We start from the raw sequence: 105,954 nt of genomic DNA on the forward strand, positions 1-105,954 counted from the left end.
CTCCTACTCCTGGACCACTCTGCCGCCTTCGATACGGTTGACCACACACTCCTCCTCAAAAAACTCCACAATTTTGGTCTCCGTGACTGTACTCTTCGCTGGTTCTCCACCTACTTATCCAACCGCACCTTCAGCGTTGCTTACAACTCTACTTCCTCCTCTCCTCTTCCATTCTCTGTTGGGGTCCCCCAAGGTTCTGTTCTTGGACCTCTCCTATTTTCTATCTACACCTCCTCCCTGGGTCAGCTGATAGCCTCCCACGGCTTCCAATACCATCTTTACGCTGATGACACTCAAATCTATTTCTCTACCCCTCAACTCACTTCTTCATTCTCCTCACGTATCACTAATTTACTATCAGATATATCAGTTTGGATGTCGCACCACTTCCTCAAACTCAACCTATCCAAAACGGAACTTATAATTTTTCCTCCCCCACGTGCCTCTTCCCCTGATCTCTCTGTCAAAATTAATGGTACAACTATCTGCCCATCCCCACATGTCAAGGTCCTAGGAGTAGTCCTGGACTCTGAACTCTCCTTTAAGCCTCACGTTCAATCACTGTCCAAATCTTGCCGCCTCAACCTTCGCAACATCTCCAAAATACGCCCCTTTCTAACCAATGACACCACAAAACTCTTAATTCACTCCCTGGTCATCTCTCACCTCGATTACTGCAACTCCCTCCTCATTGACTTACCTCTGCATACTCTATCCCCCCTTCAGTCCATCATGAATGCTGCTGCCAGACTAATCCACCTTACCAACCGCTCTGTCTCTGCTACTCCCCTCTGTCAATCCCTCCACTGGCTTCCGCTCACCCAACAAATTAAATTCAAAATACTAACAATTACCTACAAAGCCATCCACAACTCTGCCCCCAGCTACATCACTGACCTAGTTTCTAAATACCAACCTGTACGTTCTCTTCGTTCTTCTCAAGACCTCCTACTCTCTAGCTCTCTCATCACCTGCTCCCATGCTCGTCTCCAGGACTTTTCTAGAGCCTCTCCATGCCTATGGAACTCCTTACCCCAATCTATCCATCTATCTCCTTCTCTATCAGCTTTTAGAGGATCCCTGAAAACCCTTCTCTTCAGAGAAGCCTACCCTTCCCACACATAACTGTATTTTCATTTGAGTCCATCTGATCATCCCCCACAGCTAACTACCCTCTGTTCCACTTGACCCTCCCTTCTAGATTGTAAGCTCTAACGAGCAGGGCCCTCTGATCCCTCCTGTATTGATTTGTATTGTGACTGTACTGTCTTCCCTGATGTAAAGCGCTGCGCAAACTGTTGGCGCTATATAAATCCTGTATAATAATAATGTTTGGGGGTTCTGAGTATTTTTCTAGCAAAAAAATACTGACTTTAAAGCAGAGGTCCAAAAAATTTCCAAAAAGGATACAAAAAATTTGAAAAAATAAAAACATTTTTTTATACTTACCAAAAGTGGCTGTTACTAGGCAGATCTCCTAATCTGCCACTTCCTTGTTTGCGGTGGTCTTCTTTCTTTCCCTCTTCGTGCTGCCTCCTGGGAAATGGGGAGCGGTGTCTTCTGGGACCTTGTGTGTGTCCCAGGAGACATCCGACCATTCACATGGGCTCGCGCATGCGCAGTAGGGAACCGGGCAGTGAAGCCGCAATGCTTCACTTCCTGATTCCCTCACCGAGGATGGCGGCAAGGCAGCCGAGACCCGAGCGATTGCTCGGCTTTGGCTGCCGACATCGTGGGCACACTGGACAGGTAAGTGTCCTTATTAAAAGTCAGCAGCTACAGTGTTTGTAGCTGCTGACTTTTAATATTTTTTTTTAAGCCAGACCTCTGCTTTAACTTGTAAACAACAAGTGTAATGCCACGTACACACAACCGTGTTTCATGTCATGGAAAAAAAATAAGTTTTTCTCAAGCCGGCATTGCATACACACGATCGTGATAAAAAATGCTCGAGCAAAGCGCAGTGAGGTACAACGCGTACAACGGCACTATAAAAGGGGAAGTTCCATTCGAATGGCACCACCCTTTGGGCTGATTATGCTAATTTCCCATCTCATAACTTGCCTCTGAGCATGCACGTTTTTTTCCCCGTCATTAAAGCGTACACACTACCGTTTTTCATGATGAGAAAAACAACCATGTGAAAAACGTCGAGAAAAATGCTCTGGAGCCTACACACGGCCGTTTTTAACGACCAATTTAAAAAAAAAAAATTTCTCGTCATGGAAAACGGTCGTGTGTACACGACATTAGAAATAGACTTGGGCCCAGATTCACAAAGCACTTACGCCGACGTATAACAAGTTACGACGACGTAAGTGCAAATGTGTGCCATCGTATCTGTGCGCCAGACCCACAAACAGATATGCGCCTAAAACCAGGCTACACCCCGCAGACGTATCTTGCTTACGCCGGCGTAGGGTGGGCGCACATTTAGGCTGGGTGCACGGTGCCGCTCCCATTGATTAGCCATTCAAACATGCAAATGAGGGAAATATGGCAATTCACGAACCTGCGTGCGCCAGACGCAGGCTACGCGAGGTGCGCGTAAGTTGTACGTCCGGCGTAAAGTTATTCCCCATAAAGGAGGTGCAACCCAGTAGCAGACATGCAAAGGTCTGCATCAGGGAACACAAGCCGGTGTATTTTATGTTGGACGTGTGTCTGGCTTGGCGTAGGTTACGTTCACGCCGTACGCAGTGATCCGGGGTAGTTTAGGCAGTTGTTCCGACGTGGTTGTGAGCATGCACAGGGGGATGCGTCAACGTCGCGGCGCATGCGCAGTTCGTGATAGGTATCTTTCTGGCGCTCGGCCCATCATTTGCATGGGGTCACGCCCGCTTCCACCTACGCCGGTATACGCCTTTGAATCCCACGCCACGCTGGCGCAGCGTTGGGAGCAATAGCTTGCTGAATGCGTTGCTTGCCTCTCTGCGCTGCATTGGCGTAGCGTACATTGGTTACTCTACGGCGGCGTAATGTGCACCCAGGGCTGGACTGGGACAAAAATTTGGCCCTGGACTTCATCCAGACTGGCCCACTTTGAAAAGTCTTTCCCATGGCGGCGGGACAACTCCCGCACCCCCCCCCCCTCCGGCCACCCAAGCCCCCTCTCCCCCTTCACTAGCCACTAGCCGTTCTACTTTATTAGAGTAGAACGGCTGGTACTGGTACTTTTATAGGCAGTACCAGTGGGGAAGCTAGACATTATTTCACCCGGGGAAAAGAATCAGTTTGGTGCCCCCCCTTATGGGACAAGATTAGGCAGAAGTGAGAAACTCCCAGGCCATAACTGTTGAGTCAGCTGTCTGTCACTTCCCCCATGCTCCTCTGTCATCCCCCTGCTTCTCTGTTCCCCCCAGGTGAGCGCTGCAGGGAGGGAGAGGAGGTGAGTGCTGCAGGAAGGGAGAGACAGAGGAGCGGAGGGGGGGGCGGCGTTTTGCTCTCACTGAAGCTGGCCCACTGAGCCATCGGCCCACCGGGAAACTCCCTGTAGTCTCAATGGCCAGTCCATCCCTGTGTGCACCTGCTCTCTGTGAATCTGGGCCCTGGTCTTTAAATGGTTAAGCTGACCTAAACAAGCATGGATTCAGTAACGTTTGCAAAATCTAAATGAATGATCTGTATGTAGCTTCAGGTGAGGGGACGTCTTAGTAAGTAAGATAATGATTAGGAATATAGGGCCAGATCCACAAAAGAGATACGCCGACTTAACTCGATTTTTCTAAATTTACACGGCGTGTATCTTTGCGCCCGATCCTCAAAACGAGAAGCGCCTGAAATTCGGGCTTTTCCGTCCTACCTAAAAATATTACGCCGGCGCATTCTCGTGCGCAAATTACGCTAGGCACGCCGCTTTATTTGATAGGCAAAGATGCAAATGAGGGAGATAGGGCGATCCACAGAATTAAGTGTGTGCGCCGTAGATTACGCCCTGTGCGCACCTGTTAGTTTTTTGGTGGGATTTTACACATTATAAAAGCAGCCCTAATTTTACACATGCCGTCTGAATGTCTGCTGAAGCAACACCATTCAGGAAGAGCTCAGCACACAAACGTTCAGGACTGAAATCTCTCTGCCAAAATGCCAGGACCAGCAATGATACTAGCTGCATTAGTTGATATAGAGACACAAAGAAGGAGGAGGGCACAGAGGAGGAGGATGAGGGCACAGGAGAGGGTCTACCGCCCACGGCAAGATTTGTTTGGCATGCCTGCTTGTGAAGTTTACCGCACCTACAGATTTACCCGTGAGGCCATCCTGGAATTAACATCAATACTTCAGGATGATATTACCAGCCCAACCCAACGCTCCCATGCCCTGCAGCCACTCACCAAAGTACTGGCCACTTTGCATTTTCTGGCCACTGGCTCATTCCAACGCACAAGTGGAGGCGTGGCTGGGATGGCACAATCCTCCATCAGCAGGTGTGTGCACCAAGTGGTCCCTGCAATCCTGCTGCGCATGGGAAATCAGTTTCAGAAACCCACCCAGGAGGATCAGCGTTTAAAGTCAATGACCGACTTTTACAACCTTGCCAGATTTCCACGCACCATCGGGGCCATTGATTGTACCCATGTGGCACTACAACCACCCCATGATACTGAGCACATGTTCCGGAATCGTAAAGGCTGGCATTCCATTAATGTGCAAGTCATCGTTGATGCCCATGGCCTCATCTGGCATGTCTGTGCTAAATTTCCTGGATCCTGCCATGATAGTTACATTTACCGGCAGACACAGATCTCAAGAGATTTTGACCAGAACATGTATGGAGACAGCTGGCTGATTGGTGAGTGACATGTGTGTCAGGTATGTCCCCCCCATGATGCTGACATCACAAGGGGCACATGCATGACTAATATCCTCCTGTCTTTTCCCTTACAGGTGACTCTGGATATGCCTTGGGACCTCATCTAATGACCCCATTCAGGAACCCCCAAACCCCAGGAGAGCAACGCTACAACCAGGCGCACATACGAACCCGGGGAGTGGTTGAACGGACCTTTGGGCTTCTGAAGTCCCGCTTCAGATGCCTGGATAAGTCTGGGGGTACCCTGCTGTATTCCCCTGACTTTGTGTGTCAAATAATTGGGGCATGTTGCATACTCCATAACTTTGCCCTCAGAAGGGGACTGCATATTGACTTATGTAATGACCTGACCCCTGACCCAGGCAATACTATCCCAACCAACTCTACCCGGTCTGCTGAGGGCACAACAGCTAGGAGACGCCTTGCAGAAGGCATTTTTTCCCAGTAAATGTACATGATTAATGTCACAATAAGTATGTTTTTTTTCACTGTAAATGCACATGATTAATGTCACAATAAGTATGTATTTTTTCACTGTAAATGCACATCAATAAAGTCACAATGATAATGCATGAATGCACACCACTGTGGTTCCTTGCACAGACACATCACATGCACATCGAATTGGATTAGATCCAAGTCCCCCCCCCCCCCTTGGGACTTGGGAGCAGTAACGCCACGCCACGGCTCCAATTATGTCACTGTGCATTCATACACCATTCAGGAACCTGGGATTGCCCTTCTCCCTGGTCCTGGGGATCCCTTCTCCACCAAAACTGAGGGTGACAACCTTAATTTCTTAGGAATGCCACCCCCCCACATTCACACATCATTCACACACATAAACCAAATCATAAGTACAGAAGACAAAATTAAAAAAAAAAAAAAATGCATAAACAAAAAAAAACAAGTATCCCAGCAAATTTTTTAGCGGCGGCGATTGCTACGCCTTGGCTGGGCAGGGGCACGGGCAGGGGCACGGGCACGAGCAGGGGCACGGCCACGGCCACGGCCACGGCCACGCCGTCGCGGAGGATGTCCATTGGGGGGGTGTTGAGCTGGGGAAGGAGGAGCCTCCTGGGGGGGTTGAGCTGGGGAAGGAGGAGCCTCCTGGGGGGGTTGAGCTGGGGAAGGAGGAGCCTCCTGGGGGGGTTGAGCTGGGGAAGGAGGAGCCGCCCCTGCTGGCCTGCCCTCCATGGCCCCTGCAATGCGAGTGAGACAGGCAGTGAGGGCAGCCGCATTGGCCTGGCCAGACCTTGTATTGTCCTGCACAGCCTGGGTCAGGGCACTCAGCTCATGGGCCACGCGCGTTGTGGCGGTCTGTATGTCATTCAAACATGTTATGACCGCCGTTGAGTTGGTGGCCACATCACCGAGTGCCTCCATCATTTCACCATGGCTGTGCTCCATCTGCGTCAGTTTTTCCAGAATTTTTCCAAGAATGCGGGTCTGCCGGGCATTGTCCTTCACCACACTGGCCGACAGACGCTCGCCCACAGCCACGGTCTCCTGGGTTGTCCCCCTGGCTGCCGCTGAGTCTTGCGGGCCTGGAGGAGGGGAGAGAGTGACCCTGGTGACTGGAGGCCTGTTGGGGGAGAAGTGGGAGGGGCTACCCCTGATGGTGGCCTGACTGGTGCCAGCCTCAGGGGTAGTCTCAGGGGAAGACTCAAAGGTCATCATATCAGTGGCCAGGAGGACTTCCCGGCCAATCTGCATATTTTCCTCCTCCTCCCCCTCATCATCCTCCTCCCACTCAACCTCAACCTCCTCCCCCTCAACCTCCTCATGAGTGTAGGTTTGGCCAATCCCCTCCCCTGGGGAATCCTGCCCTTCTTGGGACTCATCATCTGCCTGTCTTGGGGGTGGTGCTGCAGCCTGGCCCGATGGGCCTGCAACCTCCTGGCCTCCAACCTCCTGGCGTGGAACCTCCTGGCCTCCAACCTCCTGGCGTGGAACCTCCTGGCGTGTAACCTCCTGGCCATCTGTGGAGGACACAAAACAATCACATGTTTGAGGAACCACACACTTGGCACATCTTCCCTTCCCCCACCCACACATGCTAATCAACAGAGAATAAACCAAAAAACATACCTGTCCTCCTAGGAACATCTGACGTATAGCCAGGCAGGCCCACCACCTGCTGTGGGTGGAAACACTGGGCCACTGCCCATTCCTCCTCCGTCAGTCTGACTGGGCAGGGTCCCCCTCCTCCAGTGCCCCTGGTATGGGCGTCGATCCTTGCCATCTTAGTCCGGACGACGCTTCTCAGATCGTTTATTTTTTTCTGTATGCCAGCGGGGGTCCTAGTCTCCCCCCCCCCCCGCCGCATTGATCTGGTCCGTTATCTTTTTAAGAAGCTGCCTCCTCCTGGCCGGGGTGGTGTTCTGGCTCTCAGGGCCATGCAGAAATCGCCCATATTTCACAATGCCCCGAGCAAGAATTTGCTTCTCTCCCAGGGTGAAATTAAGCTTCCTGCGTTTAGGGGGCATCTCATACACCACCCAGCAACAACAAACACACCCGACAAACAATCGACAATACACACCCAAAAACCTGACAAAAATCTATACCACAAAAAAATCAAGAAAATCTAAACACACAAGGACACAGCTAATAGTAATTCAAAAAGAAACACGCACCAACAAACAAACAAAAAACAAACACCAAAAAACAAACACCAAAAAACAAACACCAAAAAACAATCAGCAAAAACAATAACAAACAAATTAAATAAATACACTTCTCAAACACAAACAACAACTAGACTCTCCAACTCCTCAAACACTTTTCTCACAAACACAACTTACCAACACACAAACAAACAGAGCAGAAGCAAATTGCTCATGGAAGGGGAACAATGGGATATACTTTAGCAAGGGAAGTGTGTGTGTGTGGTGCTTTTTAGACACAGGGCGATCCTCAAACTAAGTACACTTGGCCTTTTACCTATCTCACTGATTGCGCCGAGATAAGTTCTGCACATGCCCAGTGAGGTCCCGATTCGTGCGCGCATGCGCAGTAGGGCCGGCGCCTCATTTGCATGGGGTCACGGCTCATTACAATGAAGCACGCCCACTTCCTTCCCACTTGCAAAAACCCCGCCTTACGCCTCTGAATTTAAGTTACGCTGGCGCACATTTAGACGCAAATGCGCTGTGGATACGGCACTTACGACACCAACTTAGGGCAACGTAACTTAAATCACATAAGTTAGGACAAACTAAATTTGCACCGCTGGCTGAGGATCTGGCCCAGACAGTATAATCTTTAAAAAAGAAATCAGTAATGCAGCAGCTATCACATTTTTATCCACACAGGTTCTATTCAAAGAAAAACTCTAAAATAGTAGATCATGCGGGATACTTGCACCTCTAAATACTTTGCCCTACGGTTTACCACATGCATTACAATATTCTTGTACAATCTCATTTAGAGCTGTGACTGTGACCCAGTTGATTTAATAGTTTTGATAGGTTGTCATATTACTGTACAAATATAAAGCTGATTTTACAAAGATTGTACATTCAGATTGCAATGCGTATGGTGAGAGATATTCAATAGATCCCCCATGCATATTACCTTTTACCTGTTAATCACTCATTTTTTTTATTAAGGCCTGTCTAAATCCAATAACTTTGTTTCATGTCTTCCTATCTAATGCAATTGATTGTTCTCGTGTATGTTTTGTTGGTACAATTGCTGGTAATTAAACCTATACTATACACTGTGAACAGCACATCAATACAGTTATCGCTTCCTGGAAATGAAATATAAACAGAAATTATCAATTACATTAGTAAGCAACAGCAAACAGCAAATATCGAACCCAGCTGCTCAAATCCACGTATATTATTTCTTAATATATTTATGACATACACTTTACAACAGTCATAGTTTCAACATTGTTCATATTGAGGGGAAAATATTGATCTATAAGAAAAAGACTACCTAGGAGGATGCAATGGGACACAATATGACAGAACACCCATTTATAAAAGAGGACAAGCAGATATGACAAGCAAACAAATCAGACAAATAAAATAGCACAGAATGTCTGGATAAAGGTTATCCTTACACACATCAATGTATAAAAATAAGATATGATTACATGAATTTGAAAATAAATGTAGCTTTCGTTCTATAAATATATAATATAATAAAGTAGAACTACTTTTTTTAAAAATTTTGGATAGAGTATGGGAGGGTTATAACCCCTGTCAGTTTTTTGCCATCATTGACACCATGGGGGAAATTTCCTTAACGTTCCTGTCCCATAGAAAAAACAGGAAGTGAGGAAATCCTGGGGTGCCACCTGGCTCATCAGAACTCTATTTGCCCTCTATTACTGTTCTGGTGTCAACGAAAATTTGGGATTTTTTTTTATTTTTTTTTGATGATAACGGTAAAACAGGAAGAATAGAGAGGCAGATTCACAGAGATCGGCATATCTCTGTGCGGGCGTAACATATCTCATTTACGTTACGCCGCCGCAAGTTTTTCAGGCAAGTGCTTTATTCACAAAGCACTTGCCTGTAAAGTTGCGGCGGCGTAGCGTAAATCACCCGGCGGAATTCAAATTCGGCGGGTAGGGGGCGTGTTTCATTTAAATGAAGCGCGTCCCCGTGCCGAACGAACTGTGCATACGCTGTCCCTAAAATATCCCAGAGTGCATTGCTCCAAATGACGTTGCAAGGACGTCATTGGTTTCGACGTGAACGTAAATGACGTCCAGCCCCATTCACGGACGACTTATGCAAAGGACGTACATTTTTTAATTTTCGACGCGGGAACGACAGCCATACTTAACATTGGCTGCGCCTCATAGACCCAGGGGCAACTTTACGCCGGGAAAAGCCTAACGTAAACGTCGTAACTTTACTGCGTCGGCCGCGCATACGTTCGGGAATTCGCGTATCTAGCTAATTTGCATACTCAACGGGGAAATCGACGGAAGCGGCACCTAGCAGGCAAAAAAAAATTGCAGTTAAGATCCGATGGCGTAAGAGACTTACGCCTGTCGGATCTAATGAATATCTATGCGTAACTGATTCTAAGAATCAGTCGCATAGATACGACGACGCTAGGCAGAGATACAACGGCGTATCTGGAGATGCGCCGTCGTATCTCTTTTGAGAATCTGGGCCAGAGAGCACAAATCTTCTGACGGGGCACAGACAGCAATACAAACTGACAGGTGTTCTAATCCCTCTCCACTCTATCCAAAGCTAAAAAATAAAAGTTATACTTTTACCGGTTTCCGACCGGCTCACGCACATTTACTGCGGCACAATGGCACTACTGTGCGAAATCCCATACATATACGGGGTCTCCTTTAAGAGCTGCCACACGCACGCTGCACCGTGGGTGACCCGATGTGTGCACCCGGCAGTTGCGATCGCCAGCCCTGCGCGATCACGTGCACAAGGGCCAGCATGGGAAAACATGTGTATAAACATATTGTTTGTTCCTAGTAAGTAGGAACAACAATATGTCTCCTCCCCCAGTCAGTCCTATCCCCACACAATTAGAACACACTGAGGGAACACATTAAACCCCTGATCGCCCCCTAGTATTAACCCCTTCCCTGCCAGTGACATTAAGGCCCTGTACACACGATCAGTTCAAACCGATGAAAACGGACTGAAGTTTAGTTTCATCGGTCCAAACTGACCGTGTGTACGCCCCATCGGTCTGTAGTCCTTCAGTCCAAAAACAGAGAACTTGCTTTAAAATTGGACCGATGGACGCCTGACCGATAGGTCAAAACCGATGGTTAGTACGCAAAAGCATTGGTTCCAAACCCGGGCATGCTCAGAATCAAGTCGATGCATGCTTGGAAGCATTGAACTTCTTTTTTTTTCAGCACGTCGTTGTGTTTTACGTCACCGCGTTGGACTCGATCGGTTTTTGAACTGATGGTGTGTAGGCACATCAGACCATCAGTCTGCTTCATCGGTGAACCGATGAAACTGTACTTCAGTCCGTTTTCATCGGTTTGGACTGATCGTGTGTAATGGGCCTTACACATTAATCAGTGCATATTTATAAAACTGATCGCTGTATAAATGTCAATGGTCCCAAAAATGTGTCAAAAGTGTCCGATTTGTCTAACGCAATGTCACAGTACCACTAAAGGTCCCAGATCATCGCTATTACTAGTAAAAAAAATATAGATGCTATAAATCTATCCCCTATTTTGTAGACGCTATAACTTTTGCGCAGACAAATCTATATACGCTTGTTGCAATTTTTTTTTTACCAAAAATATGTAGAAGAATATATATTGGCCTAAACTGATGAAGAAATGTGTTTTTTAAAACATTTCTGTCGCGATTTTTTTGTTTATAGTGCAAAAAATAAAAACCGCTGAGGTGAACCGATGAAGCTGACTGTTGATCAGTCGTGCCTACACACCATCGGTTAAAAAAACAATCGTGTCAGAACGCGGTGACGTAAAACACAACGACGTGCTGAAAAAAACGAAGTTCAATGCTTCTAAGCATGCGTCGACTTGATTCTTTTTTCTATCGGTTAGGTATCCATCGGTTAAATTTAAAACAAGATTGCTTTTTTTTAACCTATGGATAAATAACCGATGGGGCCCACACACGATCGGTTTGGTCCGATGAAAACGGTTCATCAGACCGTTCTCATCGGTTTGACCGATCGTGTGTACGCGGCATAACGGCTGAAGTGGTTAAATACTTTCTATGAAAAAAATACAGCTAATGCTATCCAGACAAAATGCTCTGCATAAGTAACTGTAATCTAAAATGTTTTAATTTTCACAAGCTAATATTTAAAGTAATTACTGAATTTTATAGACGCAACTAAACTACTGTATAGTCAACTCACTAACTGTCTAACAAAATAGATTAACAATGGTAAAAGAAAAGGAGAGGAACTACAACGCCACCTGGTGGAATTAAAAAGAAACATCTCAGCAAATAATATTTACCAATTACGGTAACTGCAAAAGCAATTCACATGTCTCATTCCATTAAATTTCATGTGAATACCTTCTGTTTTAAGAAAGGCTTTTAAATTGCTTTAATCACTTATCACCATGACCTATAGTTGTACTATCCAATTATCTGCAGTAAACTGGAAAAAATACACACACATATATATATATTATTTTTAGATATAATATTTAGCCACCTGGTCCTGGCGGTTTAGACCCTCAGCCTGCATCAGCAGAGAATACATTTTCCCTTAGGTATCCAGCTGGTCAGAGAGTCTCTCTATAAGACCTGTCCACACACGCACTGCTGCTTCAACAATTTGTCTCCTTGCTAACTGAAGATTACTCCCTTTTGTGGGCAAAACTCACCTGACAATTATTTTAACATCTGCTCAGACACTTTGCAGGCTGAAACAGGCACTGTCTGCATCTGTACATAGTAAAAGACTATCCCTCTGTCAATATATATATATATATAGATATATTAGATATAGATATATACAGTATATAGATATAGATATATATATATAGATATATATACTAAGGCCTAGTACACACAAGAGGATTTATCTGCGGATACGGTCCATGGACCGTTTCCGCGGATAAATCCTCTCGAGGATTTCCGCGGATTTGGATCCGATGGAGTGTACTCACCATAGGATCGAAATCCGCGCCGAAATCCCATCGCGATGACGTGTCGCGCCGTCGCCGCGATGATGACGCGGCGACGTGCGCGACGCGGTCATATAAGGAATTCCACGCATGCGTCGAATCATTACGACGCATGCGGGGGATCCATTCGGACGGATTGATCCGGTGAGTCTGTACAGAGCAGTGGATCAATCCGTTGGGATGGATTCAAGCGGATAGATTTGAAAGCATGTCTTCAAATTTTTATCCGCTTGAAATCCATCCCAGGGGATAAAAGTCCGCGGAAACAGATCCGCTGGGTTGTACACACCAGGGGATCTATCCGCTGGAACTGATCCGCAGATCAATTCCAGCGGATAGATCCTCTCGTGTGTACGGGGCCTTAGAATCTCTGGGAGGAACAAGTCTCTGCCACCGACTTGGCTCAAATTAAATTGAGATGTTAGATGAGGCCTCTGCCACAGGCCTAGTGCTGAAGTTGTGAACGATAGAGCGAATCCTCCCAGTATGTCTTTTGGGGGTCACCGACTGACAGGTTGAATGTGACCTGTCAGTGTCCGGTCACCCAGATCCCCGATGGTTCGTTCAAGCCCTGTTGGATCTCCTCAGACCGATCCCCCATCGAACAGCACCCAGCTTGGGATCTTCTCAATAGAAATGTGGACCCAGTAAGTCACTGGGGCCCCTTTGCAGCATCTGTTGCTCTGGGCTATGAGAGCCCAGAGTCAGGAACTCCGCGTAGCACGCGACCCCGGCCAGGTAGGCCATAGTGGAGGGGCCCGTGATGTGCGCACACCCTAAAGGTGGGTGCCGCACCTGGAACCCGCAGAGAACCCCGAACAACGGCCTCCGCCACAGAAATACCCCATCCCAGCATGCCCCGCGAGGGAAAACCCCTCTAATTGGCTGCTAGGAAGAAGCGGCTCCGCCTGGACCCCTCTGGCACCCCCTGCCGCCCAGACATGAGACTGCATCTCTGGGGCACAGACCGACCCACAGAACAATCCAGATTTGGCAACAGCCAAATTTGTCAAATCAAAGAATGAGAGCAACATAACTCTCTCATTCTCCCACTAAATTTAAGCATAGCACCTGTACGAAAAGTACACAGGCGCTACACATATATACACATATATATATATATATATATATATATGTAACAAGGTGCCACTTTTGATATGGATAAAGACAGCCGTTTGCAGATAAAGAAGGAACTCAGCTCCCTCCGGTGGCCAATTGTTATTATAGCCACTTTCTGTTTGGCTTTACCCTGGTACAGCGGTGGATGTTGGGAATTGAATTACAGGGAGATAAAGACTCCATTGCCCTGGTCAACCGACAGACTACAATGTCCAGAGTGCAACTGTGCGATCCCAGATTACTTTGCACCCTGCACGGCCTGCTGGGTAAAGGAATTTAAGGAGGAGGACGTCTTTGGCTCGCTCTCTCTGGACCGCCTCTTCAAGCAAGAACGAGGCCTGTGTTGAGGCTTGTCTCTGGGAGCCTAGGCCTGAGAAGCCTGGGCCTATACACGCCTGTGCGGATCGCCCATCCTGTGAGGGGGATTCCTGACAGAGTGACCGGACCATGTCTAAGAGCAACTGGTGACCTGTTCAATCGGCAGTGTCCCCATTGCAGCCAGTGTCTTCAGTGCAGCCAGTGTCCCTATTGCAGCCAGTGTCCCCATTGCAGCCAGTGTCCCCATAGCAGCCAGTGTCCCCATTGCAGCCAGTGTCCCCATTGCAGCCATTGTCCCCATTGCAGCCAGTGTCACCATAGCAGCCAGTGTCCCCATTGCAGCCAGTGTCCCCATAGCAGCCAGTGTCCCCATTGCAGCCCGTGTCCCCATTGCAGCCATTGTCCCCATTGCAGCCAGTGTCACCATAGCAGCCAGTGTCCCCATAGCAGCCTACCTGTGCTGAGTGAGAGGAGGAGAGGAGCCGCCACCACCGCCGCCGCAGCCTGGTTGTTCAAAGCGCGGGGAACATGACAGCTTTTAATTCAATAGCTGTGTTCCCCGCCGCGAGCCGCTATATACAGCCCCTCCCCCTTGTCCAGGAAACTTTGATAGACAGATCACCCATCCAATCCTGGGATGGGTGATCTGTCTATCAAAGTGCCCGGACAAGGGGGAGGGGCTGTATATGACGCTCGCCACGGGGAACACAGCTATTGAATTGAAAGCTGTCATGTTCCCTGCGCTTTGAACAACCAGTCGGCGGCGGTGGCTCCTCTCCTTGCTCGCCCCCCCTGCTCCCAGGCAGCCCGCCCCACACTCGCCAGCCCTCAAAATTTACTCGCAAAATGCGAGCATGCAAGTGCAAATTTTGAGGGCTGTCATAGTGCACCTCCGCATGCTACCGAGTATATTCGTGAATTGTTGACAACGATCATATTGAGGTTTGGTCTGATCAACCAAAACCACCATAGTATGAAACATGTTTAAAAAGACTGCCTGTTAGGAAGAGTGAGTTGCATATATATATGCATATATATATATATATATATATATATATATATATATATATATATATATACACTCTTCTATTTAAAGTATTTGGTTATACTAATTTGCACAGTGTTGCGGTTGGAGAGAGAGCTGGGTGAGGTCTGGCCTGGTGAAGAGGTACTTCAGTATTGGATGTATCTTACTGAGCGAATCCCTTTTCTGTGCACTTACACAGGTCTGTCTGAAATGCCATAATCAAACCTGTATTTATTTATTTATTATTACTATTGACTCTTGCAGGGCCCTGCAAGCAGTCCACTGTACTGTATTAATCTGTTCACTTTATTTCTGTCTTAACCACTTAAGGACCGCCTCCTGCACATATACGTCCGAATGGCACGGCTGGGCACATGTACGTACAGGTACGTCCTGTACTAGTACCCAGCCGTGGGTCACGGGCACGCGCCCGCGGCATGCACCCGCGGCATGCACCAGCGACCCGGTCCGAAGCTTCGGGACCACGGGTCCCGCGGACCCGATCGCCGCTGGAGTGCGGCAATCAGTCCCCGGAGCTGAAGAATGCAGAGTATCTCACAGGAACCTACTCAGTGCTGCTGTAATATGCAGAGTATCTCAAAGGAACCTACTCAGTGCTGCTGTAATATACAGAGTATCGCACAGGAACCTACTCAGTGCTGCTGTAATATGCAGAGTATCTCACAGGAACAGATGCAGTGCTAGTGCAATATGCAGAGTATCTCCTATATAATTCTCTCCCTATCAGAACAAGCAGGAACCTTGCCCTAAACTGTCTAATGCAGAGTATCTCACAGGAACAGATGTAGTGCTGGTGCAATATGCAGAGTATCTCCTATATAATTCTATCCCTATCAGAACAAGCAGGAACCTTGCCCTAAACTGTCTGATGCAGAGTATCTCACAGGAACCTATGCAGTGCTGGTGCGATATGCAGAGTATCTCCTACATAATTCTCTCCCTATCAGAACAAGCAGGAACCTTGCCCTAAACTGTCTAATGCAGAGTATCTCACAGGAACAGATGCAGTGCTGGTGCAATATGCAGAGTATCTCCTATATAATTCTCTCCCTATCAGAACAAGCAGGAACCTTGCCCTAAACTGTCTAATGCATAGTATCTCACAGGAACAGATGCCGTGCTGGTGCAATATGCAGAGTATCTCCTATATAATTCTCTCCCTATCAGAACAAGCAGGAACCTTGCCCTAAACTGTCTAATGCAGAGTATCTCACAGGAACAGATGTAGTGCTGGTGCAATATGCAGAGTATCTCCTATATAATTCTATCCCTATCAGAACAAGCAGGAACCTTGCCCTAAACTGTCTGATGCAGAGTATCTCACAGGAACAGATACAGTGCTGGTGCAATATGCAGAGTATCTCCTATATAATTCTCTCCCTATCAGAACAAGCAGGAACCTTGCCCTAAACTGTCTAATGCAGAGTATCTCACAGGAACAGATGCAGTGCTGGTGCAATATGCAGAGTATCTCCTATATAATTATATCCCTAAAAATGTACCCTTGGGCTAGAAGAGGCGAAGTATCTGGGGTATACCATTGGAAGAGGTCTAATCAAGCCCCAAATAAACAAAGTTGAGGCTATTCAGGATTGGCCCCGTCCCACCAACAAGAAACAGGTTCGTGCATTTTTGGGGATCGCGGGCTATTATCGCCGCTTTATCCCCCATTTTGCCTCCCCTGACCAATTTGACCAAAGGGAAGGAGTCTGTATTGACCAAATGGACTCCCGAAGCAGAAACAGCTTTTCAGGCTTTAAAACAGGCTTTATGTAGTCAGCCAGTTTTAAATTCGCCAGATTTTTCACGGGACTTCGTGGTTCAGACAGATGCGTCAAATGTGGGCTTAGGAGCTTTACTGTCTCAGATTATCAAGGGGGAGGAACACCATGTTATGTACCTCAGCCGAAAGTTGAAGGCCCATGAGGAGAATTATGCCACCATTGAGAAAGAATGTTTGGCGGTGAAATGGGCTTTGGATTCTCTCCGGTATTACCTTGTGGATAGACAGTTTGAACTGGTGATGGATCATGCCCCATTGAAGTGGATGGCACAGAAAAAAGAGACCAATAGGAGAATAAATAGGTGGTTCCTGGCCCTCCAGGAATTTAGTTTTGTGGTAACGCATCGCCCCAGTGCTAAAATGGGGAATGCAGATGGGTTGTCCCGAGTGCATGCCTGCCTGGCAACCTGTGTCCCAACCCTAGGGTTGAAACAAGAGGGGGGAGGTATGTGAATGAATGAATGAATGAATGAATGAATGGATGAAAACTTATATAGTGCGGCACATGCAAACTGAATCGCCTCTGGGCGCTTGATGTTCCTGTCTCCTTTGATATCAAAAGAGATGCGTCTTGATCTTTCTCCTGAATGCTAAATGGTTTTCCTCCAACCGAATGCTGGTTGGTAAAGCGTTCCATAGTCTGGGACCCTGGACCGCGAATCTTCGTTCTCCTTTAGACTTGTAATTGGCTTTCGGTATCTGGAGCAAATTTTGGTTGGTCGATCGCAGAACGCGATTGGGGTTGTGAGCTTTTATTTTTTCGCACAGATAATGGGGAGCGTTCCCATGGATACATCTATGCGTTAGACAGAGTGCTTTAAAAGCAATTCTGTCTTTTACTGGCAACCAATGAAGGGTTCTCAGTGAAGGTGAGATTGATTCCCATGGTTTTTTTACCGTCACTAGTCTGGCGGCCGTATTTTGAACGACTTGCAGACGAGCGATTTGGTACTTTGGGAGACCGAGGTAAAGGGCGTTTGCATAGTCCAATCTGGAGTTTACAATCGCTCCCACCACGGCCGCTATGTCTTCTTTGGGAATAAAAGGGGTAAGTTTGCGAAGAAGATGACCCCGAGACTTTTGACTTTGGCGCTAGGGGTGATGATTTTGCCCAGAATGGGCGGGGGTATCCAAGTTGTTGCAGGTTGATTCAAACGCTTGGCGTGAACCAGGAGAAGTTCTGTTTTCGCTCCGTTGAGTTTAAGATAACTCTTTGTCATCCAGTTCTCTATCAAAGAGAGGCATGTCTCTAGATTGAGATGGTGATCCTTTTTGTTGCAAATGCGGAAGTACAGTTGCGTGTCGTCTGCATAAGGCCCCGTACACAGGATAGAATCCATCCGCAGATAAATCCCAGCAAATGGGTTTCAGCGGATAGATCCTATGGTGTGTACACGCCAGCGGATCTGTTTCCGCGGATATATCTCCCCTGGGATGGATTCCAGCAGATCGAATATTTGCTGACATGCAGAACATATCCATCTGCTGGAGTCCATCCCAACGGATGGATCCGCTGGTCTGTACAGACTCACCGGATCCATCCGTCCGAAGGGATCCCTCGCATGCGTCGTAATGATTCGACGCATGCGTGGAATTCCTTATATGACAGCGTCGCGCACATCGCTGCGTCATAATCGCGGCGACGGCGCGACACGTCATCGCCAGAGGATTTCGGCGCGGATTTCAATGCGATGGTGTGTACACTCCATCGCATGAAAATCTGCCGAAATCCTCGAGAGGATTTATCCGCGGAAACGGTCCGCTGGACCGTATTCGCGGATAAATTCTCTCGTGTGTACGGGGCCTTAGAGTGATAAAGTAGTTTTTGGCTACTAATGATTTCAAAAAGAGGACGAAGATAGATGTTAAACAGCACCGGCGACAGAGGCGATCCTTGAGGGACTCCGTACGATACCGTGCGTTTCTCAGAAGTGAAAGGTCCCAATTTCACTGTTTGTGATCGGTTTTCCAAAAAAGAGGAGAACCAAGATAAATCACCTTCTGCGACTTTAGCTACGCCAGCCAGCCGAGTTAGTAACAGTTTGTGGTCTACCGTGTCGAAGGCTGCGCTTAGATCCAACAGAACCAGAAGACAAGATTCTCCTTCGTCTGCGGCCTCGAGAGCGTCGTCCCATATTTTGAGCAATGCTGTTTCCGTCCCGTATCTGGGACGGAAACCCGATTGAAATGGATCAAGTAGATTATGGGTATCTAGATGCTGTTGCAACTGTTGTACCACTACTTTCTCCATTACCTTGGAGAGAACGTTTAGGCCTGTTATGGGACGGCGGTGAAGTGAGTCCTTGGGGTCTAGGGTGGGTTTCTTTAAGATGGGTTTAATTATGCCTTCTTTCAACTGGGACGGCACTGAGCCTTCCTTGAAAGATTGGTTTATGAGCTGCGTGATCGGAGGTGCCAGGATGTCGGCGCATTCCTTCAGCAGTTTGGTGGGGATGATATCATTTGGCACTGTGCTGTTTCGCAGAGAACCGATGATATTTTTAGTGGCATCGATTGAGATGGGTTCTAGAGTGAACCTTCCTGATTGTGGTGAATTTCTGTGGGTATTATGTGAATAATTGCTGGGGGGGGGGGGGTTCGGGGCTATTGTTCTGCTGAATGCTTTCCCGGATTCCCTCAATTTTATTAATGAAATAATCCGACAATTCATCGCAAAACTCCTGGGTATCTGAATTGGTGGGTTCAAGACAGACGGGATTCATGGTCTGAGTGACCATCTTGAAGAGTTCGCGGGGGCGGTTTTGGGTGCTGTTGATAGCCTTGGAAAAATAGTTTTTCTTGGCTATGAAGATTTCTTTGTGGTATTTTCTTGTTATTGCTTTGTAGATGATGAGGTTTTCTTCTGAAGAGCTTATTTTCCAGGCGGCTTCCGCCCTTCTGCGATCTTGCTTCAGTAACGACATCTGGTTGTTGTACCAACTGGAAGTGTTTTTCCGGATGCAGGTTTTGCGTTTCGGCGCTATTAAGTCGGCTGACTGTAATAGGGCTGTGTTTATGGCGTCTAGTGTTTCTAAGGCAGTTTGATGAGGTTGAATTGTTTTTATTTTTTCCCTTAATGTGGTTTTGAAGAGTTCCGAGTGGAGCTTCTTCTGACATCTAGTCCAGTGTGTTGTCACTGGTTTTGATGTTTTTGTTAAGGGGGGGATTTTGGAGATTATGAATTTAATTGCATGGTGATCTGTCCATGGCAATGGTTCATTTTCCAAAATGTTTATTTCCAGATCTTGTCTGAAAATAAGATCAAGCGTGTGACCAGAAGTTTGTGTGGGCCCACATACTAATTGCTGTAGCCCTAAACCTTCGAGGTGGTCAATGCAGGCATCGGCAACAGGGTCTTGTGAGGAATTGGCCCAGAGGTTGAAATCCCCGAGCAGCAAAAGGTGTTTGCTGTTAAGGGTGTAAGTGGAGATGAAGTCCGTCAATGATGGTAGAAGCTGCGATTTTGGGCCAGGTGGTCTATAGCAGAGTAGAATACGGACGGTCTCCTGGGAATTTGTTTGCAGTTGCAGAGTAAGGGTTTCCATGAATGGAAGAGGGTTTTGAAGGACCGGTTTAATGATCGCAAGGTGATTCTTGTGGATCACCGCCAGGCCTCCCCCTCTTTGTCCTAGTCTGTTTTCGGTTATAATACAATAGTTTTCTGGCACCAGTTCTCCCAGTATGGTGTTACAGTCGGCTGTGAGCCAGCTCTCTGTAATAAAGAGGCAGTCTAAATCGTATTGTAGAATGAAATCGTGGATTTCTAGTCGGTGTTTTACTGCCGATCTTGTGTTGATCAAAGCACATAATATGTGCTTAGTCTGGGGTAAATGGCTAAAATTTTTGACAGTCGATCGTTGACCGATTCTCAAAATCGTTCAATTCTCAGGGCTTTTTTGGTGATGGCTGGTAGTATTGCGGCAAAACGCCTCAGGCCCCAAATGGTTTCTGCAGAATATTGCAGATTAACCATGGTCGCTGACCACCAGGGGGGGGGGGTTTAAGGGTGGTGGAGGGAAGATTGGGTTAATCTTCTCTCCTAACTTGGTCCAGAGGAAGGCAAAAAAAACCCTGGCCGAGCTGTGCCAATATGCTGCGGTAAGGAAAAAATTCCTTCCTGACCCCTAGAGAGGCGATCGGGAAAAGCCCTGGATCAAGTTTTAATTGTGAATTAAGAAGGGGGAGAGGGGATGAAGGGTGCCCTTGTTGCTGGGTGTAGCAAGATGGCTACTGATCAGGCAGCAGGCTCCAGGCTGGGGACTATCTATTGGGATTGGTGCTGCCAAGGAAGAGTGGATGGGCGACTGGGAGAGCCTGGTATCCTTCTGGGATATGGGGGGGAGGTATGTGACAGGAAGTCAGGTAAATATGTGGGTGTTGTCACAGACGGGACATAAATTTCTTCCTTGTTTAGACAATACACCAATTGTTATTAGGCGTTGGCTGCAAGTAGCCAGAAAAGGTCTAAGGGCGTTGGAAAACTTCAGCTGTTCAGAATGAGGCAATTAAGGCCTCTATAAGTAATCCAGAGGATTACCACTGAACTGCTGCATCCTGAGGCTTTCTGAGTGAAGGAGAGCAGTAACTGAAAGTCTTCTGAGGAGGTGAGAAGGTGATTGATTTTTCTGTGTGATAAAAATCAAAAGACTATTGTTTTTCTGCTGTATGACCAGCAGTGTCTGCCCAGCACTAGGCTGTGCCAGACTCCCTTGATAGGTTCCTGTGTGGTGAAGGTAGATGCCCCAAGTGGCCAGGGTTTATTTTATGTTTGATTTTGTTTATGCTGTTTGGATGCTTGCACTTGTTTCCAGCAAGATGGAAGAATAAACCAAAATCTTTGTTTTCAAACCGTCTTCGACTGCCTGTCTGTATAAATTCAGTGTGGAGTGAACCCATTCAGGGGGTCACACACCCTGCTACCGAGCTAACCCCTTACAATATATATATATATACATACATACATACACAGTGCCTTGTAAAAGTGTTCATACCCCTTAAAATTTCCGCATTTTGTCATGTTACATCCAAAAACTTAAATGTATTTTACTTGGATTTTATGTGATAGACTTATGCCCCGTACACACCATCACTTTATGTGATGAAAAAAAACGACATTTTCTGTGAAGTAAAAAATGACGTTTTTGAAACTTCAATTTTCAAAGACGAAGTTGCCTACACACCATCGTTTTTCTCACAATGTTCTAGCAAAGCGAGGTTACGTTCCACCACGTTTTTCCATTGAAGCTCGCTTCATAAGTAGCTTCTGGGCATGCGCGGGTGAAAAAACGTCGTTTTAAACTGCGTTTTTTGCTACACATGGTCAATTTCTGTGAAGTAAAAGTTGACGTTTTGAAAAACGACACATAAAATTGAAGCATGCTTAAATTTTTTTTGGTCGTTTTTTAGAAGACATAAAACAAAGTTTTCCCCCACACACGGTCAATTAAAGTGACGTTTTTAAAAACGTCATTTTTTTCATCACATAAAGTGATGGTGTGTACGGGGCATAACTCAAAGTGGCACATAAATGTGAAGTGGAAGGAAAATTATAATTTTTTTTCAAAAGTTTTTACAAATAAATATGTGAAAAGTGTGGTGTACATTTGTATTCAGCCCCAATTTACTCTGATACCACTAACTAAAACCTAGTATAAACAATTGCCTTTAGATGTCACCTAATTAGTAAATAGAATCCATCTGTGTGTAACTTAATGTCATGTACCTTGAGGATGAGCCCGACGTGCAGGAAGTGGCAGCCGTTACTCCTCTGATCCCGGCACCCCTGGTAGAGTAGACAGGGGGAGCGGGACTGCAGAGTCGCACAAGCGCCAGGGGTGACGCTGATGCAGAGGCTGGATGGAGCTCCTGCGGAGTCTGAAGAAGTCTCTGGAGGACAGATGCAGGCCAGTAGGTAGTAGCCCGGATGCAGCGGCACTGGAGCAGCAGGTACAGCCGGAAGATGAGGTATTCAGAAGGTCTGGCAGCAACAAGTCCCAAAAGACGGAAAAAAGTCCCAGAAGACAGATCAGAGTCCCAGAAGACCGTGGGAAGCAGGATCAGCCGGACTGGCACAGGAGAGGCCAAGGTAGTAGGAGGGTCGTCTAGCCGGGTTGGCAACAGGCGGACAGCGGAGTACCAAGGATCAGGCAGAGGGATGGTCAGAGCAAGCCGAGGTCAGGGCAGGCGGAAGACAGGAACAACGGGAACAAGCCGGGTATCAGGATCTGGATCAAGCAGGGGTAATAGGTACAGGTACAGGTACAGGTAGTCTTCAGGGAACGCTGTAGACCGGACAGCAAGAGGCCAGGATCTCAGGACACATTAAGTACCCCGTTTTGGCGCCAAATCGGCGCCTGCGCGTGCGCCGTTACCGCCGGTGCGCATGCCCGCGCCCGCCGCGGTACCGTGGACGCGCGTGCCTGTGCGCCGTTGCCGCGATTGCGCGCGCCCCGTTCGCGCCGATTCCCCGCTGGCGCCATCTGGTGGCTGAGGTAAATCGTGACATTGCCCCCCTCCAAAGGGCAGCCTCCGGATGCCCAACCGAGACATCTCCAGAGGATGAGAGTCTTTGAATGATTGTATTAGTCTTTCGGCATGTATGTTGTCCACCGGCTCCCATGAATTTTCCTCTGGCCCATACCCCCTCCATTTAACGAGGAACTGAATTTGGTTGCGTCTTTTCCTGCAGTCCAGGATAGATTCTACCTCGTATTCCTCCTCGCCATTGACTAATACTGGTTCTGGTGGGCCAGTATCTCGTTCAGGGAAGGGGTTAGGAACATCTGGTTTGAGCAAGGCAACATGGAAGACCGGATGGATCCGGAAAGTCCCAGGTAAGTCAAGTTCGTAGGCTACCTCATTTATCTTCCTCTTAACAGCAAAGGGGCCCACGAACTTAGGGCCTAATTTTTTCGTGGGGCATGCAAGCCTTAAATTTACAGTGGACAGGTAAACTTTGGTTCCGGGCTCTAGGTTGAGTTCTCCCCTTCTTCTTCTGTCAAAGATCTCCTTATTGCGTTCCTGTGTTTTGGTCATTGTTTCCTGCAGGATCCTGTTATTTGAGTTAAAGAAATCCAAGGTCTCCTGGACGGCGGGTACCGTACTTTCTGGAACAGAATTGGACAGGAACGGTGGATGGAACCCGTAGTTGGCGTAGAAAGGAGACTGTTTGGTGGCAAAGTGGATGGAATTATTATAAGCAAACTCCACCAAAGGCAGCAGGGACACCCAATCTTCTTGAGAAAAGGAGGAGAAGCAGCGGAGATACTGTTCAAGAGTCTGATTCGTTCTCTCCGTCTGCCCATTTGACTGTGGGTGGTATGCTGAGGAAAAAGATAGGTCGATCTCGAGACTACTGCAGAGTGCCCTCCAGAACCTGGAGGTGAACTGTACCCCTCGATCGGACACGATGTCCCCCGGAATGCCGTGAAGCCTGACAATTTCTCTGATGAAAACTTTAGCCGTTTCCGGGGCAGATGGTGTGCCTTTCAAGGGAACGAAGTGTGCCATCTTTGATAGCCTGTCCACTACCACAAAGATAGTGGTGAAGCCCTCTGACGGAGGAAGTTCCACGATGAAGTCCATGGAGATTCTTCTCCATGGTCTCTCTGGTACGGGTAATGGTTTAAGGAGTCCCCAGGCTCTGAGCTTACTACCCTTGTTTCTAATGCACGTAGTGCACGATTCCACATAGTCCTTGCAGTCCTTCAGAAGTTGGGGCCACCAAAAGGTGCGTTGCAGAAGTTCAGAGGTCTTTTGTACACCGAAGTGCCCTGCCAGCTTGTGATCATGACAAGAGCCCAAAACATTAATTCGTAGCCCCTCAGGCACGAAGATCCTATCCTGATGCCATAGCAACCCGTCCCTGGATTGTAGCTCCAGATTAGATGAAGAAGAAATGCCACCAGATGCTTGCCTGATTTGGGGTAATAAGTCCCTTTGCAATAACAAAAAGTTCCCTGACGACAGGATAGTATTCGGGGGACTGAGGGACTCCGAGCTGGCGTACATGCGGGAAAGAGCGTCCGGCTTGATATTTTTTGACCCTGGCTTGTACGTGATGTGGAATGAAAATCTCGTAAAAAAAAGTGCCCACCTGGCCTGGCGTGGTTTAAGTCTCTTGGCCACCTTCAGGTACTCAAGATTTTTGTGGTCCGTGTAAATCAAAATTGGGTGCGCTGCGCCCTCCAGGAGGTACCGCCACTCCTCCAGAGCGGCTTTTATTGCCAACAGCTCTCGGTCACCAACATCATAGTTCTTCTCCGCGTCAGATAGCTTACGGTAAAAGTAGCGCGACGGGATGTAACAGAGCCTTGGGGCCCTGCCTTTGAGAAAGGACTGCCCCAACCGCGGTTTCAGACGCATCCACTTCGAGAATGTATGGCAAGCTTGCCTCGGGATGTCTGAGAATGGATGCCGAAGTGAATAGGTCCTTCAAGGTTTCAAAGGCTGTTTGGGCTTCTGGTGTCCAATGGAATCAAGCAGACTGTTTAGTCAGATCCGTTATAGGAGCAATGATGTTGGAGAAGGCTTTGATGAACTTCCTATAAAAATTTGCAAACCCGACGAATCGCTGAACACTCTTTTTGTCTGTAGGTGCTGGCCAGTCAAGAATTGCAGACACCTTCTGGGGGTCCATCTCCACGCCCTTTACCGAGATTATAAGTCCCAGGAACTGTATACTTAAACGCTCAAACTCACATTTATTGGGTTTGGCGTACAGTCCATGAATTCGAAGTCGCTCAAGCACATTCCTAACGTGTACCCGGTGCTTCTCCAGGCACGGGGAGAAGATCAGGATATCATCCAAATAGACAATAACAAAAAGGTCCAGGTAGTCTCTAAAAATGTCACTCACGAAGTGTTGGAATGTTGCCGGGGCATTGCAGAGCCCGAAGGGCATGACCAAATGTTCAAAATGCTCGAAACGGGTACGGAAAGCGGTCTTCCACTCATCCCCTTTGCGTATGCGGACTAGGTTGTAGGCCCCACGAAGACCTAATTTGGTAAAGACGACCGCGGACCCAAGACGCTGGAATAGTTCGGGTACTAGGGGAAGAGGGTACCGGTTTTTGATAGTTATTTTATTGAGTTCCCTGTAGTCCACACAGGGGCGAAGGGAATGGTCTTTCTTTTCAACAAAAAAAATGCCTGCTCCCGCAGGTGATGTAGATGGACGGATGAACCCCTTCCTCAGGCTATCATCGATGTACGTTTTCAAAGTCTCAAGTTCTAGTCCTGTCAAGGGGAAGATCCTCCCGAAGGGGACTTCGGCACCTGGAAGGAGTTCGATGGGGCAATCATAGGCCCTGTGTGGTGGGAGGGTCTCAGCCCCCTTCTTGCTAAAGACATCCAGATAGTCGTGATAAGTCTCTGGAACAGATTGACGGGTCTCAATGTCAGAGTCCATGCAAAGTAGCGGCAGAGGAGGAGATGGCGACTGCAGACAGTGTTGCCGGCAGAACGGAGAGTTGAAGTAAACTTTGCCCGTAGTCCAGTCAATCTGTGGATTGTGGATTTGAAGCCATGGTACCCCTAGTATGACAGGAAACAGGGGAGAATCAATCACATCCAGGCATAAAAGTTCATGATGGTTATCAGAAATGGTGGTGGCCAGAGGCTGGGTTTCTCGGGTGACTGGTCCAGATCTTAACACTGAGCCGTCGGGGGCGTGGCCTGGACCATGAGGAGAATGGAAGCCTAAGCTCACAGCTCCTGCCACCTCAGGACAAACCGAGCAAAAAACGGAACACCCAGCCTAATTTTCTCCGTTTTTCTCGGCATGGGTACAGCCTCTAGACCGGCCTCTACATCCCGGTCACGTTCGCCGAGGGAAAATACAGGCCCTGGATCACGGAATACACAGGAAGGTTTCCGCGCACCGGGAGACAACGTGGCGGCCTCCCGCTCGAGACTCTCCACAGACATAGCACAGCAGTCGCAGGTAGGAGCTTCAGACATTATTTTAAGCCCTACAATATCTCCCTCGGACGCTCCTCGGGGACCCGCACTAACGGAGATACACGACCCCAATCCACAACGGACCCTCACGATAGAGGACCTTAGGAGCGTCGCTTTAGACATAAAGGACAGCTTAGCAGCGGCCATTTCTGAACTGCGCCTAGAGTTTCGCTCCCTCACAAACAGGGTCACACAAGCTGAAACTACGCTGGATGATCAAGAATCAATCCTCAGGCGCTCCACTAGGAAGGTTGATGATCACACACTCCAGCTAAGAGACATTAATCGCCACATAGAAGACCTCGACAACAGAGGACGCCGCCAGAACCTGAGGGTTAGAGGTATGCCAGAATCAGTTGAGGGAGACCTCATTTTGCACTCCGTGACTACTGTATTCAATTCTATTCTGGAAAGACCCCCTCAAACGGGCATTGATTTTATCAGGATTCACCGTGCACTGCGCCCTAAGGGCAGGGAATCAGACCCCCCTAGAGACATTCTGTGTTGCCTGGCTGATTTCAGATTGAAAGAGGAGATAATAAAAAAGGCAAGGGGCAAACGTTTGACACATGATGGCACCCCTCTACAATTATACCAGGATCTATCCGGCATTACACTCAAACATCGCAGGGACCTTAGGCCTCTGCTAGATGTGTTAAAAGAGAGAAACATAGGCTATAAGTGGAAGTTCCCATTTTGTCTCTCCGCTACACATCAAGGCCGCACCGCACTGCTTAAGGTCCCAGAAGATTTGCCAGGCTTCTGTGACACGCTGGGAATCCCCCTGGTAGCAGTACCTGAGTGGTACGCAATTTATCGCCAATCGGTGAACAGGTGGCCAACTCACAATGTTGAGCAGATGGAGACACAGACCACTGGTCTCCGCCGCCGACGTTCACCATCTGAATCTGGAAGCATCCGGGATCCACAAGCCCACGGTAGGGATCGCCAGGTACCCCTTTTGCCGGCAGCCCGGAGAGCACGAAGAGACCGCTGAAAAACGAAAGCCCTGTTTACCTATTCCACTCTATCTGCGGCATCACTTTACATGTTTCTTTAAACCAGATTTAAGGATTGTTATAGTTATCTAAAGGGAATAAGGAAAATACCCAGTCTTTAGATCTCTGCAGTTTAGATCTCTGCAGTTTGTTTTTTGTTTTCCAAATTCCTAATTTACACGTTGGTGATCTGACTCTTGATTTGTCATTCTATATAACGCTTCAATCCCAGTATATGTGTTCTCGTCAAGCTACAAATTCCCAGGTCATAGACTTCAACCACTTTCAGAGACCGCTGCTCTGTATGGATAAATAAGCCTACCTTACAAACTGCACGCTACACTATAACTGTCCACCCTTCTCTCAGTGTGCTTCTTGTTGAGAATACATCAACAGATTGGAGTGGAAAACCGGTCCAACTTTTATGACAGGTCGGTCATTCAAACAAATTCCAATATTGAGAGACCCTGAATGGAACTAACTATAGGATACTATCCATTCACCACCTACTCCTACTTCACAGTACAGTACGATGCGGGGTAGTTGTTCGGTTGTGGTGCCTCTGCCCCTTTAATTCTAATCAACCCTACTTATGGAGCCCGTCTGGCGAAGTCTGAGAGCAGCCACCTGTTTGCTATAGTCTTCTCTGAAGATATGAGCGTTATATTTACCGACTCGAGACACTATGCTGCGCCCTCTCTTTGCCCTGTCCTGGGATCCCAATCTCATACGGCTCTATTGCACCCGGGGCCACTTATGGTCTGCCAGATGTGACACTATCACTGCTGAACAACGATCCGCATCGGGTCTCCTGGCAGTAAGGGACCTCTAAATTATTATCTGATACTTGACAGACCCGTTCTGGATTTACAGTCAGTCAATGCTCAGAACCGGTTTCTGTCACCTTAACATGTGCCTAACAAGGTCACTATCACCTTGAAATTGAATAGTGTTTTAAGTTTCCATTTAACGTATGTATGCTGATAAGGTCTTAAAGTCACATTAGGGCTATATGTACATTTACAGTAACTCAGCCCCTGGGTCTTCTCCATAGGTTTAACTACCCTGGTAACTTGGATTATAGTTAGCTCCCCTGGTGGTGGAGGAAGTGTAAGTCCCGGTATTCCTGACGTATCAGTGCCGGTGAGATTACCTTATGTACCGGGGGGTGTGGGGACATAATAATATTGTTTTATTTAGATTTTAGACTAGATAAGGCATCTTTGGCCAGTATATTAGTATCCTCTTATATATCTAGGAGTAGGGGTTCACCCTCGAGTATTGAACAGTATCCTGTCTCCTGACAATGGCTGGCATCTTGCCTACAATAAGGGAAGGTTGTTCTGGGGTGGTTTGGGTTGATTTCACGGTTTGTAACTTTTACTGTTTAAAGTCTAAGTTGTTAGTAACATCTATTGCTCACTCTTGGTCAGACCAACCCCCATACGGTAGGACCTGGTTGTCCCTGTACCCGCGGGTCGTGGTATCTCCACCTGAGGTGCACCGCACCCTTTTGCCTATTGGCATCCTCCTTTTATTTTATTTAAGGGGTTATCATACCCCTTGTTTACAGACAGACTTTTGCTTTTTCAAGCTGTTAATAGCCCTCCTTAATTTGATCTAGAGAGATTTTATCCTCGCAACCTCACATATCCTTCCTACCTTGTATTCCTCTACTGTTCTCCCTTTCATTTCCCCCTGTGACAATGACTGACCTCCTTACCCCAGCTCCAATACCTGTTGACCAAGACATGCCTTTTCTGAATCTTAAATTATACTCCATAAACATTAGAGGCTTGAACACACCTGAAAAGCGCTCCTTATTACTTTCTTCATTACGCAAGGAGAAACCCCAAATTGTGTTGATTCAGGAAACCCACTTTAGAACAGATAATATTCCTGTCCTCAAGAGCCGTCTTTTCCTGACTGTTTTTCATGCTACAAATGACACTTCAAAAGCTAGAGGGGTATCCATACTGTTGTCCAGACACTGCCCACTAAAAATTGATGATGTTGAAAGCGATCCCAATGGAAGATTCCTTTTTATCAAAGGCAAACTACACAACTCTCCTATTACAATCGCGAATATATACGCCCCTAACTCACAACATGTTAGTTTCTTCCGCGACACTATCCAACACCTTACCATTTTTCGAGCAGGGATGCTGATCATGGGCGGGGACTTCAATATCCCACTGACCCCCCTCCTCGATGCCTCGAATGGTTCTTCCTGCTTAACTTATCGCACACTTCGCTCTGTCAAAACGCAACTAGATTCGCTTACCCTACATGACACCTGGCGTTCAATGCACCCTACTACTAAGGACTATACCTACTACTCTCCCCTACACGATAGATATTCACGTATCGATTATTTTTTTGTTACCCAGGAGGACCTTATTCGTCTTACAAAGGCATCAATCGAGCCCATGATATTATCAGACCACCACCCGATCACCATGACACTCGCTTGGAAAGGTTGGATCCCTGGTCGTCCCCCATGGCGAATGGATGATTCTATTCTCCTGGATCAAGGTCATGTAGCTGAGTTATCAGAAACGCTGACACAATTCTTCTCTGATAACACGTCTACCGAGACTACTCCCGCCCCTATTTGGGCGGCACACAAATGCGTCCTCAGAGGGAAGATTATATCTATCATGGCTAGACGCCGCAAACAGCGTGCTGCTAGGCTTGAGGAACTCTTTGTAAAAATCAGAACCCTTGAAAGGGCCCACAAACGCTCCCTGGCTGCGGACTCCCTTGTGGCTTTGATGGAAGCCAGAAGGGATCTCCAATCTGAGCTTCACTCACGTTTAACATACAAATTTGCCCTTACACACAAGTTATACTATGAGTTTGGAAACAAATCAAGTAAACTTTTGGCCCACGCAATACAGAAAAAGAAGGAAATTAATACAATACACTCTATTACCACCCCAACAGGTGACATTTTGCATAGAACTGATCTGATTGCGAAACAATTTACATCCTTTCTCTCATCATTATACAATTTACCCACGCCTTCAGGATCAGGGACTCCCGCCCATAGAAGCCAACTTATAAATGACTTTCTCTCTAAATATGGTCTACCTTCTACCCAGGTCCCCGATTTAAACTGTTTGGATTTACCAATATCGGTGGAGGAGGCACTATTTGCACTGAAACAAATGAAATCAGGGAAAAGCCCTGGTCCTGATGGCTTGAGCTCAGGATATTACAAAACATTCGCCCCAATACTGATCCCACATTTAGTTAAGGCATTCGCTGACATACCTTTTTCACCCCCGACTGGTCGAGATCTCTTGGAGGCTCACATTGCCCTAGTACCGAAACCGGGGAAGGATAGCACATTGGTACCCAACTACCGGCCTATATCATTACTCAATGTTGACTTGAAGCTATTCGCAAAAGTTTTAGCCAATAGATTAATAATCCATCTCCCGACTCTAGTCTCAACGGATCAGGCTGGTTTTGTCCCTGGAAGGGAGGCCAGGGACAACACCATAAAGGCGATAAATATTCATCATTGGCTGTCCACATCTAAAACCAAGGGATTTCTGTTGTCCCTTGACGCCGAGAAGGCGTTCGACAGGTTGGCCTGGGACTATATGGAAGCAGCGTTACGCAAACTGGGCTTCCCTAATCATTTCATGCAGATGATTTTAACACTCTATTCGGTCCCCTCGGCCCGTGTGAAGGTCAACGGTCGACTGTCGGACGCCTTCTCGGTGCGCAATGGAACTAGACAGGGTTGCCCCCTCTCCCCTTTGATATTTATCCTAACATTGGAACCCCTATTGAGATGTTTGAGGGATAATTCTGATATTCGGGGCGTCGACATCAAACACCGTCAGTATAAAATAGCTGCTTATGCAGATGACATTCTTTTGTTTCTAACGAATCCCCTGGTTACTCTTCCCAACCTTCTTAATGACTTTGAACTATTCTACACACTCTCCAATTTCCGAATCAATTTTAACAAGTCTGTTGCACTAAATGTATCTTTACCAACTGAAACTGTAGAAAATGTTCCCTTTAAATGGGATCCTACCGATATAACCTACCTCGGGATTAAACTCCCCACAAAACTTTCAAATTTATTCTCTCACAACTTCCCACCAGCAATGCAATCTGTAAAAGCAGACTTATAAATTTGGACCAAGGGTACTTTTTCCTGGTTTGGTCGTGCAGCTTTTCTTAAAATGAACGTCCTGCCGAGACTTCTGTACTTGCTACAAGCCATCCCCATTAAACTCCCCGCTAAATTCCTGACTTCCTTCAAATCACTCTGTAGAACCTTCCTGTGGGGTGGTCGTCCAGCCAGATTGAGTTGGGACAGATTGTCTTTACCTAAATCAAAGGGAGGCATAGGAATCCCGGACCTCGCTAGGTATCACCGGGCTTGTCTTCTCACCCGAATAGTGGACTGGCACATTCATGGTCAGAATAAAGATTGGGTAGACCTGGAAGAAGCCTTTGTGGGCTTCCGAATTTCCCACCTCCCCTGGATAGATCGACCACTCACCCCTAGGAAATGTACTTCACACCCCCTGATAGGCCCAACCCTTGCTTGTCTCAGAACAGTGTTTAAAGAGCCGAATGTGGCACCTTTTCCAGGTCCCCTGACACCACTTACATATAACCCGGGCTTCCCAGAAGGTATTGACACTACAGACGCACAAGCAGCACATACTGAGCCCTCCTTACGGGCGCACCAATTTTTCAAAAATAGAACGCTCTTACCCCAGTCAGTTCTGGTCTCGCAATTCCCTGCCTTCCAAATACCGCGCTTCAAATATTTCCAACTCAGACACTTTCTTCAGACCACTCCTGCCCCAACCTTTTGGTGCAGAGATCTCACTCCCTTTGAAACTCTTTGTGCATCCTCTACTCCACAACGACATCTAATCTCAATTTTGTATTCTATGCTTACACCCACTGACACCTCTATGTCCGCTATTCATGACAAATGGGAAAGAGACTTACAGATTTCCATATCTGAGGACGACTGGAACTCTATTTGGACACATATACACAAAGGTTCGATTAACGTATCTGCTCAGGAAAATAGGTATAAGATATACTCACGTTGGTACAGAACCCCTAGCAAGCTACACAAATTTTATCCAACAGTCTCTTCTACCTGCTGGAGATGCAATGAGGCAGAGGGTACACTCTTTCATACTTGGTGGAGCTGTCCGAAAATTCAGTTGTTTTGGAATTCTGTACATTCACTCATTACCCACATTACTTCATTCACTCCTGATTTCACCCCTGAGCAATACCTTCTACATCATACATCCTTGCCACAGTCGACCTACCGGAAATCCCTATTGCTGCACCTAATTAACGCAGCTTCCCAATGCATCCCGTTACACTGGAAAGACTCTCTTCCACCCACTATACAGGAATGGCATGTCAGAGTTAACAAGATCGAATTAATGGAAAGACTAATCCATCAGGCCAGAGATACAACGGACAGATTCAGACTCACCTGGGGTGGTTGGATACACTACAAAGACTCCCTTCCTGATGACTTTCTAACAGCTCCCTCTGACCACCATGACTGATCTCACATGACAGCTTTCCTCATCCTGGACTCTCTACATTACTGGTTCCCCTTCCTTTCCCGTTGGTATTACCCTCCCCCCTCCTTTCTATACCACATACTCCTAAGTACTATCGCGAGGTTCGAATATATACATCTTTTCAGTTTGTCACTACATATCATATGAGTTACCCATAAGTTCTGTATTTCCTATGTTCTATACTGGTCTATCGAATTTACCTATCTATACTGACCAAATGTCTTCTTACCCCCCTTAGTTATGCACTTATTAAATATTCCCCCCTCTTGGTTCACAGTATTGCTCCCCTTGGGGGTGGATTGAGAGGGGGGACTAGCCTATTGGTCGTTCTAAAGGCTGTTATATTGCACTTTAGCCCTTTCTACATATGTAGTGATAACAGTTTGTATCATACCATGGACTTTCCCTGATTCAGGTACAAATGCGACTTTCCCGTTGGAGGTGCTATTACCTATTTCACAGTTGTTTTTTTTGCACATTCCAATTTATGTTTATTAGCAACATTAAGATTAAGTAATAACCGTTCATTTTACCGTACTGCGATACGGTCTATATTACAGTACTGTATATGCTTTCTGCTACTGCAAAAATTTATAGAATGTACTGCATATCCTGTTATACTGTTTTATCTCTTGAATAAACTATTATTCTGGGGGGAAAAAAAACACTGAGCCGTCCACTAAATAGACAGAGAGTCCAACAGTCCTAGGGCGAAGAGGGATCTGATGTCTGATGGCAAAGGACTGATCCAGAAAGCAGCTGCAGGCCCCTGAATCAATAATGGCGCTGGTTTGTATAGTCCCTCCTGGAAGCTGGAAGAAAATAGGGATAGCCAGGTGAGCGGAATTGCTTGGAAGAACAGGTAGATGAACAGACGACATTGACAGACACTTACGCAGCTTGATGGGACAGGTCCTCACATAGTGTCCGGCACAGGTTGTTGGCCCTACGACGTTGACGTTCCTCGGGCGTAAGCGAGGGGCGAAGGAGGCCTAGCTGCATGGGCTCTGAGGTGTCAGGAACAGAAGAGGCTGAGGGAACCGGTGGAGCTGTATGAGAAACGGAGGGTACCCGTGGCATCATCCAGACCGGACGAGATGGGGTAGTGGCCCTTTCAGTTCTGCGCTCCCTTAGGCGCCGATTGATCTGGATAGTCAGATAAATTAATGCCTCCAAAGTCCCTGGGACCCCTACCCGGGCCAACTCGTCCTTAAGCGGTTCAGACAGGCCAAGGCGAAACTGGTAGCAGAGGGCTGAGTCATTCCAGGTTGTGTCTGAACACCATTTGCGGAATTCGGACACATAGTCCTCTGCCGGTCTGCGACCCTGTTGTAGAGCATGTAAGGCGGCTTCTGCGGTGGCGGTCTGATGCGGGTCCTCATATAGCAGAGACATGGCTTGGAAGAAGGTATTTAAGTTATCCAGTGACACGTCCTTGTTCTCCATGAGGCGATGAGCCCAAGCTTGCGGTTCACCGGATAGCAGCGAAATTGCGAAGCCCACTTTCGTGGCTTCTAGGGAAAAGGTCCGTGGTTGGAGGGCAAAATACAGATTGCAAGCATTGTGAAAGGCCCGAAATTTGCTACGTTCTCCTGAGAACCTCTCGGGCATGGGAACTTTAGGCTCGGGTGGTAGCATGATCACGGATGGAGAAGCGGATGCCCCAGAAGCCGCCGAAGAGGTGGAAGGAGTGGATAAAGCCTGGACACGATTCTCCAAACGCGTGTAGCCCTCTTGCAGGGTTCGGACGGCCTGGGTCAGTCCTTTAAGGTGGCGGCAGAGTTCCTGCATAGGATCCACTCCCTGCGCGGGCTCAGACATGGCTGTCCGGTACTGTCACGTACCTTGAGGATGAGCCCGACGTGCAGGAAGTGGCAGCCGTTACTCCTCTGATCCCGGGACCCCTGGTAGAGTAGACAGGGGGAGCGGGAATGCAGAGTCGCACAAGCGCCAGGGGTGACGCTGATGCAGAGGCTGGATGGAGCTCCTGCGGAGTCTGAAGAAGTCTCTGGAGGACAGATGCAGGCCAGTAGGTAGTAGCCCGGATGCAGCGGCACTGGAGCAGCAGGTACAGCCGGAAGATGAGGTATTCAGAAGGTCTGGCAGCAACAAGTCCCAGAAGACGGAACAAAGTCCCAGAAGACAGAACAGAGTCCCAAAAGACCGTGGGAAGCAGGATCAGCCGGACTGGCACAGGAGAGGCCAAGGTAGTAGGAGGGTCGTCTAGCCGGGTTGGCAACAGGCGGACAGCGGAGTACCAAGGATCAGGCAGAGGGATGGTCAGAGCAAGCCGAGGTCAGGGCAGGCAGAAGACAGGAACAACGGGAACAAGCCGGGTATCAGGATCTGGATCAAGCAGGGGTAATAGGTACAAGTACAGGTACAGGTAGTCTTCAGGGAACGCTGTAGACCGGACAGCTAGAGGCCAAGATCTCAGGACACATTAAGTACCCCGTTTTGGCGCCAAATCGGCCCCTGCGAGTGCCCGTGCGCCGTTACCGCCGGTGCGCGTGCCCGCGCCCGCTGCGGTACCATGGACGCGCGTGCCCGTGCGCCGTTGCCGCGATTGCGCGCGCCGATGCCCCGCTGGCGCCATCTGGTGGCTGAGGTAAATCGTGACACTTAAAGGGTCACTAAAGGAATTTTTTTTTTTAGCTAAATAGCTTCCTTTACCTTGCTGCAGTCCTGGTTTCATGTCCTCATTGTTCGTTTTTGCTTTCATGTTGCTGTAAATCCTCTCTGTTTTGGACACATCCTGGTTGCCTGTTTCCTGATAACCACAGTACTGGGAGATTTCTCACGGTGGTCACTAATGTGATTATTGTGTGTAAAACGAAACTGGATTGGTGCTGAGGAGTTTTAGACAAAGTATCACTGATCTCTATTGGCTGACTGCCCTCTAGTGGCTCTCTGTACATCAGAGAACCAGCAAACAACAGCAAAAACGAAACTACACTGCAGGCACATTATATGATTGTTTTTTTTATCAATTTTTAATCATTTTTAAAAGGAATCAGTTAACTATTATGTCTCTATGCCCTGTAAACAGTCATTTCAGCAAAAAAATTTTTTTCCTTTAGTGACCCTTTAATCTCAGTAAAAATACAGCTGTTCTGTGAAGCCCTTTGAGGACTGTTAGAGAACCTTAGTGAACAAACAACACCATGAAGGCCGAGGAACACCCCAGACAGGTCAGAGCTGTGGAGAAGTTTAAAGCTGAATTAGGTTATAAAAAAAGATCCCAAGCTTTAAACATCTCACTAAGCACTGTTGAGAACATTTCAAGGGGTATGAATACTTTTTCAAGGCACTGTAACACGCCTAACAATGATTAAAAAATATGGATCCAGAAACGACACCATCCTTCATGTTAACCATTTAATTATCATAACTGCATATGTCACTATGGGCACCATTCACAAAGCAGTATCTTCCTGCATCCAAAAATGTGGTTAAATACGTTTCAAAAAAGAAAAAAAAATGTAATTCACAAAAAAACGCTTCTAAAAAACTGCATGCGCTATTTTATGAAGTGATGCAGTATTTTAGTAGTGAAGGCCTGCGGTTATTTAACAATCCTTAACAAACAATGGTAAATAGTTTGGGGGCGAATGATGGCTTCCTTAACAACAGTAACTGCTTTGGATGTTAAGGAGCGGGCGACTGCCATGTCATTAACAACCAATGAGTCATCAGCTGTCAGCTGGTGGTTGTGGGGGTCTGTGGGCGGGGGGCTTATCGGAATCTGGAGGCCCCTAGATCCTGCCCCCCCTTGTGTAAATGAGTATGTGGGTACATAGTTACCCTACTCATTCAACATTAGATCCAACATTAATCACGATGAACGCTGGCCACTGACCTAAAAGAGAGAAAAAAAAAGGTCTGTAACCGAAGCTGGCTCCCGCCACCAGACAGCTACGCTTCATAGTCTTTTTATCTTAGAGAAGTGCGTAGGAGATCTGGGCCTCTGCAGTCGGGTAGATTCGGCGGTTCCCCTTGCAGAAGTACGCAAGAGATAATGTCAGCAGGGGCAGTCTCCATTTGTGGCAGACGTCAAAAACTTTGGTAGCGTCAGAAAATGCAGAGTCGCGGTTCCAGAATGCAACAGGTATGCGTAGCTCTCGGTATAGGTACAGTAAGTGCAAAAAAACTAAGAACCAGGCTGTCAACAGGACGAGCCCATGTATGTAAACTGAAAACAAAAAACAACATGGTGATCTCGATTTACCCCTCAGATAGGGGGAACACATTTTTTCTTGCCTACTTCACACATTTTGCGTGGTAATATCATGTCTCCCAGAAGCTTAGGGCAAAGGGATTCCCCACAAGTGTAGATTTTCTGCCATAGTAGTAAAAACCAGGGGAATTGGGACAAGGAAGAAACTCAACATGAGAAAAAGTTGTCTCAGGAACATGTAAAAAGGGGGGGGGGGAGGGCATGTAAACGAATTGTCAGGGGGGAACCCCAGCTTCATCAAGGGGGCAGTAGGTGAGCTTCAATCAAACAATCGGTAAGGGCCCTGCAAGGGCCTCGGGACGATCACAATGGTGGTCGGGTCAGGTGGGTCTATCTCCCTCCTCATCTCTGGCACGATGACGTAGGGCCTATTCGTTTTGATCTAGCCACATGGCAGCCTCCTGTGCCAATTCAAAGAAATGAGACTGTCTGCCAGCTGTAACTCTAAGCTTGGCAGGGTATAGCATAGCATACGGTAACTGCAGAGCTCTCAGACGCCGCTTCACATCCGAGAATTTGGCCCTGCATCTCTGCAGAAAAATCTGGGTCTCACCCCATTCACTTGAACATTAGCCTTCTCATGTGCACTTCTCAGTACCGCCTCCCTGTCCTTATAGTGCAGAAGCCGGGCCAGGATGGGTCTGGGGGGGGGGGCTCCCGGTTGTGGTGGGTGTCCTGGTGTACGATGCGCCCGTTCCATTGTGAAGAATGGGGAGAAGGCCTCTCTTCAAAATATTTCAGTCAACCAGGTCTCTACAAAGGTGGTGGTATCTCTCCCCTCTGTTTTCTCAGGCAATCCAACTATGCGGATGTTGTTTTGCATCTCAGGCAATTTTCCATATCATCTGCTCTGTCATTTGTGTCCTTAGCGAGCTGGTAAGCCGCATGGGCCCTCCCGAGCAACTGGCGGTATTTTATCTTCAATATCGCTCACTCTGCTCTCCACTGCAGTAGTGCGCTGTCTAATCTTTTGTAGATCCTGCCTTAACAGGGACACATCTTCTAAGTCCTAAGTATTTCAGCCAGAGTAGGTTGTTCTATGGCCTCTCTGTCAATGTCTGCAGGGGGGGGGGGTGTTTGCTCTGCATTAGTTTCATGTTCTCCCTGCCAGCCAGCTTGCAGTGTATTCTGCTCTAATGTCTCATGAGCTGCTGCATGGGACAGCTCAGCAGACCCCCCTGCATCCTGTTTCTGGTGTCCCCCCAGTTTCTGAGCATAGTAAAGCATGTCCCGCTGATTGTCCTTAACCTGCTGCTTCAGTGTTCTTCTGCTAGCCCTCTCCTTGTTCTTTTCACTGCCCCTCGGTGTGCACTGTGCCAGGGCCGTGACGGCCCTATCTTGGATTTCGGAGGTCATGATTTCCTCCTTTTACTTCCCTTTTCCATTGGTTCAGAGGTCCGGTGGGTGGTCCGGGGGGGGGGGGGGTGAGCGGGTCGGTAGCCAGCTGGAAAGCCATGATTTAGCTGTGGATGCTGTGATAATGCAGAGCTATGAGACACACTTCTGCTCACATGCTGGTCCTGGCCACGCCCCATAGTTTATTTATTCTAAATAAACTAAGGGGCAGGGCCACCAGGTGAGGATTCAAATTCGTTGAGGATTCAAAGAAAAGCAAAGTAAGTTACAGCGGCGTAGCGTATCTTACATACGCTGTGCCCTGCGCCGATGTATGTGGATCTGTCCCTCTATTTTCAGGGTAAAAAAGTGAGTGTTATACGCCAATAAATACAGTCATTTTGTCCATTGTTGCTGGAAAGAAAGAGAGGGGAAGTCTTCGTATCCTAGAATTTCTTTGAAAGGAATTGGTTCTATAGTAGTTTTGGTCAGAGAAGTTAACCTAAGGAAGACATTTATGTACATATGAAGATAGATATACATCACATGCCAAATGGTAACATGCAATATGTAAAAAAAAAAAAAAAAATCACACACAAGTTAATCATGGTTTTATTGAGGTTCAGAGAAGTTTAATAAAGTTTAATAAAGTCAATATTTTTTTTATCTCTAATGGGGCTGACATGTCTCTTGTGATGTCATCGACCAGGGCATGCTGGGTCGTTGTTGTCCCCTGCCCCAAAGCAACCCCCCCCCCGTGTTGAGGGCATGTGGTCTGGTATGGTTCAGGAGGGGGGGAGTGCTCACTCGTCCCCCCCATTTCCTGGCCTGCCGGGCTGCATGCTCAGGCATGGGTCTGTAATGGATTTTGGGGTGGGGTTTTCTTTTAATTTTGGAGTGGGGTTCCCCCTCAAGATCCATATGCGACCCGAATGCTATGGATTGGGGGGAACCCCACGCTGTTATTTTCAAAATTTTTAAATGCCAAGAGTTTTTTACATTCAGCTGACAGCTGATGACTCATCGGTTGTTAAGGACATGGCGGTTGCCCGCTTATTAACAACAATGACAGTTACTAGTTGTTAAGGATTCCAACGGCTGTCCACTCCTTAACAACCAGCTAAAATCAAACACATTCCTTAAATATTACATGCCTGGACCACCACTTAATTTCAAGGATTTCCACAATATTCAACCCATATTCCTAATCATTTCTCTGATTGGGTACCGTACCTCTTCCCACTGACAGCCTCCTGGCCTTTTAGGAGTTCTAAAAGCCAGAAGGTGGGCATTCGGGTCATGTGACCACTGTGATTGGCTGTCACAGCAGTCACATAATTGGAATGCTCCCGATTGCAAGTGTGCTTTGGGAGCTTTCCAGTACTCGCCGGGCTACTGGGCTGGGAGCACACTCTCAGCACCGTAAGTTTTTTTAACATATAAGCCTATTGGAGCCACAATGGTATAAACATTGCGGGTGGTATTGGGGAAAGAAGATACCGGGGTAGATCCACAAAGAAATTACGCCGGCGTATCTACTGATACGCCGGCGTAATTTCAAAATTCCTGCGTCGTATCTTTGTTTTGAATCCTCAAAACAAGATACGCCGGCATCTGGGTTAGATCCAACAGGCGTACATCTTCGTACGCCATCGGATCTAAGATGCAATTTTTCGCCTTTCGCTAGGTGGTGTTCCCGTCGTAATCCGCGTCGAGTATGCAAATTAGCGATCCACAAATGTACGACCGTCCGTCGCATTTTTTTACGTCGTTTACGTTCGGCTTGTTCCGGCGTATAGTTAAAGCTGCTATCTGGTGGCATACTCAATGTTAAGTATGCCCGTCGTTCCCGCGTATAATTTTAAACATTTTACGTCGTTTGCGTAAGTCGTCCGTGAATGGGGCTGGACGCCATTTACGTTCATGTCGAAACCAATGACGTCCTTGCGACGTCATTTGGAGCAATGCACCCTGGGAGTTTTTACGGACGGCGCATGCGCAGTTCGTTCAGCGCGAGGACGCGCTTCATTTAAATGAAACACGCCCCCTACCCGCCGGATTTGAATTCCGCGCCCTTACGCCACGATAGATACGCTACGCCGCCGTAACTTACGGCGCAAATTCGTTGAGGATTCAAAGAAAAGCAAAGTAAGTTACAGCGGCGTAGCGTATCTTACATACGCTGTGCCCTGCGCCGATGTATGTGGATCTGTCCCACTATTTTCAGGGTAAAAAAGTGAGTGTTATACGCCAATAAATACAGTCATTTTGTCCATTGTTGCTGGAAAGAAAGAGAGGGGAAGTCTTCGTATCCTAGAATTTCTTTGAAAGGAATTGGTTCTATAGTAGTTTTGGTCAGAGAAGTTAACCTAAGGAAGACATTTATGTACATATGAAGATAGCTATACATCACATGCCAAATGGTAACATGCAATATGTAAAAAAATAAATAAATCACACACAAGTTAATCATGGTTTTATTGAGGTTCAGAGAAGTTTAATAAAGTTTAATAAAGTCAATATTTTTTTTAACTGTAATGGGGCTGACATGCTAGTGAGTAATGCATGTCACATTCATTACACTATTAAGAAATTACTTTTTTACCCGAAGTACAGAGGAAGGATTATGGAAAATAAAATCTCCCTATGTATAAAAACTGCTCCATTTTAAAGTATTACTGAGCCCAGGTTCACACTGGGCTGCGGAAATGAAGCCGTGCGAGTTCAGCTGAACTTGCACGATTCCACTCCCGCTTGTCAGTCCTGATTTTGGCTGCCATTAGGACGGTGCCATTGCTGCCGATTTGACAAAACGCACCAGTGTGAACCAGGGCTAAAGGCGTTTTTAATAATGTGGAGATGGATTGGAATGCTCGTCAGTTTTTATTTCTGTCTGTCGGTGTTGCCAACCTACCAGTTTGAAATTTACTGACACAACATCCAAAATTTACTGGTACAGCCATGTTTTTACTGGCATTTCCAAAAGTTACAAATTTACAGTTTTAGGTGCAAATTTCAGGATTTAGGCTACAAAAAAATATGCAATTAGCAATTTGATTTGAGGCAGATATTAAGGCATTTCTTATTTATTTTCGAGGGTTAGAAATTAGAATGGGCAGGCACAAACACATTAAATTGACTATCACAGTGACACTTATAGCAGTGTGCAACAGCATAGATGATGATGACACCCCGCCAACATGACACGTCCCCTCCTGAGTGACAGTGACAGTCTCTCTCCACAGCAGGTGGTTTCTTCAGTCCACTCCAGTCCATACAGCACTGACAGTGCTGCCCCCAGCTTGCCTTGCACTCGGATGGTCTCGGCTGGCTCCGGACTGAAACTGCACATGTACAGTTCCGAGCCGAGCATCACAGCCATATTGTTTACTAGCAAACGTTTCCTTTTACTGGCAGAAGAAAAGTGCCTGTTTTTTTACTGGCTGCCAGTAAAAATACTGAACGTTGGCAACACTGCTGTCTGTGCTCCCATTAATCACTTTCCCTCCGGAAGATTATATTTACATTTTTTGCCATGTAAACAAAATAAACGTCAATTAAAAAAAATATAGATATATTTACTTTCTACTTTAAAACATATCCAACTTAAACATTTAAAAATCTAATTTCTTCATATATTTTGGCCAAAATGTATTATGCTACATGTCTTTGGTAAACAAAAAATGTACAGTATATTGATTGATTGGTTTGTGTGACAGTTTTAGTGTCTACAAACTTTGGTGTATATATACTGGAATAACATTTTTTGTATGCTACTAATAGTGGTGATTAGGGACTTAGAATCGGACTGCGACAGTGCGGCGGCAATCTGAAACTAACTGACACTGGGGGCAACTGACTGACACTGCTATCACCAGTGACATTAACCACTTGCCGCCCACCGTCAAATGACGACTGTGCGGCTCTCGTTCTGGGTGGACCTCATATGACAACTTCCCAGGACGACCGCCCTAGCGCACAGGGCGGCGACCATGGCCACGCCGTGTTGCTAAAACATGGCACGACCCTGATCTCTGTAAAGAGCTGAGGCTCTTTAACCATGTGATCGGCTGTGTGAAGGGAGGAGACGTATGGCCACCGTGATGCCGAAGATCGACCGACTGACCCACAAGCCATGACTTGGAGGGGAATCCAGCTTCAGCAGCAGCCAGGAGCTGGAAAAAAGCAACACATGCCTTCTCCCCACTTACCTCATCAAGCTGACATCACTGGGCATGATTGCCTGCGTCAGCCTGCTTGGCATTCTCCTGTAAGCTCCCGTCCGCACCCTGACAACCATTGGCATTGGGGCAGGGGGGCGCGGGCCTCCCTGCCCCAAAGCACCCACCCCCCTATGTTGAAGGCATGTGGCGCTCACTTGTCCCCACCCCCTTTCCTGACCTGCCGGGCTGCGTGCTCGGATAAGGGTCTGGTATGGATTGTGAGGGGACCTCAATGACGTTTTTTCGGCGTGGTGGTTCCCCTGAAAATCCGTACCAGACCGAAGGGCCTGTTTGCTCTTGGAGGAACCCATGCCATTTTTTTTTTAATTTGGTGTGGCGTTTCCCCTAAAGATTCATACCAGACATTGCCTGGCATTGTCGGGATCAAAGTTGGATCTCTGTTCATTGAAGTCACTTCAAGTCGCAGGGCAAAGTCGGATGCAAAGTGGTACGACTTCCGTGTCATACTAGTGTGAACCCATACTCACACTTGTGTGTGTATGTTTAGGTCCGGGGTACAACATCCATTCATTTCAATGGTTGCTGTACCTGGGATAAAAAAGTCCTCGAATGCCCATTCACACCACTGGCAGTGGGATGCATTTTTGACTGAATTCCAACTGTACAGACCAGTGGTCACCAAAATATGGCCCGGGAGGCCAGATGCGGCCATGTGCTTGCTTTTATCTGGCCCTTGGGGTAATATTCTCTCCACTGTCAGCAAAAGTGGGGCATAGTTCCTCCCACTGATGGGGCAGTATTCATCCGACTGATACCAACGATTGGGCACTATTCCTCCCACTGACACCAATGATGGGGCACTATTCCTCCCACTGACACCAATGATAAGGCACTATTCCTTCCACCGACACCAAAGAGGAGACACTGGGGTAGATTCAGGTAGGGGCGCGCACTGATACGGCGGCGCAGCGTATCATCTTTACGCTACGCCGCGTAAATTACAGGAGCAAGTGCTGTATTCACAAAGCACTTGCTCCGTAATTTGCGGCGGCGTAGCGTAAAAGGGGCCGGCGTAAACGTGCGTAATTCAAATGATCCGGTAGGGGGCGTGGATCATTTAAATTAGGCGCGTTCCCGCGCCGAACGTACTGCACATGCGCCGTCCCTAAAATGTTCAAATCGCGACGCGGGAACGGCGTCCATACTTAACATTGGCTGCGCCTCCTAATAGCAGGAGCAACGTTACGATGAAAACGACTTACGCAAACGACGTAAAAAACTACCGCTGGGCGCACGTACGTTTGTGAATCGGTGTAAGTATGTAATTTGCATACTCTACGCTGACAACTACGGAAGCGCCACCTAGCGGCCAGCGTGAGAATGCACCCTAAGATACGACGGCGTAAGAGACTTATGCCAGTCGTATCTTAGGCTAATGTCGGCGTATCTAGCTTTCTGAATACAGAAAATAGATAATCCGGCGCAGATTTGGAATCTATGGATACGCCGGCGTAATTCTTTCCTGAATCTACCCCACTGTTTACTCCCATTGACCCCAGGACATGTTCTATTCCTGCTGGTCACAGACCCCCCCCCCCCTTTCTAAAATTTGAAGGACAGTAAACTGGCCCTTTGCTTAGAAAGTTTGGAGACCCCGGGTATAAAGCATCCAAAATGCAGGTTATCCTATGGGCATTATAGCTCACACCATTACAATGCTGCACAGAGAAAAAAAGTACAGCAACCTGCATTCTTCTGTAGCACAATTTTGCAAAAGCACATGGTATCACATGCAGACACACCATATCACAATGCACATAAAAGCCCAAAGAAAGAAAAAAACAAGACAATGGGATTAATGTACTAAAATGTGGGAGTGCAGAATCTGGTGCAGCTGTGCATGGTAGCCAATCATCTTCTAACTTCAGCTTATTCAATTAAGTTTTGACAATAAAACCTGGAAGCTGATTAATTTCTATGCAGAGCTGCACCAGATTTTGCACGCTCTAGTTTTGGTAAATCAACCCAAATAACTCCTAAGGCCCCTTATACACTGGGGTGAGGGTGGCGTCGGCAGAAAAGCGCCGCTATTTTAAGCGTCGCTTTACCGTCAATTTCGCGGAGCTATTCGGCCGCTAGGGGGGAGTAAAAGCGCCCAGCTAGCGGCCGAGAAAGGGTTAAAACTACCGCAAAGTGCCTCTGCAGAGGCGCTTTGCTGGCGGTATAGCCGCGGTGCCCCATTCATTTCAATGGGCAGAGGCGGTGAAGGAGCGGTATACACACCACTCCTTCACCGCTCCAAAGATGCTGCTAGCAGGACTTTTTTTACTGTCCTGCTAGCGCACCGCCCCTCAGGGCTTTCACACTAGAGAGAAAGCAGCAGTTTCAGGTCGCTTTGCAGGCGCTATTTTTAGCATTATAGCGCCTGTAAAGCGACCCAGTGTGAAAGGGGTCTAAGGCTCAAAGAACAAACGCAGATGCAATAATGTGCATCAGCTGCATGTAAACATGAATAAAACCGTGTGTCAAATGCATGCATATGTGCATGAAGAAACACGCAGTGGGCCCTGACGCTTTTTTAAAGTGCGCAGCATCGAGTCGCACGGTATCGCAGCACCATTCAAGTTGGTATGAGATAAAATGTGCAGCTTTTGCCATTCATTTGTGAAAGTCCCACAGGTATGTGGAAGAGCAAAGATGTAGGTACAGACGTGGTCCTCTACATGTTTTGCGGCCAATGCCGCTTCTTCAGGGGGAGTCATCTGAGAACATCTAAAGAAGAATATAATCTCATGGATACAATGTCAGAAAAATGTATTTAAAGGCAGTAATGTAGCAAGCTACCAATAGCACATTTTCTTTTGGAGTATTAAAAGAGGCGGCGTGTCTCACCAATGAAGGCCCTCTTGGGCAACAAACGGCGCCAATTGAGACACCCTGGGTGGGTGATCCCCCGGTGGCGAACGCGGGAGGCTAATTGGACGGACTGGAAATATATAGGAGTATAATAATTTATAAATTGTGGGTCCATACATAAAGCCAGCACCACGGAGAAGGTAGACACTGTGGGGGAAAGGAGAGGGGGGAGGGGATGTTATGAGAAAGGGAGAGGGGGGAAATGGGGAAGTGGGGGGGGGGGAAGGAAAAAGATTCAAAGCAAGAAAAAAGAACCAATGAGGATTTGATGTTAATGAAAAAAGGAAAGAGAAAAGGGGAAGAAAAAAGGGGGGGGGAAAGGGGAACAGGAAGAGGGGAGTGAAGAGAGGGAGGAAAAAGAAAGGGGGAAGGGGGGATGGGAGAGGGAGAAAGGGCAAGGGACTGGGGAGAGAAAAACAAGGAAGGGAGGGAGGGGGAAGGTGAAGTGGAAAGGAAAGAGGGAGAAAGTGGAGGGAAGGAAGGGAAAGGAAAGAAGGGGTGGAGGGGGAGGGGAAAAGAGGAAATGGGGTAAAGGGAGGAAAGGGTGGGCCAAGTGATGGATGTGGGTAAAAGTGGGGAGAAGGGTGAAGAGAAAAGTGGTGAACAGGGAAAATTACAGGGACAAAGACTAGTTGGGGAACGTGTGTGCATATGCTTAAATGGGGGATCACCAACCCAATAAGGTAGGCCTTCATTGGTGAGTCACGCCAATGCTTTTAATACTATAAAAGAAAACGTGCTGTTGGTAGCTTGCTACATTACTGCCTTTAAATACATTTTTCTGACATTGTAACTATGAGATTATATTCTTCTTTAGATGTTCTCGGTTGAATCCTTCTGAAGAAGAGGCATTGGCCGCGAAACATGTAGAGGACTAAGTCTGTACCTACATCTTTGCTCTTCCACATACCTGTGGGGCTTCTATGCATTTAAGTGTGAATTTAATGAAATTTACTGAAACTACACCTTTGTTTTTGTTGTATTCCACATATTTTTGTATTATTTGTAATAAATGTAACTTTTTATACCTACTTTGTCCAATTTCTGGGTACCAAGATAGTCCTCAAACACCATTGGTGTCTTAGGGCAATACTTGGAGTAGCCCTTGACAACCTCCTTTTCCTATCTAACTATAGGATGATGGCATTGGTACCTATCCCTACATACTATATTGGTTAATGAGGCAATACCCATTAATACACCCTATCCCTGCCCTGGCATCCATGTCTCCTCATTACACAGAGTCCTCAGCCCTGACACTGGACAAGTCTCTGACTCTAGTACACACGGTGGGCGGGGCGCAGAGCTGTACGCAGGCGCAGTGTGTTCTGTGCTGTGCTGACTATCTCCTCCGGTCCCGGTAGCAGAGCAGAGATATCCGGAAATGATTAAGAAATTCGATAAGAAAGACGAGGAGGCCGGTAAGAAAGGTGCCTTGTATGAGTAGCTGAGCGGGAGGAGGTAGCTGGGCTGTGTGGGCCCGGAGCCTCGGACTTTCCTGAAGCCGGAAGCAGTGTAGGCTCGCCTGCTGTACATGTGATAGACACGTAGCCAGTACAGTGTACACATCCTACCTACTCCGGTGTGTGTGACCGGGAGCAACGTGTCCTTCCTCATATAGGGGGGTTGTCGTGTCCCCTCCATTCAGTGGTAGACTATGAATGGTTACAGAGGAAGGAGCTCCATCCACATATAACATGAATGGGGCTGTGTGTTCATACATTACATGGGATCTGTTCATACATTAAATGGGATCTATTCATGCATTACATGGGATCTGTTCATACATTACAGGGGATCTGTTCATACATTACATGGGATCTATTCATACATTACACGGGATCTATTCATACATTACATGTGATCTGTTCATACATTACATGGGATCTGTTCATACATTACATGGGATCTGTTCATACATTACATGGGATCTGTTCATACATTACATGGGATCTATTCATACATTACATGGGATCTATTCATACATTACAGGGGATCTATTCATACATTACAGGGGATCTATTCATACATTACAGGGGATCTATTCATACATTACATGGGATCTATTCATACATTACAGGGGATCTGTTCATACATTACATGGGATCTATTCATACATTACACAGGATCTATTCATACATTACATGTGATCTGTTCATACATTACATGGGATCTGTTCATACATTACATGGGATCTGTTCATACATTACATGGGATCTGTTCATACATTACATGGCATCTATTCATACATTACATGGCATCTATTCATACATTACAGGGGATCTATTCATACATTACAGGGGATCTATTCATACATTACATGGGATCTATTCATACATTACAGGGGATCTGTTCATACATTACAGGGGATCTATTCATACATTACAGGGGATCTATTCATACATTACATGGGATCTATTCATACATTACAGGGGATCTGTTCATACATTACAGGGGATCTATTCATACATTACAGGGGATCTATTCATACATTACAGGGGATCTATTCAAACTGATGTGTATTATACATCAAATGGGATCTATTCACACTGCTGTGTGTTCATACATCACATGGGATCTATTCATACATCACATGGGATCTCTTCACACTTCTGTGTGTTCATACATCACATGGGATCTATTCATACATCACATGGGATCTCTTCACACTTCTGTGTGTTCATACATCACATGGGATTCTTTCACACTTCTGTGTGTTCACACATCATATGGGATCTATTCACACTGCTGTGTATTATACATCACATGGGATCTATTTACACTTCTGTGTGTTCATACATCACATGGGATCTATTCACACTGCTGTGTATTATACATCACATGGGATCTATTTACACTTCTGTGTGTTCATACATCACATGGGATCTATTCACACTGCTGTGTATTATACATCGCAAGGGATCTATTTACACTTCTGTGTGTTCATACATCACATGGGATCTATTCACACTGCTGTGTATTATACATCGCAAGGGATCTATTTACACTGCTGTGTGTTCATACATCACATGGGATCTATTCACACTGCTGTGTATTATACATCACATGGGATATATTTACACTTCTGTGTGTTCATACATCACATGCGATCTATTCACACTGCTGTGTATTATACATCACATGGGATCTATTTACACTTCTGTGTGTTCATACATCACATGGGATTTATTCACTCTGCTGTGTGTTCACATGTTACATGTATGATTACACAGCAGTGTGAATAGATTCCATGTAATGTATGGCGAGGGGTCATTGGACAGGTAAATCTTCATCCATTAGAGTGCTTTTAAACTCACAGCGCCCGGGCGTTGGCGGTAAAGCGCTGCTATTTTTAGCGGCGCTTTACCGTTGTTTTTGCAGTGCGTTTCGGAGGCTAGCTAGTGTCCTTTGAAACGCATTAGCTGGCGATTCTCGGTGAAGCCAATGTTTGGATGATTTATCCCTATGAGGGCTACCCTGCCACCTGTGTCTGGTGTATATTCTATAATCTGTGTTTAGTCTTTGCCCGTTTGGAGTATGCTCCCATTTCTTTTCCTTTTTTCAAAAAAGTTTAAAGGGGAGTTCCAGGCTTTTTTTATGTTTATTAAAAGTCAGCAGGTACAAAAAGTGTAGCTGCTGGCTTTTAATGAACATGCACTCACCTGCTCCACATTCCAGCGCCGCCCGGAGCTCCGCTGCTCCCCCCCCCCCCCCCTCTCCGGCCGGCGCCTCCATTCATAGTGTGGGCACCCGGCCGTGACAGCTTTCGGCTTCACGGCTGGGCACTCACTGCGCATGCGCGAGTGGCGCTGCGCTCTATGAGTGGTCAAGTGATCGCCTGGGACCTGTCACGTGTGTCACAGGTGATCGCCTACAGGGAGGGGCCGCCGTAGGAGATATGACGTATCACCTAAGCGGTCCCTGGGCAGAAAGAGGAAGTGGGACAGGAAGTTCCACTCCTACTGAAGCCCCCACTCCCCCCCCCCCCCCCAAAAAAATGACATGCTAACTGTGTCATGTAAGGGGGCTAGGAGTGGTTTAAGCGGAGGTTCCACTTTTGGGTGGAACTCTGCTTTAACTGCTAATGCACTGGGCCTTTGCGTCCTTTTTGCTTTTGTGTATGTCTTAAAGTGGTTCTTAAGCCACTACTATAAAATCCCCCCCCCCATCCCCTCTATAACATAACGATGTGTGTCCCCCATGTCTGTGTACATAAAAAAAAATGGCGATTGTACCTTATATTGGAGCGTCTCCCAGTGCTCACGTGACTCCTCAGCATGGCTGACAGTTTTAGCAGGTGGGGCTAAGCACTCCCGATGACTTCAGCCGAGGAGTCACGTGAGCATCGGAAGATGCTTCGATATAAGGTACAGATTGGCGTATTATTTACATAACACAGACACAGGGACACGTATTGTTATGTTACAGAGGGGATAGGATTTTATAGCAGTTATGAGAGCAGCAGGAGGGGAGGGGGAGGGCACTGACACAGAACAGACAGGGGGGGGGGAGTAGGACAGATGAGAGCTGTGGATGATGGAGACACGTAAACTGACCACGGTGTCAGGGCTCAGCAGCCATGATAAACTGTGGTCAAGTTACAGGGGGAGGGTATAGCCAGGCAGGATCAGACAGGTATTTTACGTGATAGAAGGGGCCAAATTACACAGCATAAGCACTGTGCTGTATAACGGAACAGAATCTGTTTGTTTTTTGGTGACAAACTCTTATACCCCCCCCCATTCCTATACACTTAGTGATTGAGTCGGTGATCCAGCACTGTGCCGGCTGCAGCACAGTTCTCCTCTCTTATTGCATTCACAGGAGACACTGAGAGCAGGAGCCATTGGCTTCTGCTGCTGTCAAACTCCTGTGAGGAGGAAGTGGGGGCGTGGCTTATTGGCAGTGTGTGTGTCTGTGGACACACACAACCCAGCTATTCGCACAGGTGCCCCTTCGCAGATGGCTGCCTACATCATCATTAGAGGATGTGCACCTACGGCTAGGATACTGGTTTTTGGTAAAAACGTGCAGGTGAGTCACCTTTTTACTGTCCCCAACCACTCTCCCTTATGCTGAAGAGGTGATACAACGTCTCCTCACCACTTGTCCAGTGCTGTCTAAAGAGCAGTCCAAATGCAGTTCACTCTTCAGAGTGCAAAGCTATTGTAAACTAGCTCTTAAACCTCTGGCCCTTTCCCAGCTGCAAATACAAGTGAATGAATGCTTCTGCATTGCCGTTTACCTGTGCATGTGTGTGCCGTGTGTTTCCCTAAATGCACAACTTTAAGAGGGGATTTTTTCACACATTGGAAGAATATCCTCTCTTATTATTGAGTTTACAGAATTTGTAGGCAGAAAAAAGGGAAAAAAATTACAGTGGTGTTAACCCTCTGCTGATTTACCCCCAAAAAAACTATCAAATACATTTTTTTATGCATGCTTTAAAGCAGGGGTCTCCAAACATTATAAACAAAGGGCCAGTTTATTGTCCTTCAGACTCTTTGGAGGGCCTGGACTTTGGCAAGCGGGGGGTGGAAATTTTCTTGGCATCAGTGGGACTTAACGTATGGAATTAGGGGGAGAAATCGTGCCCCATTGTTTGTATCATAGGGAGGAATAGTGCCGCGTTAGTGGTGTCAGTGGGAGAAATGGTGCTCCACTGTCAGTGTCAGATGTCAGAATAGTGTCTTGTATCTGTGGGAGGGATACTGCCCCAAGGGCCGGATAAAGGCAAGCAAAGGGCCGCATCCGGCCCCCAGGCCACAGTTTGGAGACCACTGCTTTAAAGTATAACTAAAGACAAAACCTTTTTTTTTTTTTTTTTTTAGATGGATTAGAACCCCTTTCAGGTTTCAATTGCTCTATGTATCCTAATTAGGGAGATTCACCCTCTTTTATTTATCCTGTTCAACATTATCATTGAAAGTGAAAGAAAATCCCACATTTTGTGTTGTCCCCAGAAAAGTAATAGTGGGGAAATCTTTCAATGAGGACACTAGTTTTGCTGGCCTGTAGACCCCAATGAATTACCCTAATTTGCAGAAACTTCCTCTCACTTCCTGTTTTGGTTACAGGACAGGAAGTAACGGTAAATCTTTTCAATGAGGCACACATGGGGGAAAAAAAATCTGACAGGGGTTATAACCCTTCTTTCCCCTATCCGAAATGATAAAAAAGTTGTGCCTATAGTTCTACTTTATTAATGATTTGGAGTATGTAAGATATAAGAGTTTGAGTTTATCTGCCAGTGGGCTGCAGAGTTATGTCCCAACTTAAAGCGGTTGTAAACCCGCATATTTTTTAACCCTGCAAGGCAAAAGCCATAATGAGCTAGTATGCACCGCATATTAGCTCATTATGAAATACTTACCTCGGAACGAGGTAGGGAACCTACCTGGTCCACGCAGAGCGTGTCTTCCGGGTATCGCCGCTCCAGCGCTGTGATTGGCTGGAGCGGCGATGACGTCACTCCCGCGCATGCGCGCGGGAGATTTCAATCCGGCATGGGTCGGCGGGGCCGGCCCTTCAGTCGAGGATCCCCCCTGCGCATGCGCCGCTGCAATCAGCGGCGCATTGCGAGGGGAATATCTCCTAAACCGTACAGGTTTAGGAGATATTCTTTATACCTACAGGTAAGCCTTATTATAGGCTTACCTGTAGGCAAAAGTCAAAAAAGTTGGTTTACAACCACTTTAAGTTAGCAGGTTGTCCATGGAATATTTTGTATAGGTAGGTAGCTATACACAATTAATGAACATTGTTAAATGAGGGTGTATTACAGCCTCTATTGATATGTTATAAGCCTAGATGTTCTTAATATACATATGCAGTTTACCATATACAGTATGCATGTGTTGTAATGTACAACATTGGTGCACTCTGTTACATTTTCCAACCTTTTGCAGTCATCATACAAAGCTACAGTGTATGGAAACAATGGCTCAGTTCATCATAGAAGTAGGTTTTGACTATTTTTGCATACTCGAAAACCTGGGAGCATACCAGTCAATGATATTGGGCACATGATATATATTTTGGAGGCAGGGTAATTATTTATATCACTGGTTTGTAAAGTGCCAACATATTCTTCAGCTCAGTGCAGGGAACGTTGAATACCGGTAATTATAGCAGACCCAAAGGCGTTATAATCTAATGTCTTGCTCACAGTCATACCTTTGTGCACATGTGACCCGAGACGCATTTGAATGGGAAAATCTGCAGCTTTTTAAATGTGGGAGAGAACTGATGGAGCACAGGAAGCACATAACATCTTCATGCAGGGAGTGTTAATGACTAAAAACAGGATCCCAGGGTGAAAATACTGGTAAAACTACCAGCCACTACCCCAGAGGGTAACAGAAGAGCTCAATTACACATTAAATAATATGTAAACCCTTCTTTATACTCCTGATATATGCCTGCTGTTCTCTTTAAATTGCTTCCTTTGTGTGAAATACCTGTTGTTTCTGCCAGTCCCTCTGATTTTTTTTTATTAAAAGCTGACCACACTAGGTATAAGACCACATCGTGGTCAGTTCTATAGCTATGGTTGGAACTCTGCCTGCTCCCCCCAAAGATTAGACATGTCCTGAAATCCCCCCAACCTGTCACAGCCATTCACTGGGAAGATCAATGTACTGCTGTTTCTCCTCCCCTAGCTCTTATGCGGTTCAGAACTAAGGGTATGTAATCACTTAAAAAAAAAAAACGTATTTATAATGTGTGTTTAAAAAAAAAAAAAAAAAAAAATATATATATATATATATATATATATATATATATATATATATATATATATATACATATATATATATATACACACACATACACACACACACACACACACACACTATGGCCCGGATTCACAAAGGAGATACGACGGCGTATCTCAAGATACGTCGTCGTATATATGCGCCTGATTCTTAGAATCAGTTACGCATAGATTTCTATTAGATCCGACCGGCGTAAGTCTGTTACGTCGTCGGATCTTAACTGCATATTTACGCTGGCCGCTAAGGGCGCGTACGCTGATTTACGCTTAGAAATATGTAAATCAGCTAGATACGCGAATTCACGAACATACGCCCGGCCGACACAGTACAGATACGCCGTTTACTTTAGGCTTTTCCCGGCGTAAAGTTACCCCTGCTATATGAGGCGTATATGCGGCGTACCAATGTTAAGTATGGCAGTCGTTGCCGCAATGAAATTTGAAAATTTTACGTTGTTTGCGTAAGTCGTCCGTGAATGGGGCTGGACGTAATTTACGTTCACGCCGAAACCAATACGTCCTTGCGGCGTATTTGGAGCAATGCACACTGGGATATGTCCACAGACGGCGCATGCGCCGTTCGTGAAAAAACATCAATCACGTCGGGTCACATAACATTAACATAAAACACGGCCCCCTGTCCCACATTTGCATTAGGCGGGCTTACGCCGGCCTATTTACGCTACGCCGCCGCAACTTACGGAGCAAGTGCTTTGAGAATACAGCACTTGCCCGTCTAAGTTGCGGAGGCGTAACATAAATAGGATACGCTACGCCGGAACAAAGATACGCGGCTGTACGTGAATCCGGCCCTAGATAGATAGATAGATAGGTGTGTGTGTGTGTATATATATATATATATATATATATATATATATCTATCTCCCTTTCATTTCTATTTAAAACTGAATGGGTTGTTTTACAATCACTTCAAAAAAGCCCACGTGGTAACTCATGGTTACAATGTTTAGGAATATGTTGCTGCCAGTACATTGTATATGCTCCTATAAATTTAAAAAAAAAAAGTCCAATAAAATGTTGTACTAAAATGCCTAATTATACTTGTGAACGTATAATTACAACACATTGCAAATAAATAAACTTTTCATTTTCAGGAAGTGGATCCAATCCATTTCAGCATTTGGAAAAGAGTGCTGTTCTTCAAGAGGTGAGACCTATATTAAAAAAATAAAATAAAAAAGATCTGTAAATAGTTGGCTTCTCCATTGGGTTATCTCATTGAAGAGGACTGAAAAATCCACGTCAAGTTGGCATAGGTGGTTTCTGGGTGGTGGTCAGTATTGGGTCATGTATATGAGATGAGAAGGATGAGGGAAAAGACTGTTCCCATCTTTAGTAGAACACTGCATATAACATTTTCTGTCTGTTTGTTTACAGGCTCGATTATTCAATGAAACTCCAATAAATCCAAGAAGATGCATTCATATTTTAACCAAGATTTTGTATCTTTTGAACCAGGTAAGAACAATCTCAGGTTATGATCACTAAATTTCAATTTTATATACATTTTTCTTACTTAAAGCGGGGGGTAAGCAGAATCTGGTGTTTTTTTTTTAAATCGAAGCAGTACTTACTGTTTTAGAGAGCGATGTTCTCCGCCGCTTCCGGGTATGGTCTTCGGGACTGGGCGTTCCTATTTGATTGACAGGCTTCCGACGGTCGCATACATCCCGTCACGAGGAGCCGAAAGAAGCCGAACGTCGGTGCGGCTCTATACGGCGCCTGCGCACCGACGTTCGGCTACTTTCGGAAAATCGGGACGCGCTGTATGCGACCGTGGGAAGCCTGTCAATCAAATAGGAACGCCCAGTCCCGCAGCCCATACCCGGAAGCGGCGGAGAACATCGCTCTCTAAAACGGTAAGTACTGCTTCGATTTAAAAAAAAACACCCGATTCTGCTTACCAAAATGAGCCTCAATCTAATGTTAAACATTGAGTTTTTGGGTGAACCTCCACTTTAAAGCAGAGTTCCAGGCATTTTTTAAATGTAATGTACTGTATACTTGGACAATCCCCCCCAATCAATGTAAATACCTTTTTATATTTAGCCTGAATGTCCTCCTTCCGCTGTACCTCGCTGTCATGTCTGCCTACCTATTGGCTCCTGGGATATCCCAGAAGTCAATGGGCATCCATGCGCTGCGCTTTGTACTGTTTGCGTATGCAGGCAATTGGGAGGCACATGCTGGGTAGCCAGCAGCACCGTATCCTTGAGGGAGTAACGACTGCAGAGTGAGTTTAAAAGAAAAGATTTATAAAGCCTACATTTCTTACTCATACCGTTACCGTTATGTATAGCATTGGGTGCGACCATCACAGGAGTGTTTTTTTATATTTTTATATATATATATATATATATATATATATATATATATATATATATATATATATATATATATAAACCAAGCTGGAACTCTGCTTTTAAAGTGGTTGTAAACCTTTACATATATCCAGTAAAGTGATTGGCCACAGGTCATACACAGAGATGAAACAAATCCTCCCACATAAGATGGACATGTTTACTTGTGGTCTTCCCTACATCTATTCAAAGTCCAGAATTTATAAGCTTGTCTGAGCTGTCATAAAAAAAGGGGTGGAGAGTTAAAATTGCACATTGCAGAGCTCAGTGAGGAGAGCTCTAACAGCTGATTGGAGGGAAGGGACATACACTCTTTTACAGAAACAGAGCTGAGGCTGTCATTCAGCTGGGGGTCCCTCCCTGTCACCTTTTTTCTCTTGGTATCGGTAAAACTTGTCAGACTTGACTCATGCTGATAGCAGAGGAATGAAAAAGCAGACAGAAATGACACTTGGTACTAGGGTTGTCCCGATACTAGTATCGGGACCAATTCGCGCAAATGCTCCCGATGCTTTACAAATACTTTTTTTTTTTTTTTTTTTTTTTTTTTCACCCTCTGAGAGGGGGCGGAAAGGAGACTGCGAGGTAGCGGAGAGGAGGCGGTGAGCAGAGCTCAGGTATGTAAAACATGCCACTGGAGGAGAGGAGAGCTGCTGCTGCTGCCGCCGCCGTCGTCTAGTTGATCAGCGCTGGGAGAACATAACAGCTTTCATTTGAAAAGCTGTGTGTTCTCCGCCGAGCGTTGTCATATATAGCCCCTCCCCCTTGTCCGGGCACTTTGATAGACAGATCACCCATCCCAGGATTGGACGGGTGATCTGTCTATCAAAGTGCCCGGACAAGGTGGAGGGGCTATATATGACAACGTGCGGCGGGGAACACACAGCTTTTCAAATGAAAGCTGTTATGTTCCCCGAGTGCCGATCAACTAGACTGGGGGGGCTTTCTCTTTGCCACTGGAGACCTACACAAAGCTGCATTTGGGGGAGACGCGGCTGCATTTGGGGAGACACAGACACATTTTAAAAAAAAAGGTATCGGTACTTGTACTCGGTCCTAAAAAAGTGGTATCGGGACAACCCTACTTAGTACTCCTAATTATATGCTTTGTTCATATTTCTTGTCTGAGGTTTACAACCAATTTAATATGCAATTGGAGGCAGTATAAAGCCAGCAAGTACAGAAGAACTGTATGCATTGATTCTCACGTTTTCATGTTTATAGCTTACATTCTGAATCCTTTTAGGAAGTTATTGAAAAAAGAAACCTGTAACAGAAAATGTATACCTGCAATTATACCTAGTGGCTCAGACCCAGTGTTCCCCAGTCCTCAGGAAGGCATTGTAGTGTTTGTTTTTCAGTACTTATTGATACTAATTAAATATATGTTCTTCTACTTGCAAGAGTTGCAAACATTAGACCTCATTCACATGGCTATGAGATTATAAGGATTTATAGGACATTTCTAAATGCATGTAATTATTTTAAAGGATATAATTCACACTATTGGATTGTGTTTTAGGTTCATTCAGTTTAGCCGTTTTTGGGGAAAAAAATGAAAACTGTGGGTTCAGAGACATTATATTATATACCCTCAACATGTTTAAAGTATGTTAATGCAAATGCAGGAGAAATTGTTCTGTAAAGTGTAATTCCCCGATCAATTTCTCCCAGGTTTAAATAACACAAATGCAGGAGGCTCATGTGATTGAGGGCTTACCTGTTCACTGCAGCTTGCTGGCAGGGGACAGGCTTTTCTAGTCAGGCTGTTGCCGTTTTCTAAATAAAGTAAACAAAGACTTTGCTCACCTTTTTTTTTTTTAATGCAACTTGAATGTAGTTATCTGATAGAAACTGAAGGTTTGGTGGGGGTTTAAGGATGCAACTGGGCCAGTGTTTTTATTTTTTAATCAAAACCACATTTTCAATATGAATAAAATGGCAAGCTTTATAAATGACTCTGATGTTGTTCTTTTACAGGGTGAACACTTTGGAACGATGGAGGCCACTGAAGCATTCTTTGCTATGACCAGATTATTCCAGTCAAATGATGTAAGGGACTTTCTGCATCTCTAAATAATCATAGTAGTGATCATAAAGAGCTTGATCCTACTCCTTATTTATTTGACAGTCCAGTGTGATGCCTACGCAATGTCTAGGCTGCTTAAAGCGGAGCTCCACCCAAAGGGGAAGTTCTGCTTTAAGGCCTCTTCTTCAAATAGCACTTTTTTGGGGAGGGGGAGCAGGCACCTGGTTTTGACAGGTACCCACTCCCGCTCAAATTGCCTAGGTTTTCCTCTCTCCCTGCAGTCTTCTGAGGCACATCACCGGTCCCAGAAGACTGCGGGACCATTCACGGCACAGCGCGGCTTGAGCATGCGCAGTGGCCACCCGGCTGTAAGCCGCAAGTTGTCACAGCTGAGTCCCCACAGTTGAGATGCCAGCATCGCGGAGAGAAGACTGAGGAGAAGGGATGGCTTGGGTGAGCACATCGCTGGATCGTGGGACAGGTGAGTTTCTGTTTATTTAAAGTCAGTAGCTACAGCATTTGCAGCTGCTGGCTTTTAATAAACGCAAAAATTACTGGAGCTCCTTTTTAACTACTTCAGCCCTGGAAGAATTGGCTGCTCATTGACCAGGTCATTTTTTGCGATACAGCACTGCGTCGCTTTAACTGACAATTGCGCGGTCGTGCGACGCTGTACCAAAACAAAATTTACGGCCTTTTTTCCCCACAAATAGAGCTTTCTTTTGGTGGTATTTGATCATCTTTCATCTCTCCTCACAGAACTGGGATGCGTGTGTGTTTTACACACACTTCCCTGTTCTGCCTCTCGTGCCTGGCAGCGAGCGTGCGCCTGCTATCCCGCTTAAAGGGACTGACGTACAGCTACGGCGGTTCGCGGGATCATGCCGACCTGCCACCGTATAACGACATTGGCTGGTTGGCAAGTGGTTAAAGGATAAGTTCACCTTTCGGAACATATTACACGTTCCACACGTTTTTAGGGCACATTTCCAATGCTGCAGCCATTAATCCCCAAGACAGCAGTACGGGAAGAAGTTACCTGTAACTTTTTGAAAATTGGGGGGCTGTGTGGGGCTCCACCCACAGGGCCATATCTTTCATACACACAGTTTTGTGTGTGAATGAACTACAAGCCCTGACTTCCTTTGCAGCTGTTGGCTTGTAGTTCTCAATGAACTACCACAGCGCTTCATTGATTCTTCCTGTCAGATTGTATCTGCCTGCCCATATGGGATGTACGGGCACACAGATACACTGACAGATCTGCATGAGTCCTGCATGATATCTATTATTTTTTTGTCCTTTTAAGCTGCATTTATCTGGACAAATTGAATCATTTGACAGCAACCCCTTTAAAGTGACTCTATGCTAAGAGGCTTTTAGAAGCTCTTTATTCATTTTTTTTGAACAAATACACTTCTTTCCTGTGTTTATTATCCTGTAACCCTAGCCTAGTAGGGTGCGCTAAGAAACCAGGACCGATTCCATACATTAATAAGCACTCATTGCTCAGAGAATTTCCAGCATGTTGGAAAATGTTACTGCTTCCCAGTAAGAAGTGTATAATTAGCTCGTTGTAGAAAAAGATGTCTTGTAAATGACTGTGGAATCTGTCTGTTTATAAAATATGTGCTAGCTATTGTAATATTTGCACTGATGTGGCTGGAATCGTTTTTTTTGCAATTGTGCCGTAACCATATCCGTTCCAATTTTCATGAAAAAAAAAAATGCAGTGATCACAGGAAGCTTATGTATTAAGGCCTTGTTCACAGTATCCGATGGATAAAATGTGCAGATTTGACTTGCATAGGCTTGTTCAGACCATGCATAGAGACATGTATATTTATTATGTAGGTCTCTACAAGGACACAAAGAAGACCATTGTTTTCTATGTGCTCTGTGCACACCATAACATTGCTGTCATGTGAGCTTTTTTTTTCTGCGCAGAAATATGTAACAAATTCTCTGCAAGGTCACAAAGAAAACAATTGTTCTCTATGTGCGCTGTTCAGACCACAATGATGATGCCACATCAGTTTTTTTTCTGTGCAGGAAACTGCATACATGTTGCAGATTTCAGCGCAGAAAAAAATCTGCACATGATACCAGTGTTGTGAACAGGGCACATAGAGAGCAATTGTTTTCTATGTGCTCTTGCAGAAACGGTTGCACAAGAACTCAGGGCTGTACATGGTGTGAACGAGGCCAAAAAGAAGATGGACGGGATTGTTTCCTCAAGCTATCATTTCTGCTGTGCAGGGTTGAAAAAAATTGCATGAATTCTGATAGGATGTACTGGACCGCATTAGGCAATTTTATAGTTGGCATACTTTTTATCCATAAGCCTCCAATTAGTTTGTTGGAATACCCTTTTCATCACTAGATAAGGTTTAAAAAAAATGTTTACTTTGGTTTTAGTTTTATAGCCTGTAATGGAGAGAAAACGTTATTCTTCCCTAAGCACATTGCAGTTAGGCATGCCTATACCCCTCATGTGGTGTAAGAAATACATGTTCTTAGCTACCAGGAGGTCATAGATCACTGCATTTTGTTTCATTTATTTATTCTGTATTACTTTGTGTGCTTTCAGCAAACCCTACGAAGGATGTGTTACCTAACTATCAAGGAGATGGCCAATATCTCTGAAGATGTCATTATTGTTACAAGCAGGTAACGTGCAAATCCTTATCAGAGTCGTATACAAAATGGTACGAAGTTTCTGCAGCGGAAATCCTAAGACCATCTTACTTCCTATCTGTTGAGATCTTCAAATGTATATGGTCCCTTTTTAGATCTCCCAGTTCTGTCACTGCATGTTACATCAGGCCTCGACAAAATCCGAGCGCCAGGTCGGAATTGCGATAAGAAATTGTGACCTTGCGCCTGGGGAAGTTTAGGGCTGCAGAAGGCCGCAAAGCCGCGGCCTCAATTACCGGCCGGCGCAGTCGCGGCCGGCCCGTGCCCGCCGGTAATCGAGGCCACGGCTTTGCGGCCTTCACAGAAGGAAGCTGAGGCCTGCAGAACACTACATTACAAGTAGCAAAAAACAGCAGTTCTAATGTGTTTTTTCACTGCCATCTCCTTCCCTCTAATTAGAATACCCAAACATTATATAAAGAATAAAATGGCGGTTGTTGCAACACTTTCTGTCGCACTGTTTTTGCGCAGCGGTCTTGCAAGCACAGTTTTTTTTGGGGGAAAAAATACACTTTTTTTTTATTAAAAAATAAGACAACAGTAAAGTTAGCCCAATTTTTTTTTTTAATATTGTGAAAGATAATGTTACGCTGAGTAAATTGATACCCAAGATGTCACGCTTCAAAATTGCGTCCGCTCGTGGAATGGCGGAATGGCGACAAACTTTTACCCTTTAAAATCTCCATAGGCAACGTTTAAAAAATTCTACAGGTTGCATGTTTTGAGTTACAGAGGAGGTCTAGGGCTAGAATTATTGCTCTCGCTCTATCAATCGCGCCAATACCTCACATGTGTGGTTTGAATACCGTTTACATATGCGGGCACTACTCGCGTATGTGTTCGCTTCTGCGCGCGAGCTTGGCGGGACAGGGTGCGTTTTTTGGCTCCTAACTTTTTTAGCTGGCTCCTAGATTCCAAGCAAATTTGCCAAACCCTGTGTTGCATGCTCTAGTACTTTGTGATGTCATTTATTTTCTCGAGTCGTCTTCCAGGACGGCACCTTGAGAGTAGACTGGCTTCACCTGACAGGAAACACAATCAAAAAGAGGTTTAAAAACCCCGCCCCTCCCCGTGCACCTCAGTTCATGATTGTGTTTCCCCCAGCGAAACGTTTTTTTGTTTTCTAAAAAGACCTAAGGCCTGGGGCTGGTGGTCCCCCTCTTGGAAGGTGAGCCATGGGTCCTGGGAGGCCTTGAGCTCAGTGAGGCTATTGCCTGTCCAGAGGGTCTCCCCGTATTGAGGGGGGGGGGGAGCTGAAGGAAAACTTTGTTTGGAAACCCCCCCCTGCTAGGTGTATCTGGGATAGTGGCTACCTCAGAACACCTAGGTGGCTGGAATCCCTCTCTCCCGAGCGTCCTCCTACCTGCTGGGCGGGTAAAGACGCATCTCCGCGCTGTGGACTCGGCTGCTGTTCTCCCAGGCTCGTTTCTCGGTGGAGCCAGCATTTCGACGCTGCATCGATGGCGGCGCATGGTGATGACGCACTTCCAGTTCCGGTCTTCACCAAAATGGCGGCCGCCATCGGCGTTGGCTCACACGCACGGAGCGCAGCAGGGGAGAGAGTGGCGCCCGATTCGACGGTGCCATGGAGCGCGAGGACCGCCCGGCACTAACCGCTGCTGCAGAGGAATCCACCAGGGGTGAGTCTACCTCCAGAAATTGCATTGGGGCACTTGGACTGGGTCCTTATTCCCCACACACCCCCCTTCCCTTCCCCTACTCCTTTTGTATTAAAGCCTCTGTCTTTTACTTTCAGGGGAAGAGGTTATTGCCCAGGGGGAGGCTTCTAGTGTTTCTGCTAAACATACATCTAAAGCTAAAAGATGTGGGAATTGTAGCATTAAGCTAGCCACAGACTATTCCAAGCTTTTGTGTGCTAAGTGCATTCAAAAGCTCACAGGGAAGGAAACTTCGCTGATAATGAAAGAATTCCTGACGGTTCAGTCAGAGATGCTTTCCACATTAAAAGAGTTTAAGGAAGTCTTAAAAACCAAAGAACCTGATCCCCTAGCAGCTGGACCCTCCTCACAGGAAAGCTTATCCACCTCGGCTCCAAAATTGTTGAGGGCTAGGGACGTTCTTCTGTCAGACTCTGAGGATTCAGAGGCTCAGGAAGAAGGTCTCATTGATAGCCAGACAGATGAGGAGGATGAAGATGCTAGATCAGGCAAATTCATTTTTTCAGCGGATGACATGGGTGGTTTACTGGCGGCTATCTATACCTCTGAGGGGATTCAGCAGCCGGCCGAACTAGTGTCAGCACAGGATAAGATGTACCAGGGTTTGGCTAAACCCCAGCCAAAGGTTATCCCAGTTCACCAATCTCTTCAAGACTTAGTTCTAAGAGAGTGGGCTGAACCTGAAAAGAAGTTACTAAGGTACAAAACCTGGAAAAGGCGCTGTCCCTTTAAGGAGGAACTAGAAAACAAATTTTTCAAAGTCCCTAAACTAGACGCTTCCCTAGCTCAACTGTCTAGACAGTCTGACCTTTCCTTTGAGGATGCTGGGAATTTAAAGGATTCACTAGACAGACGGGCAGAGACCTCCCTTCGCAGGGCCTGGGAGGCTAATGCGGCAGCCCTGGGGCCCGCCCTGGCCTCATCCTGCATTGCCAGGAATACGGATACCTGGCTATCCAGGATGTTGGAACATATCCCGCAGACTTCAAAGTTTAAGGATATCCGAGATTCCCTTAGAGTCATAGGTAGCGCTGTCGCTTATCTAGCAGACGCATCAATTGAGTCCGCTCGAGCCTCTGCTAAAACGGGCGCTCTTATTAACGCCTCAAGAAGGGCACTATGGCTCAAAACATGGGAAGGAGATTTGGCCTCCAAATCCCGTCTCTGTGCCCTGCCCTTTGAGGGATCCCTCCTCTTTGGGACAGGTTTAGACCAGGCTCTAACTAGGGCCTCAGAAAAGGGTAAACGGTTCCCTCCCAAACCTAAACAAAATAGGAGGAGATTTTTTCGAGGCCCCCAGAATAAAAACCGACCTTCAGACCGAAGAGCGGCCTTTAATAGGAGGTGGATCACAGGGAAGGATAAACCAAAAGGGGGAATCCTTTTTCCTGATCCTAAACCCGCTGGGAAAGACTCCAAGTGACTCGAGAGTCGGGGGAAGGCTCTCCCGATTTCTTCCAGCTTGGGAAAGCATAACACGGAGTCCTCATATTTTGCAGATAGTGAAGGAAGGCTACAGATTGGAATTCCGCCATCTTCCCCCACCAATTTTCCTCCTCACTCATTTACCCCAAAATCCCCTCAAAGCGGCAAGCCTTCTAGGGAATGTGTCAGACCTAGCACAACAGGGGGTCATAGTCCCAGTTCCGGTAGACCAACAGGGTCAGGGGGTGTACTCTCACATCTTCGTAGTACCAAAACCCTCGGGAAAATTCCGTCTAATCATCAACTTAAAACCCCTGAATACTTATCTCCTCTACAAGAGGTTCCGCATGGAGAACATTTACAGTCTCAAAGGACTTCTTTTAGAAGGGGTATTTATGATAACCATAGACCTGAAGGACGCCTACCTCCATGTCCCCATTTACCAGGACCATCAAAGATTCCTGAGATTCGCCATTGTTTCCCCTCAGGGGATCCAACACTGGCAATTCACTGCTCTTCCCTTTGGGCTTGCCTCCAGCCCAAGAGTTTTCACGAAGGTGCTAGCAGAGGTGGTCGCCTTTCTACATCTGAAGGGCATCTCCCTTGTTCCCTACCTCGACGATCTGCTGCTGTTCAATCCCAGTCGAGCACTTCTTCTCACGGACCTGACCACCGTCCTGACTACACTGGAATCCTTAGGATGGATTATAAACAGAGAAAAATCTTCTCTCCTCCCAGAACAGAGAAAGATCTATCTGGGATTCTTAATAGATTCCTTAGAGAAAAAGCTTCTCCTACCAGTAGACAAGGTCCAGAGACTCATCTCAGTGGTCAGGTCTGTCAGGGGAACAGCAGATATTTCACTCAGGGAGATCATGAGATTGTTGGGACTTATGACCTCATGCATCCCAGCAGTTCCGTGGGCCCAGCTCCACTACAGGCCACTACAGGCCTTCCTCCTCTCCTCCTGGGACGGGAAGGAAACATCCCTAGACTCCAGGGTCTCCATTCCAGAGTCGGTAAAGAACACTCTAGAGTGGTGGCTCATTCTTTGGAACTTGGGAAGAGGCCTTCAGTGGAACCAGTCAAACCCCCTCAGGATAACCACGGATGCCAGCTCCTGGGGATGGGGAGCCCACATGGCGGGCCTACAGGCCCAGGGTTCCTGGGATCGACACCAAAGGGAGTCGTCTTCCAACTTCCGAGAATTATCAGCGGTCGGAAGAGCCTTGGAAGCGTTCGAGGAGAGAATCCTGAACCAGGAAATACAAATTCTCTCCGACAACGCGACCACGGTGGCGTTTCTGAACCATCAGGGAGGCACCAGGTCCCGTTCGCTCCTAAGGTTGTCCCTAGAAATTCTAGGCTGGGCAGAACAGAGGGTCCGCTCCCTGTCAGCAGTTCACATCAGGGGAGTCCTAAACCTAGAAGCGGACTTTCTAAGCCGCCAACCCATTCTCCAGGGAGAGTGGGAACTAAGTCAGGAGGTCTTCGATTGGGTATGTCATCATTCGGCATCCCAGAAATAGACCTCTTTGCTCACAGGAGGAACAAGAAGATAGAAAGGTTCTTCTCCCTCTCCCGGGATCAGGGATCGGAGGGTGTGGACGCGTTGGCCCAGGCCTGGACATTTTACCTAGCCTATGCCTTCCCTCCCCTGAATCTGATCCCGAGGGTATTGCAAAAACTGAGTCGTTCACAAGGGAAGCTGATCCTGATCGCTCCCTGGTGGCCCAAAAGATCTTGGTTTCCAATATTAGAACAGTGGTCAGTACTTCCTCCCCTCCCTCTCCCGGTCCGGGTGGACCTTCTGCGGCAAGGGCCGATCTTTCATCCAGAGCCAGGCTTTTTCAGTCTGACGGCCTGGTACTTGAGAGGTGGAACCTGCAGCGGAAGGGTTGCTCAGAGAAGGTAATAGATACCCTCTTAGCGAGTCGTAAGGAAGTTACCAGGAAGATCTATGCCAAGACCTGGGGAGTGTTTTCACGCTGGTGCGCGGCAAGACAAGCTCCACTACCCGAAATATCAGTTATCTTGGAGTTCCTTCAGGAAGGGGTAGATCTAGGTCTAGCTACGAGAACCCTAAGAGTACAGGTTGCCGCCTTGTCCTACTTTTTAGACAAGAGGCTGGCTCTGGATCCTCTTATTAAGAGGTTCCTGACGGCCAGGGATAGGTTGTCTCCTATACAGATATCCAGAGTTCCCCCTTGGGACCTCTCCCTGGTGTTAGACCAGCTATCCAAACCTCCGTTTGAACCGATAGACAGCATTCCGGTTAGGCAGTTAGTATTTAAATTCTCATTTCTTTTGGCCATCACCACGGCTAAAAGAATAGGAGACATGCAAGCGCTCTCAATCAAAGAGCCTTATTTTCGTTTATTCGAGGACAGGGTAATCCTAAGTCAGGATCCCCTGTACCTACCTAAGGTGGCAACGAAGTTTCATAGGTCACAAGAAGTTATACTTCCTTCTTTTTGCGCAAACCCACAGAATGAAAGAGAACGAACCTTTCATTGTTTGGATGTAAGACGCTGTTTGTTAATTTATTTAGAAAGGGTGAGCGAGTTCAGACGCTCATCACACTTGCTAATCAACTTTTCAGGACAGAAAAAGGGTTGCCAAGCATCTAGAGCCTCCATATCTAGATGGATAAGACAGGCAATTTCAATAGCATACAGTAAGGCTGGCAAAACAGTACCTAAAGTGAAGGCACATTCCACGAGATCTATAGCAACCTCCTGGGCAGAGAGAGCAGGAGTTTCAGTGGAACAAATCTGTAGATCAGCAACGTGGTCAAGCCAGAACACCTTTCTAAAACACTACCGAGTGGAACTCCTGTCACCCCAAGACTTGACGTTTGGCAGAAGAGTCCTGCAGGCAGTGGTCCCGCCCTAAGGTAGGCCTGAGGGTTACTTGCTTATCTCTCAAGGTGCCGTCCTGGAAGACGACTCGAGAAAATACCAGTTACTCACCGGTAGCTGTTTTTCTATGAGTCTTACAGGACGGCAGGCCTATTTCCCACCCTGATGACTTTGTATGGTTTGTATTTTCATATACTGGTTCCCGTGCTCTTATGGTGGTTACTTTATCACGAACTGAGGTGCACGGGGAGGGGCGGGGTTTTTAAACCTCTTTTTGATTGTGTTTCCTGTCAGGTGAAGCCAGTCTACTCTCAAGGTGCCGTCCTGTAAGACTCATAGAAAAACAGCTACCGGTGAGTAACTGGTATTTTTTTAGCAGCACCCCAAAATACTAAGACAACCTATTACCAACACGCATGCAATGCATCACTGCAAAATGCATAGTATTGCACTATAGTGCGTTATTTTAGAAGGTGCATGTTAATTTGTCGTTATCATACTGTACAGGAAACTGATTAAATTAATAAATCATGGTTGATATTCAGGCTACCTCCAGCTAATTGGACACTGGAATTTTTTTCGCTAGGAGCCAGTGGTGGCTGTTGGTATATTTTTTTTTGGGGGGGGGGGGGGTGAAAAACCTGTATGGATGGGCCACCAATGCTAGGAGCATGCTCGTATAACTCCACCCACTTCATGAGATTTTTTTTGCTAGTGTCCTTAGATGATGGACCTCTTCCTCTCTGGGAAATCTTTTTTTCTTCTTCTTTTAATTCATTCTATTTTTTCATCGGGCTCTTCTGACTGCGTATTGCTCTGGGTTATATAGCAGCTTCTGGATCAGTAACTGTACCCTGGGGGTTGTACCCAGTCCCTAGTATAAGGGGCCAGAATGCCAGATTTGCTTTGGGCACTAAATCCTGTGTTACACTCACCTTGGCATATTGTTCCAAAGAGTGTAGTTATGGGTGCTATGCAGACCCTAGGTTGTGGCCCATCTCTGTGGTTCCCAGATCTTCAAGACCCCCCTTTAGGGGTGCACTGTGACAGGCAAAGCCTAGACCGCTAACAGACTCAGTGACACGGGTACGGTAAGATAAGATAAGGTCTTCCTGTACTTGGACTGGTCCTTGGTTATACATAACCTGCCGTGCTTGTCACACAAGCATATACATAGGAATGGGGAGTTACTTTATTGTTACGATACAAATTTGGTGGTCTTTTCCCATCCAGATCTAGTTTTGGGATGGGGATGTAGTTTCAGCATTCCTTCCAGCTAACACACCTCCTTCTGCCAAATATGTACACACCAGTGTTTGCTGCACTTCCTGACACCTTTTTACTACATATACACAGATAACCGAGCAATACTGTTATAGCAAGGTCCTATATTTCGGACACTCAAAACCCATTCCTTTTGCATCCCCACAGGGCATCCCCTTAATCATGCTGATAGTAGGAGTAGTTATCCTGGGTGGATTTTTTTGTTTTGGCCAATGTCCAATCCTCCTGTAGGGGCAGTACAACACGAAGGTTAAAGGTTACTTTTGTAAACTCCAGACACCTGCTCTTAAAGACTTTGGCCCAGATTCTCATATAATTACGTTGCTCCTGGGCAGCGTAACGTATGTGATTTACGTTACACCGCCGCAGGTTTACAGCGTTAGTGCCTGATTGATTCTCAGAACACTTACCTGTAAACTTGCGGCGGTGTATCATAAAAGCGCTCGGCGCAAGCCCGTCCTATTCAAATGGGGCGGGCACCATTTAAATTAGGCGCGTTCCTGTGCCGAGCATACTGCGCATGCTCCGTCGGGTAAATTACCTGACGTGCATTGCGCTAAATGACGTTGCACCGACGTCATTTGCTTAGACGTTAACGTAAATGGCGTCCAGCGCCATTCACGGACGTCTTGCGCAAACTACGTAGATTTTTTTACATTTCGACGCGGGAACGACGGCCATACTTAACATTGGCTGCGCCTCATAGACCCAGGGGCAACTTTACGCGTCGCAAAGGCTACGGAAACGTCGTACATTTTCTGTGTCAAGCGCGCGTACGTTCGGAAATCGTCCTAATTTGCTCATTTACATAATCGACGAGAAAAACGACGTCGGCGACATCTAGCGGCGGGAAAAAAAATTGCATTTAAGATCTGACAGCGTAAGAGCCTTACGCCTGTCAGATCTAATGGGTATCTATGCGTAACTGATTCTAAGAATCAGTCGCATAGATACCCGGGGCCAGATTAGGACTTACGACGGCGCAAATGGTGTTGCGCCGTCGTAACGCCTTTGAGAATCTGGGCCTGAAAGTTTTTACGTTGCTTCATGCAGCGTTGTTTACTTGAATTCTAATTATGATGCAATTAGCAACTTGTGTGTACGTCTGAAATCTATACTTTTGATATGCTGGGAAATAAATGTCTCTGTCATATGGGGATGTGTTTAATCCTAAGTGCTTCCAGCAAAAGGGATACCTAGAAGAGGGAAACATTATTATTATATCTTTTTTTTTTTTGGTGCCCTCCTTCTGTAGTGTTGTGTATGCAGGTCTTCAAAATTATTTTATATTCCTAATGTGACCAGGGGGTTGCTATTCTAGTTTGTTTGTATGTATCTGTAACATTTTGTATCTCACAGTATACTATACTGTAATCGCTTGCCGTTCTTAAAAAAAAAAAAAAAAAAAAGATTTCTCATGCCCCCAAGAAAATCGGTTGCTAAAAATTCTCTTTTCTTTTTCTAATTCAAGCTCTTACAATTTTTATTAGCACAAGTTCAGGATAGCTGAAGCCTCCAGATTATAATATTGTAAGCTAGAGGTTAAATAAAACTGACTGTAGGTATTAGTTGAGGATATGTGGGTGCGGTCTCACCTTTGTCTTAATGCCTAGGTTGGAGAATTTTTTTTATTTATTTTTTCAAATTAAAATATCCTCTTCTTCCACAATTGCTGGCTTGATATAGTTAGATAAGTAGTTTGGTCTTTGACATTTCAGTAGATCATTAATCTAATATTTCAGTTTCCAGCCATGTTAATAAATAGAAGCCTTTGTTGGGTGTATCGTATGTCTCAGAACAAAGAAATGCCCTAATGTTGCTTTCCAATCAGATGTCTACTGATAGTCATTGAATTAACCTTTTGGATAATTTCATTCTGGCAGTCTGACCAAGGACATGACCGGCAAAGAAGATGTTTACCGTGGGCCAGCTATCCGTGCACTTTGCCGAATTACTGACGTAAGTAACCATCCAAGTCAAAGGTGGTGTCCTGGGCTTCTTATTTTTTACTAGTGACTAGAAATGTTTATCAGTTACTGGCTTTTATAAAAGGTATGCAGTGAATGGAAAGTTGCACTTAATATAATGATGGCGATGGGTAATAAAGGAAAATGATGCTAGTATGTCATACATTTAATTTTCCCCCAATTATAATGAACACAAAGTAAGACTTGTATTGTTTTTTGTGACAGGCCACTATGCTGCAGGCTATTGAGAGGTACATGAAGCAGGCTATTGTGGATAAAGTTCCTAGTGTCTCCAGTTCTGCATTGGTATCGTCCTTGGTATGTATTCGTAAATATCCATGAATGAAAGTGTCTATACTCAAAACCTTTTGTTTTCATTTTGGATAGGAATGGGAAAGGTTACAACCCCTGTCAGATTTTGCCGCAATCTGGGCCGCCTTTAACCACTTCAATTCACCCCCTTCCTGGACAGTTTTCAGCTTTCAGTGCTGTTGCACTTTGAATGACAATTGCACGGTCATGCAAATGTATTTAGGGCCAGATTCACAGCGGAGATACGACGGAGTATCTCAGATGCTCCGTCGTGTCTCTCAGAGTATCTATGCGACTGATTCATAGAATCAGTTACGCATAGATATCCCTAAGATCCGACAGGTGTAATTGTTTTACACTGTCGGATCTTAGGATGCAGTACCGCGGCCGCCGCTGGGGGGAGTTTGCGTCGTAAACCAGCGTCGGGTATGCAAATTGGGAGTTACGGCGATCCACGACGGATTTTCGCGTTCGCTACGTCGCCGCTAGTCTAGTTTCCCGTCGCAAAGTTAGTCGTCTTTGGTGCCTTAACTTTACACAGCAAACGTATTGCTGTATAAAGTATGGCCGTCGTTCCCGCGTCGAAATTTAAAAATTAACGTCGCTTGCGTAAGCCGTCCGGGAATACGGAATTACACTTCGTGCGTTCGAAGCAATGACGTCACTGCGCGCAAAGCACGGCGGTTATTTCGAAACGGAGCATGAGCAGTAGGTCCAGCGCGGGAGCGCGCCTAATTTAAATGGCACACGCCCATTTAAATTACGCAGGCTTACGCCGGAGGCCGCCGGCGTAGGTTTTCATTGCAAGTGCTCTGTAAATCAGGCACTTGCGATGAAAACTTGCGGCGGTGTAACGTATCTACGATACATTACGCTGCCGCAATTCTTTCTGAATCTGGCCCTTAATCACCACTGTTTGTTTTTATTTTATTTTTTTTGCTAAAGTTAGTTTCTGTTATAAAATGTATTATACATTTTTCTCCTTCACTGATGTGCACAATGGGCATTACTGGTGGGCACTGACAGACTTCACTGATGGGGCTGCACTTATTGGCTCTCCTCTACTCACACGCTGTCAGTCCGAGTAGAGGAATGCCGATAACCAGCAATTCCTATTTACGCTGTGATTGGACACAACTGATCACATGGTAAGGAGCCTACGTCATAGGCTCTTTATCCTGATTGGAGATTCAGTGTGTCCGAGCGACATGCAACACGACTAATCGCTGCGCTGCGTTTTCGAGCTGCTTGTTCTGAAGGACGTTATATGAACAAGTCAAGTGAATGAAGTCCGAACAATGAAAGGTGTTAAAGAGATTTCCCATCACTTTCTGTTCTGGGGACAGTATTTTACCAAACGAGAAGTGAGGTAAATTCTGCAATAAGAGAAAGACGATAATAAAAAGCTGACAGTGGTTCTAGCATTCCCCTATTTATCATCAAAATATATATTTTTTTTACCAGTTTTGCTGTTTGGGTCCTTTCATGTGGGCATTCCAATCGTGTCTGCCTGTCTGTTTTTCAGGCAAACCCGATCAAGCACCTCGATGTACAGGCCAGTGTAAACAGACTTGGATCCGTTTACACCCACCTACCTTGGAGTCCATCCAGGTCTGGTAAAAGGAATGGAAAAGGACTGTGTCCTTTTCTTTTTTTGTGGACCCAAACATGATGGATTGGAGGTTGCCTGATGTAAATGGATACAAGTCCATTTATATCTCACCACTCATAGAGCCATCACAGGTTTGCCTGTGGCTGCTGAGTAAATGAGGACACACACTGAATGGTCACAGATATCAAAACACTGACATTTGTCCCTTTCAGCTCTAATTCAGCAGGAGATACAATCATGGATCCCCTGGTGAATGGAAAGGAGGCGCTGTGTGTGAAAGAGTCTTCAGAAATATTCCTCTCACTTCCTGTCCTGGGGGAAAAAACTTTTACCATCGATGGCTATAAATAAACTGCATTATTGAGACGCAAGTCTGGACAAATGAGAACAGAAGGGACAGCAGCATTGTCTGTTTTAGGAGATGGTAGTGTTTAATGTATTGGCATATTTAGATGCACTAACAAACTGAAAGCGGGAGTTCACCCAAACAAAAAAAATGTTTAACCTTAGATTGATGCTCATTTTGTCTAGGGGAATCGGCTAGTTTTTTTTAAAATCGAAGCAGTACTTACCGTTGTAGAGAGCGATCTTCTCCGCGGCTTGGTCTTCGGGACTGGGCGTTCCTTCTTGATTGACAGGCTTCCGACGATCGCATCCATCACGTCACGAGTAGCCGAAAGAAGCCGGACGTCGGTGCGGCTCTATATGGCGCCTGTGCACCAACGTTCGGCTACTTTCGGAAAATCGTGACGCGATGGATGCGACTGTCGGAAGACTGTCAATCAAATAGGAACGCCCAGTCCCGCAGCCCATACCCGGAATCGGCGGAGAAGATCGCTCTCTAAAACGGTAAGTACAGCTCCGATTTTAAAAAAACTAGCTGATTCCCCTAGACAAAATAAGCATGAATCTAAGGTTAAAAATTGTCATTTCCGGGTGAACCTCCACTTGAAGCCAAACCCCAGCAAACACTTAGAGGAGGTCCAGCCTGGGTGAAAAAAAAATTACACTCAGCAGCTACAAATACTGCAGCTACTGACTTTTAATATTAGGGCACTTGCCTACCTATGGAGCCCCCCAGCCGATCTTCGGATCGACTACCAGGTGCTGCCGCCGCCATTCCTGGTAAGGGAACCAGGCAGTGAAGCCTTTCAGTTTCACTGCTGTTTCCCTGCTGCACATGCACAAAGCATGCCGTGCTTTCTAATTTTCCTGGTGGCGGGGGAAGAAGGAGAACGGACAAACTTCCTGGAGATAGGCTGCGCTCCGATCTTCCGGAAGTGGAAAGTGAACCCCCCTGAATAGCACCAAATATGACACCTAAGGTGGGGAGGAAGCGTATAAGCGGAAGTTCCGCTTTTGGGGGGAACTCCGCTTTAATAATCAGTTACAGCAAATAGTTTTTTGGTTGTTTTTTTTGGGGGGGGGGGTAAAAGTTTTTGCATGAATAAATTTAAATCTGACCATTTTAATCATCCCTGCAAGTGTTAAGAGGTTTGCCCCATCCATGCAAACTGATACATTCTGCTGGAGAGCTTGAGCTTTTGAAAAAAAACAGATGTGCTTTTCAGATCACCAAATGAAAATAAAAGAAAGACCAAAAAAAGGAAACAAATGCAGCCATCACATCTAAGGATTTGTACAATGCAATATAATAAATGTTTGCCTTTGGGTTTAATACTGCTTGAAAAATGTTCTAATGAAGTTTGCCTTTTAAACTGAACGTGAACTCTGACCCAATCGTAAGGAAGGGTCATCCTGCTTAGTTCCTCAGGTATACTGAATTTTGGTATTTGTCTAACCAAGTTTTTGTAATCAGACACTGCAGTTGCTTATATGGGGATTGGAGGAGGTTAGGTCTCTGTCTTCCTACACAGGTCTGTGTTAGGGATAAAGGTAAAATAAAATGTAATAATCGCTCTGTGCATCAACATTACCCTTCTGTCTGGATTCCAAATACCTCTTGTTAAACCATCCTGCAGTGTAATGGATTAAAGTGGTTCTAAAGGCAGAAGGTTTTTTGCCTTTTTGCATTCTATGGTGCAGCTGCCCCTTATAATTACCCGAGCTCCATCTTGATCCATGTGCATGAAGCTAGCGGCTCTCCTGGGTCTCTCTCTACTCGTTGGCTCACTCGACAGCAGCAAGCTTTACATTGTCCGTTCACACACACAGCGTAGCTTAGGTGGGTTTACCCCAGTAACTTTATTTACAGTAAGTCCCCTACTTACAAATGACTTCTGTTCCGGGACCTCGTTTGTAAGTCCAACAAAGATCAGCGCTTGCAGACAATGGCAGCGAGCGCTATTCAGTGTGTTCTGGAGGTGGAGTCAGCCTGTCATAACACAAAGGCACAGCGGGGAAGATCGCTGCACCAACATTGCTTGTGTTGGTACGGCCATCTGTCATAGTTTTTTATCATTCAGCTTCAAATTGGTGTGTGTGTGTACCCAGCTTTACATGATTGCACGTACAAGCACATGTTCGCATTTTTGAAAGTTTGCAACTTGAACTTTGGTATGTAGGGGACTTAAAGCGGAGTTCCACCCAAAAATTGAACTTCCACTTATCCCACTCCTCACTCCCTTACATGCCACATTTGGCATGTAATTTTGTTTGGGTGGGAGTGGGGGCTTCAGGAGAAGGGGACTTCCTGTCCCACTTCCTCCTTCCGCCGAGGGGCTGAAAAGGCGATTAAGCTTAATCGCCTTTTGGCAGCCCCTCCCTGTAGGCGATCGCCTAGGACACGTGACAGGTCCTAGGTGATCGCCTGTCCAATCAAACAGCGCAGTGCCGCTCGCGCATGCGCATTGGGTGCCCGGCCGTGAAGCCGAAAGCTGTCACGGCCGGGTGCCCACAGTGACAATGAAGAAGCCGGCCGGGGAGGGGGGGAGAGGAGCAGAGCCCCGGCGCGTCGCTGGAGCAGGTAAGTGTCTATTTATTAAAAGCCAGCAGCTACACTTTTTGTAGCTGCTGACTTTTAAAAAACTTAAAAAATGGGTGGAAAACCCCTTTAATGTATAGACACTTTGTGTTTACTTTTTACTGTTGTCCAGAAATGTCTGGGTAATGGACAATAGTTCATAATGAAATGTACAATGTTGCAACTAATGTTATGCCAGGTTTATAAGGAAATTGCTTTGTAATAGTCAAACCTGCAGTATGTTAGTTGCACAACATACCAGCTAACACGCCGATGTTCAGCCCCTAAAGAGGTTTTGTGTTGCTTGTCAGATCTGATTTTCAGGGTTCACTTCCATTACCTTTGGCACTTCTTCAGAATATCATTGTCAGATCTGCAGTTAAGGACTCCTTTTACAGATAGAGAGGTTATATGCCTTTTTCACAGATCAGTAATCCTCAGAAACAGAGTGGTTCCAAGGAAGCAATGATCTGTGACGGGCACAGAAGAGCACACTGATAATATGCAAGGCTAGTTTACAGCAAATCCAGCTATAAGTGTTACAAACAATATGCATAGTGGAGCTACAACGCAGACGGGGCACAAACCATTTGTAGTTGGTGCAGCAGTGACTGGCAGATGGATATGAGCTGTTGTGAATAGGTAGCGGGATATTCTTTGTAGAAAGACAGTTTATAAGTGGTGATTGGTTCATGGTAAAAAATAAATACATTCCGTTTTGTTATATCTGTTTAAGTGCAGAAAAATGCACCTTAAGAAGTGGTCAACTGAGGTGAAGTCTTAATGAAGTAAAGATGTCCTTTCTTCATGGTTCTGCTGGTTCCTAAAAGGGTGGTCTTGCTTTCCTGTTTCAGGGTGGCTCCTATCCTTTGCAGAATTCTATGCCTGAAGGTAAAACCGTCTGCCTCCTCATTGGCTCCCGCTGCTGTCAATCACAGCCAGTGAACCAATCAGGAGAGAGAGGGGGCTGGGCTGAGCATCATCTCTCTGTGTGAATGGACATGCAGAGCAGCGGCTGGGGAGCGAGCCTACTTGGGTGCCCCCATTGCAAGCTCCTTGCTTTGTGGGCACTCGGCAGGTAGGAGGGGCCCGTAGCGCCGGCAGGGGACCCAAGAAGAGGAGGATCAGGGCTGCTCTGTGCAAAACCACTGCACAGGGCAGGTAAGTATAACATGTTATTTAAAAAAAAAAAAAAGCAACCTTTAACATCATTTGAAGCATTACCCTACGCTCAATTTACCATTTAGAATTGAAGCCACAATAGAAAAATTGGGTAGCAGAGGTGTTGGGCCAATATGTTGGCCACATTTCCCTTCTAAAACCTTGCAGCCTGCCCTTTTTTTCATTGTCCTACAGGAATCAGAGTCGTGCACCCCTAAAATAAACTGTGGTAGACAAATTTTTAAATTGCTGCGCTAATAAACCATCAAAAATCGTGACATACAATAAATTGCATAAACCTTTAACCACACATATCTCATATCTTTTAACGTGTGAAATCAAATTAAATGTGCCAATAATTAAATTGTTTTTCTTCTTCAAATATTCCAAATAAACTGATCCTGTGTTTCAGTGCAATCAAATAAGACGAGGCTTCCTTTATCTTCACAAATCCTCAAAAATGCTTATATAAATTCACCCAAGTGCTCTACCATTAGGCATGCGCTCACATTTAACTTTGATCAAGAACCGCCTTTTAGTCGCCTTGGACTAATACATTGTGTCTTCCTTCTTTCCGTCCTGTCAGTTTTTCTCCACCATTGCTCAATATATATGTAAGAAAGAGGAGCTTCAAATAGTCTTATATCTTTTAAAAACAATTATGTTTATTAAAAAGATTGCATCAAACTCACATTAACAGGTGCTCCAGTGCACCAACTATGTACAGCATGTAAAAATTGTGAATCCACACTGCAACAGCTCTGTGCTCGTCAACCCATATGGCCCTCTCCTACGCGCTACGTCACGTGACTTCCTCAGGGGGATTCCTATTGGTGGACAAGACGCTATTACTTTTATCTTACTCCTGCTCCGCCAATTTGACTTGTACAAGTCAAATTGGCGGAGCGGGAGTAAGATAAAAGCAAAAACTACTTGTCCACCAATAGGAGTCCCCCAGAGGAACTTGTGTGACCCTGTGACGTAACGCGTAGGGGAGGGGCAGATGGGTTGCTGAGACGCTGAGTTTGTTTTCGGAGCAGCACGGAGCTGTTACAGTGTGGTGGATTTGTGAAGATAAAGGAAGCCTCATCTTACTTGATTGCAATGAAGCAGATCAGTTTATTTGGACTATTTGAGGAAGAAAAATAATTATTGGCACATGTTTAATTTGATTTCACGCGTTATGAGAAATGTGTATGGTTAAGGTTTATGCAATTTATTGTATGTCACGATTTTTTATGTTTTTTTTTTTTGCGCAGCAATTTTTAAGTTTATTTTTTGCACAGTTATATTGGGAGTATGTTCCTTGCTGCCTGCTTTACACTATTGATTACATTTTTTTTTTGTCTTAATTTTTCTTTGTTTTCCGATATTCAGTATTTTCATATTTACTCTCAAACATACACAATGTACATGATACATATAGCAGAATAAACAATCGGCGGCAATAACCATAATGTACATATGATAGATTATCCTATTTCTTCCCGCCTCCTCCCCCCCCCCCCCCCCCCTACTATCTCTCCCCACTCCTTCCCTGTCTCAACTCCCCCCCCCCCCCCCTGGTACGGCTATTGTTTCTTAGTTTTGCTATGCCGTATATGTTGATCCGAGTTATTATTAGGGGCATATAATTAAATAAAAAAGGAGGGGTCAACAGAGGGAGCGGAAGGGAGTAGCATCTTCCACGCATCCAGCACAGAGTCACTTTTAGGGAGAGGTCACATTTTGGTCCATCCTATTTTGGTGTTCATTAGACTGTTAAGGAGTTACTGTCTTCTATATTTGGAAGAAGTTACTGTTCGTATCGGACCTCTACCTCTATGGAGGAAATCCTGTGTCTCTCAACCAGGGTTCCCACACTTTCTCAAACCTTTTAGGGTTCCCTTGTTTAATAAAGGCCACTCTCTCACTCTCAATCAGCGCGTTGATAGTTTCAATCCAATTCCTAACAGATGGGGGGCCTTGCGCCTGCCATCGCTGTGCAATTAATTTGCGTGCCTGAAATAGGCCTTGCAATACGCCTTCTAATGTTCCCGGTGGAACTCTATGATCTTCCATGTCCCCAAGGAGACAAGTTCTGGCGTCTGGCTCTAGATAGGTCTTAAAGATACTATTGAGTTTGTTGATGACTTCTGTCCAAACCTGAAGAGCTTGGGGCATCTCCAGAACATATGGGCGAGGTCACCTGTAGCCTTACATCTAGGGCATTTATTAAATATTTTAGTTGCTCACAAAACGCTATTTGAAATAAACCTTAGTAGACAGTTGGATATTTTATAAAGATAATTCTAGATGAGTGTCGCAGTATTGTTTATAGTGTGATGTAAAGGATTTTTTTTTTATAAACCACCTGCACTTTATTTTTTTAGCATATGATGAAAATAAGCTATGATGTGGTGAAACGATGGATCAACGAGGCACAGGAAGCGGCTTCTAGTGACAACATCATGGTCCAGGTACATTTTATGCATTTAGCATATACCATATTTCCAGTGTATACAGTCATTACATTTATTTAATTATACATATTACTAAAGCTCTCTGTAAACATGAAGCCTCCAGATCTGGTGGCTGAGTTATGGGAGTTACCAGAATGCAGTATACATTATACAACTATAACTTTCAGTGATTAGCGTGTACTGAAAGAATTGTGCTCCCCTACATCTCGTCATTCATGCATGGGCTGCCTTGTGCAGTTCTTGGATAATGGATCAATTCACTTGTTCTCCAGAAGTTCACAGATTATGCTTACTACACATAGGATAGGATAGAACCCTGCTGCCACTCAGATATATTAGTCAGGTGCATGTAACGCCCTTCAACTCTCTCTTTCAGACTTGAAAGGCCTCCAGGAGGCACAGGTATGAGAGGAGGGTGAGGGAGTGTACAGCTGTTGCCCCTGCATTATATTATATATATATATAAAGCTTTGTTAATTTCCCCAATGTGTCTGGTAAACCACAAATGCCTGACAAGTACAGGGCACGGTGCCGCATGGTGGAGCATTTAAATATAAATATATAAAGCTACATATTTTTATTTTTTGATAATGTCATGAGAAAGTGTAATTGATGTCCCTTTTTATGACTTGGCAATTGATCCATTGAAAAACTGACCGCAACCCAGTATGTAATATATATATATATATATATATATATATATATATATATATATATATATATATATATATATATATATATATATATATATATATAAATATATATAAATTATAGTTTATTTATTTTTTCATTGTGACCAACAATTCGGTTACCCTTTCAACAGTATCATGCATTGGGACTTCTCTACTATTTGAGGAAGAATGATCGTCTGGCCGTGGCCAAAATGATAAATAAGTTTACTAAATCTGGACTGAAATCTCCATTTGCATACTGCATGTTGATTCGAATCGCTAGCCGGTTACTCGAGGAGTCTGATGAGGGGTAAGGCAATTTGTCTTTATATTATAAATTGGAACCCCAGTTAAACAGTTAACTTTGCAGTTGTATTGGATATATGCAAATACTTTTACCTACTAAAGTCTTCTGATCCAGACACCTCTGGCAAACAACACATCCAGGCCCTCGCTCTTACTGCAGACTACACAGCTGTTAATACTTGAGTAGGTTTAGGACCTGGCCCAAGCCTGTGAGTGGCAACCGTCAAAGAGCTGACGTCACTCAACTGGTACAGGCTCTGGAGAGATCCCAACTTTAATGTCCGGATCTACTCAGATGCCTGGACTGGCAGCTGGCTCATCTTCCCAGAGCTCTGTACAGAGGGAGTGATCTGTCAGCTTCTCATCCCTGTAAAGCAGGAATGAGAAACCTGAGAGATTTAGTAGTAAAAAGAAGGACACTTTGCACACATTACATATTGTTAAGCACACATTTAACCCCTTGATCGCCCTAGTTGTTAACCCCCTGTCCCAGCCAGTGTCATTGGTACATTGTACAGTATTATCACTGATTACTGTAATAATGTCGGTGGCAGTTATTCCCAGCGTCAGTGTCATATTTCCTGCTGCACTATTGCAGTCACTGATTGCTGCCATTAGTAGTATAAAAACAAAATCCAGTATATACTGCATACCATAGTCTGTAGGCACCATAACTTATATGTAGACTGTCAGTCACATCTCTCTGCTCATCTCGCTCGATGGAGCGCTGAGCTGTGGAGCAGGCTGAGCGGCGGTCTCGGGCTCTCAGTAGCTCAGTGAGAGGCTGAGCTGGGGGTCAGTCCAGGCCCCTGGCGGATGCAGACTTTATTGTTGGGAACGGCGCGATGCCTGGACTGATCTCCGTGACGTCAGCAGTGCAGACTTCACAGGGGTGCAAAACAAATTGTAATCCATAATAGATCCATAAAGCTTTGTCTGGACTTCTCCTTTAATAACCACTTAAACGATTTGGGCAGTTTGTTCTACTGTTTTGTTTTGTTATTCCCACACCAACTTGCCCCTCTTTTATATTTTATAAGCCTTTTCTTTTGTAGTTCATCATTAATGTATTCTTTTTGTATATCTAGGCACAACAGTCCTTTGTTTGACTTCATTGAAAGTTGCCTTCGGAACAAACATGAAATGGTGATCTATGAGGCAGCCTCAGCCATCATTCACTTGCCCAACTGCACTGCGAGAGAACTAGCCCCAGCAGTTTCAGGTAAGAGGCCATCAGCTTGCTTCACAGTCCTAGTGCTTGTGTAAACAGACGTTGTTTTGCTTGAAACTTTATTAGTACAGTTTAGATGACAGTTCTGAGGCTGCACTCAGCCTGCTTTGCGCTTCTTTGGATGCAACAGGTCTTATTCAAATGTGTTTGCATTGCAGGTCAAACCCAGCCAATTGCTGCTTAAGGAGCTATGACTTAAAAAGCAGTAACAACCATGTACATGAGAAAATCAATCTGTATGTAATCTGAGAAGAAAACAAAGATATAAAAAGATATTAGTACCATGTTTGTTTTTTTCATTTTACTTATAGTTTTATTGTGTATTATGCCATATGCATACAAAAAAGGGCAAATACATTGTAATGTAGACAGTCAAAGTCTTTAGAAATAATTCAAAGAGGAATTGCACTCGCAAACTATTGTGAATTTTGTGTCCATCACAGTAACCATAAAAATCATCACTAATCAGGGTCCATGTGGAGGATAGGCTCAGGGGAATAACTGGTTACCATGGAAAACTGCATCCTGCTCTGTTTCAGGAGACATGAAGACCCCAAATCCTTAGTACATAGATCTACTCACATGTAATAGAAGCATAATGTCATAGCCCTCTGATGCCATATCTGCAGCCTGTGTAGCCAGTGATCAGACTGTTCATCCAGTCCAGTCTCGTTCCACTATTGCAGGACTGTAATGAAAAAAAATCTGCCAGGAGCTGTACAAGTCCAGGCTCCATTCCCCCGCTATAGGGAATTTGTATACTGGCGACTTTGCCGTGGGTCAAGGAGCAGCAAGTCAGGGCTCGATATTGCTTCTGGGTTTGGATTTGGTTGTTGGATAATGGGTTTCTGGTTATAAAACCCTTTCTCAAGCCTTTTCATTTTCCTGTGTAAGCTATAATATTAGATTTTGTCAGTTGTCAGCTACAGTTATTAACACTATTAAAACAAAAGGGTTAAACTGTAAACTCCATGTATAGTTACTAGAAATTTTAATAATATTAAGGCAACCTTAATATTAAAAACACTATTATCACTTTGATTTATTCATAAAATGAGTATAACAATTATCACTATTTCACCACTAGGCAGACCTTCTCAGATAATAAGTAACCACTCGCATAAAAGAAAATGTTTATATTTTCCCCCATTGGTACATGCAAGAGACTAGGAGCTATGAGTAGGCACTGATTGTAGTGCAAAACGTCAGCTGTATGCCCCTGTTTTTGCTGTAATGTTTGGTGTTTGAAAACTTTTATCAATAAAAGGCAACCAAGAAGGTTTTTCCAGAGTGCGGCTGTCCAAACATTTCTTTCTACAATTGCTTCGTGCATTGCCGGCACCTGGGTTTCTCTGAGAGTATACTGATTCATCCACATACCCTATTGGAGCGGTGACTATCTTCTCTATAAGACAAACCTAGGTTTTAGAGGAGGAAACCAAGAAAAAAATATTCTGACCCATACAGAAGCTTGGCAAATAAAATGTACATTAGCCAGCGGACAGTACGTTAGCCAGTGGTATTCCTATAATAAATAAAGATACACCAGTGTTTATGTGAGTACAGGGCTGTCATCAGGGGGGTACAGCCCATACAGATGTAAGAGGCCCGAGCGCCCTGAGAGCTTTCTTCTAACTTCTTCATATGACTCTGGGAAATTTCCTTAAAAGGTACACAGACTGTAAAAAAATAAATAACCTGGCAGGTGTTTTTTCTTCCTCATTCCATCATTAAAAAAAAATAATAACATTTTGGCTATATACACACTTGGAAATATACCACTTTCCCATCCCAACACTTAAGCTGGTCATAGACAGTTTTTTTTTTTTTTTTTTCTAAACAATGAGATGCCAGCCTTTGCCAACACAGGTAACCATAAGTATTTTATTTTCATTGTACCTGCTCATTCCCCAACACTGGAAAATGGTGTGTTACTGTGCATTATATGGGTTACTGTAGTTGCATTCAAGGTGAGAAAAAGTGTAGTTAGCCGTGTCTCATTCCATCTAAGCACCTAGCATGATCTCCATATAAATATATCTCTTATAAATACTCCCATTAAAAAACATACCGCATATTTCAACACACGCCGCTTCTCCATCTTACTGCCCTTACCATTCGTTCTGGCAGTTGGCCCTGCCTCCCTCTGCCCCATTGGCTTGCAGCAGCCCGTGAGGAAGGCGTTCCCAGAAATGTCATGGGGATGGCCGCGAGTGGCGGCAGCGACTCCTGCTCAATATTCGTTCCATAAGACGCAGAGGCACTTCCCCCTTTTTTTGTGGGGGGGGGGGTGTCTTATGGAGCGAAAAATACGGTATCTATAATGTATACTCTCAATCCAGAGCACTAAGTGTCATTTCTGTCTGCTGCCTCATTCCTCTGCTATCGGCATGAATCCCTTCTGTCAGGTGTTCCTGACACCAAGAGGTGAAAAGGTGCAGGCTGTTGTGGGGTGTCGTTGATTTTAAATTGACACCCGCAGCAGATCGCATCAACACGGTAGGATGTTAATTTAGTTCGGGAAATGCACAGGATTTGCTGCGTTTCTCAGGACTTAGAAACATATGAACAGGACTTGGATAAAGAGGTACAACTTATGTAGGAGAATTCATTTCATCTGTGTATTACCTGAGGCCAGTCACTTCATTGGGTTTATGTGAGGGTTTACAACCTTAATGTGTATAAGGCAAAATACAGTTATTTTGATTGTGTACCTTGATCAATCACCATGTTTTTGGGTATATTTTCTATGTGATGTTTTTTTTTCTTTTTACTTTTAGTTCTGCAACTTTTCTGTAGCTCTCCCAAGCCTGCTTTGAGATTTGCTGCAGTCCGTACTCTTAACAAGGTAGGCTTGCTATTCTCATGCCTGTATAGCTGTCTTAACACTTTACACAATATGTTAATGCTTACCCCAGACATACTGTACAGAACTCTGACTAACTAGAGCAGGGGTGTCAAACTGGCGGCCCTCCAGCTGTTGCAAAACTACAAGTCCCATGAGGCATTGCAAGGCTAACAGTTACAAGCATGACTCTCACAGGCAGAGGCATGATGGGACTTGTAGTTTCGGAACAGCTGGAGGACCGCCAGTTTGACACCCCTGAACTAGAGCATCTGTAAATGTGCCATAGAAAACTAAGCTGCAAAAAGCCATTGTGCTAAATTCATGAGTAAGGCCCAGACGTGCACTCATCTATACCATGCAATCCAATCAGATTTTTATTGTACCTTGCTATTATTCTAAATGTCTATTTTATCCAGATAAAACCAATTAAATACATTTCAGGGTTATGTGTACTTTTCAGCAAAATGGTATTACCATAATTTGAGGCATTTTGGTACCCACTAAAATCTGAGTCCTATATTTATTTTATTTTGAGCTGTTTGTCATGTTTACATTTTTATTTAGGTGGCGATGAAGCATCCATCTGCAGTTACTGCATGTAACCTGGACCTGGAAAACCTCATTACCGATTCCAACCGCAGTATCGCTACCCTGGCCATCACCACTCTGCTGAAAACTGGTAGTGAGAGCAGCGTTGACAGACTAATGAAACAGATTTCTACTTTTGTCTCTGAGATCTCTGATGAATTCAAAGTAAGAGAAAAGCCAGAGAGCAGATTTAAAAAATTTATATTTGGGAGATGCACAAGTGATAATATAATTTTGATAAAAGCTGGTTATACTGAGAGCAATGCTGATCTTTCATGTATTTGTTTACATTTTATATATTTTGTGTTGTTTTTCAGGTTGTGGTTGTACAAGCAATCAGTGCCTTATGTCAGAAGTATCCTCGCAAACACACTGTAATGATGACTTTTCTCTCCAACATGCTTAGAGATGATGTAAGTTGTCATCAAGGGTCTCGCTGAGAATCAAATCTTAATTTTTGTTATGTTATTGCATTAAAGGTGTTTTTTTTGAGGGGGGGGGGGGGGTGTTCTTGCTACAGTTTTTTAAATATGTATTAATACTGTATATTATGTTGCCTTTAATGCTTTTAGGTCCTGCAGTGTTGAATTTTGCAGCTATATACAGTTATACATAAAAGTTTGCATACCCTTTAAGAATTGGTAATATACCGTATGAACAGGCAAAACCCATTTCTTATGGGATTCATATTCAACTGTAGGTCATAACAGAATGACACAATCCTAAAAAAAAAAATATGGCAACAAGTCATCAAATGAAATGACCCCAGTTCAAAAGTCTGCATCCCCTTAGTTCTTAATATTATGCATTGTCCCCCTTTAGCATCAATGACAGCGTGTCGTCTTTTGTAGTTTTGTAATAGTTGTCTATGAGGCTTCGAATTCTTGCAGGTGGGCTATAGTTGCCCATTCGTCTTGGCAAAATGCCTCCAGGTCATGCAAAATCTTTAGTCGTCTTGCATGATCCTCCCCAGAGTGGCTCAATGACACTGGAGGGTCATCTTGGTCTTGTGCTTAGGGTATTTGTCGTGCCGGAAAGTCCAAGAGCATTCCAAGTACAGCTTTTGTGCAGAAGCATGCAAAATTGTCTGCCAGCATTTTCTGATTAATTTTCCAAAGATATCTCTGTGCTTTTAGAGCTCACACACCCTTAAAACATCTGTGAGCCACCACCATGCTTCACAGTTGGGATGTATTCTTCCTCTCCAAGCATAGCGCTTATGGTTGTGACCATAAAGCTATATTTTGGTCTTGTCACTCCAGATTACAGTGTGCTAGAAGCTTTGAGGTGTATCAGGTGTTGTCTGGCATACTGTAACCAGGCTGTTTTGTGGCATTGGCACAGGGTTTTATTTTCTGGCAACTCAACCATGCAATTCATTTTTGTTCAAGTCGTATTGTGCTCCTTAAAACAACCACACTGTATTTTTCCAGAGCAGCCTGTATTTATCCTGAGGTTTCCTGTGTATTTTTCTTTCTATCTGAAAAATTATCCTGGCAGTTGTGGCTGAAATCTTTTTTGGTCTACCTGATTTTGGCATGGTATCAAGAAATCCATGAATTTTCCACTTGTTTGTAAGTGATTGAACAGTACTGACTGATATATTCAAGGCTTTTAATATCTTTGTACATCTTTTATAAAGTTCCATTACCTTGTTATTCAGGTCTTTCAACTGTTCTTTTCTGATCCCCATGGCTCAGTATCTAAACTGTTAAGTACATCCACGTGAGAACTAATCTCATTGACTATTTATACACAGACACTAATTGCAATTTAAAAAGCCACAGATGTGGGAAATTAACCTTTAATTTCCATAATAACCTGTGTGTGTCGCCTTGTGTGTCTGTACCAAGGTCAAACATTCCGGGGTATGTAAACTTTTGATTAGAGCCATTTGGGTGATTATCTGTTATGATTTAAAAAGGAGCCAAACAACTATGTGATAATAAATGGCTTCATATGATCACCATCCTAAGTAAAAGACAGTTTTTTGGCACGATTAGTCATATTTTCAATATCAATGCCAAAATGTCACGATTTCTGCCAGGGTGTGCAAACCTTTGAGCACAAATGTATACCTGCATAAATGGGGCAATTAAGTAAATGTGAAAACCATTTTCTTTTGTCTGGTTTAGGTTTATAAACATGCCATAATAACGTTTGATTTGTCCACTTTCTACAGGGAGGCTTTGAGTATAAACGAGCCATTGTGGACTGCATAATCAGCATTGTAGAGGAAAACCCAGACAGTAAAGAATCTGGACTAGCTCATTTATGTGAGTTCATTGAGGACTGTGAACACACTGTGCTTGCCACCAAAATATTACATTTCTTGGGCAAAGAAGGTCCTCGGACACCTAACCCATCCAAATATATCCGTTTCATCTTCAACAGAGTCGTGCTGGAAAATGAGGCTGTCAGAGCAGGTAAGCATGAATGACAGCGTTGAACAGATAGCTTTTTGGCATAAAAATTCTGTAGTATATTGTATGTGGGGAAAGATGCAACTTCTTTGTAAGTGTATATAGACTGTAACCTAATCATCTACAGCAGCGGTCCCCAACCTTTTTGGCACCAAGGATCAGTTTCTTAGAAGCCAATTTTCCAAGAGACTGGGGGTGGGGGGGGATATGGGGGGAGTAATGCAACGTTTGGGGGAGGGGCTATTCATGGAGTCTGTCCTTGGCCCCCCTTCACAGCACAGTCTCCCTTTATATCAGTGTCCTCAGTTCCCTTTACAGCACCGTGCCCCCTTTACAGCACCGTGCCCCCTTTACAGCACCGTGCCCCGTTATAGCAGAGTCCTCAGTTCCCCTTCACATCATAGCACCCCTTTACAGCACAGTGCCACTTTACAGTGCAGCCCCCTTAACATCACAGTGCCCTTTTACATTAATGTAGCGGGGACTGCTCTGTAAAGGGGCACTATAATGTAAAGGGTGTGCTGTAATGTAAAAGGGACTGCTCTGTAAGGGGGGACACTGTAATGTAAATGGGGTCCGTGATGTATAGGGGACCTCACTGTAAAAGGACACTGTAATTATTACAGTGCAGTCCCCTTTATATTACAGTTCCCCTAGCTATCACAGCATCCTCCGTCACAGTACCCATTCAGTCGGCCCCCCGTTCCTCTCTAACATGACTCTTCCCCATTCTAATGTCTGACTCCCCTGCACAGGACTCGTACCTTTGGCAGGGCAGATGCTGTGACCAATTGGTGTGTCCTCTCCCGCCCACCCAACAATGTCATCCTATCGGCAGGGAGTGGGAGGAGCTCTCCATTCCGATCTGCAGTGCCCCCTGCCCTGCTGATAGAATGACATTGTCGGCCAAGCGGGAGGAGGGCCCGGGAGAGGACAAATGGACACACAACAGGAGGTGAGCGACTGTGATCTGTGATAGCCCTGTGTGGACCGTGGTCACGGTCATTTCCTGCTGTACAGCCTGGTCATCTACAGGCCGCGGACCCGCACTGGCCCGCAGCCTGGGATTTGGGGACCCCTGATCTACAGTATGTTCAGCTTGAAAGGTGATTACTTTATATCAGTGGTCATCAACCCTGTCCTCTGGGCCCACTAACAGGCCAGATTTTAAATATTACCTTGGGGAGATGTAGACTGCAATGTGGCAATCACTGAGCAGCAAATGATATCACCTGGGATGTATTACAGTTATCTTGCAAACCTGGCCTGTTAGTGGGCCCGGAGGATAGGGGTTGATGACCACTGCTTTATATGGATCCAGACGACTTTCAGCTAATTAATGACGGCTCACTCTTGAGAGGTGGGTTGTACAATAAATGTTAGATGCCAATGCTAATGTGAGTATCGTAGATTTCATGTTAGACCACTTGTTTTTGTTTTGCACGTTCCTGACATGTAAAAATAAGCAACATTATTTTTATTTTTATTTTTTTTATCAGCTGCTGTTAGTGCATTGGCCAAGTTTGGTGCACAGAATGAATGCCTCCTTCCCAGCGTTCTGGTACTTCTACAAAGGTAATTTCTAGGGCTGTTACTGATCAAAATTTTTGTGTTCGATTAATCGTTTTTTATCGATTAATTGACTAATTTCGATTAATTATAACGCACATACAGATCAAACTACTTTTAGCAAAAGCAGTCATAAAAACATGTAGCTAAGTATGATACTGGTTTATAAATGTGTACAACGATACCACTGCTGAATCCAGATGAGGAGAGGTTAACATCAGTCCGTCGGCATGTAGATGTCCCGTGAAGGGAACTATCACAACTCCCAGTGGATGGTTGTAGAATCCCAGATTGATAGAGGGAAGTGTAACAGCCCTTGCGTGTGGCAGATAGTAAGGTCCCACCGCCATGCAGATATGAAGGCACAGCAAAGGAGCCCTTCAGATGGACACGGCAAGCCCCGCCGGTGTCCGTGACATCACCGGATCTCCGACGGAACTCCCTGAAGGCCCGGAAGGTGGCGGAGAGGTGAGTACCAATCAAAATAATTTTGATCGTTCAAAAAAAATTTGATCGATCAAAAAAATTAAAGATTAATCGATGAATTAATAGTTAATTTCCACAGCCCTAGGAATTTCTAAACGCATAGTCATCAAAAATAATTTTGTTTTATTTAAAGTGTAACCCACACCCCAGGGCAAAAATGTAATCTTTTGTTTACTAGTGCTTAGATGTGGCGGCTGAATTTGGTTTATTTTTTCTAGATGCTTTTTTTGTTTTTGTTTTGTCACCTAGTGATTTCGTCAGTAACACACTTCCTGTCCAATGGTGACAATGCTCAGTCATAGTACTGTATTTATGGAGGAGGAGCATTGTACCCTAGGGCAGAAAGTGTCAGGACTACAGAACACTCTGATTCCCATCCCCATTATAAAGGGGGATGTGTCCTGTAGTCCTAACACACTTCCTGATAACATTGATAAAAATGCAGCGTGCACTGCATTGAACCTCTGACTGGATCGGCATGTAAAGGCAAGCTGAGGACAATTGCTTAGTCAGCAGTATTGCCTGTAGGCTCTCTGCAGCTGATCTTTTTCCCATAACTGACTTAACAGGCCTTGTTCTGTGCAATGTCTATATGAAAGGGGGGCATCTTGGCACAGGAGCATGGCTTTGCTTCCTTATGTTAGAGCATTTCCTCCTGGTGACTAGTGGTCTTATTACTGGTGTAAAATTAGGAGACACGGAAGAACAGATTGCATGAAGCAGAAAAATATATATTGTTACACTGCAGCTTTTTCATTGGCAAGGAGAGCAGTGGGCAGCACAGCAAGGACATGGCAGTGTGTGACTTGCAGTCACAGGCATAAGTGCCTCTCCCACTACAGATATACACTAATCAGCCATAGCGTTATGTCCACCCACCTAATATTGAGTAGTTTTCCCTTTTGCTGCCAAAACAGCCCTGTTGGTAGAGCTCTAGGCTGTAAGCACAGGAGTTCCTAGACACCTTGATCTTTTTCAAGAGGAATTCAATACAGAAGGTAAATCTCTCTCAGGGGTATTAATTTGGCACATATGTTTTAGACCCTGGATGTCTCATTAAAGAGAACCTCACCTGAAAATCATCACATAGGGGACTTTTTGTCCCCTATGTAATGGGAAAAAAAGTTAAGTAAAAAATGTAAATTGCACCCAAGCACATTAAATCCCACCCCCCCTGGCCTCACATACACGTACGTATGAACCTAAATGCACACGTCAGGGGCACCCACATGCAAAAATGACAATGTGTTAAGCTAAAAAAAAAACGCACTGGGGGTTTAATGCTACTTCAAGTAAAAGATTCTTCTCTTGCCTATCAGAGCCCATTCTAATAGGGTTGTTGGCGTCTTCTGGGATTTTCAGAATTGTGTATCCCAGAATTGCAAGGCCATTATCCCGGTCCTCTGTGTTCCTATGTTTTCCAAGTTTGACGTTCAGACTTGAGCTGATGCAAGCTTCGGCTGCAAGGGATTTTAAGCTGTTTTCTGAATATTTTCTTTGGGTTCTTTAACCCCTTCTCACCCACTCCGGCATCCCTTCTGAAAAGCTCTGAGTACCGGCAGGTTGGAAAGATCAGCTGATCATGTGACCAGTGTGATTAGCTGTCAAAGTGGTTACATGATTGGGACCCAGTCCCTATTGGCTACCGATCATTAGCAGGGTCCAAGAGTCGTTTTTCACAGCTTTTGTATCTTTGCTGGGAATGCTCAGTGAGCACACTCTTAGAAGAAATACAGCTGCCCAGGGATGCTTGTGTGTGGGTGTTAAAGCCCGTTCTTTTGCTGCTGTAAATATGTGCTAGGTGGTCATAAAAGCAATAAACCTTTGCGTTTTCTTGTTGGCAGTTCCAGGTTTCTATGTTGTTGCTCACGCTTCGGTTTTTCTTTGGTACACCCCATATTGTATGGATACCACTCACAGCACATAACACAGGTCCCTTCTCTCTGTGTCTTTCTCATTCCCTATTGCTTGCAAAAAAAAAAAAAAACAATTGAAGTCTCATGGAGTGGGCGGGGTTATATGGGTGCTCTCAAGGGGTGGCCCTAGCAATAATTGTGCTTCACATCTTCGACAGGGGTTTGCTTTTTGCAGGCTGAATAATACTGCTTGACAAAAAAACTTGATGATCTTATAACTGTATCCAATATAAGAGCATACATTGTAATTGAGAAAGAATTCACATTTTAATTTGGTCCTGCTGCCCTGGAACTGTCAGTCAGTGTAGCAAAGTCTGTTACTGTCAGTGATGACTAATACATCTATCGCAGGGTTCAGCAACCTTTTTCCACTTAAGGGCCGGATTCAATGTATGTGAATTGATGGAGCCCCGGATGGGTAAGCTATTCACCTAAAACAAGACTTTGTCAAAGTTACCCGCGGCCTCAGTACATTGCTGGTTGGAGCACAGAGGTGTGATATATCACTTTCACTGATTACCATTGCATAATCAGTCATGAGTCCCTAAGTATGAGTGGACTAGCTTATGCTATCATGTAAATTTTTCTGCGAACAGGAATGTGTTAACTATTACTGCAATTGATGGACTGATTACATTGAATACCTACCTTTACAGTGATACCTATGTTGACCACTATTCTTGGAGCCACGTCATTTCTTTGGAACTATTATCTGTTGGCTATATATGTTTTTTTAACATCGACATTTAGCCTCGGCTCAAGATTAGTATATATTTTTCAACATTCTCAGTATCCACCAACGGGTCATTGTTATCACTGTTACCTTTGATGAATTATTCATGCTTGGACTTTCAGGGCTACATATTATTACTTATCTTTGGTCCAGTGGTATTTCATATACACCCCCACTTTTAGATCATACAACGTTCCAATTTTTACAGTGTATTTATTATTCTAGATTTAGATACTCTGGAGGAGCACTCCCCTTTGGGAGATTCTGCATATGATCCCAGGGGAATCTTTTTGATATTTTTGTATATTCATCAATAAAGTTTATTTAATCCACTGATGATTACTTGTGGTTAATTCGCTCTGACTATCGTTTGGGACTTCTTTTTGTCCCAAACCCCCCCCCCTTTTCTACATATTACACAGCCCCCCTGCATATCACACAGACCCCCTCCCCAGCTGTGCACTAAGGGATGGGGCGCTTTCATTTTTTTGTCCCTTTGAGAAAAAAAACTGATCACTTTTATTGCTGTCAGAGGGAATGTAAACATCCCCTGTGAGAGTAATAGACAGTGACAGGTACTCTTTATGTGGGGATCAGGGTCTATAAGACCTCAAATCCTTCCATTGCACTTAAAAGCATTCAAAACGCCAGTTTCAAAATGTAACTGTTGGTACTGCACATATGTGACCCAGAAGCAAAAAGCTAATGAGAAACTTGTTTTTTGAAACCGCGTGAGAAACATTTTTCGACTGGTGTATGGCTAGCATTAGAAGAGCAGAAACACTCCAGGAAAGGTGAATAAGTATGTTTGTTGATTTGCTCATATGATAAAAGGAGTTACTCACACTATGAGTAGGAAGATAAAACTTTGCTTCTTGAGTTCTTACACTGGAGAAATCAGATAGCAGCTCCAATGTTAAATTGTGGGAGAATATTAGTTATTAGAAACGTACTAGTTTGGTGTTATTTGTTGCTTCTTGAATTGTTTTAATCTGCCTTACAGGTGCATGATGGAGAGTGATGACGAGGTCCGGGACAGAGCCACGTTTTACTTCAACGTACTAAAGCAGAAACAGATCAGCCTCAGTTCGGCCTACATTTTGAATGGTTTGTGATGTTTATTTATTTACTTTTATTTACTTTTCTTTTTGATTTTATAATCTTTCTATAGTACACTTACTGGTCACTTTTTTTTTTACCCATTTTGCTTTATTGTTGTTGCTGTAGTGGGCTGCACTTGATTTATAAATTGGTGTTCTGCAGGTCTTACAGTTTCTGTGCTGGGACTAGAGAAAGCCTTACATCAGTATACACTGGAGCCATCTGAGAAACCATTTGACATGAAATCCGTCCCACTCTCCACTTTCCCTTTCTTGGAGCAGAAAGCAGGTAAATGCCTTTAGGTCCTTGATGAAACAAGTTTGTACCCTAAGTTGTTACACAAGAACAATGTACCAATTAAGAGCATTTTAAGGCTGGGTTCACACTTATACAATGCCAGACATCACATGTGATTTGCGCCGCATTGCTGTGGTTCCCTATTGCACTAGTGTGATCCGAGCCTTATGGGGCACCATTACTCTATGCAAAGTAAGCGCTTTTGCTTCAAACAGACTATATGTGAAAACCTATGGCAATACAAACTCTGTTTGTAGCAGGTCAAAAGGAGGTAAATGCATCCGTTAGTGAATTCTTAATGCTTTCAGAAGTGTTTCAGCCCGGGTTTACACTGTAGCGAACAGGCATTGCATTGTATTGACACCCGTAGTAGTTCACAGAAGGCAGTGTGCCTGCGGGAGATATTCGATGCGGGAACCGGCGCTGGAATCGCTACAGTGTGAACCCAGGCTCAAAATTATATAATTAACACAAGCCTAATTTACACAGGCCGCCCAATCTACTCTCCTGGGCCGCCCTCCTCTGGCACCATCTGAGTCTGTCCAAGCTCTAATGTTGGAGCTTAGACAGAGGGGTGATGCCTTTGTCCCCACGTGACATGATTCGGGTCTCATGATTGGCATTCAGCCCTAAACATATATGCTTCCCAGAAGCCCCACTACATTAGCAAGAGTTACGGTTATGCAGGGGTGGGGAATGGCTTGGTAAGTATGGGAGGGTAGGCTGTTTGCAAACACCATTACTTTGCTCAGAACTGGCCAAGTGATAGTATTTGTTTGGGAATACTGAAAACTGCTGACAGGTATGAAGTGCAGGTACACAGAGGCAAATGCCTGCAGCAGATTTCACTTTCCTCCGCTTCACCCGAATGCTAAGCTGTTCTGAACAAGAAAAGCTCTGACAACGTCACGGTAATGTAAGCGCTTCCAATTGGTCCATTACTACGAAGGGTCGAAAGGAATGTGTGAGAGGGAGGTGGAGAAGCACTACTACTATGAGGAATTTCTGAAGCTTTGCGCTGATCAGAACAGTTCGGCATTTGGATAAAGCAGAAGATGCTGAAAGCTGCTTACAGGTACAGTGCATCCAGGAAGTATTGGCATCGCTTCACTTTTTCCACATTTTGTTATGTTACTGCCTTATTCCAAAATTCATTATTTTCCTCAAAATTCTACAAACAATACCCCGTAATGACAATGTAAACGAAGTTTGTTTGAAATCTTTGCAAATTTCTTAAAAATAAGACAAAAAAAAATAACATGTATTTACAGCCTTTGCTCAATACTTTGTTGAAGCAACTTTGGCACCAATTACAGCCTCAAATCTTTTTGAGTATGATGTTACAAGCTTGGCACACCTATTTTTGGGCAGTTTCTCCCATTCTTCTTTGCATGACCTCTCAATCTCTATCAGGTTGGAGGTGGAGCATCGGTGCACAGCCAATTTCAGATCTCTCCAGAGATGTTCATTCGGGTTCAAGTCTGGGCTCTGCCTGGGCCACTCAAGGACATTCACAGCGTTGTCCTGTAGCCACTCATTTGTTATCTTGGCTGTGTGCTTAGGTTCATTGTCCTGTTGGAAGATGAACCTTCGCCTCAGTCTGCGGTCCAGAGCGCTCTGGAGCAGGTTTTTATTAAGGATGTCTCTGTACATTGCTGCATTCATCTTTGCCTTAATCCTGACTAGTCTCCCAGTTCCTGCTGCTGAAAAAAACAGCAAGATGCTGCCACCACCATGCTTCACTGTAGGGATGGTATTGACCAGGTGATGAGCGGTGCCTGATTTCCACCAGACATGACGCTTGCCATTCAGGCCAAAGTTTAATCTTTGTTTCATCAGACCAGAGAATTTTGTTTCTCATGGTCTGAGAGTCCTTCAGGTGCCTTTTGCCAAACTCCAGGCAGGCTGTCACATGCCTTTTACTGAGGAGTGGCTTCTATATGGCCACTCTACCATACCTGCTTGATTAGTGGAGTGCTGCAGACATAGTTGCTTTTCTGGAAGTTTCTCCTCTCTCCCCAGAAAAACTCTAGAGCTCTGTCCATCGAGTGACCATCGGGTTCTTGGTCACCTCCATGACTAAGGTCCTTCTCCCCTCAGTTATGCCAGCGGGCCCGCTCTAGGAAGAGTCCTGGTAGTTCCAAACGTTTTCAATTTACGGATGATGGAGGCCACTGTGCTCATTTGGACCTTCATTGCTGCAGACATTTTTCTCTGCCTCAATGCAATCCTGTCTTGAAGGTCTACAGACAATTCCTTGGACTTCATGGCTTGGTTTGTGCTCTGACATGCACTGTTAACTGTGGGACCTTCTATAGACACAGGTGTGTGCCTTTCCAAATCATGTCCAATCAACTGAATTTACCACAGGTGGACTCCAATCAAGTTGTAGAAACATCTCAAGGATGATCCGTGGAAACAGGATGCACCTGAGCTCAATATTGAGTGTCATGGCAAAGGCTGTGGATACTTATGTACTTGTGATTTTGTTATTTTTAATAAATTTGCAAAGATTTCAAACAAATTTCTTTCACGTTGTCATTATGGGATATTTTTTGTAGAATTTTGAGGAAAAAATTGAATTTAATCATTTTTGGAATAACAACGTAACAAAATGTGGAAAAAGTAAAGCGCTGTAAATACTTTCCCGATGCACTGTATGTGCCGACACCTTTGGTGTTCTTAAAGTCTTTAACCGCTTGCCGACCAGCCGCCGCAGTTATCCGGCGGTAGGTCGGCTCTGCTGGGGGAGATCACGTAGAGCTACGTCATCTCGCTGAGCAGCCAATAGGGGCGCATGCCGCTGGAGGCACGCACGCGCTCGCACATGACGCAACGCGTGTGCCCGGCCGGCACGATCAATGCCGGGCACCCCCGATCGCTCGTTACAGAGCGAGAACTGGGAGCTGTGCGTGTAAACACACAGCTCCCGGTCCTGTCAGGGGGAGAAATGCCGGGATTGTCTGTTCATACAATGTATGAACAGTGATCAGTCATTTCCCCATGTCAGTCCACCCCCCCCTTCAGTTAGAACACACCCAGGGAACATACTTAACCCCTTCCTCGTCTCCTAGTGTTAACCCCTTCCCTGCCAGTGGCATTTTTATAGTAATCCAATGCATTTTTATAGCACTGATCGCTATAAAAATGCCAATGGTCCCAAAAATGTGTCAAAAGTGTCCGCCATAATGTCGCATTACCGATAAAAATCGCTGATCGCCACCATTACTAGTAAAAAAAAATATTAATAAAAATGCCATAAAACTATCCCCTATTTTGTAAACGCTATAACTTTTGCGCAAACAATCAATTAACTCTTATTGCTTTTTTTTTTTTACGAAAAATATGTAGAAGAATGCGTATCGGCCTAAACTGAGGAAAAAAACGTTTTTTTATATATTTTTGGGGGATATGTATTATAGCAAAAAGTAAAAAATATTCTTTTTTTGCTCTATTTTTGTTTATAGCGCAAAAACTAAAAACCGCAGAGGTGATCAAATACCACCAAAAGAAAGCTCTATTTGTGGGAAAAAAAGACACCAATTTTGTTTGGGAGCCACGTCGCAGGACCGCGCAATTGTTAGTTAAAGCGACGCAGTGCCAAATCGCAAAAAGTGGCCTGGTCTTTGACCAGCAATATGGTCCGGGGCTTAAGTGGTTAAAGAGCAAGCATGTATTATTCATTACCATAGTGAGGCGATATACAGTTTTCTACAAGTTATTTTATGATGCCCATCTGTTTGTGTCAAAAAGAAAAAAAATCTCTTTAGTATTAGGAAATGTTTACATGTAATTTAATCTCCATTAAATGTAGTGTTTATTTCACATTTTCCTCATTCATTTTATGCTCTATGTTAGATCTTACTCCAGTGACCACCAAGCATCATGTTAAAGCGGCACCTGCTCGACAAGACATATTTCAAGGTAAATATACAAATTCTCACTCCTCAAATAACCGTAATAATCATTTTTATTTATATTCCTAGCAAAGGAGTGATATTTTCTGTCTTTTTTTTTTTTTTTTTGTAAATTGGTATGGCTGAATTCTGAACAAATATATACACAGTTGGTTATAACCAGGAAGGTGATTCCACTTTCTGTTAAAGCTGGACTCCGGGATTATCAAATATTGTCTATATACAAGAGATGTGTGTATTCTTTCTTGAATCTTGGGGTGCTGTGTGTATCATTCCAGAACTGTACAGTAATCCGGTGTGAAACTTTGCCTCTATGCATTTCCTATAACAGAGTAGGGTCGCTGCTGCGCTCTCTCCTAGTGCCCGGTGGCCAGTCTTGTCTCTGCCCCTCGAGGCTCCTGTAGTTTTCAGCAGGCAGACTGTAATGGGAGGAGCTGCTGAGCCCCTCCCACAGCTCTGCTCTCTGTACAGGTTATGCCCTGTACAGAGATGATGTATTTGTGCACAGTTTAGTTTTAAGTGCATTGGTGTCCCCTCCCTAGCTCATCTGCTGGATTGACAGTTAAGGAGCAGCAGCACAGATTGTCAGTGCTCTCCCTTCCTGTAATCACATTCTCCTGACAGCATTTGTGCTGTGCAGTACAATAAAACCTTATTGACTGACGTTGGTGGCCCTTCCTTTCTACTTCCAGTGTGAGTGCTGCTGTGCATGGGGGTTGCAGGAAAGTTAATGTAAAGACAAATGTAGGTACTAATACCAGCTGTTTTTAACCACTTCAGTACCGTGCCACAGCCGAAAGACAACTACAGCACGGCTCTGTTGTTCTGGGAGGGCGTGCATGGACATTCCCCCAGAACACGCCCCCCCCCCCCCCCAGGGCACGCATCAGGCCCTTTACCACAAGATCAGCTGTTTCCAATCACAGCTGATCACATGTAAACAAACTTGCTAGTGATCGGCATTTCTTTCCTCACTCGCTGTCGGGGCGTAAGCAAAGGCGAGCCAGTAACTGGAAAGTGTGTCTGGAACATTTACAAAGATAATCGGTACTCTGATTCAGTGCAGCTTACCAGTGAGTGCTCATCAGTGAAGAAGAAAAGTTACTTATTTGAAACATTTTATAACGGAAACTAAGAAAACCCTTTTTTTTTTTTTTTTAAATGTTGTGTTTTTTTTTGTTTTTTTTTTTCGTTTTAATTTCTTTAGCAGAAAATGAAAAACCCAGTGATGATTAAATACCACCAAAGGAAAGCTCTATTGGTGTTGCATGAATGGGTAATTGTCATTCAAATAGCGACAGCTCTGAAAGCTGAAAATTGGCCTGGACAGGAAGGGGGTAAAAGTGCCCAGTGTTGAAGTGGTTAAACCTGCCTGGCAATTCATCTTTAAAATAAACCTTTGCCCAGATCATGCACACTAAAGTAGTTACATATTTCAACAAGGAGTAAATCATATACATATATATATATATATATATATATATATATATATATATATATATATATATACATACATACATACATACATACATACATACATACATACATACATACATACATACATACATATATATATATATATATATATATATATATATATATATATATATATATATATATATATTTCTGCACAGACTGGCCACCTTGTAGCAGTAAAAAGGGGGCGGTCGGAAAGTGGTTACCACAGCTCATACATGATGCAAAGACAGGCTGCCTGTCTAGCAATTATTGGTACTTGGTGACCCCGGTATTATTTGTTACAGTGCGGTTTTCATTTCTATTTACAGGACAATTGGCTGCCATTCCAGAATTCAAAAATCTAGGTCCACTCTTCAAGTCTTCTGATCCTGTGCAGCTTACAGAAGCTGAAACTGAATATTTTGTACGTTGTATCAAGCATGTATTTACAGATCACATTGTATTTCAGGTGAGTAAAGCCCTACAGTACTAATGTGCAGGGACTGTATGCAAGTACACGTGACATTACTTTCATTTTACTTTGCATTTACAGTTTGACTGCACAAATACACTGAATGATCAGCTTCTGGAGAAAGTGATCGTTCAGGTAGAGCCATCAGAAGGATATGAAGTGGTTTATTATGTCCCAGCCCAGAGTCTACACTATAACCAACCTGGCATATGTTATACTTTGGTTCGGCTTCCTGAGGACGAGTCTGCTGCAGGTATGATCATTTTGTGTTTTGTTGCTGACTTTTTCAGTTACATTTCCAGGTATGAAGCCTTCTTAACATGGTTTACACCAGATATAATCTTACAGTTCTATGTAATAACTTTGCCTTTACCTTTGATTGTAACAGCCGTATTCAAGCCAACATGTTTATATGCGTTAGGCCACTTTCGCACGTCGGACTGTTCAGGTCTGCCTGTCATCTTTGTTGGCGGATCTGAACGGCCGCTCCATACATCTCTATGGACCGTCGGATGTCGGCGAAGACATGTGCGCTGACATCTGATCCGCTAAAATCAGATCCAACGTATCGCCATCCGTCCATGGCGGATCGGATAAGATCTGATGAAAATGGACATGCTTTCCGTTTTCATCAGATCTCTCCATAGGAGACAGCGGCGCTGCACAAGCCCCTCCCTGCTCAGTTAGCAGAGAGGGACTTGTCATCCGCCGGCTCAGCGGAGAGATCTCCCGCTGAGCTGGCGTACTCCGCTGAGACGGAGTCCGCCTAGTGTGAAAGGGGTCATAGATTGATGAACTGACTTTTATTATATCACATGGCCAAACCGGGACACCAGGTTTATGTACTTTAATAATTGCTTTTGATTTAATCTTTATTGAATAAATAGGTAGTTCATAATTTATTGTATTTCATATTTAGTGTCCTGCACATTCAACTGCACAATGAAATTTGTGGTCAGAGACTGTGATCCCCACACTGGCGTTCCTTATGATGAAGGATACAGTGATGAATATGTGGTAAGTTGAGTTATTTATTCTAACCTTGTCTGCTTGGTGAGTAGAATTTGGGGTTGATTTATTAAAACTGAAGAGTGCAAAATCTGGTGCAGCTGTGCATGGTAGCCAATCTAGCCTGCCCTACAATTTTGTTGTGATTCCAGCACAGTTTTGGCCCCGTAGAATATGCAAATCACTTCTTCAAAGTAGCACTACATAATCGCACAAAAAGCCAGATCAAAATTGGATTGCACCAGTTTGAACTTGGCGTTAACCTAAACATAACAGAAATAATCTCCAGTTAGTCCCTTGTATGCAACGTTTGAAAAGTATACAATCAGAATTATTTTTGAGAATGATGGGCAACTTGCCTGGATTTTATTTATCCAGCTGTGAGAACTCTCTGCACTTGTTAGAGAGAACCGTGACATGTTGTTTTGAAGATCGGGAAGGGAAAAAGATTACAATTTCGATTTTTCACGAATAATTGTGCAGCTCTAATAGGCGTGGATCATGCTGAAACAATAACATATTCCTGACCATTTGGCTATATCCATTCTTAAAGGAAAAATAAAAATTCCCTGCAAGGCACAGTTATAATGTGCTAGTATACATTGTATATTAACACATGATGTGTTCACCTTTCAGAAAAAAAATAATAAATGCCCATCTTTTTGCAGGTAAAAAAATGTGCATTTATTATTATTTTTTTTTTTTGGAGCCTGTGAAACATTGCACCAGCGATCAGAAAATTGCTGGTTCCATGCAGGTTTCTTTCAGATCTGTCAGTATATCTGTGTAGCCGTACATCCTGAGACATCACCAGCTGCTGCACAAGTAAATATTTCCTAGGCCATGCACGTTTAGGAGATATTTACAGGTAAGCCTTAATATAGGCTTACCTGTGGGTAAAACAAACAACTGGACTTTACTACCACTTTAAGTGTTTCCTCATAACATGCAGTACTGACCTAAAAAAAGTTGAGTTTTTATTTTAGAGAGAATTTTATCTGATAATTTTCTTTTTTGTTTTGTGCAAAACGTTAATAAAGAGTAATTTTGCCAAAAAAGAAAAGGCCCAGTTTACCTTTTTGCACGTGATATGATTGGTCAGACAGCGCACAGCCTTGCCTGATAACTTCCTCTGCAGACATACCAGTACTGGATCTGGTCTCTCCTGCCCTTTCTATACCTGTAAATGTGTATGCCTGCTGCAGTGTAGTCCTTCTACAGAGTTACCTTAGGGTGGTCACATTGTACCTGCATTATGACTGTTCTCCTGTGTTTATGGGAACATTCTAATTATGAATGTATTTTTAACAAGCTTGAAGATCTGGAGATAACACTCGAAGACCACATTCAGAAGGTGCTGAAACCAAATTTTGGAGCAGCTTGGGATGAGGTGGGCAATGCACATGAGAAGGAAGAAACCTTTGCTCTCAGTAGTACAAAGACTTTGGAAGGTAACACAATCTGTATTGATTCTTTGCATATCTATGTTTTGGATGTGAAAACATTAGTGTGGTCAAGCGAGTTTTTAAAAAACAAATTGAGGTCACGGAAATAGTCATAGCAGTCTGACAACCCTATCCCTTCCCTGGAGAGCACAGAAAGGAAGTTGGGACTTTGTGTGAGGCAAGTGACAACCAAATAAGGTAATATGTGTATAGTAACTTGGCAAGTTTATTGTCATAAAGAGGGTATAAAATCACACTAGGTATCAAGTACATTATAAAGCCGATACATGTATGGAGTATACACTCCATGTGAGAAAGTAAAATATGCATGCAATGATTGTATAAAACATGGTTGCAACCTGTCAATGCTCAACACGTTTCGTGTTAAACCACTTCATCAGGAGCGGATGCAGTCCTAATTTATCAGTGAAATATATAAACACTGATAAATTAGGACTCCAACAACAAAGGAAGGAGAGGGAAAATGTTATAACCTGATTACTTACATGGGACTGGGATTCATGAGTATCTAATATTGCAATTAGGAGGAGCTGCTGGAGTAGGCTGTCTGTCCCGGGAACTGAGGCAGCTATGCTGCACGTGGGGTGAGCGCCCCAAACACAAGATCCCCAGGAAATTGGATTCTCCATGTGTTTAAATAGTAACATGTGGTAAGGCTCCATATGAGTCTGTGAAAAAATCATATGCTTTAAATAGCTCTAATGTAATAAAGTAGTGCTAATGTGGAGACCAGTGTCAAATGCGGAGTAAGGGAAGAAACAAAAGTATACCACTAGAGGAGGAACTATAGACCGTAGGATCATATCCAAGCAAGTGAAACTATAGTATTGTAAGGCAGTCATATGTATAAAAGGGAACCAAAAGTGGATGAACAAACAAAGAATTGTGCAAAGCAACTAAAGACCCATATGGGTCAGGATAGTTACCTCATGTGTATGTATAGTGACATTGGTGCCAAAACATCCTCCTATAAATCAGCCAGAGTGGAAAGGCGCACACGTCATGACGCCAAGGTGATGCCCTACGTGCAGCACCCAGCGTGACGCCGATACGGAGCAAGCAATACCGCCCCCCCCCCCCCAGCATAAAGGAGGGAGGGTGCCAGGTTTACATTGCAGCTCCTGGGCATCAGGCAACCAGGCGGCCCCATAAGGGCAGAACACACACAAATGAATACAGGGGCTGCTATATCAATAGGAAGGAATATAAATGTAGCTGTGATGTAAAATGTTGTATGTCCCATGTGTGCAGAGCAAGCCCATCAATTACACAGGACATACCAGTGAACTATGATCCCTTCCCTGTCTTACTAGTTTGTGTACTGAGGGGATTGGCTGTATAACCTGGTATGCACAAGCTCACCCACTGAACTATTGTGTTCTGACAGGGGGAGGACCCCACCCCCGCCAGAACACACCAATCAGCTCTTTCCTCCTCTGGCTAAGAGCACTGATTTGGATGACGATCAGCAGACATTTTTCACGTCATTCCCCTTCGACAGAAGCCAAACCAGCAGTTTCTATTGAACGGGCCGATACCGCCCAATAATTGCCTGCCCAAACGATACTGCCCATGCATCTATAGAAAGATAAAAAGCAATGAGACTTCAACTTTAAAAAAAAAAAAACATGCACAAACATTTGGAGACAGGGGGGAGGGGGCGCTGCTATTGCTGTTCTCCTAAAATTCTGTCTTTGAATCACTAACCTTCTGTATTTGTTTCATCAGAGGCTGTAGCTAATATCATTAAGTTCTTGGGAATGCAACCATGTGAGAGGACTGACAAGGTACCTGAGAACAAGAACTCGCACGTGCTTTATCTATCTGGTAAGAAAAGATCACCGTGATTATATTCCTTATATTACATTGCTTGTGTAACTGCCCCTTTCTAATGGAACATTCTGTTTAGAATTGTAAGCAATATAATATTTATGAAATAAGTTTTGATAAATTTATTTTGTAAACTGCAATCTTAAAACCAGTGCTCTTAACATAAATTGTCTGTTTTATCTGCCTTTCCAGGGGTGTATAGAGGAGGCCATGATGTGTTGGTGAGGGCCAAGCTTGCCCTGGCCGATGGTGTCACCATGCAAGTAACTGTGAGAAGCACGGATGAGACGCCAGCTGATGTCATCTTGGCCACTGTAGGCTAAAGTCCTTGGAGATGACACATTTTCTTGACCAAAAACATTTCAGGACTTTTATTCATCTCCAAATGATTCCCTTGCCCCTTTTTTTGCTTGCAAATCTTACAAATCGTAAACAACTGCTGGAAGAAAAAAAAAAGTATGAAACTATAGGATGTGAAATCCTGACGTGGTTACTCTATTATTCCAATATTCTGCTGTCACTTTGTCTATCCCAGTGTATCTACCAAGGTAGGGCCTGCAGAGCTTTACCATTGTTCTTAGGAAACAGTGCTTGGACTCTTTTCTGCCTCATGTTACCCTCATGAGTAAACTTGTTACATAGTTGCGATTATATACAATGGAACATAGTAATGACCTCTCGGAAGATCACAGTTGTGTAAGCTTTAGGTAGTAATCACAGCCATTGCCTTCAGTCATGCCATTTGCTGTGTAACAATAATGTACTTCATACTGGAATAATTCCATCATCCTCCCCAATTTATTATACAAATGTTTGACTTTTCTGAATTATATTACACCTGCCTTTTTTATATCAACAGAATGGAAAGCATGATTTTGTTCAGACAATTTTTTTTTTTTTTTTACAAAAAAAACCTGAATTTAGTGAGCACAATTAGACTTATTGCAGCTCCTTTCTGATATGTTCCTATATGTCCTTTATGTTGGCACAGAATTACAGTTTAAGGGTTCATTTATAAAGAACAAATGTGGCAGGTGTTTTGCACAACTTTGCCTGTCACATTTTCTGCAGCATGTAAAGCGTTAAAAAATAAAAGTATGCAATGAGATTGGTAAAGAATGAAAAGAAAAATGTCAGTTTTCTGTGGAAAATAGCTGAGCTAGGAGAGGCTGTTATAAGTAGGGGGAGAGCGCTGGAGCGATTGCATGTATAAGGGCACAAATGTTAAGGGTGGTTTGAGTAGTATGCGTGGAAGTGTGGATGTTGAAGTAAATGTTCTCTCTGTTGCAGGACGGGTAGAATGCAGATGGCAATAAAAAGTAAGAGTAAGAACGGTAGGAAAAATGTTGGCCTATATCGCCGCAAGTGATTTGTATGATGCTGGGGAGCCTGCGCAGCAAAGCATTCATTTATGAACATTACTGGATATAATTGGAGTGTATTTTGTATAATAGTTAGTACCTATTAAGGTAAACCTGTCATTTAGCCCATTCGGGGCAAAGTAGCAGGTTCTCTTAATGGACACCATCTCAGCTACGAATATCTTCCTTGGGCTCCCCTACCACTTTGATAACCAGCTGGAGTCTTTCAAAATATCCACTTCTTCTGAGTATGAGGGGGGGGGGGGCATGTGACCTTCTCCCCCCACTGCAGTGCACAGCTCCAGAACAGCTAGTTGGCAGGCCTAAGGACCATCACACATGATGGGCACCGGTTACTAGACACCTTCCAATATGCAAGCTCTGTATTGGAAGGAAAGTTTTAGTTGCAAAAAAAGATTGGCTATAAAGAGTAACTATTACTGTGTTCAGAAAAGATGAGGGGGGGGGGGAAGAGTTCAATAAAGTCTTAATAAGCTTTTCTGGTGGTAGTTCTCTTTAGAACCACCTGTATCTAATTCAGGCAAGCATTTGCACTAGTCTCAGTAATATTACTGACACAGGTGACACATTCAGGTAGTTCTAACTATAGAATTTTAGCAATGTGTCGCTAGGCAGTGACAGATTATTCAACATATACGACCAAGTTGCAGATTGGGAAGCTGGCAGTAATTAGGACTAGCCCTAAGTTGGTGTACAGAAGTATGCCAGTACACATGGTGGGGCATGCCAGTGCTGTTAACCTATCATGTAGCTTCCTGCATAGGGCTCTTTCCTTGACCCCACTCAATAGGGGAATAGTAGTGATGTCATTACCCAAATATGGCAATGCTCATGTTTGTGAAATGATTTGTGTCACTGGGTGGGCAGAACCTGGGGGGAACAGTTCCTTATGCGGTCCACAGTACTTTAGACCAGCAGTGTCCCTGACTGGGCAGATTAAAAAGCCATTATTGGACTGATTAGCATCTATGGATCTGTACACTATTAATTAACAGCCAGGTGGACCTTATGGTGAACTAGTCACTCATTTATTAATCCGCCTACACCTACTACAAAACTCATCTGTTATGCCGCGTACACACGATCGGAAGTCAGACTTTTTCCATCGGAAATTCCGATGAATTCCATCGAAGTATAAATATAGAATATGTTCTATTTTACTCCGATGGAATTCCGATGAGCTTTTTGTCGGGCAAAAGCCAGATCGTTTGTACGCCTGTTAGAGTGAAAGGCGCAGTGGCTGGGGTGGGAGAGTGCACTTGTATAAGACACTCTAACCTCAGTGCCAGGAACCAAGAGATTCATGTACCGGTCTCTGACATGTACAAGAATCGGGGGGGGGGGGGGGGAGAACACCCACAATTTAGGTGAAACACCCTGATGAAATCCTAAAGGGTGTCTGACACACTTTTTGAATTCCCCCCCAGTGACTTGTTTACGTTTAAACTTTCTCTCCTATAGGACAAGTGGATATGGGTTCACAAGGGGTTACAAGAATAAGCATTTTGTTTTTTCCTTTTTTAATATTGAACTTTTTTTTTAAAGCTTATTAGATCTTGATTGTTTTCTGTCACCATAGCAACAACAAAAAAGTACTTGATGTTTCCCCCTGTCCCTTCTTGACAGTGCTGATATGGGCAGACTCCTTGATGCTGGAAACAAAGGGATATGCCTTACTGCTGCTTATGAGAGATGTGATTTTTTTATTTTTGCTAATCTAAGGCATATGATTTAGGACTTTGCTATG

General features: G+C 44.9%; 1 protein-coding gene across 2 annotated transcripts; it reads left to right on the forward strand.

Moving 5' to 3' along the window:
- Positions 1–47,231: 47,231 nt before the first annotated feature.
- Positions 47,232–104,915, forward strand: COPG2 (COPI coat complex subunit gamma 2). 2 transcript variants are annotated; one of them, XM_040343327.1, is made up of 24 exons: positions 47,232–47,368; positions 54,828–54,880; positions 55,111–55,191; positions 58,074–58,145; positions 60,713–60,792; positions 69,952–70,027; positions 70,261–70,353; positions 78,416–78,502; positions 79,329–79,486; positions 80,571–80,704; positions 83,494–83,561; positions 84,126–84,314; positions 84,467–84,562; positions 86,332–86,575; positions 88,072–88,147; positions 92,280–92,383; positions 92,540–92,665; positions 96,533–96,598; positions 98,379–98,518; positions 98,603–98,774; positions 99,441–99,538; positions 100,842–100,980; positions 102,724–102,822; positions 103,018–104,915. In XM_040343327.1, exons 1-24 carry the CDS (start codon positions 47,323–47,325, stop codon positions 103,146–103,148), a joined length of 2,628 nt encoding a protein of 875 aa, XP_040199261.1. In that variant the 5' UTR covers positions 47,232–47,322; the 3' UTR covers positions 103,149–104,915. The 2 variants fall into 2 exon arrangements, with proteins under 2 accessions (XP_040199261.1, XP_040199262.1); XM_040343328.1 differs by having other exon boundaries at positions 47,232–47,359.
- Positions 104,916–105,954: the final 1,039 nt, after the last annotated feature.

This window comes from Rana temporaria, chromosome 3 (genome assembly GCF_905171775.1).
Source record: "Rana temporaria chromosome 3, aRanTem1.1, whole genome shotgun sequence".
NCBI classification, from domain to species: Eukaryota; Metazoa; Chordata; class Amphibia; order Anura; family Ranidae; genus Rana; species Rana temporaria.

Bases quoted from the DNA above. Each gene is read 5' to 3' on its own strand.
- COPG2 (XM_040343327.1), top strand. From the start codon at position 47,323: ATGATTAAGAAATTCGATAAGAAAGACGAGGAGGCCGGTAAGAAAG. The intron at 47,369-54,827 runs GTGCCTTGTATG...TTTCATTTTCAG, and splicing joins CGAGGAGGCCGGTAAGAAAG to GAAGTGGATCCAATCCATTT. The intron at 54,881-55,110 runs GTGAGACCTATA...GTTTGTTTACAG, and splicing joins AGAGTGCTGTTCTTCAAGAG to GCTCGATTATTCAATGAAAC.